We start from the raw sequence: 144,179 nt of genomic DNA on the forward strand, positions 1-144,179 counted from the left end.
AAAAATAATAGCTAAAGTTAGTGCGCTAGAGGAACGTTAGCCTACTTTTGGCTAGCTCTAGCTAATGGTACAATGGTACATCATCAAATGTACTTCTGTTTGTCAAAGTTGCGCCAATTCAAATCTGGTATTAGGAACCTTCAATGGTAAATCTGGTATATAAAACCTTCAATGGTAAATATGATGTTTCGTATATACGGGCTCCTTGAAATACCTCGCAGGGCATTCAGAGAACTAAATCCATTGTTACATGTTCTTCCTCAAATACTCTGACAGAGAGAGAGTTCCCACCTCTCTGCTGGCCAATCAGAGTAGACGCTTGAGCGTGGTTTAGACTTACTCAGCCAATCCGTTGGCGCACAGGCTAGTCCCCCGCCTCTTAGCGCATCCCTGTTTCCAGGCATACGTTTATCATAACAACCTGTCATAGTGAGAAGAGCCAGCTCCCTTAGACACCATTCCTACGTCCAAGGATGGTTCACAGATCACAAAGGGGCAGTGTTCGTATCTGTGAGTAATACAAGTCTTATCTCATCCTAGCCCCTATCGTTCCTTACATGAATCACAGCCTGTTATGTGAAACAATTTATATCAGTATAGTACAAACCTATGTTTATCGTTAATGCATTCCTTCTAAGCTATTCATCCCATCAATTAGGAGAATAATAAATCCCCCATATGTTGAAACTGGAAAAAAACAAAGGCTACAAAACATTTACATATACACAACAGCTGTTAGATACTGCTTCCTGACAGATAGCTAGAGGCTAGCTAGAGTTGAACTTTCTGTGATAGCTACTAGCTAGCTAACTAGCTGCTAGTAGTTCACTTCAGTCGAGCGGGGATGAAACATTAGCTACTACTACTAGCTCAGCACTGGAAATAAATAATTTTTTTCTGTCAAACATCAGTTACCTTGCCAGCTAGATCAGTCAACTAAAGAGTAGCCAGTTTCTGCTCTGCTTGCTTTTAAAACTCAGAGAAAAAGCGCAAAATAGACACCAGCTGCCTCTGTTCATCTCTCCCGTGCTGGTCCTATACGGCAGCCTTTCAGAAGCTTTGCCTTCACACAGCCTGTCTGCAAGCTCTGTTTTGTGGTGTCCGTACGGTCCTAAATCCAGCTGGCTGAAACCGGAAAACTGACCTGACCGCTCTGAGGACAAAAATGCAACTTCAGAATGTGTGTGGGGGTCATGTCCCCCCCGTCCCCAGTGAAAGTTGCGCCCCTGCCTAAGAACATCCCTTAGCCATGGTATATTACCCATATACCACCCCTCAGGCCTTATTGCTTAATTATAAACATCCTGTCGTTTTGAGATGATATATCTTTCATACTTTGTTTTCAGTACCATAACAAATAAGGGTGGGGGCTCAATGTTTGCCTCTATGGACAAAAACAGAGAAGTGAGGTTGATCACAAGCTCCACCCTAGAATGCCTTGAAAGATGTTGTTTACAATGGAAGAATTCATTACGATTTTTTATTGTCACATACACCGACCGAATAGGTGCAGTGAAATTTGTTGTCTTACAGGGTCAACCACAGTAGAAGTCATGGAGTTCAAGACCATAGCCCAACATTTGGGGTTGAGGGGGGAGGGTATGGATCTAAAGTGGTCTATCCTATGTCTAAAAACACTTTTTAATTCCAATATAACCGAACAATGTGTTTAATATTGTGGGGTGTTGAATTTCCAATATTCTTTAGAATAATAGTTGATTTTATGTTATATATTTTATGCTTTAGGCATCCTGAGGCCTCTGCAGTTCATGTTGGTCTTATGTAGTATTTGAAAACATAACTTTAAAAAAAAAATGTAACAGGTGCTAAACATGCAATACATAGTAACATATATATTATAAGTAGAAATAAGTAGCAGATAGAGCATGAACATAACTAGGATCTGATACAATGAAACAATGTTGTAGCTTGGAATGCACATAATTTTGGTGGGAAATCATTAGAGTAAAATAGAGCATGGCGTTTTACTACATTTCACAAGCACAAATAATTAGCAGTTGACAAGCTACTCTAACTTACAAAGAACATGAGCCTTCATAGTCCAACTCTAAAAGATAACCTGGAGAAAAAAAAGTACGCCAAAAACACATGGGAGAAACTCAGATTTCCCCTCATGTGGCAGTACGACCTTTCGCCTAGTTCAGACTTGCAGTTCATCAGGTTCTTTCTGACACCGATGACTCCCCCTGCACGCCCACCAACAGCCACGCACCCTATTTCCTCCAATCGTCCGGCGACCATGCACTGATCACGCGTCATCTCGCCTGCCATTGGCTAATGTCTCACACACATTTGTTTTTCCATTGGTGGCATGTTGCCTCCCGCCAGTGTGTTGTGAATGTTGTTTTCCTTTTTTTCTCCTCATGTTTTACACAGCTGAGAGAGGACCTAGTGAAAGACGAACTCAACAGCCAGTTTACTGAGCGGGCGCAGTGGCCTCGCTTTTTTGTTCCTTGTCGGCTGGACACTAAACTGAAATAAAATATATCTCAACAATGCCTTCACGAAAATGTTCAGAATTTAAAGTCTCATGTGGGGTAAGAAGATTATTATTATTGAAAGCGTGTTATTTCATATGAATAACGTCCAACATTCGAATAATGAGTGGGCTGCTAACTGTATTTGTTTTTGTTTGTCGCTCCAGTTTATTAGTAGCACTTTTGACTTTTTAGGTTACAATATTATTTAATTGATAAATGAGTCATGTCAGTTCTAAATTATTAAGATTTTAAAATTGTTTTATTGAGCGTTATTTGTTATTACAGCTGGTAAATTGAAACCATCGAATTATGTTATCCAATGACTTACCAATGATTGACTGTTGGGCTACTTTTTCACTATGTTGAACTGGTCACATTATTTTATCTGGGGAGTGGCCATAGGACGGGGATCATCAACTAGATTCAGCGACGCGGACGATTTTCTTATTCAGCGGATGATCAGGGGACCGGAACATTATTACAAATAATTTGTAGACTGCAAATTCACCGCAAGAATACTTTTGAAGATATTTCCAAAATTAATCACTTGGAGCTGATTTGCTGGTGTTTTTACACTCTTATGTGTGGGGGGGGGGAACCCTGCCATAGAAACACTGATAGTGTCAGTGCAGAAAAGGCACTTCCTGATGCAGTGTTCACACTGGGTTACATCCCCTGTGCATGGGGGTCTCACGTGGCTAGTGGTTGGGAGACGTCACTAGCAGGTCTATATGGGAGGTGGCTTGGCGTGTAGCCTAGGGCAGATGGGATGTAGTCTCAAGCCCACTCGCTCTGCCCTCTGAGACAAACATCTAAGCAACAGGCGCTTGAGCATTAAGCCAATGACTGGTGAGAAAATAAACTCTTCAGACGTTAATTTGATGTAATTTTGGACGCTTCCCTTGGTATGCTAATGTTTATCTAGCTGTATGGTCTTGATTGGGTCTCTCTTACACATTTCCCAGTTTTTGTGGTGATTCGTCCCTATGGTAACTCACCAGTCTTCTATTACATGATAGATCATCATCAGACCTTATGTTCTTTCCTTCTTTTCTCCCTTTGTTCTCCTCCCCAGGCGAATGGGATAGTGATGGACCAGTGTGGCTCCTATCTGAAGAGGAGGAGACATGACAGTAAGCAGTCGTCCCCAGGCTGCAGCCTGGAGTACACAGACCTGGAGGCTGCAGAGGCTCTGGTCTGCATGAGCTCCTGGGGCCAACACCGCCCCAGCCCCTGCAAGCCCAGACCCCTTAGCCCTGCCTCAGACTCCTGCGACTCCCTCCTGCCTCCGGACCCACTGGAGCCCCCAAAGGACTTTGTTTCGCTCTCCTCCTTGGTAAGAGTGCATCCTCTCTTGGCAACTGTAACCACCACACACCCCAAAACAGCAATCACTAAGAAACATCTGTGAGCCGTGTTTGATTAGTAAATACAGTTGGAGTCCCAGCTTTTACTTATTGTGTAAACTCCTGGGTTTTGTGGCACTTAGCATGGAGATAGTGTCTTTATCGCAGGAAAACTTTGCGACGGTTTATAGGGGTTGGAGGGGTTAGGGAGGTTGCTGCACAGGTGGCAGGTAGGAGATAAGAAGATTTTGAACCTCAACCCTTGCTCATCTCTCTCAGCTGCTGGTTGTAAAAATCTCTGTTCTACAGCCACCCAGCTCTTAAGTAGTCATTAGTTTAGTGTATGTACCTGCTTACTGTGGCCACTTATCTCTCCCAATAGCTGCATTGAACATCCATTTTGAAACTGAATACACCCAACCTAGGATTTATGTATTAGTACACCACATACAGTGGTTGTTCTACTTCCTGGGCACACACACTAATTCTGTCTCTTTGGTTTACAGTGTATGACTCCCCCACACAGCCCCAGCTTTTCTGAGACCTCCACCACAATCCACACCATCACCTCCCCTCTGAGCCAGCCCACCTCCAGTCTCTCTGTAAGGATCTGTGGGGTCCTGCGACCGCCCATGGCGTCCATCTCAGAGTCCCCAACCAATGGAAAGACCCCACCACTGCCACCCTGCAGAGCCATGGCAACCAGTGTCATCCGCCACACCGCAGACACATACCTCTGCCAGAACATTCCAGCACCTTCCACAGAGCAACACAGAGCCTCCGAGCTGGTGGTCTGTCAACAGCACACAGCAAAGGCTGAACAGAGCATCACTCCTCCACCTCCATCGGTCCCCTTCACACCCAACCCCGCCCTCCTCTCCTCCTGCAAGGAAGCGCCAGACAAGACTGAGAAGGAAGAGCCACAGGCTATCTACTGTAAGGAGAGCCACTCCCACCTTCCTGCTAACACCCAACCACAAAATAGCCTGCCCACATGCCTCTCCCCGCCCCCCACCTCCAGCCCGCCAATCATCTGCCAGATGTTCCCGGTGAGTAACCAATCGGGGATGATCTCGGCGTTCATCCAGGGCCCGATGCAGACCTCGAGGACCCCCAAATCCATCCTGCCCCAGTCTGGTCCTAACAGGACACTGCAGCAGCCCTTCCTCATGGGCCAGGCTATGCCCCAGGGCACGGTGATGCTGGTTCTCCCCCAGTCCCACGTCTCTCAGGCCCCCCACTGCTCCCCACAGACTGTCATGACCCTGGGCCACACTAAGCTGCTACCTCTGGCCCCCGCCCCGGTCTACGTGCCCACCGGACCCTGCGGCGCCACCAAGATGGACTTCTCCCGCCGGAGGAACTATGTGTGCAACTTCTCCGGCTGCAGGAAGACCTACTTCAAGAGCTCCCACCTTAAGGCACACCTCCGAACACACACAGGTACAAGAGAAAAGAGTGCTTCTCGTGGATGAGTGGGAATGAGAGGGAAAGAACGTGACATTTATGGGGATGAAATATTAGGATATTGATATTGTATCACGATTTTAACTGAAGAGTATGAGGTAATTTATCTGATTCGAAGCATGTGCGGGTTTGCTGGTGACAAAAGTATGTTGACTTGCTCACTCACTATCTCTCTTTGTCTCCCTCTCTCTCAGGTGAGAAGCCCTTCAGTTGCAGTTGGGAGGGCTGCGACAAGAAGTTTGCACGCTCCGACGAGCTCTCGCGCCACAGGCGGACCCACACGGGCGAGAAGAAGTTTGTGTGCCCCGTGTGCGACAGGCGCTTCATGCGCAGCGACCACCTGACCAAACACGCCCGCCGTCACATGACCACCAAGAAGATCCCCTCCTGGCAGGCCGAGGTGCGCAGCCTCAACAAAATGGCCGTTCCCAAGCCGCCGCCGTCAAACCCCGCCCCACTCACCCTCAGTATGCTGGTACCTGCCTCAAACTAGACTGAGCCCAACACTACCCACTAGTGACATCTTACCCAAAACCCCCAAACCATGACAGGGATAGGGACAGCCAAGCGCACAAGGCTGCCATTTTACTCATGGACATTTTCTAAAGACATGCACTGGACTCTTTTTTTTCCCTCTACTGCTCATTTTTTGTTGTTGAAGAAATGCTTTTTTTTTTGTTTACTTTTCAGATATTTTATGAAATTATGTATGCACTCTTTTGCCAAAGCCTTTGTAATGAAGTTTGTCTTACCCATTTCACCTGTCTTTTTTTGTATGTATAGTTGTACATAATATCTATGTGAATGTATTCGTATTGTACTCTGAACTGCATTTATTAATTTGGGGAAATGTTGTAATTTGTAAAACAATCTACGTGGATAGTAATCTATACTGTGATAATTACTTACTCTTTAACTTTTCATATTATTTAATACAGATTTATAATAAAGAAAAAGATGATTAACTGGTGTTTGTCTCAAACTCTCCCATTGCCCAAAACGTGACCTTTGAAAATAACAAGATGGTCCTCTTTTTCTGAAAAACATGACAAATCAGAACAGCACTCTAGTTGTTAGTCAGCATTCCTTTCCAGTCACTCCCCTAGTGCTATGGTAGAGGAATAGAGTGGTGTCTTGCCACATCCTGTGTGGGTTTGTGTCTGTGACGGTCAGCTGAAACACTTCCTGCTCAATGTGCTGACTTACCACTGCTCTGACTGGACCACATCCTGTTGGCTTAGTGGACGTTTTGTCCCATTTAGCAGCTCTAATCCAAACAATGCTATGAGGCAGCTGGGAAGTATAGGCACTCATATACTTGCCTCTGTACTTACAAGATCTTGGGCAATTGGTTTTTGCCCTGTAATACTGGTAAGTAACATTGCATTTTTACTCCTGTATCAATTGATAACTCTGGTGTTGTCAGTCCCTGGGCTGATTTAATAATGCTGATATGTCTAATGAAGGTCTAATATATGCCTTATCTGGAATAGTTTATGGCCCAGTAGTCATCCTTGAAGGTTGGAAATCCAATATTGCATAAACACACACTTCCATCAAGTAACTGTGGTTCCACACCTGGTAACAACCGTCCTCCAATCAGATTGTGAGAAAACCGAACTGTAGGGGGGTGCGACCAATAGACTGGGTTCCTGAATACCCTTCCTTTGCCTTACTGACCAATTTACACAATACTTCCTCTCTGGGTTGAATGGGTTCATTCTTTCTGAAACTGTCTAGCACTGACACCTTGTGGGCAAAAGCAACATTATCTGACTTCACAAGTGACACCTTGTGGACAAAAACAACATTGTCCGACTTATTTGAATGGTAAAGCCCATTAACTCTGTCTGAGCATTGTCTGTATTCACAGGACAGGACAGAAAATATCAACAGGGTCCTCTCAGAGTATGAGTGTCAACAGATTATTGTAATCAAATGGCTAGATGTCACTGTGCCATCCTTTGGCTGGTCAGACAAAGTTATAATCCCAAAACATAGCTGCCCCCATTACATTTTAGTCATTTAGCAGACGCTCTTATCCAGAGCGACTTCACAGTTAGTGAGTGCATACATTTTTTTTTCTTCTTCATACTGGCCCCCCGTGGGAATCGAACCCACAACCCTGCCGTTGCAAGCGCCATGCTCTACCAACTGAGCTACACAGGGAATTCTATGGCTAACCTTCCAACATTCTAATGTCAATGGCACAATTTGGGTGATTTTTAAACAATAGTTAGCTGGTGCATTCAAAGTTGGTTATGGTATATACCATTTGAAAGGTAATTTCATGACCTTTCAGAACCACTTGTCAAAGTTTAAAATGTATCAGGGTTTCCTTTTCAAAGCAATTTATACAGGTAATTATGATATATGTACCCTAGAGGTCAAAGGTCAACGTTTTGTTGACCTGAACATCCCGAACGACGACATGGATAACAAACAGCTGGCGGGATATACGCTACATCGGCAGGATAGAGCGGCTGACTCCGGTAAGACAAGGGATGGCGGTCTGTGTATATTTGTAAACAACAGCTCTAGGTTTTGCTCGCCTGAGGTAGAGTATCTCATGATAAGCTGTAGACCACACTATTTACCAAGAGAGTTTTCATCTATATTTTTCGTAGCTGTCTATTTACCACCACAAACCAATGCTGGCACTAAAACTGCACTCAATGAGCTGTATAAGGCCATAAGCAAACAGGAAAACGCTCATCCAGAGGCAGCGCTCCTAGTGGCCAGGGACTTTAATGCAGGGAAGCTTAAATCCGTTCTACCTAATTTCTACCAGCATGTTAAATGTGCAACCAGAGGAAAAATCAACTCTAGACCACCTTTACTCCACACACAGAGACGCGTACAAAGCTCTCCCTCGCCCTCCATTTGGCAAATCCGACCATAATTATATCCTCCTGATTCCTGCTTATAAGCAAAAACTAAAACAGGAAGCACCAGTGACTCGGTTGATAAGGAAGTGGTCAGATGACGCAGATGCTAAGCTACAGGACTGTTTTGCTAGCACAGACTGGAATATGTTCCGGGATTCTTCTGACGGCATTGAGGAGTACACCACATCAGTCACTGGCTTCATCAATAAGTGCATCGATGACGTCGTCCCCACAGTGACCGTACTTACTGTACATAACCCAAGCACAAGCAATAGATTACAGGCAACATCTGCACTGAGCTAAAGGGTAGAACTGCCGCTTTCAAGGAGCTGGACTCTAACCCGGACGCTTATAAGAAATCCCGCTATGCCCTCAGACGAACCATCAAACAGGCAAAGAGTCAATACAGGACTAAGATTGAATCGTACTACACCAGCTCCGACACTCGTTGGATGTGGCAGGGCTTGCAAAATATTACAGACTACAAAGGGAAGCACAGCCGAGAGCTGCCCAGTGACACGAGCCTACCAGACAAGCTAAATCACTTCTATGCTCGCTTCGAGGCAAGCAACACTGAAGCATGCATGAGAACATTAGCTGTTCTGGATGACTATGTGATCACGCTCTCCGTAGCCGATGTGAGTAAGACTTTTAAGCAGGTCAGCATTCACAAGGCGGATTACCCGATGCGTACTGCGAGCATGCGCTGACCAACTGGCAAGTGTCTTCACTGACATTTTCATCATGTCCCTGACTGAGTCTGTAAAACCAACATGTTTCAAGCAGACCAACATAGTCCCTGTGCCCAAGAACACTAAGATAACCTGCCTAAATGACTACCGACCCGTAGCACTCACGTCTGTAGCCATGAAGTGCTTTGAAAGGCTGGTCATGGCTCACATCAACACCATTATCCCAGAAACCCTAGACCCACTCCAATTTGCATGCCGCCCCAACAGATCCACAGATGATGCAATCTCTATTGCACTCCACACTGCCCTTTACCACCTGGACAAGAGGAACACCTACGTGAGAATGCTATTTATTGACTACAGCTCAGCGTTCAACACCATAGTGCCCTCAAAGCTCATCACTAAGCTAAGGACCCTGGGACTAAACACCTCCCTCTGCAACTGGATCCTGGTCTTCCTGTCGGGCCGCCCCCAGGTGGTAAGGGTAGGTAACAACACATCTGCCACGCTGACACTCAACACGGGGGCCCCTCAGGGGTGCGTGCTCAGTCCCCTCCTGTACTCCCTATTCACTCATGACTGCATGGCAAGGCACGACTCCAACACCATCATTAAGTTTGCCGACGACACAACAGTGGTAGGCCTGATCACCTACAACGATGAGAGCCTATAGGGAGGAGGTCAGAGACCTGGCCGTGTGGTTCCAAGATAACAACCTCTCCCTCAACGTGATCAAGATAAAGGAGATGATTGTGGACTACAGGAAAAAAAGAGGACTGAGCACGCCCCCATTCTCATTGACGGGGCTGTAGTGGAACAGGTTGATAGCGTCATGTTCCTTGGTGTCCACATCACCAACAAACTATCATGGTCCAAACACACCAAGACAGTCGTGAAGAGTGCACGACAAAGCCTATTCCCCCTCAGGAGACGGAAAATATTTGGCATGGGTCCTCAGATCCTCAAAAAGTTATACAGCTGCACCATCGAGAGCATCCTGACTGGTTGCATCACTGCCTGGTATGGCAACTGCTCGGCCTCCGACCGCAAGGCACTACCATCTAGGACCTCTATACCAGGCGGTGTCAGAGGAAGGTCCTAAAAATAGTCAAAGACTCCAGCCACCCTAGTCATAGACTGTTCTCTCTGCTACCGCACGGCAAGCAGTACCGGAGCGCCAAGTCTAGGTCCAAAAGGCTTCTTAACAGCTTCAACCCCCAAGCCATAAGACTCCTGAATAGCTAATCATGGCTACCCGGACTATTTGGATTGTCCCCCAACCCCACCCCACCCCACCCCACCCCACCCCCTCTTTTACGCTGCTGCTACTCTCTGTTTATTATCTATGCATAGTCACTTTAACTATACCCACATGTACATATTACCTCAATTACCTCGACTAACCTATGCCCCGGCACATTGCCTCTGTACCGGTACCCCCTGTATATACCCTCGCTACTGTTATTTTATTTGACTTCTGCTCTTTAATTATTTTTATTTTTTTACTTAACACTTATTTTTATTAAAACTGCATTGTTGGTTAAGGGCTTGTAAGTAAGCATTTCACTGTAAGGTCTACACCTGTTGTATTCGGCGGATGTGGCAAATACAATTTGATTTGATTTGTTTTGATAGTTTTAGTCCCTATGGGAAAAATGAATGGGATGGGGGGATGAATGAAAGACTGATAACACAGAAAGATACCACTGCTGCACTGCTGTCACACATTTTCAAATTGTAGGGACATAGTCCTTTAAAAAAAATCGCTATGAGACATCGTCACCAAAGTGACCGCCCCCCTTGCTCATAGACTAATCGCCAATTGGACTTTTGACACGACACACATTATGACGTCATAACAGAATTATGTTAAAGTTTGGCGTGCCTTGCGTCGTAATGACCAAGGCTATAAAAGCATTCAGGATCATTATTGTTTCAAGTGAAACACTGATAACTTCGAGAGCCTGATACAAAAACAGGTGTGATTCGTCTCATCAACCATCGGATTACCAAAGATTAGGCTGAATATACACAAGGATGCCGCGCAAAAACTATTCTCGTCACCTATGGCTCACAGTGTCTGAGCACTCCCTGGACTCGTCAAGGGTCTCCACTTTCCCGGGCCGACTGGAGCCGTCAGACCTCCGTAGACGTGTTTGAGGACCAGGGTGACCAGCTCATTACTGCACCTGGCCGCCGCCCGCGACCCCCCGGTAGAGGGTCGAAATCAAAGGCCGGCCCAAAGGATTTCGCACCGGATGACTACAAGGACAAGGCGACCGCTGAAACAGACGGTGGATCCACTCCGCAGAGAGACACTGTGGATAAAACGAATAAATACCATTTTCCAAAGAGAGGCACTGTGGATGAGGCTAAACATCCGCTGACAAACGCTATGGATGACACCATGGATGGAGCAAAGATGCTCAAGACACCTGTGAACAACAGGACAAGCGACCTGATTGCAGAACTCAACTACAGTAAAAACCTGAACGTGATGGAAAACGCAGAGCTTCAAAAACTCAAAGTGACTGCCGAGGAGAAGAACCTGGCTCTAGGTCAAGAGAACATTGAGTTCAAGAAACAGGTGAAAAAGCTCAGGAGCACCATAGATGATTTGGACACCCTGCGTTACAAGATCCGGGAGGCGCGTAAAGCCCTGCATGAGCGTAGCCGCAAAAGCACACAGCTGGAGACTCGGCGCCTGGAGCTTGAACGGCAGAATGACTCCATCAGGGATCAGATTGAAATGATGAAGGGTGACCTATTCATCCTTAAACCCGAGAGAAAGAAGGGCAAGACTACAATACAGCACCTAAACCATTTTGTTGGACTATTACAATATCAAGACGAGGAGGCCCAAATCACTATTCTTCACAAAGATAAATTGATCCAGAGAAAAACCTCCCAAATCGAGGAGATGCAAAGCCACGTCGCTGAATCGGTATCCTGCGTCCAGGTGTTTCAGGAGAGGTTGGAAGACTTGGCGGAACGAATTGCCGAAGCCAAGAACGCTAGCAAAAAGGAGGAAGACTGCTACGGCACCGATAAAGACGGCGACAGCACCATTACGCACAGGACAAGGCCTCCCACCCTCGCAGAGGAAATTGTGCAGGCAGAGCAGTATGCCGCGCAAATCGTTGAGCAGACGAAGAAGGAGGAGGTGGCATTTCCACCTGCTCCGACCGAGAGTTGGTTCAGGACAAGTCTATTCGGGGGGCTAAAGAAGGCGGCCTACCACGCAGGGATGCTCGCCTTGACCATGATGGTTCCACTCTGCATAATGGCCTCTATGGTTACCGCATGCCAGATGGACCCGGCGTACCATGTGGTGACCTGCTGCAGGACGCAGCCAGTGGCTTTCTGAAACCATATTGTAATATGGATTTCACTGCCCTCCCTCCATTCTGAATGACATTCATGTGTTATTAATGTGTTATTATCCTCGATAAAGATAAGGTATTTTACCTAAGAAAAATCTCATGTTGTTTTATTTACTAGCGTAACCACTTATTATTTATCATCATGTATTGTAGGTCTACCTTTTGTAAATATGTTATAAGTGGCAACTGTTGTATTGTACTATACCGATTAGGCTACATGGTTGTACTAAAACATGACATGGTAAACTGATAAACTAGTGATACACTATGAGTTTAGGTTACTGGTTGATTTCATTTGGATTCATTCAGCTTGGTCGACATAATAACAAAAATAACACTATAAGGTGAGACCTGCAAAGGTTGGCCACCCCTGGTTTATACTGTTGACACTGTTGCAGCTATACATTTGTTGGTGGTCTTGCATTGCGGTTTGTGTATTACTGAAATAGAATAGGTAGAATTGATTTAGGCCTATAGCTCTAAGTCACATGTCTTGTATGTAAACCCTGGAACAGCCACACGGGGGCGCCATACCATCAAGGTAGTTCCCTCTTCACTATTTCTCAATTTCAATTTCAATTTCAATTTCTCTCTCTCTCTCTCTCTCTCTGCATCACTCCAGCTGTCTTTCTCTCGCTTTCTCTATGTGTGTGTGTGTCTTTCTTTCTTTCACACAAGCACATGTACGCACACACACCAACATTTTTACTACCCTTATGTTCTTCTACAACATTCTTGTCTCTAAGTAGATCAAATAAAAAACAGTAACCAAATTCCAAGAAAACATCTCTGAATCACTCATTAAAAGTATCCATTAAAAGTATTTTTGTTATAGGTGACTATTAATGTACTGGTGTTTTGTAACTCTCCACTCCAGATGCCTCGCAGATTTCCAACGGGACTCACAGAGCTGTAACCATATCGACACCAGTACTTCAAATCACCCATGTACACTTTAGCTTAACCTCTCAATCTGTCTCAATATGCCTTTGGTTAAACCTGAGCCGCTAAAATTTCCCCCTGTAGCAAAGTGAAATTGTATACCAGTAGGCCTTGACTTTAGATCAAACATTAGGCTACATGCAATGAATAGTGTGTTGGGCTGAGCTCACAAAGGGTATATCCCCAAGCATTGAGATGGCAAAGGCCTTTGCATTATGAGTCAGATAATATTAGATAGTTTAATGCACAAAAAAAGGGGTTCAGGTTTAGTTAATGCTTTAAGTCATTTTTGTATACTTTGAAGGGTTCATGGAAAGTATAGTCAACAATACCGAATATATACAGTGCATTGGGAAAGTATTCAGGCCCCTTCCCTTTTTCCCCATTTTGTTACGTTACAGACTTATTCTAAAATTGATTAAATTGTTTTTTTCCCTCATCAATCTACACACAATACCCCATAATGACAAAGCAAAAACGGGTTTTTAGAAATATTTGCAAATGTATTAAAAATAAAAACAGAAATACCTTATTCACATAATTCACCTTATTCACATTATTCACTTTATTTTTTTGAGCAGTGTATATATACACACACATCTTCTTATCATAAGTATTCAGACCCTTTGCTATGAGACTCGAAATTGAGCTCAGGTGCATCCTGTTTCCAGTGATTATCTTTGAGATGTTTCTACAACTTGATTGGAGTCCACCTGTGGTAAATGTAATTGATTGGACATGATTTGGGAAGGCACACACCTGTCTATATTAGGTCCCACAGATGACAGTGCATGTCATAGCAAAAACCAAGCCATGAGGTCGAAGGAATTGTCCGTAGAGCTCCAAGACAGGATTGCGTCGAGGCACATGTCTGGGGAAAGGTACCAAAAACTGTTTGCAGCATTGAAGGTCCCCAAGAACACAGTGGCCTTCATCATTCTTAAATGGAAGAAGTTTGGAACCACCAAGACTCTTCCTAGAGCTGGCCGCCCGGCCAAACTGAGCAATCAGGGGAGAAGGGCCTTGGTCAGGGAGGTGACCAAGAACCTGATGGTCACTCTGACAGAGCTCCAGAGTTCCTCTGTGGAGATGGGAGAACTTTCCAGAAGGACAACCATCTCTGCAGCACTCCACCAATCAGGCCTTTATGGTAGAGTGGCCAGACGGAAGCCACTGCTCAGTAAAAGGCAAATGACAGCTCGCTTGAAGTTGCCAAAAGTCACCTAAAGGACTCTCAGACCATGAGAAACAAGATTCTCTGGTCTGATGAAACCAAGATTGAACTCTTTGGCCTGAATGCCAAGCATCACGTCTGGAGGAAACCTGGCAGCATCCCTACAGTGAAGCATGGTGGCGGCAGCATCATGCTGTGGGGATGTTTTTCAGTGGCAGGGACTGGAAGACTAGTCAGGATCTAGGGAAAGATGAACGGAGCAAAGTACAGAGAGATCCTTGATGAAAACCTGCTCCAGAGCGCTCAGGACCTCAGACTGGGCCAAAGGTTCACCTTCCAACAGGACAATGACCCTAAGCACACAGCCAAGACAACGCAGGAGTGGCTTCGAGACAAGTATCTGAATGTCCTTGAGTGGCCCAGCCAGAGCCCGGACTTGAACCCGATCGAACATCTCTGGAGAGACCTAAAAATAGCTGTGCAGCGACACTCCCCATCCAACCTGACACAGCTTGAGAGGATCTGCAGAAAAGAATGAGAGAAACTCCCCAAATATAGGTGTGCCAAGCTTGTAGCGTCATACCCAAGAAGACTCAAGGCTGTAATCGCTGCCAAAGGTGCTTCAACAAAGTACTGAGTAAATGGTCTATTTTTGATAAATTATCTACAATTTCTAAAAACCTGTTTTTGCTTTATCATTATGGGTTATTGTATGTAGATTTATGAGGGGAAAAAACAATTTTATCCATTTTAGAATAAGGCTGTAACGTAACAAAATGTGGAAAAAGTCAAGGGGTCTGAATACTTTCCGAATGCTCTGTATATTGGATATATTGGCTGTCACAATGACCATTGGGCTCTATCTCTGTTTTTTCATTTGGTAAGTCTTAATAGAACAGTAATGTCAGTTTGTAACAGCCGACTTGATGCAATTTTTACATTGTTGACATTGTTAGTTGTCATGAGTGTTCATGACCTGCGATTGCTACATCCATTTTTTGACTTTTAAATTAATGATATACAGTTGAAGTCGGAAGTTTACATACACTTAGGTTGGAGTCATTAAAACTCGGTTTTCAACCACTCCACAAATTTCTTGTTAACAAACTATAGTTTTGGCAAGTCGGTTAGGACATCTACTTTGTGCATGACACAAGTCATTTTTCCAACAATTGTTTACAGACAGATTATTTCACTTATAATTCACTGTATCACAATTCCAGTGAGTCAGAAGTTTACATACACTATGTTGACTGTGCCTTTAAACAGCTTGGAAAATTCCAGAAAACAATGTCATGGCTTTAGAAGCTTCTGATAGGCTAATTAACATAATTTGTGTCAATTGGAGGTGTACCTATGGATGTATTTCAAGGCCTATCTTCAAACTCAGTGCCTCTTTGCTTGACATCATGGGAAAATCAAAAGGAATCAGTCAAGACCTCCGAAAAAAAATTGTAGACCTCCACAAGTCTGGTATATGCTTGGGAGCAATTTCCAAACGCCTGAAGGTACCACGTTCATCTGTACAAACAATAGTACGCAAGTATAAACACCATGGGACCACGCAGCCATCATACTGCTCAGGAAGGAGACGCGTTCTGTCTCCTAGAGATGAACGTACTTTGGTGCGAAAAGTGCAAATCAATCCCAGAACAACAGCAAAGGACCTTGTGAAGATGCTGGAGGAAACAGGTACAAAAGTGTCTATATCCACAGTAAGAGTCCTATATCGACAAAACCTGAAAGGCCGCTCAGCAAGGAAGAAGCCACTGCTCCAAAACCGCCATAAAGCCAGACTACGGTTTGCAACTGCACATGGGGACAAAGATCGTACTTTTTGGAGAAATGTCCTCTGGTCTGATTAAACAAAAATAGAACTGTTTGGCCATAATGACCATCGTTATGTTTGGAGGAAAAAGGGGGTAGCTTGCAAGCCGAAGAACACCATCCCAACTGTGAAGCATGGGGGTGGCAGCATCATGCTGTGGGGGTGCTTTGCTGCAGGAGGGACTGGTGCACTTCACAAAATAGATGGCACCATGAGGAAGGAAAATTATGTGGATATTTTGAAGCAACATCTCAAGACATCAGTCAGAAGTTAAAGCTTGGTCGCAAATGGGTCTTCCAAATGGACAATGACCCCAAGCATACTTCCAAAGTTGTGGCAAAATGGCTTAAGGACAACAAAGTCAAGGTATTGGAGTGGCCATCACAAAGCTCTGACCTCAATCCTATAGAACATTTGTGGGCAGAACTGAAAAAGTGTGTGCGAGCAAGGAGGCCTACAAACCTGACTCAGTTACACCAGCTCTGTCAGGCGGAATGGGACAAAATTCACCCAACTTATTGTGGGAAGCTTGTGGAAGGCTACCCGAAACATTTGACCCAAGTTAAGCAATTTAAAGGCAATGCTACCAAATACTAATTGTGTGTATGTAAACTTCTGACCCACTGGGAATGTGATGAAATAAATAAAAACTTAAATAAAAATCATTATTATTCTGACATTTCACATTCTTAAAATAAAGTGGTGATCCTAACTGACCTAAAACAGGGAATTTGTACTAGGATTAAATGTCAGGAATTGTGAAAAACTGAGTTTAAATGTATTTGGCTAAGGTGTATGTAAACTTCAGACTTCAACTGTATACCCATTGATTCTTAAATAATATAATTTATAAACTGAGCTCTCATGATGAGCTTAGTTCAACTGTCTAACCCCATCAGAATAAAAAAAAGAAGCTTGTTTTACTCCATTGTTTGTAAACTAGCGTTATTCTGTGAGTTGTGTGGACTTCAAAAGGAAGAATTTTAGCTAATGTGTTAAAGTTTGTTTGCTCAACAAACTCTGCTTGAAATTAGCTGAATTTGAAAAAGCTTGTTGAATAAAATTACAAATTCATGTTTGCCTTTGGAAGTTAACACTGTAAAAAAGCCAACATAAACTGTTCTCTCTGCTACCGGAGTATCGGGTCTCGGACCAACAGGCTCAGAGACAGCTTCTATACCCAAGACATAAGACTGCTAAGTAGCTAATCAAATGGTTACCCGGACTATCTGCATTGACCCTACTTTGCACTGACTCCATGCACACTCACAAGATTCTACCCACACGCATACAGATTTACACTGACAGTCTCACACAAATCCACACACACGCACATACACACATACACTACATACATACATATGCACACACATAACACACACACTCACATACTGACGCCACACAAACACACATACACGCACATACAGTACACACACACTTTCACACTCATCATATATTCTGCTGCTACTTTGTTCTTTAAAAAAACTCGTATTATTATCTATCCTGATGCTTAGTCACATTACCCCTGCCTATACAGTATGTACGTATCTACCTCAAATACCTCGTACTCCTGCACAGCGTATTGATGTGATACTGGTACTCCCTCATTCTGTGTATTTTATTCCTCTTGTGCTATTATTTAAAAGGTTCTTACTTTTAACTCTGCATCGTTGGGAAAGGGCTTGTAAGTCTACACCTGTTGTATTCGGCACCTGTGACAAATAACGTGATTTGATTTCAACTGAACAAATTGCTTAATCAGCTTTATTATGTGAGTTGAGTGGACTTCAAAGGGACAATAATTTGAGCTAATGTGTTAACGTTTGTTTACTCAACAAACTGTTTGAAGTGAGCTGAGTTTGCTCAAAACCACTCAAAACCACAACGATCATTATCATATTTCCCAGCATGCTCTATTGCAGGTTGATTTTCAGAATGATTTGTTTCAATTTCTGTGTTTTTTGCATGAACATTGATTGGTTGATTAATCTTATGCTACACAAACAAAAATAAATAAAAAATGTCTAAACTAATATATTAGTAGTTGGACTTATTTTTTTAAACCTTTATTTAACTAGGCAAGTAGAAATTCTTAATTACAATGATGACCTACACCGGCCAAACACGGACGACGCTGGACCAATTGTGTGCCGCCCTATGGGACTCCCAATCACGGCTGGTTGTGATTCAGCCTGGAATCGAACCAGGGGGTCTGTAGTGAAACCTCAAACACTGAGATGCAGTGCCTTAGCCCGCTGCGCCACTCGGGAGTTCTTATTGCACCTGTTACTGAGATGGCTGTTCCAGTTTATATGATTAAGGTAGTCTCAATAATCAATCTTGCCTAACCCATCAATCCTTCTCAATGCAGGTTGCTGGTGACCCCTTTTCTGCAGTCAAATGACCAAATCGCCTTCTAGTGGCCTCATGGGTGGAATGTTATTAATATTTATAATAATTTTTTTATTACATTTTTATTTGACCAGGTAAGCCAGTTGAGAACAAGTTCTCATTTACAACTGCGACCTGGCCAAGATAAAGCAAAGCAGTGCGATAAAAACAACAACAACACAGTGTTACATATGGGATAAACAAAACGTACAGTCAAAACACAATAGAAAATCTATATACAGTGTGTGCAAATGTAGTAAGTTATGGAGGTAAGGCAATAAATAGGCCATAGTGCAAAATAATTACAATTTAGTATTAACACTGGAGGGATAAATGTGCAGAAGATTATGTGCAAATAGAGATACTGGGGTGCAAATGAGCAAAATAAATAACAATATGGGGATGAGGTAGTTGGGTGGGCTAATTACAGATGGGCTGTGTACAGGTGCAGTGATCAGTAAATTGCTCTGACAACTGATGCTTAAAGTTAGTGAGGGAGATAAGAGTCTCCAGCTTCAGAGATTTTTGCAGTTCGTTCCAGTCATTGGCAGCAGAGAACTGGAAGGAATGGCGGCCAAAGGAGGTGTTGGCTTTCGGGATGACCAGTGAGATATACCTGCTGGAGCACATACTTCGGGTGGGTGTTGCTATGGTGACCAATGAGCTAAGATAAGGCGGGGATTTGCCTACCAGTGATTTATAGATGACCTGGAGCCAGTGGGTTTGGCGACAAATATGTCGTGAGGGCCAGCCAACGAGAGCGTACAGGTCACAATGGTGGGTAGTAAATGGGGCTTTGGTGACAAAACAGATGGCACTTTGATAGACTACATCCAATTTGCTGAGTAGAGTGTTGGAGGCTATTTTGTAAATGACATTGCCGAAGTCAAGGATCGGTAGGATAGTCCGTTTTACGAGGGCATGTTTGGCAGCATGAGTGAAGGAGGCTTTGTTGCGAAATAGGAAGCTGATTCTAGATTTAACTTTGGATTGGAGATGCTTAATGTGAGTCTGAAAGGAGAGTTTACGGTCTAACCAGACACCTAGGTATTTGTAGTTGTCCACATATTCTAAATCAGACCCGCCGAGAGTAGTGATTCTAGTCGGGCGGGCGGGTGCAAGCAGCGTTCGATTGAAGAACATGCATTTAGTTTTAATAAACATTATTTAAAAAAAACGTATTGAAAATCCTGTGTTTTTATGTCACGGTTTTATTATATTTCAGTCTTCTGTAATGTATAGAAAGTGTAATATTAGGATTTAAACTCAAAATTGTGTCACGCCCTGGCTCTGGGGACTCTTATATGTTGAGCCAGGGTGTTCGTTTCTATGTGTAGTGTCTATGTTTTGTTTTCTATGTGTTCTTTTCTAGATCGTGTATTTCTGTGTTGGCCAGGGTGGTTCCCAATCGGAGGCAGCTGTGTCTTGTTGTCTCTGATTGGGAACCATACTTAGGCAGCCTGTTGTGCACTTGTCATTTGTGGGATCTTGTTCCGTTTAGGTTTGTGTTGTATGTCCGAGGACTTCACGTTTCGTTTTGTTGTAGTGTGCAAAGTACGCATTAAAATATGTACGCATATCACGCTGCGCCTTGGTCCACTTATTACGACGATCGTGACAAATTGAATACATTTCAACTCTATATCTGACATGGTACAGGTGTCTTCTTTTGTGATATATGTAATGTATTGTCATAAAGAGTTTAATTTTAAAGATAACACATTCACTTAGACACTCGCTTGGTGAAGGCTACAGGACTGAAAGCCATAGACTACAACAACCATACCTCTGTCGCTAACAAATACAGTTATCGGTGGTAACTTCAATTCACTCGAAATGCAAATTGGAAAATATGCAAATAAGGTACAATACATTCTGAAGTTTTATTGTATGTTCACTCAACCTAAAATTCAAAGTTGAGTGAACATACAATTCAACTTGAGAATGTACAGTATATTGGTTCAGATATAGGTATGCCCAAATGTTGAGCAAACTCACAAAATTATTGCAGCTGGCCTTACAATTGTACGTTGAATCAACATCTTTATGTTTCTATAGTGTGGTCAAAACTATAATTTTGATCTCATGGATGGTCATTTCTTGAATCCATAACACTTTCTATGAATTTGAGAGGGGTTACATTTCTCCAGCCCCCTCCCTAAGCTGTAAACTGTTTATGTGGCATCGATATTAGTCAGAAACATATATTGTAGTGTCAAAATTGACTACAAAGTGTAAATAGGATAATTTTTGTCATAAAGTCAGTCTAAACGAGTAAATGAAGGTTGGGATTGGATTACAATTATGTCAACAAATCATATGCCCCATTTTGCAAGGCTCCATGTGCAAATTGCCCCTCTGCCCACTTCGCTTCTCTTCAGTGAATGGGGCTCCGTTTTTTCACCGCCACCAACACGTTCAAAGGATTGCGAACGTTTGAGACCGAAAAGCCCAATACAGTTTGACCATGCAATGCATGCTTCCAGCAGGATGCACAGCCAACAACTATGGTTTGCATGCCCTACCGAAGGACCCTACCGTGCGGGTTAGGTGGTTGGTCCCAGTGGTGGTGAGTATACCGGTAGCTAGACCATAGACTGCTGGTTATGTATCTGGTTGTGTATATTTTGAAAATCATTATCACTATCATCGCTAGCATAGCTGCGTTAGCTAGCTAGCTATCAACTAGCTAGCTCTATAACTACCTCAATAAAACTCAGATTTAGCTTAGAAACACAATAACATTTAAAAAGAAGAAAAATAATTAGTAGGAAAACCATTATTATGATGGTGCCAGATTGACTTAGATGCAGTATAACTTTAGCCAGCTAACTCAAATTGAGGGGACCACCGTATCTTAGCTAGCTAACATTAGCATTGCTAGCTATTTTTTTACGAATTTTGCTAGTAACGGTACTTGCAACATTGCAATTAAGTAAATTTGACTACTTCATAATAAGTTGTTTCCTACTAATTATTTAACCGACTTTAGCCATTTTATCATAATTCCATGCCCCTCTTAAGTTAGTGTAATTTAGATGTAACAGTCACATTAGCCTCCGAGGTGCAACCCATGTCTAGGGCACAAATACATATTGGATGCAGCTATGGTGTCGGACTAAAACAGTGTACTAACTAGCAGCAACAAACTCAAACCAACCCAGGGCCATAGCAAAACATGTCACAGTTGGTTGCATAGTGTAACGGCGTCACCGGCCTGAATCTATTCCAATCTGGAGACAGTCAGTCTACATGTGTAAAGCATAGAATTAGCTTCCAAACAAGATTACGTTATTTCTCTAGCTATGTTTATAATTGAGGGATTATGAAAATTGTTGACCCTGTTTTTATGTTAGACAGAGTGCACAGTTGGGTGCCAGACTGATCCCCTGGTTATGAGCGGTTGCCGGGACCTACCAGAAGGAGCAAAGGCGGGTATCATAACATGTCCAGCAATGTGATTGCAATGGTTTAGCGACCCACCCCCCCAAAAAATTATTTCATTCACTGTTAACTTGCTATTTTCTCAGTTTGTCAGGCAAGACCTCAGAATAAAAGTGTGTCATGCGACACAAGTACCCTTGTGACACCTCCTCCGTTGTTGCAAGAGTCTCCCTCGACTCCTATGAAAAGGACATGCCATCATGATGCCTCTGATCATGACCCGAGTTACTGCCCTGATCACACAGACGGCTTCATCAACAACGGGTAATGTGTGTTATGTGAAAAGTTGTATTAAAAAAATACCTGGCTTGATAAACTAGTAGGCTAATTCCCCAGCTAAGCAGATACAACTAGTAGAGTCATTTTGGTTGTGAAGTGCATTAGCAAAAAGCTTTGTCCTTTCTTTAGAACAAAATGCAATTTACCACTTGGCTGTCTATTATATCACTATGTCACAGGCACTCCCAGTCAACACCACCTCATAAGATTGCCTACTGCAGTTGTTCGAGAGATGTCCAGTTTGCAGCCAAACATGCAGCATAGAAAAGACCAGCAAGGGGGCCCTCATCAGCATCATACAGACATGCCTTCGCTGTGAGCATTCCTATGAATGGAACAGTGAGCCACATGTTGGCAAGTATCCGGCCAGCAACCTTCACCTGTCAGTGGCAACAGCTTTCACAGGCTTATCATTTGTACAAATACAGAAGGTAACCCACTTCATTACTTTGATACATTTGATAACTCAATTGTGAAACATAATTTATGTAAGCTGACATTATTTGTTGCTTATTTTCTACTTCTTAGATGCATATAATGTCCAGGGCATAACCTAGCCTGGTGGAACCAGCCCGATCACTGTGTTCACTATTCTATTTCACATTTTATGATATCCGTGAAATAGAAAGGTGAACACAGCGATCAGGTTGGTTCCACCAGGTTAATCATAAACACCATTGATAATGTAATCAGTGCGTGTGACCGACCAGTATCTTTGATGAGGGGCTGATCTATGCTGCTATGACCATCAATGGGGCTTTTTATACTGGCCCCCCATGGGAAACGAACCCACATCCCTCCCGGCCAAACCGTCCCCTAACTTGGATGACACTGGACCAATTGTGCGCCGCCCATGGGTCTCCCGGTTGCGGCCGGCTGCGACAGAGCCTGGAATCAAACCAGGATCTCTAGTGGCACAGCTAGCACTGCGATGCAGTGCCTTAGACCACTGCGCCACTCGGGAGTCATCACTTGCCTGCTCACCAACTGTCATCGATGGGGAGAAAATAATTAGGTAGGTTTAGTCTGACTTGTTCAAACTTCAACATAAAATATGTTTGTGTGTCAGATATCACCTATCCCTAACACAGATATCACCTATCCCTAACACAGATATCACCTATCCCTAACACTTGTTTTTTGGAAAGATGCAAACGTAGGGCCAATCTTTGCGAAAAATGTGTTTTATTTATTTAACAGAAAATAAAAGTTGCACATCCTCAATACCCCTGCCTGCCCTGTGTTACTATGGATGATGCGATGGGTGCAGATTGGGTCGTCAGCGATGGTCCCTCGCAGTCCAGACCCAACGTGGTGGTATAGTGTTGGTCTGTGATCATCTCCAAACTGTCAGTGCATAAATCATGGAAGGGGGGTTCTACTAAGCCAACATATGGAATTGTGTTAAGATGGTCATACCATGGATCATTTAGCTATTTGATTTTGGAATTATAGGTATAAAAAAAAAAGAAGAGAAAAAATGATTTGATAAAGTATTGAATTTGGCCTTTACTACTATAGCCCATAGAAATGCATTGAATAACACATTCAGAAACTGCAAAAAATACAGGAATAAGGATTTGAAGTGTCTGTCCTATGTCTAGGAGATATAAGAAAGCTCAGGAAAATAATTTTTGGGACACATACAGTGCCTTCAGAAAGTATTCACACCCCTTGAATTTTTCCTTATTTTGTTGTGTTACAGCCTGAATTTAAAAATGATTAAATTGAGATTTTGTGTCACTGGCTTACACACAATACCCCATAATGTCAAAGTGGAATTATGTTTTTAGACATTTTTACAAATTAATTGTTGCACATTTTGTTGTGTTACAGCCAGGATTACAAATTTATTAAATAGATTTTCTTTCTTACCCATCTACACACAATACCCCATAATGACAAAGTGAAAACATGTTTTTAGAAATGTTCTTGCCATAGATGTTGAAGCTGATTTAAGTCAAAACTAGGCCACTCAGGAACATTCAATGTTGTCTTGGTAAGGAACTCCAGTGTAGATTTGGCCTTGTGTTTTAGGTTATTGTCCTGCTGATAGGTGAATTTGTCTCCTGTGTCTTGAAAAGCAGACTGAACCAGGTTTTCCTCTAGGATTATGCCTGTGCTTATAGCTGTATTCTGTTTTGTTTTTATTTTTTTTTAAACTCCCTAGTCCTTGCCGATGACAAGCATACCCATAACATGATGCAGCCACCACCATGCTTGACAATATGAAGAGTGGTACTCAGTGATGTGTTGGATTTGCTCCAAACATAATGCTTTATATTCATTTTTATGCATTTATTTCTCCAGTATTACTTAAGTGCCTTTTTGCAAACAGGATGCATGTTTTGGAATATTTGTATTCTGTACAGTCTTCCTTCTTTCCACTCTGTCATTTAGGTTAGTATTGTGGAGTAACTACAATGTTGTTAATCCATCCTCAGTTTTCTCCTATCACAGCCATTAAACTCTATAACTGTTTTAAAGTCACTATTGGCCCCATGGTGAAATCCCTGAGCGGTTTCCTTCCTCTCTGGCAACTGAGTTAGGAAGGATGCCTGTATCTTTGTAGTGACTGGGTGTATTGATACACCATCCAGAATCCTAATTAATAACTTCACCATGCTCAAAGGGATATACAGCGTCTGTTTTTTATTTATATTAACTGGATGGGTGTCACGAAATCGAGACAGTTGTTGCTCAATACGGATAATTTGACTACAATGACGTTGTAAACAAAAGCAAATGTCCACGGACATATGCATGTCTTATATGGGCAGAAAGCTTGAATTATTGTTAATCTAACTGCAGTGTCTAATTTACGGTAGCTATTACAACGAAAGAATACCATGGTATTGTTTGAGGATAGTGCACAACAACAAAACACTTTTGTCACGGCAACAGGTTTGATACATTCACATCTGAAGGTAAATAATGTACTTATATTCAGTAGTCTTGCTCTGATTTGTCATCCTGAGGGTCCCAGAGATAAAATATAGCGTAGTTTTGTTTGATAAAATCAGTTTTTATATCCTAACACAATCCATGTTATATGCATGATCCATGTTGTATTCCCACACGTTCAACTTGCAAAGAAAGAAATCTGTTTCAGCCAGTCAAGTTAGGTTCCTATTTATTCCTCAGACACTCCAGAAGGTAACCAGCCTTTCCTTCATCATTCTGCATTAGGAATCTCCGATACAGAAACAATTTTAGCCACGAAGACACGACATCATTATGCGCCGATGAGACGGGTGGTGTTCACTTGATTGACTGTATCTTGGTCCAATGACCACCTATCGTTTTGAAACATAGCTAGCTAGATAGCCAATAAGCTGGGCTTTACAGGAGTATGAGATGATCCTTTGTCTGAGGAAAAGCCTGTGTATTCAGCACACGCGCAACGTGGTTTAGTGTCCATTGGAAATCTAAATAAGGAAGTGGTGCATCGTGTTATGCACAGCTCGATTTAGTAAACAACGTTTTCTGCTAATTTTGAAAGTACAATATGGCTACTAATACTGGAAAAGCTCAATCAAAGTCCAGGTATACAGATTTGGACGAGATTATAGCAGAGATTGACAGAGAAAGTGTCACAGAACCAGTAGATGAGGACTTAGTTAATATAGTTTAGACTCAACAGCTGAAGATATGTTGTTGGAAGGAGAGGACGCCACTTTAGACTGGTAAGTGAAATAAGAAAATTATACTCATGCTAATGCAGTTGTTTGAATGGTTGCATATTATTCATTTGAGAGATTTTTGAGATGTTTTCTTTGATTGCTAATATTTGCTATATATATATATATACAGTGGGGGAAAAAAGTATTTAGTCAGCCACCAATTGTGCAAGTTCTCCCACTTAAAAAGATGAGAGAGGCCTGTAATTTTCAACATAGGTACACGTCAACTATGACAGACAAAATGAGAAAAGAAATCCAGAAAATTACATTGTAGGATTTTTTATGAATTTATTTGCAAATTATGGTGGAAAATAAGTATTTGGTCAATAACAAAAGAATACTTTGTTATATAACCTTGGTTGGCAATGACACAGGTCAAACGTTTTCTGTAAGTCTTCACAAGGTTTTCACCCACTGTTGCTGGTATTTTGGCCCATTCCTCCATGCAGATCTCCTCTAGAGCAGTGATGTTTTGGGGCTGTCGCTGGGCAACACGGACTTTCAACTCCCTCCAAAGATTTTCTATGGGGTTGAGATCTGGAGACTGGCTAGGCCACTCCAGGACCTTGAAATGCTTCTTACGAAGCCACTCCTTCGTTGCCCGGGAGGTGTGTTTGGGATCATTGTCATGCTGAAAGACCCAGCAACGTTTCATCTTCAATGCCCTTGCTGATGGAAGGAGGTTTTCACTCAAAATCTCACGATACATGGCCCCATTCATTCTTTCCTTTACACGGATCAGTCATCCTGGTCCCTTTGCAGAAAAACAGCCCCAAAGCTTGATGTTTCCACCCCCATGCTTCACAGTAGGTATGGTGTTCTTTGGATGCAACTCAGCATTCTTTGTCCTCCAAACACGACGAGTTGAGTTTTTACCAAAAAGTTATATTTTGGTTTCATCTGACCATATGACATTCTCCCAATCCTCTTCTGGATCATCCAAATGCACTCTAGCAAACTTCAGATGGGCCTGGACATGTACTGGCTTAAGCAGGGGGACACGTCTTGCACTGCAGGATTTGAGTCCCTGGCGGCGTAGTGTGTTACTGATGGTAGGCTTTGTTACTTTGGTCCCAGCTCTCTGCAGGTCATTCACTAGGTCCCCCCGTGTGGTTCTGGGATTTTTGCTCACCGTTCTTGTGATCATTTTGACCCCACGGGGTGAGATCTTGCGTGGAGCCCCAGATCGAGGGAGATTATCAGTGGTCTTGTATGTCTTCCATTTCCTAATAATTGCTCCCACAGTTGATTTCTTCAAACCAAGCTGCTTACCTATTGCAGATTCAGTCTTCCCAGCCTGGTGCAGGTCTACAATTTTGTTTCTGGTGTCCTTTGACAGCTCTTTGGTCTTGGCCATAGTGGAGTTTGGAGTGTGACTGTTTGAGGTTGTGGACAAGTGTCTTTTATACTGATAACAAGTTCAAACAGGTGCCATTAATACAGGTAACGAGTGGAGGACAGAGGAGCCTCTTAAAGAAGAAGTTACAGGTCTGTGAGAGCCAGAAATCTTGCTTGTTTGTAGGTGACCAAATACTTATTTTCCACCATAATTTGCAAATAAATTCATTAAAAATCCTACAATGTGATTTTCTCGATTTTTTTTCCCTCATTTTGTCTGTCATAGTTGACGTGTACCTATGATGAAAATTACAGGCCTCTCTCATCTTTTTAAGTGGGAGAACTTGCACAATTGGTGGCTTACTAAATACTTTTTTCCCCCCCTGTATATATATATATACAGTGGGGAAAAAAAGTATTTAGTCAGCCACCAATTGTGCAAGTTCTCCCACTTAAAAAGATGAGAGAGGCCTGTAATTTTCATCATAGATACACGTCAACTATGACAGACAAATTGAGAAAAAAAAATCCAGAAAATCACATTATAGGATTTTTAATGAATTTATTTGCAAATTATGGTGGAAAATAAGTATTTGGTCACCTACAAACAAGCAAGATTTCTGGCTCTCACAGACCTGTAACTTCTTCTTTAAGAGGCTCCTCTGTCCTCCACTCGTTACCTGTATTAATGGCACCTGTTTGAACTTGTTATCAGTATAAAAGACACCTGTCCACAACCTCAAACAGTCACTCTTCAAACTCCACTATGGCCAAGACCAAAGAGCTGTCAAAGGACACCAGAAACAAAATTGTAGACCTACACCAGGCTGGGAAGACTGAATCTGCAATAGGTAAGCAGCTTGGTTTGAAGAAATCAACTGTGGGAGCAATTATTAGGAAATGGAAGACATACAAGACCACTGATAATCTCCCTCGATCTGGGGCTCCACGCAAGATCTCACCCCGTGGGGTCAAAATGATCACAAGAATGGTGAGCAAAAATCCCAGAACCACACAGGGGGACCTAGTGAATGACCTGCAGAGAGCTGGGACCAAAGTGACAAAGCCTACCATCAGTAACACACTACGCCGCCAGGGACACAAATCCTGCAGTGCCAGACGTGTCCCCCTGCTTAAGCCAGTATATGTCCAGGCCCGTCTGAAGTTTGCTAGAGTGCATTTGGATGATCCAGAAGAGGATTGGGAGAATGTCAGATGAAACCAAAATATAACTTTTTGGTAAAAACTCAACTCGTCGTGTTTGGAGGACAAAGAATGCTGAGTTGCATCCAAAGAACACCATACCTACTGTGAAGCATGGGGATGGAAACATCATGCTTTGGGGCTGTTTTTCTGCAAAGGGACCAGGACGACTAATCTGTGTAAAGGAAAGAATGAATGGGGCCATATTCGTGAGATTTTGAGTGAAAACCTCCTTCCATCAGCAAGGGCATTGAAGATTAAGCGTGGCTGGGTCTTTCAGCATGACAATGATCCCAAACACACCGCCCGGGCAACGAAGGAGTGGCTTCGTAAAAAGCATTTCAAGGTCCTGGAGTGGCCTAGCCAGTCTCCAAATCTCAACCCCATAGAAAATCTTTGGAGGGAGTTGAAAGTCTGTGTTGCCCAGCGACAGCCCCAAAACATCACTGCTCTAGAGGAGATCTGCATGGAGGAATGGGCCAAAATACCAGCAACAGTGTGTGAAAACCTTGTGAAGACTTACAGAAAACGTTTGACCTGTGTCATTGCCAACAAAGGGTATATAACAAAGTATTGAGAAACTTTTGTTATTGACCAAATACTTATTTTCCACCATAATTTGCAAATAAATTCATTACAAATCCTACAATGTGATTTTCTGGAATTTTTTTTCTCATTTTGTCTGTCATAGTTGACGTGTACCTATGATGAAAATTACAGGCCTCTCTCATCTTTTTAAGTGGGAGAACTTGCACAATTGGTGGCTGACTAAATACTTTTTTTCTCCACTGTATATATATATATATATATATATATATAAAGCCAGTGGGGGCTGGTGACGGGAGGACGGCCCACAACAATAGCCGGAATGGAGTGAATGGAACAGCACCAAACAGACGAAAACCACTCACCCCACCCCGGCCACCACTACGAACTGTCCTCCTCTCACCAGCCTTATTTACCATTGGTACACACACTTTACCACAGTGATTGTGTTCCCCCTACTCTATATAATATATATGTTTATAGATATGTGTTGTTTATTTGATGTATTGATGCAGGGCTCATCCGTAAAGGTATTGTGAGTGAATTTTTGTATTTATTCAGTCTGACCCTTGCTGCTGTCTCTGGCTCCACACCTACCCCCGCCCGGCCATCTAGAGGTGTGAAGAGGCCAGCCCAGAAGATGATGTGTAGCCATTTCCACCAACATTTCGACCGAAAAGGCAGCCAGGACCTCAGCTGGACATGACTGGAAAGTACAGCCCCCTTCATCTTCACCCTTCTAGTCCTGCCACCAGTTGTGTTCACCTTCCAAAATACATAACTGCTGACATGAATGTGCCTCAGGGCCAAAAGAGCACAGCAGGGAGACGTCGTTGTATTTGTATTTATTATGGATCCCAATCTTCCTGGAATCCAGCAAAATGAAGGCAGTTTATACAATTTTAAAAACATTACAATACATTCACAGATTCCACAACACACTGTGTGCCCGCAGGCCCCTACTCCACCACTACCACATATCAACAGTACAATATTCATGTGTAGGTGTGTGTATAGTGTGTAATCGTGTATTTGTATGCATGTGTCTGTGCCTATGTTTGTGTTGCTTCACAGTCGACGCTGTTCCATAAGGTGTATGAATGAGGGAGCTACAGTGCCTTGCAAAAGTATTCATCCCCCTTGGTGTTTTTCCTATTTTGTTGCATTACAACCTGTAATTTAAATGCATTTTATTTGGATTTCATGTAATGGACATACACACAATAGTCCAAATTGGTGAAGTGAAATGAAAAAAATAACCTGTTTAAAAAAATGCTAAAAACTAAATAACGAATAAGTGGTGCGTGCATATTTATTCACCCCCTTTGCGATGAAGCCCCTAAATAAGATCTGGTGCAACCAATTACCTTCAGAAGTCACATAATTAGTTAAATAAACCTGTGTGCAATCTAAGTGTCACATGATCTCAGTATATATACACCTGTTCTGAAAGGCCCCAGAGTCTGCAGCACCACTAAACAAGGGGCACCACCAAGCAAGCGGCACCATGAAGACCAAGGAGCTCTCCAAACGGGTCAAGGACAAAGTTGTGGAGAAGTACAGATCAGGGTTGGGTTATTTAAAAAAATCCGAAACTTTGAACATCCTACGGAGCACCATTAAATCCATTATTAAAAAATTGAAAGAATATGGCACCACAACAAACCTGCCAAGAGAGGGCCGCCCACCAAAACTCACGGACCAGGCAAGGAGGGCATTAATCAGAGGCAACAAAGAGACCAAAGAAAGCTCTGAAGGAGCTGCAAAGCTCCACGGCGGAGATTGGAGTATCTGTCCATAGGACCACTTTAAGCCGTACACTCCACAAAGCTGGGCTTTATGGAAGAGTGGCCAGAAAAAAGCCATTGCTTAAAGAAAAAAATAAGCAAACACGTTTGGTGTTCGCCAAATGGAATGTGGGAGACTCCCCAAACATATGGAAGAAGGTATTCTGGTCAGATGAGACTAAAATTGAGCTTTTTGGCCATCAAGGAAAACGCTATGTCTGGCGCAAACCCAACACCTCTCATCACCCCGAGAACACCATCCCCACAGTGAAGCATGGGGGTGGCAGCATCATGCTGTGGGAATGTTTTTCATCAGCAGGGACTGGGAAACTGGTCAGAATTGAAGGAATGATGGATGGCGCTAATACAGGGAAATTCTTGAGGGAAACCTGTTTCAGTCTTCCAGAGATTTGAGACTGGGACGGAGGTTCACCTTCCAGCAGGACAATGACCCTAAGCATACTACTAAAGCAACACTCGATTGGTTTAAGGGGAAACATTTAAATGTCTTGGAATGACCTAGTCAAAGCCCAGACTTCAATCCAATTGAGAATCTGTGGTATGACTTAAAGATTGCTGTACACCAGCGGAACCCATCCAACTTGAAGGAGCTGGAGCAGTTTTGCCTTGAAGAATGGGCAAAAATCCCAGTGGCTAGATGTGCCAAGCTTATAGAGACATACCCCAAGAGACTTGCAGCTGTAATTGCTGCAAAAGGTGACTCTACAAAGTATTGACTTTTGTGGGGTGAATAGTTATGCACGCTGAAGTTTTCTTTTTTTGTCTTATTTCTTGTTTGTTTCACAATAAAAAAGATTTAGCATCTTCAAAGTGGTAGGCATGTTGTGTAAATCAAATGATACAAACCCCCCAAAAATCTGTTTTAATTCCAGGTTGTAAGGCAACAAAATAGGAAAAATGCCAGGGGGGTGAATACTTTCACAAGCCACTGTACATAACAATTAGAATGAAGTCACCCAGGTGTCTTCACAAGAAATTCCCATCACCTGCACTATTTTTTCTGTTACCCTCTGCTTTACATCAGAAAGAGACTGCTATTGGGACTTGGCATCAGCAGCACAATCTTGTGTGGAGGACTGAGGGTGTTCTAAATACTGTAATTGTAAATAGTGTGTAAATATAATTTTTTCCCTTTGTGTGTGGTTTGTGGTGTGTTCACTTATGACATTAGATCTGTGTTGGCTGCTAACTTGGCCCTTCATAAATAGTTCACTTATGTGTTGGGAGGCATTGGATCAGCATTCTCGTCGCATCTCCTGTTAGTACCTTTTTATGTAGGGATGCTAATGATCCATCATGTATGACATTCATGGGAGTGTGTAAACTTGTATTTTTTATTACCATAGCATTTTTGTATGTTCTCTTTAGTTATGTACTTGAAAATGTATCAATTTACCAATTCGGCTACTTGGAGGCCACTTGTGTACATTTGGGCAAACTCGTGAGGGACACCTGGGTGACTAGCTCCCTCATTCTTGAAGGTATCAGTCTGAAACTTTGCACATACACTGTTGCACTCTTGTAGACAACATCTAAATTACCTCCAGCTTCCTATCTGAATGTATGGCTTTTCTTTTTCATGTCAAAGATGATGCAAAAAAGAACTTATGTTTTGTTGTTTGTTTTGTCTTTTACCAGATCTATTGTGTTATGTTCTCCTACATTAATTTCACATCTCCACAAACTTCAAAGTGTTTCCTTTCAAATAGTATCAAGAATATGCATATCCTTGCTTCAGGTCCTGAGCTACAGGCAGTTAGATTTGGGTATGTCATTTTAGGCGGAAATTGAAAAGAACGGTCTGATCCTTAAGAGGTTAACAAAATGGTGCATATGCACAAAACTTAAAATATGCATTGGAAATGGTCTGTATTCTCTAGAGTTTAAAAAACATGTCAGGTAAAGATATCCTCTGATATGGACCCTTTTCGCCCAGTGACAGCACAAATATCTTGTAACAGCAACACCCTTTTCATTCTATGTGTCACTGATGAACTCTGCCTCAACTCTGCCTATTTCTACAGATGGAATGGAGATGCTTTTGCCAGACGGCAGCCTCAGTCATTTGGTGGGGAGACCATAATTGGGTAGGTTTTATCTGACCTGTTCAAACTTCAACATAGTACCTGTTTGTGTGTCAGATATTACCTATCCTAACTGCCATTGGTAGAACAGTGACTGGGTGTATGTGTTCACAGAAACATGTATGGCACCAGCACATGGAGACTTGCAAGATGATGTGATGAAGTCCAGACTGACAGACAGGCTTGATACTGATGTCTCTGAATCGAGAGAGACCTGGCACTCGGCATAAACATTTGACTAGACACAACTTTTACTTGTATTGTCTTTTTTAAAATTATTGAATTGAATGGTATCAGTCAATATGGGTAACGACATTTCCTCCAGACGTGACGCTTGGCATTCAGGCCAAAGAGTTCAATCTTGGTTTCATCAGACCAGAGAATCTCGTTTCTCATGGTCTGAGAGTCCTTTAGGTGACTTTTGGCAAACTCCAAGCGGGCTGTCATGTGCCTTTTACTGAGGAGTGGCTTCCGTCTGGCCACTACCATAAAGGTCTGATTGGTGGAGTGCTGCAGAGATGGTTGTCCTTCTGGAAGGTTCTCTCATCTCCACAGAGGAACTCTGGAGCTCTGTCAGAGTAACCCTCTGGTTCTTGGTCACCTCACTGACCAAAGCCCTTCTCCCCCAATTGCTCAGTTTGGCCGGGTGGCCAGCTCTAAGAAGGGTATTGGTGGTTCCAAACTTCTTCCATTTAAGAATGATGGAGGCGGGCCTCCCGAGTGGCGCAGCGGTCTAAGGCACTGCATCGCAGTGCTTGAGGCGTCACTACAGACCCGGGTTCAATCCTAGGCTACGTTGTAGCCAGCCGCGACCGGGAGACCCATGAGGGCACAATTGGCCCAGCGTCGTCCGGGTTATGGGAGGGTTTGGCTGGCCGGGATGTCCTTGTCCCATCGCACTCTAGCGACTCCTTGTGGTGGGCTGGGCGCATGCACGCTGACTTCGGTCGCCAGCTGTACGGGGTTTCCTCCAACACATTGGTGCGGCTGGCTTCCGGGTTAAGCAAGCAGTGTGTAAAGAAGCAGTGCGGCTTGGCTGGGTCGTGTTTTGGAGGACGCATGGCTCTCAACCTTTGCCTCTCCCGAGTCTGTACGGGAGTTGCAGCGATGGGACAAGACTGTAACAACCAATTGGATACCACGAAAAAGGGGTAAAAAGTACTGAAAAAATTGGATGCCACTGTGTTCTTGGGGACCTTCCCCAGATCTGTGCCTCGACACAATCCTGTCTCAGAGCTCTACAGGCAATTTCTTCGACCTCATGGCTTTTGCTCTGACATGCACAGTCAACTGTGGGACCTTATATCAATTGAATTGACCACAGGTGGACTCCAATCAAGTTGTAGAAACATCTCAAGGATGATAAATGGAAACATGATGCACCTGAGCTCAATTTCGAGTCTCATGGCAAAAGGTCTGAATACTTGTGTAAATAAGCTATCTGTTTTTTATTGTTATGGGGTATTGTGTTTAGATCGATGGGGGGGATATTTAATTGATTTTTTTGCTGTGTATTCATGTTGTGTGGGCTGCGAGGTGTTTATCAGGTTTACTTACCATTAAATATTGTGCTTTGAGTTTAGCCTGTAGTTGTTGGCTCTCTTCAAAAGTAAAATATCATATTCCTGCTTAAGTTCAGAAATGTACTTTACCTTGTAAAGATTTATTATGACTTTTTTCTAAGATAGTCTTTTTTTTTCTTTAATTGTAATTTCTAACTCAGATTTAAGTTTTTCTAGAATAATAGTTCCTGTTTGGATTTGATATACTATAGCTTGAATTCTACCTAAAAACACCAGGTTTACAGTGCCTTCAGAAAGTATTCAGACCCCTTGACTTAAAAAAAAAAAAAAAGATTAAATTGAGATTTTGTGTCACTGTCATTTTGTGTCATACAATACCCAATAATGTCAAAGTGGAATTATGTTTTTAGAAATGTTTACAAATTAATAAAAAATGAAAGCTTAAATGTCTTGAGTCAATAAGTATTAAACCCCTTTGTTATGGCAAGCATAAATAAGTTCAGGAGTAAATATGTGCTTAACAAGTCACATAATAAGTTGCATGGACTCATGAGTGTATATTGAATATTGTCTCAACTTACGATAAGCTGGTCTTGGGCATCAATGTATGTAACCTAGTGTGCTTATCTATTTTTTTCCGCTTCTGCTTCTCCTCAGTGCAGGGGGCTCTCTTTCTTTAACATCCATTTCTTTCTCATTGTCACCTGTTGGCATTGAGGTCACTGTCTTGACATTTTTGAAATTCACTGGGAGCGGCTCAAGTATCTGTTGCAATCAGTGGCAAGAGCATAACATGGCGAGAAGGGGAATTTGTCTTGTGACTTGTCAGCAGTGTGTGAAGGAGCAGTGTGTATGGGTGTGTATTTGTGTGTGTGTGTGTGTGTGTGTGTGTGTGTGTGTGTGTGTGTGTGTGTGTGTGTGTGTGTGTGAGAGAGAGAGAGAGAGAGAGAGAGAGAGAGAGAGAGAGAGAGAGAGAGAGAGAGAGAGAGAGAGAGAGAGAGAGAGAGAGAGAGAGAGAGAGAGAGAGAGAGAGAGAGAGAGAGAGAGAGAGAGAGAGAGAGAGAGACAGAGAGACAGAGAGACAGAGAGACAGAGAGAGACTGAGTGTGCTTGTGCATGTGCCTATGTGTGCATTTTAGGGACTTTACATCTCGCTTCTGCTAGACATTTAAGTCCATTGTGGGCACATTACACCTCGGGGAGAGTAGTAAGGGGCGTGACAGGGCGGGGTGGACAGAGGACACAAGAATGGTGGATGTCCCCTCCAACCTCAACACACACTTGATGAGAGTACTTCATGATACTAAATGGAAATAGCACTTCTTTATTTATTATTTAGTTTTATGCTTTCCCCCAACCATAGCCCGAACCTTAACCACTAGGAATTAATACCTAAACTTAACCCTTGGAGTTGTTTCTGTTTTAACCCTGTAACCTCACGGAATTAATGGGTCAAAAATGTACGTTCATCCAATTACATCAAATCCGAAGTGAAACTATGAGATTATGAGGTTGGTATTATAATACAGCTCATAGGCCATTATAAGGGGGTCATATATGCTCATGCCAACTCTTAGTTACAATGCATTAGAACTGCATCATAAAGTGTTACCAACTCCTATTTGTCTGTGATGTAGGTTGTAGGTTACATCCTATGGCATAAGCCATTTGTTTGTTTTTCAACAAGAGGACTAAAGCGGATCAAATGAATCCTTCTATTGTCCAACACAGCAGCTGGTTAAAGAGATTAGGACCAAGATGATCAATATGATCCCTGATCAGTTTTACACATGAGAGCAGAAGATTACTGTATCAGTAGCCGCGATTCCTTTTTCCTCTCTTTCGTTCCCAACAGCCGAGGGATGAACGAGTCTTGGGAGTGTGCTAACTGGAGACTACTATATCAGGGTGGTGGTGAGAGAACACCACAACATCAACTTGTCAGGTTTTATCCCAGGCTTTATAGTCTTGAAATAATCATGAACTATTCCTTTCTCCTGATCTCAAACAGTGGGCCAGGCGCTTTTCATGCATGACCATGTGTGATCTGGCAAGGGTCTACGATATAGCCTTTAAATGGGACCCAGAGTTTCTCTGTGGTCGAGTCACGTGGTCAGGAAAAAATCTGGGCCCTAAGAGATTTATGTCATTGCCAGAAAACCTTGACTACTGCTTATAATAGGCATGGGGTTAGCGACAGATGCACCAATCTGTAAATCACATTAATTGTCAGAAAAAGGTTTTGGGGGTTAACAGATTGACATATACAGCACATATTAGTTAAGGATTAAGAGGATATGCATACATCTGCTCTGCAAGCTGATATTATGTCCATTAACAAGCAGTCCGCTGTTATCTTTACAGGTTATTTTTAGTTTGAATACTTTAAAGTATAAAGTCCAATCCTTGCATCTCCATGTGGAACATTTGAGAGCATCAGCATTATACATCTGTTGGCACTTTTCCATTATAAAAAAGAGAATCAGACATGGCACTGATAGGGTAACTGCGACACACCCACAGAGCCCACCAATAGAAGGAACGTGGGGAGTGGGCTATAGGGAACCTCAGATTCTCATAGTAATCGGAAAACACACAAGAGAGAAACAACAGGCAAACATCACAACCAACCTAGGCCTAATCTCTGTTAACCCAGAACTAAAAATGTAGTTGATGTAGTCTGTCCATGAGAGATTAACCTAGGCCTGCATGCCCTATCTTGTAATAGTTAACTTGCAGAGGTGTGTGTGTGGACGGTGTGTGTGTGTGTGTGAGAGAGAGAGAGATGATATTCTGTAGTAAATAGGCTACATTTGTATTCATTTATTTTAGGTAATGGTGCACTTATTTTGGCATGATTGAGATGGGTAACTTAGTAGCCAGGTGGATACTTTTATGCATGTATGAAAGCTGAGAAGGGGGCCTATGGAGTGGACTATGTAAAATAACCCTGCTGTATCTGGTAAAATAACCCTGCTGTATCTGGGTCATTGGACCAGAGTGTTTCGCAACACCAGTCTCTAGAGCACCAATGACTCACCCACACATCCACTAAGGCCGACATGCTGTAGCCTATGCTCTCTCCATGCAGCTGTTCAGTCTGTGTGTGTGCGCACACGTTCGGACGTGCGCGCGTGTATATATCGGGCCGACCGACCACATGTTCACCTGCAAGTAGAGTATGCGCTCGCCATGCAGCAGCTGCATGGGGATGTTACATCTTTCCCCGCCAGTGTCGTTCAGAAAATTTGAAAAAATTAAAGACATCAAAACAGCAAACATCATCCCTGCATCTATATTGCTGCTGTAGCCTATGTTATGTAATCCATATAGGGGACTCTCGGCCCACACAAGCAATCCGCATACCAAGCTGCACATACAGTAGGTATTTGTTGTTTTCACCTCAAGAAAAGGAAAACCATCAACACCTTAAAATGAGTGTAAACGGAGGCAATGTGGAATGCATGTAGGCTACTGTGTCAGTGACAGCAAAACTATTTTTGTTAAACTGCAGTGTTTTGTCAAACGCTGATCAATAGTGAGATTAGAATGAAGCTGTTACATACAGTAGCACAATTGTTAATGTTGTAGAGGGGTATTATATGACAATAAAAACATAGTAGGCCTAATAAAAATAACAGTAGATAACACATATGTATAATCAGTAGGCTTGTCTTTCTCTATTCATTAATTTCAAACATCACCAAATTCTCTATTGTAGCCTATGATAAACTAGCACTGAAGCAATGTTACAACGTCAAATGTAGCTATTTTCTTTCTGCAGCAGGGCAGGGATACAACAATGTAACCTAGTTTAGTTACTGTATGTTCATTGTGAGCTCCCCTCCACTCAAGCACGCCCAACTCCAGGCTACTGTAAACAAGTGAGATTTGTGGGACGTCTGGCTTGAAAAACAGGGTTTGACCAATGAACGCTGACATCGTTAACACATGGTTAGCTTGTTTACTACAAGAGCTGAAAACCCGCTGAATAGAGAGTTAAGAAAACCCGGAATTGAATTTCGTTCCTTCAAACAAAACTTGAGACATACAGCTATATTTTCACACTAAAATGGTTTCACCGCCGCTGATTTAGCTATTCCCTTAAGGCAAAATATAAAGTACATGGTTATTTGCGTCCAAGGTCAGTGTATGGTATTTACTTGAGAATGTTTTAGCAGAAGAAAAGCTCCATTCCAATCCTGCCCCTGACTCCATATCGGGTTTGGATATAACCAGCATACAACCCTTTTTCCAGGCACAGAAAAGAGCATTTCAAGTTACAGCCGGTTAAAGCGAGCTTGAAGGAAGGGGGTGTGTTGAAAATTGGCAGGGGTAAGTGCACTGTACCCATTGAAACTTTGGGTTGTTTTTCTCAAAGAAAAGTGCTGTTTAGGATAAATTTTTTACCGATGCTTGTCAAAATTCTAGTAGATTGCTTATGTATTGCATAATGATTTGATTGGAAGGGTATATTTTTCATTGTAAACATGAGAAGAAAAAAAAGATGTTGATCTGATCGCTGCAAAATGCATTGGGGCTCATTTTTATATGACCATGCTGATGAACTGTCGAGTGGCAAAGAATATTAGGAGGACGCGGTCAAAACTGACGCACTGTTTTTATTTGTGGGCCATCAATCATTCTTTAATGAAGCAACGCTGAGTAGTACTGTATATTACATTTTCTTTCAAAACATGACCGAGTTGCAGAATGTAGGCTAGGCTACTGTAAAAGTAATGTTTTGCATCCTAAAATCTCTTTTGCGCATAGATCCTTTGTTACAATACACCATTGTTAATAAGCTCACCTAGAAGTTGTTTTGGTAAGGGAAATACACAATGGGAAGTTAGTGTGGGCTTGCGTGGTTATACCACTCTCTACCGATAGGGGATGGACACTCCTTCAGAGTGATGTTTTTGTAAGCACAACGCTTCCTAATGCAATGATGTTGACAAATTGATTGACACCTTGAATTAAAGCCTCCCATTCACCCCCTGGTCAACGTTATTAGGCTACGTTGTTATTATCAGTTTATTACATTAAGTAATAGTAAAGATGTTTAGATATACACTGATGAGAATAATGATGATGATAATGATTATAAAGCTATGCATGTGCATGCAAATGAAATGCAAGACCAAAACATCTCCTTTCCTCTCCTCTACTTTCTTAATATTTGTTTTTAAATATTATTTTCAGGAAAGTAATATTGTTTTATGTCTGCTAAATGACTAAAATGTAAATTTCAAATCAGTTTGCTCTGAAGAGTATGCCATTGTAGGCGACTGTATTGTCCATGACAGAAAGGTGGGGGTGTTCGTTTAATTTGGAACACACTTTTATATTCATATTCATATTCAGTTCCAAAACTGCTTTTTAAAGAAATAGGAGAATCGGCAAATTAGCATTATATAGAGCCCCCCAAAGTTAGGCTTTTGTTGCATTTAAGGGGGCTCATCTCTCATTCAGGGAGATTGAGCCCCCCCTAGCCCCCCATAATCACACTCTGGTCAGAAGTACAAACACCTTTTAGGATTTTTTTCCCCCCTTGTATTCCTGGCAGTAGGCCGTCTGTAACTGGCGGGTGGCTACTTTATGCCACTTGTGGCATATACAGTAGAGAGCTACTGTAGCACAGAGGGCCAATGTTGTGCAATCAAAGGAAATGCTGTTACGATCAGATCAGTTCACCCTTACAACAGTGAGTCAACTATTACTGGAATCAAGGAGGGGGGTGGAGAGAAAAAACCTGACCGTAATTTGAGTTTTTTTAATGGCAGTTACCAACCAGACCTTCAGAGATGTTTCCTTCTCGCTCTCATTCTCCCAGTCTCTCTAATTCTCTCTCTCATACAGATGTAGGATCTTAATTTGAACCATCTTGCTACAGCAGGAAAATAATCCTGCAGCAACAGGAAATGTGAATTATTATGTGGATTATAATTAATGCACATTTTTATAGGGGTTGATAAACTTTTCATTAGGTCAAATCGAGTCTGAAATTTCTAAGTGGAAATGACAAACTTTAGAAGCCTTTTAAAAACTCAAATACATAATCCGCATTTCCTGCTGTGCTGGAAAATTCTCAGCAACAAACCCCTACCCCTACCCACATGTACATACAGTGACGAGGTGTGAAAGAAGGAGTCAGGCACAGGAGGTAAAATACCGAAGTCCAGAGTTTAATCCGTTTGCATAAATCAAACGCCCCAAGCGTTAAACGACTTTAAACGGCCCCACAAACCGCGGGCTCAGCTTCCGGCAGGGCAGGCGGAGGGGCAGATTCCGGGTCGAGAGCCAGACCCGATCCCCTGGTACGAACACCGGGGCCTCCCTGCGGTGGCGGTTAGCGTTGGCCTTCTGACGACGCACGGCGCGCTGGAGGCGAACGTGGGCAGCGTCCCAAGTCTCCTCCGTGCTCCGAAACCAGTCATCCACCGCGGGAGCCTCGGTCTGGCTTTGGTGCCACGGTGCCAGGACCGGTTGGTAACCCAAAACACATTGGAAGGGTGTTAGGTTAGTGGAGGAGTGGCAGAGAGAGTTCTGAGCATATTCTGCCCATGGCAGGAACACCGACCACTCCCCCGGCCGGTCCTGACAGTAGGTCCGCAGGAACCTACCCACATCTTGATTCACCCTTTCCACCTGCCCATTGCTCTCGGGGTGAAAACCAGAGGTCAGGCTGACCGAGACCCCCAGACGTGGTGGTCCTCTGTAGCTCAATTGGTAGAGCATGGCGCTTGTAACGCCAGAGTTGTGGGTTCGATCCCCGGGACCACCCATACATAAAAATGTATGCACTCATGACTGTAAGTCGCTTTGGATAAAAGCGTCTGCTAAATGGCATATTATATTATATTATATTATATTATGAACGCCTTCCAGACTCTAGACATGAACTGGGGACCTCGGTCGGACACTATATCCTCTGGTACCCCGTAGTGCCGGAAGACGTGAGTAAACAGAGCCTCCGCAGTTTGTAGGGCTGTGGGGAGACCGGGCAGAGGAAGGAGGCGGCAGGACTTTGAAAAGCGGTCCACAACGACCAGGATAGTGGTGTTACCTTGGGAGGGGGGAAGATCAGTGAGAAAATCAATACTCAGGTGAGACCATGGTCGTTGTGGAACTGGTAAAGGTTGTAGCTTACCCGCTGGGAGGCGCCTAGGTGCCTTACTCTGAGCATGAGGAGACATACACCCACACGTCCTTAACCAAGGTAGGCCACCAGTACTTCTCGGTCAGGCAGCGCATTGTACGACCGATACCTGGATGACCAGAGGAGGGTGACGTGTGTGCCCAGTAGATCAGACGATCACGGATAAGCGCAGGCACGTGCTGCAGCCCAGCTGGACACTGCGGTGGAGATGGATCTGTGTGTAATGCATGAGGCCGGGAGTATGGGGATGTTGTCTCTGGGCCTCTCCTCTGTGTCATACAGCCGAGACAGTGCGTCTGCCTTCACGTTCTTCGTACCCGGAATGTATGAGAGTGTGAAATCAAACCGGGTGAAGAAGAGGGCCCACCTGGCCTGGCGAGGATTCAGCCTCCTCGCTGCCCGAATGTACTCCAGGTTACGGTGGTCTGTCCAGACAAGGAAAGGGTGTTTCGCCCCTTCGAGCCAATGTCTCCACACCGTCAAAGCCCGGACAACAGCCAGCAGCTCCCGATCACCAACGCTGTAGTTCTGCTCCGCCGAGCTGAGCTTCTTAGAAAAGAAGGCACAGGGGCGGAGCTTGGGTGGGTGGCGTGCCCGAGCGTTGGGATAAGACAGCTCCTATCCCTACCTCGGACACATCCACCTCCACTACGAATGGTAGTGATGGATCGGGGTGAGCCAGTACCGGGGCTGAGGTGAACAGACCCCGCAATCTACTGAATGCCAAATCAGCCTCAGCAGACCAGCGGAGCCGGGATGGCCCACCCTTCAACAAGGAGGTAATGGGAGCTGTGACCTTGCCAAAGCCCCGAATAAACCTTCGATAGTAGTTGGCAAAGCCAAGGAAGCGCTGCACCTCCTTTACTGTGGTTGGAGTCGGCCAATTACGCACGGCTGCAATGCGGTCTCCCTCCATCTCCACACCTGTGGTGGTAATGCGATATCCGAGGAAGGAGATTGACTGCTGGCAAAACTCACACTTCTCTGCCTTGGCATAAAGATCATTTTCCAGCAGTCGGACCAGTACTTTGCGAACCAGGGACACATGCTTGGCGCGCATAGCGGAATACACCAGGATGTCATCGATGTAGACCACCACACCGTGACCAAGCATGTCCCGAAACACCTTGTTCACAAAGGACTGGAAAATGGATGGAGCATTCATCAAACCGTAGGGCATCACCAGGTATTCATAATGCCCAGAGGTTGTGCTGAATGCTGTTTTCCACTCATCCCCTTCCCAAATACACACCAGGTTGTAGGCACTCCTGAGATCTAATTTGGTGAAAAAATGGGCCCCATGCATTGACTCAATCACTGAAGGAATGAGGGGAAGAGGATAACTAAATCATACGTCACATTATTCAGTGGTCGATAATCAATGCACGGGCGTAAACCGCTGTAAACCGCCAGAAACTCGAGGAGGCAGGTGAAGTGGAGGGACGTACTGTATATACCCCTGGCGCAGGGACTCGGTGACGTATATTTCCATAGCCTCCGTTTCAGCCTGCGACAGGGGATACACATGACTACTGGGATGTACAGCGTCTACCCGAAGGTTTATCACGCAATCCCCCTCCTGATGAGGTGGTAATTTAGTCGCTTGCGTCTTGGAAAACGCGAGCGCCAGATCATGGTATTCGGGGGGAATGCACACGGTGGGGGTACCGTCTGGACTTTCCACCGTGGTCGCACCAACGGAAACACCTAGACACCTACCCGGACACTCACGCGACAACCCCGTAAGAACCCTCTGCGGCCATGAGAAATTGGGGTTGTGAAGGGCTAACCACGGGATACCCAAGACTACAGGGTAAGCTGGAGACTCAATAGTCAAAAAGGTGATCTGCTCAACATGTGTCTCCTGCGTAATCATGGTGACTGGTACCGTAACTTCCTTAACCAACCCGGGCCCTAATGGTCGACTATCAAGTGCTGATGGGGATTGGAATGGTTGGGGAACCAATGAAATGCCTTGACGGTGTGCAAATGCTCTGTCCATAAAATTCCCAGCTGCGCCTGAATCAACTAGCTCCTTACACTGGGAACCTACCAAGTGATCGTGAAAGGAGATAGATAAAGTACAGTGCGCCGCAAAGGGCTCTGAACACGTTTGGGTTTTCGTTACCTGGGGTGATGTGTGAGTACCCTGTCTACCGCCTCCAGACCCAAAAGAACGTTGACTGCGACGTGAGGCGGATTGGCCCTTCGTGCCACCAGAGTGGCACTGTCGCTGTCCTCCTGCACTCTCTCGACCGGAGGCTCCCCCCAGCTCCATCTGCACGGGGTCAGAGTCTTCCGGAGTGGGAACGGGCAGACCCCTACCAGGACGTCCTCTGGCTGCTAGCAGATTGTCCAGCCGGATGGCCATGTCCACCAGTTGGGAGAACAATAGCATGGCATCCTGGCAGGCTAGCTCCCGTCGGACGTCCTCCCTTAGGTGGCACCGGAAATGGTCTATCAGGGCCCGTTCGTTCCACCCGGACCCCGCTGCCAGCATTCGGAACTCCAGCGCGTAGTCCTGAGCGGTCCTCGTCCCCTGCCTCAGATGAACCAGTCGTTCACCTCTCAACCCTCAGGCGGGTGATCAAAAACGGCCCGAAAGAGGCGAGCAAACTCCCCGTAGTTCTCCAACGCGGTACCTCCCTCATTCCACACCGCGTTGGCCCACTCCAGGGCTCTCCCACAAAGGCAGGAAATGAGGACGGATACCTTCTCCCGCTCCCGGGGCTCCGGCCTGATGCTGGAGAAATACAACTCCAGTTGGAGTAGAAATCCCTTGCATCGCGCTGCCGTCCCATCAAACGCCGGTGGCCGGGATATCTGGATCCCTCCAGGGGCTGGGGTGTAGGGGCTGGATCCGGTTGACCAGCTGGTCTCGATAGATCGGATCCTCTCCTCTCCAGGCGTTCTACTACCTGAAGAACCCGATCCATCGTTTCCCCCAAGCTGGCCAACATCGAGGAATGCTCCTGGACCCGTGCCACAACTCCAGGCATGCGGTCTTCTCCTGCTGACTCCATATCAGATCAGGTGAGTGATTCTGTGACGAGGTGTGAAATAAGGAGTCAGGCGCAGGAGGTAAAATACCGAAGTCCAGAGTTTAATCCGTTTGCATAAATCAAACGCCCCAAGCGTCAAACGAAACTATACAAGGGAAAAACATCCACATAGGCAATAACACAGTGAAATGTAGCTCAACCGAGCTACACGCTCTCACAACAAACAATCCCTCACAAAGACAAGGGGAACAGAGGGAACACTTATACAAATACTAATTAGGGGAATGAGCAACAGGTGTGTGTGATTGACAAGACATGACAAGTGGAGTGATGAGATTGGGATCGGCAGTAGCTAGTACTCCGGTGACGACGAACGCCGAAGCCTGCCCGAACCAGGAGGGAGGGCAGCCTCGGCGGAAGTCGTGACACATACTGTATTACCTCAGATACCTCATACCCCTGCACATTGACATGGTACTGGTACTCCTTCTATGTATAGCCTCGTTATTGTTTTTATTGTGTTACTATTTTGCGATCGTACTTTTTACCTCTGCATTGTTGGGAATGGGCTCGTAAGTAAGCATTTCACTGTAAAGTCTACACCTGTTGTATTCGGCACATGTGACCAATCCATTTGAAATTAAGATCTGTAATACTGTCTTTGGCTTCTCTGGTGGCATTGGTGTTGCTTACACACACACACACACACACTCCCCTCCTCTCTCCCCCACCCTGCACTCCACTCCACACTCCCCACCCCAAATCTTTCCCACCTGTAAATTCTTCTTCTGTACTCTGTAGAAGGGATGACTCACTGTCTTGCTCTCTGGTATTGAGACTTGCATCAGTTATCATGATGACATCTAAATAGTGATTTTATTGACTACGTGAGACGGGAAGGGTGATTGGTGGTAGAATGAGTTGATGGGGTTAGAGGTAGAATCACTTTGCAGGAATTATTGGGATACTATTATTGAAGAATCCCACCTCAACTTATTGGAGACTTATTAGAGACTGATTGGATACTGATGGAGACTTATTGGAGACTATTATTGGAGCACTGTCTTGACTTTTAGCCTTTTTCCTAAGCAGGGTAAATACAAAGCATTTTGACGTAACGTGTATTTTGAATATGTGCAGTGTAACTTGAATAACATGCAATTTAACAAGTAGAAATAGTCATTAGTAGGTCACTCTTTTGTAATAACTATGTAATTAATATACTGTCTGGTTTGAAGATAATATTTACAGGCTACTGTTGTGTAATTGTATCTTAAAACCTAAGGTAGACCCACACATTCCATTGGGATGTTGAATTACAGCTAATTTTAGCTCTGTGTGTAGGAGGTCTGACCAGCAACCAGCCCTCCCTCTATTTAAAGAAGTGTCAAGGCAAACTTAATGATGAACCACAGTGTCCGAAATAGAGGGGCTCCAAAATAGGTAATCATGGGTAAATATTTGTGTGGTAATTAGTGTTGTCATGATACCAGAATTTTGACTTCGATATTGATACAAGGTTTAGTATCACAATACTCGATACCATCACGATGCTCGATACCAAAACGATACCACGACAACCTTTGGGCATCTTTTGAGTTCAATATCATGACATTATAATTGTTTTTACATCCCCAAATAATTCAGACAGCCATGTATGCATTAATGAATCAATTATACAATCTTACAATCAATTTTACTTTGTTTTTACCAATGTAACTACATTATGGTAATACTGTAAATGGTAAATCTCTATTGATAAACTGGGTAAATCAAGATGTAGCCTAGGCCTATCCACAATACAGGTAATGCATATTCAATAGGTGTGTGCATACATTGAGTTATTGAGCTTGTTTTGCCTGATTTCATGGGGCTACAGATGACAAACAATCTGTTTCCCTTCCATTTGGGACTTATTGTATTGTACTGATCAACATCATTTGCATAGAAGTAGCTTCTTTTATCAAAATGTACACTGTCTCTTTAACCAGTAATGACGTCATTTGCTGATAATCTTTGGGAGAGATGTGATAGAGAGTCCAAATACAGTGGGGAAAAAAAGTATTTAGTCAGCCACCAATTGTGCAAGTTCTCCCACTTAAAAAGATGAGAGAGGCCTGTAATTTTCATCATAGGTACACGTCAACTATGACAGACAAATTGAGATTTTTTTTCTCCAGAAAATCACATTGTAGGATTTTTAATGAATTTATTTGCAAATTATGGTGGAAAATAAGTATTTGGTCAATAACAAAAGTTTCTCAATACTTTGTTATATACCCTTTGTTGGCAATGACACAGCTCAAACGTTTTCTGTAAGTCTTCACAAGGTTTTCACACACTGTTGCTGGTATTTTGGCCCATTCCTCCATGCAGATCTCCTCTAGAGCAGTGATGTTTTGGGGCTGTCGCTGGGCAACACGGACTTTCAACTCCCTCCAAAGATTTTCTATGGGGTTGAGATCTGGAGACTGGCTAGGCCACTCCAGGACCTTGAAATGCTTCTTACGAAGCCACTCCTTCGTTGCCCGGGCGGTGTGTTTGGGATCATTGTCATGCTGAAAGACCCAGCAACGTTTCATCTTCAATGCCCTTGCTGATGGAAGGAGGTTTTCACTCAAAATCTCACGATACATGGTTCCATTCATTCTTTCCTTTACACGGATCAGTCGTCCTGGTCCCTTTGCAGAAAAACAGCCCCAAAGCATGATGTTTCCACCCCCATGCTTCACAGTAGGTATGGTGTTCTTTGGATGCAACTCAGCATTCTTTGTCCTCCAAACACGACGAGTTGAGTTTTTACCAAAAAGTTATATTTTGGTTTCATCTGACCATATGACATTCTCCCAATCCTCTTCTGGATCATCCAAATGCACTCTAGCAAACTTCAGACGGGCCTGGACATGTACTGGCTTAAGCAGGGGGACACGTCTTGCACTGCAGGATTTGAGTCCCTGGCGGCGTAATGTGTTACTGATGGTAGGCTTTGTTACTTTGGTCCCAGCTCTCTGCAGGTCATTCACTAGGTCCCCCCGTGTGGTTCTGGGATTTTTGCTCACTTGTGATCATTTTGACCCCACGGGGTGAGATCTTGCGTGGAGCCCCAGATCGAGGGAGATTATCAGTGGTCTTGTATGTCTTCCATTTCCTAATAATTGCTCCCACAGTTGATATCTTCAAACCAAGCTGCTTACCTATTGCAGATTCAGTCTTCCCAGCCTGGTGCAGGTCTACAATTTTGTTTCTGGTGTCCTTTGACAGCTCTTTGGTCTTGGCCATAGTGGAGTTTGGAGTGTGCCTGTTTGAGGTTGTGGACAGGTGTCTTTTATACTGATAACAAGTTCAAACAGGTGCAATTAATACAGGTAAGGAGTGGAGGACAGAGGAGCCTCTTAAAGAAGAAGTTACAGGTCTGTGAGAGCCAGAAATCTTGCTTGTTTGTAGGTGACCAAATACTTATTTTCCACCATAATTTGCAAATAAATTCATTTAAAATCCTACAATGTGATTTTCTGGATTTGTTTTCCTCAATTTGTCTGTCATAGTTGACGTGTACCTATGATGAAAATTACAGGCCTCTCTCATCTTTTTAAGTGGGAGAACTTGCACAATTGGTGGCTGACTAAAAACCTTTTTCCCCCATTGTAAGTGAATGACTAATGCTTTTGGTGGCAATCAGCTTTGAAATCAACATATTTTGCGTTATGGTTTGCAAAATGTTTAAGTACTGAGAAAAGTACTTAAAAAATATTTCAGCCTATCAAAGACTATTTTTAAGAAGTGTATCACTTTTGTATAGTTATGTGATTCACAAACAAAGTACTTGGGTAGTGGATTGATGTTAGCTTTAGCTGTAAACTAGCAAGGACACAGTATTCCAGATAGTAGCTCATATCACTCTTAACATTTTATTCGGGAAAAGCTGTTTACATGTACCTTTGATATCCCGCTCATGAGTTTCCCAGTATCCATGAATAAACAGAATATTCCTAATTTAAGTTAAAATGGGTTAAATGAAATAGTAACTCAAATATGGAAACTGACTGTAGGCCTATAACCTCTCTCATGTAGCGGAATATAATATTAACTCCTGCAGAATTATGTATTTCTTGCAGTGAAATTATACAACAAATGTTAATTTTGTCTCGGGAATAGGAGTGGAGAAATATGATTTATTTCTTTCAGCATCGCTTGAGAAAATGCGAATGCACGTGTAATGTGTTATCTTTGCAAGCAGACAGTATTTAAACCACATAAAATATGCACCCAAGATGAACTGAAGTCTTATCAGAAATGTGATTCGTCCTTTACTCAGCTTTTCATTTCCTAATTTCCGTTTTCCACTGTTTTTGAGTTATTGCTTTTTCTCCCCGGTCCCTAAACGAAACAGACAACTTTACCTGTGTTAACTAGATTACTAATGCATTCATTCTATCGATGTAAGACATTATTCTGATGAGCACTACTTTATTTAGTCTTCTGGGGCAACAAGTTATGACAGAAGAGAAGCTGCATGTATCAAAATACAGTTGACAAAAAAATGGCATACCAAATGTCGGAAATTATAAGCAGAAACTTAATTTAATTTATAGTACATTTATTATAGTAGGCTAAATTATTATGGTGGATGGAACTGCACAGATAGCCTTATTTTTGAAGTGATTTGTTTGACAATCAGATGAAAACATAATCACACAACACCCATGATATGCAAAACAGAGCCTGCGCAGACCGCAAAAACAACAGTAAACGGGATAAGATGTTTACATGCCACAGTATCCCGTCTTAGATCAGCATATCCCAGGCATCTTATCCGGGTTTCTCATAACCGGGACACAAGCTTTTTCGGTTTATTGTAAATGGGATATGATGTTTATAAAACAGAGTACTTGAGTATACCGAATAAAAATGGGATACTGATGTGCATGTAAACGTGGTCACTGTAAAGTGTTCTAGCCTGTATGGACATTGTTTTTTTGCGAACATTTCTACATGCTGCGTCGCATTATTCTAATAGTCTGCAATTCGGGGCGTTCCTGCATGTGGGCCTTCCTGCATCTGCAGGAACGCCCTCCCACGAGCATCCCATCGGTTCTTTCATAAAGGCCCCCCGCTCGAGCATCCCATTGGTTCCTGCATGAAGGCCCCCCCCTCGAGCACGACATCTTCATGCTTGTGTGACTCTTTGGAATGTGTTCTTCACATTCAACATTGTCCTTCGCTCTCGCCTACCGAACACCTTCCCTCACCATCGTTAACAGAACAGCGGGAAAACAGTGCCCGACAAGCGGGGGCGAAGGACATTGTCTACCGGTCGACCACACCTCCCGCTAGCTACTCTGGTGCACAGCAGGCGGGAGGCGGGGGCGACACCATGTACTAGCTAGCTTGCTAGTTAGTGACACCGTGTGCTAGCTAGCTTGCTAGTTAGCTAGCACACAGTGTTGCCCCCGCCTCCCTCATGCTGTGTACCGGAGTCCTCCTAGAACTAGCTAGCACACAGTCCTTCGTTCCCACCTGCCGAACACCTGCCCCCATCGTCGTTAACAGAACTGCGGGAAAACAGTGCCCGACAGACAGGTGCGAAGAACACTGGGCGCATTCAAGCAGATCACTTTTGTCAAGACGTTGACCAACGTTGGTCACCGCCTTTCAAAGTGTGTTGCATTATGGGTATAATTTTTTTATTTACGAATTGTGACTACATGTCGACTGCATGAACTTTACAAAAATCATGTGATCAAAGGTCATGCAGTTTTTTATGAAGTCGCCTTCAAGTCACTGCAGTTGCTTCTCACCAACTGCACCATGCAGCCATCCCCTGCATTGTGGGAGGCAGTATTTAACAACCAATCATTAGGGTGTTTTTGTTTGACCCACGCGAACGTGGTCAAAGACATGACTGAAACAGGAACTAACTTTGCCACGATTCTAAAGCTACAGGGGATAGGCTATAAATGAAAGTGATATTTGAGACCTCTCTATCCAATTAATTGTACACACACACACTATGTTTTCATTTTGTGAGTATGGGGGGTATAGAGAAGTTTATTTCTACATTTATAAAGAAAAACTTTTATAAACAATAGCAGCTATGTTGACACTTCCATGTTGAGTTGATCTGAGCCTTGCTGTTGGAAAACCACTACAGTGTTCAACTTTCGGCTGTCGCAGATGCACCCCCCCCCCGACTTCACTCGCCAACTTTTGTCTACAGTCGGCTGCATTAGGCTTACTGTTCGAACACACCCACTGTTTACCGGTTCCCATTACCTACTCCGGTACACAGCAGGCGGGAGACGGGGGTGACATCTTGCGAGTTAGCGACTAGCTAGCTTGCTAGTCGCCTCCCACCTGCAGTGTACCAGAGTCACCCGTAGGACTAGCTAGCTAACACACAGTGTCCTTCGCTCCTGCCTTCCGAACACCTGCCCTCGCCCTCAACAGTGCCCGACAGTGCTCTTCTTCTTCTGTGGGGTTATCGGTGGTTGGCATCCAACGCCACTTCGATACTGAAGTTACTTTTTTGTAGCAGGTTAGGAGAACTTACGCAGCAGGTTAGGAGAATTAACGTAGCAGGTTAGGAGACTGAGGTTAAGGTTAGGAAAGGGTTTAGGGTTAGCAAAAATGACTTTGTATCGAAGTGGCGTGAAAAGAGTATGTCCCTCATGATACCTACTGTACTGGATCGTCCCCATCTCCCACCTGTCCTAGCTTAAAAATGTAACAATAGAAGTATCAAGAGGGGTTCCTGCAGATGCGAGAATGACCACATGCAGAAACGCCCCGAATTGCACCCTTCTCCATTATTCAAGACTGTTAACTTCTGTTCAGCATGAGTGGGGTGCTAACACGATGCAGCCCAGACTCCCAGTGCAGGCTAGCAATGAGTAAGTGAAGCTGCGCTGATATAGACAAGCTTGATCCATGAGACACATTTAACAGAAATACCGCAAGTAAAAATAATTCTAGTACCAAACAGTTTTTCATGTTCTAGTATTGAAAAAGTACAGAGGTTTCACTATACCGTGCAACACTAGTTGTAGCTCTGTTTGCTTGAGCCAGCTAATCCCAAGCCACCACACATACAGTATATAGTTAGTGGGCGGTGAAAAAAAAGGGGTCGCCTCCACCCACTGATTTGGGGTCAAACGTGTTTTTATCCCTCTAATGGTCAAGGATAGGGTTGGGGGATATGATAATCTTATCCATGATCAGGAGCAATTTCAACCCAGAGCGTTTAAGGGGAGGAGGTGGGATGGCGGTAGATTGTGGTCTGAGACGGGTGTTCATTCAAATTCTGACGAAAAACAGTGATGTTATTAGCTACCAAGAATGCCTTCCCCGCACATTTAATCAATCCATCAAGGTTCATGGCATCAACACATGCATCTGGACAGATATGACTATGTCAATGAAGGCAACTCTATAAGGCTTTGAAGCGTGAAATACAATAGCAAATGGAGCACAATGATTTTCTTTGTTATATAATGTATTGAAAGCAGATGGTCAATTTCTAAGGGCTGGATTCAATTCGTATCGCAGAAGTATCGCAGAAGTATCGCAGAAGATGTTTCTCCAATCTTGTTTCTTCTCTTTCAGCTGTTCCTCTCTCTCACTCCGTCCTATTCTACGACCAGTCTTTGCCATTTTCCCAGAGAACCAAACCTCAATAGATCTTCTGAGTCTACAGACAAAGTGTTACTCCCAACCATGTTACCCAAGACTCGTCTGGGGAAGCGTTCCCCCCTAGGGGCATTGGTGTGTACCTCCTGCCCCTCCATGGAGAGCACACTGGAGACAGGGGGCCACGGGGAACCTGAGGGGGGCGTGGGGAGCCCAACCATGGGACCACCAGGGCCCCAGCATCTCAGCAGGTTCAACTACAAACTACACCCTGGACAGAAGGTGAGGGAGAGGGGAGACAGGGAGGGGTGGGTAGAGAAGGGGGAGGGAGAGAGAGGGGGAGAGTGATGACGGTAGAGGAGAGAACGGGCTAAAACGACAGAGGGTAGGTGAGAGGAGAGGGAGGGAGAAAAAGTGGAATGCACTGTTCTTATGTAACATTTCATAACTACTACAGATGTAGGATCTTAATTTGAGCCAATTTAAGAATCCTGCAGCAACAAGAAATTATTATAATGAATGGACATTTTTGTAGGGGTTGATACATTTTTCGTAAGGGAAAATCATGTCTGAAATTTCAAAGTGGAAATTACAACATTCTGAAGCCTAAACCTCAAATACACTACACGTTTTCAATTTCCTGCAACAGGGTGATCAAATTAAGATCCAATATCTGTATCTATACCCCATATGGTCTCAGCCTTCTGTTTTCTGCTTGAGAGAAAAACAGCCAATCTGTCTGGCTGTCATTATCTTTCCCATTATCTTTCCCTCGTTTTCAGTGTTGATGTACATCTGTATCTCTTGGCCTCTATCCCATCTTTTCTCATCTACAGTATGTCACTCCTCCCTCAGGTGAACAGGCTGGGCAGCAGTCCACTGTCATTCTGTCACTCTGCCTTTGTCCACTGTGCTGTTTGATGGCCACATTGGCACGAGTACCTCAAGGCATCGCTCTCTCTCTTGCTTTTATATCGGTCTTTCTCTTTTTCTTTCTCTGTCTTGCTATGCCTTTCGCACCACTCTCCCCCTAGCTTAACACTAACTCTGACTTGTTGTTTTTGACTTGTCGTTGTACGTCTCTATCACTCTCTCTCTGTCTGTCTCTCGCTCTGCCTCTCTCTCTCGCTCTCTCTCTTGCTCCCTCCCTCCCTCTCCCTCCCCGATTTAACACGTCACTGTCTCTAACCCCTCCCTCCCACCTCAGGTGTATGTGTTGTGTGGAGGGCGTGAGTGCACTGGGGTGGTGGAGCAACACAACCATGTGGATAATGAGGTGGCTATCCTACTGCCTGCTCTGGGACAGCATGTCCTGAGGAAGCTACAGGACGTCTGGACCTCCCCCGCTGTCCCTCCTCAACCTCCTACTGCAACACAGAGCACAGGCAGACCACACCAAGTGTCCTCCTGCATCGATGTGCCCAATGTGCCCAGGAGGTAAGGGTAGGATAATGTAGTGTGTGGAGGTAAGGGTAGTGTAATGTAGTGTGGGGAGGTAAGGGTAGTGTAATGTAGTGTGTGGAGGTAAGGGTAGTGTAATGTAGTGTGGGGAGGTAAGGGTAGTGTAATGTAGTGTGGGGAGGTAAGGGTAGTGTAATGTAGTGTGTGGAGGTAAGGGTAGTGTAATGTAGTGTGGGGAGGTAAGGGTAGTGTAATGTAGTGTGGGGAGGTAAGGGTAGTGTAATGTAGTGTGGGGAGGTAAGGGTAGTGTAATGTAGTGTGGGGAGGTAAGGGTAGTGTAATGTAGTGTGGGGAGGTAAGGGTAGTGTAATGTAGTGTGGGGAGGTAACGGTAGTGTAGTGTATGTAGTGTGGGGAGGTAAGGGTAGTGTAATGTAGTGTGGGGAGGTAACGGTAGTGTAATGTAGTGTGTGGAGGTAAGGGTAGTGTAATGTAGTGTGGGGAGGTAAGGGTAGTGTAATGTAGTGTGGGGAGGTAAGGGTAGTGTAATGTAGTGTGGGGAGGTAACGGTAGTGTAATGTAGTGTGGGGAGGTAACGGTAGTGTAATGTAGTGTGGGGAGGTAAGGGTAGTGTAATGTAGTGTGTGGAGGTAAGGGTAGTGTAATGTAGTGTGGGGAGGTAACGGTAGTGTAATGTAGTGTGGGGAGGTAACGGTAGTGTAATGTAGTGTGTCAGGTAAGGGTAGTGTAATGTAGTGTGTCAGGTAAGGGTAGTGTAATGTAGTGTGGGGAGGTAACGGTAGTGTAATGTATGTAGTGTGGGGAGGTAAGGGTAGTGTAATGTAGTGTATGGAGGTAAGGGTAGTGTAATGTAGTGTGGGGAGGTAAGGGTAGTGTAATGTAGTGTGGGGAGGTAAGGGTAGTGTAATGTAGTGTGTGAGGTAAGGGTAGTGTAATGTAGTGTGGGGAGGTAACGGTAGTGTAATGTATGTAGTGTGGGGAGGTAAGGGTAGTGTAATGTAGTGTGTGGAGGTAAGGGTAGTGTAATGTAGTGTGGGGAGGTAACGGTAGTGTAATGTAGTGTGTGGAAGTAAGGGTAGTGTAATGTAGTGTGTGGAGGTAAGGGTAGTGTAATGTATGTAGTGTGGGGAGGTAACGGTAATGTAATGTAGTGTGTGAGGTAAGGGTAGTGTATTGTAGTGTGGGGAGGTAAGGGTAGTGTAATGTATGTAGTGTGGGGAGGTAACGGTAATGTAATGTAGTGTGTGAGGTAAGGGTAGTGTGTTGTAGTGTGGGGAGGTAAGGGTAGTGTATTGTAGTGTGTGTGAGGTTGGGCATGTGTGTGAATTAATGAGGGGCAGGGTATGCATGCTCCTGTCTCTTCCTCTTCTTCTCGCTCTCTCTTTTGCTCTCTTTCTCTCAAATTGACCTAATCTCTCTCCCCTTTCTCCCTACTCCTGCTACAGGAGTCCAGAGTCACTGGATATGGATGAGATGATGGCAGCCCTGGTTCTGACCAGCCTGTCCTGCAGCCCTCTTGTTCAGAGCCCACCTCAGAGAGACACAGTCATAGGTAAATCATTGATTGATAAGCTCTTAGTTATATTTTTCCTGTCCATTTTTTGTAAATCATTGAAGGTCTAATCAAATATGTGTATGTGTGTGTGTACAGCAGGCTCTACAGGTATGGAGTGCGGAGGCGGGGAACTCTCAGACAGCGGCAGCAGTGGCTACTGGAGCTGTGACCGTGGCTACAGAAGCCCGGCCCCATCTCCGCCAATCACAGAGACAGAAGGTCACAGCCTGGCCACACCCACTGATGAGGGATTGGAAATGGAGCTGGAGCAGGTGCTGTTTGACGAGCCTGCACCACGGAAACGCAGGGTGAGTAGGGTAGTCACAGAAACAGCCTTGCTAAAATTGATCAGAATTGACTGGAAAACACATCAGCAATCAGCTATTTGTTCTTAATTTAAAGTTGAGTCAGTTCCATCAACATTGCTTACCTGTGAACTTGTGTTTCCTCCCTCCAGAACTCAGTGAAGGTGGCCTACAGGTGTCTGTGGCCCAACTGTGGGAAGATTCTGACGTCTGTCGTGGGGATTAAACGTCACATCCGTACCCTGCACCTGGGGTAAGTGTGTAGGGATAAGCCCATGACAATAACATTGCCAATTATGTATCCACAAAGCTTTATAAAATACTTGTATTATTAGATGATGTGGAGTGCTTCTACTAGCAGTGGTAGTGGCAGAAGAATGCAAAAAAACAACAGTTGCATTAATCTATGTACTGTATATCTATGTGTTTTCCCTCCCACAGCCAGAGTGGTGAGCATGAGCGTTGCTCCCACAGCGAGGAGGACTTCTACTACACAGAGATCCACCAGCGGGAGCTGCAGCCCCTCACCCCACCTCCTGTGGTCTCCACCCAACCCCCCATCCCTACCACTAGCACCATCACCCCCTGGTTGGCCTGCGCCTTCCCCTCCAGCTCCTCTCCCTCTGGGGTAGGACCAGGGGAACCAGGGGTAGGAGCAGGAGCTGGAGGAGACTCCCCCACAGAAGTGAGCCCCCAGCCCATCCAGCTCAGCCAGTCTGCCCCCTCCACCCCAGGGTGCTTCGGGCAGGTCCACTCTGAGCACTCCTACCAGGTAGGCACTAGGACAGGGTTCCCCAACAGGCAATGTTTTTCCACTCAGTTGTCCAGTGTTGGTGATCGTGTGCCCACTGGAGCCGCTTCTTCTTGTTTTTAGCTGATAGGAGTGGAACCCGGTGTGGTCATCTGCTGCAATAGCCCATCCGTGACAAAGACCAACAAGTTGTGTGTTCCAAGATGCCGTTCTGCACACCACTGTTGTATTGCACCGTTATTTGCCTGTTTGTGGACCGCCTGTTAGCTAGCACGATTCTTGACAGATGTTTTTTGTTTGGCGCACCATTCTCGATAAACCCTTGACACTGTCGTGCGTGAAAAGCCCAGGAGGCCGGCCGTTTCTGAGATACTGGAACCGGCGCACCTGGCACCAACGATCATACCACGCTCAAAGTCGCTTACTTCACTGGTTTTGCCCATTCTAACGTTCAATCGAACAGTAACTGAATGCCTCGATTCCCACCGTCTGTAGGAGATAACCATTTTGTGAACATGGTGGTTTACTGTACTTAATAAATGTCTACATTTTCTCTGTTCTGGACATAATAAGTGGAAAACAAATGTTTCTTGAGTGAAATACATTACAAGCAGGGCCTCCCGAGTGGCGCTGCTGTCTAAGGCACTGCAGTGCTTGAGGTGTCACTACAGATCCGGGTTTGATCCCGGGCTGTGTCGCACCCGGCCGTGACCGGGAGACCCATTAGGCGACGCACAATTGGCCCAGCGTCGTCCGGGTTAGGGGAGGGTTTGGCCGGCCGGGATGTCCTTGTCCCGTCGCGCTCTAGCGACTGCTGTGGCGGGCCGGGCGCATGCACGCTGACACGGTCGCCAGTTGTACGGTGTTTCCTCCGATACATTGATGCGGCTGGTTAAGCGAGCAGTGTGTCAAGAAGCAGTGCGGCTTGGCAGGGTTTTGTTTCGGAGGACGCATGTCTCTTGACCTTCGCCTCTCCCGAGTCCATACGGGAGTTGCAGTGATGGGACAAGACTGTAACTACCAATTGGATATCACAAAATTGGGAAGAAAAACTATGAGCACTTATTGAAAACTCTGTATTGTTTTGCAAGTGGTTATACAGCCTTTTGTTTTGTATTTTGCATTTAATGATCCCACCTGATCGCAACCATTGACCATATTGTTTACCTCTGCAGGCTCCTGCTTCAGTCCAGGTGGTGGCGCCACCCATCTCTGTCTCCTCCTGCCGTTGGACCACACCCACCTCCACCCCCCAACCAAGACAGGTAGGCTTGCATTCTGATTTAAAACGATAGGATGCATTCGTTTTACCTTGCCTGGTGGGTTGTTCCACGAAATGACTGCCTTTTGCATCCCTTTGATATTTTAAGTAGAAATTGTGCACCAATATTGAATTTGAAAAGCCTGTTATTCAATGAAATGCCCTTTAATATAGACCACATGGAGAATTCAATAAATCTGATTTTTTTATTATGAATAAAAACTTTTTGACATGTCCCTCAGTGCACTCTCTGTGACTTCCAGGAAGATTTTAATCCCAATCCTTAACCCCAACATTTCTCCAAGTTTTCACCATCATTGTAAAGCCCTAGTTATTTTGTTGCTTTGACAAAGTCATTTCTGAAGATTATTATTTATTTAATGTGATTATTGACTAATTTAAAGGTTAAAAAAAACCTGTCCCTCATTTTAAGGTTAACCCTGTTACGTGAACTAAACCCCCGTTTTAATATAGTAAGCCTACCAAGATTTTTTTCAAAAGAAACATTGAACTTATAATAGACAAATCATATTGTAAAAGTAGGTGAGCTGGTTCTACTCTTTTTTGGCCAATTTCTGGTGTTTTGTGGAGGAAAACTGAGTGGGTCGAGAATAACACGTCAACCCTGTAACCCATAGATAGACAGGCTAGAAATGGTTTAACTATTTCTTTTTTTTTTGGGGGGGGGGGGGGGGCTTGCATTCAATTGCCCCTCCCTGTTGCACACAACAAGCTTCCATTTCCCCTGTCACAAGGAGATTTATGGATGATTTAAGTTTAAATTGTCAACCCTGTTACGGTCAACCCTGTTACTTTATTTGGCACTTAATAGGCACTTTAGTATTTTATTTATTTAACCTCTTTAGATGGGGAAAACTAGTTTTTTATTGAGTTGAACATGTGCTCTTTATGACAGAATGTTAAAATTGGGTGAAATCAACATTTTTTTCACAAAGTTACACATCTCAAAAGGCACAGAATTGGTTGAACGACCCTGGTGTACCGGGTGGGTAGAGTTTGCACTTTGGGACCAAAGGAATGGTCTCAAATTCACAAACTCCGCCATCCAGCACCTCAGCTGATGTAACACAAATGCACCTAGAAAGAAATGTGTTGGTATAGCAATGAAAGAAATGACAATGACCGCAACCCTGACTCCTGAGGCTCTTGAACGCAACCCTGACTGTAGAATCCAATAGGATAATCTCAAGGGAAATTCCCATAGATAATTAATTTATACACACTCAGTTAAGAACACCACAATTGCTGTTCATGTTTCATGCTGTATGTCCAGGTATATGCTATTTTCACTTGGATTATGAATGTTTGCCCTTTAAACACAGAACTTTCCATATCTCCAAGTGTTCTGAATTCATCACATATATGCTTGAAAAGCGTGCATTTGCAAAAACATTTCCCCCTACAGAGCCTTTGCCAGTATGTGTTTGTGGAATAGAAGTCAGTCCATCAGGGACAAAGAGCGCTTGTTTTATAGGATAGATTTAGTGCCCTGCCTCCAGAGCTGCTCTATACTGCCAAAAGCATGTCATGGATATTTACCAGGCAATCCCCTTGTTGATTTGATAATATTTTCCATCACCAAACTGCCCTTTGTCTCCACTGGCCCATAGACTCCCATTCTGTGATGCTACATCACTGCCACCTATCGATCGTTAGTAGGAACTGGGGGTCATTTTTATGTGTTGTAAACAACACGTGGTCAATGGCACGATCAAGTCACTGCCGCAGATCAGCTGCATTGCACACAAAGAACAATCAATGCAGATACCCTTTCAGCAGTAAACATGGATTGTTAAAATTGATGTGCACTAAATATGCATTGCATTTGGACAATTTGGACAGATCGTTTGTCATGAATGCCCCGTGTAGCTCAGTTGGTAGAGCATGGCGTTTGCAATGCCAGGGTTGTGGGTTCGATTCCCATGGGGGGCATTTTTCAGGTTATGAAAAATGTATGCACTCAATAACTGTAAGTCGCTCTGGATAAGAGCGTCTGCTAAATGACTAAAATGTAATGCTAAAATAATGAATTAAGAGTTTCCTTGCTAATTTATCTGTGTTGTTTTGCTGGACTGTTACCTTGTAGTATTGTGAGACGTCAACATCAAATGCAATATGTCCTAATTGATTTGATTAGTATATTTGCCAGGGACCATCCACAACAAATGCATTGCACCAGATTTATCTACACAGTTCAGTTCACATCTGCAGTAATTATATGCAGCATTGTATACAGGTATTTTACTACAATTGAAATCCTTGGGTGGGCCACATAAGTGTTTTTTCAGGTTGCCTAAGTCCAAATAGTGTAATATATATATATATATATATATATATAAAGTACCATTCAAAGTTTGGACACACCTACTCATTCAAGGGTTTTTCTTTACTTTGTACTATTTTCTACATTGTAGAATAATAGTGAAGACATCAAAACTATGAAATAACACATATGGAATCATGTAGTAACCAAAAAAGTGTTAAACAAATCAAAATATATTTTATATTTGAGATTCTTCAAATAGCCACCGTTTGCCTTGATGACAGCTTTGCAAATTCTTGGAATTCTCTCAACCAGCTTCACCTGGAATGCTTTTCCAACAGTCTTGAAGGAGTTCCCACATATTCTGAGCACTTGTTGGCTGCTTTTCCTTCACTCTGCTGTCCAACTCATCCCAAACCATCTCAATTGGGTTGAAGTCGGGGGATTGTGGAGGCCAGGTCATCTGATGCAGCACTCCATCACTCTCCTTCTTGGTAAAATAGCCCTTACACAGCCTGGAGGTGTGTTGGGTCATTGTCCTGTTGAAAAACAAATGATAGTCCCACTAAGCGCAAACCAGATGGGATGGCGTATCGCTGCAGAATGCTGTGGTAGCCATGCTGGTTAAGTGTGCCTTGAATTCTAAATAAATCACTGACAGTGTCACAAGCACCATCACACCTCCTCCTCCATGCTTCACGGTGGGAACCACACATGCAGAGATCATCCGGTCACCTACTCTGCGTCTCACAAAGACACGGCGGTTGGAACCAAAAATCTCAAATTTGGACTCATCAGACCAAATGACAGATTTCCACTGGTCTAATGTCCATTGCTTGTGTTTCTTGGCCCAAGCAAGTCTCTTCTTCTTATTGGTGTCCTTTCAGTAGTGGTTTCTTTGCAGAAAAATTGACCATGAAGGCCTGATTCACACAGTCTCCTCTGAACAGTTGATGTTGAGATGTGTCTGTTACTTGAACTCTGTGAAGCATTTATTTGGGCTGCAATCTGAGGTGCAGTTAACCCGAATGAATTTTTCCTCTGCAGCAGAGGTTACTCTGGGTCTTCATTTCCTGTGGTGGTCCTCATGAGAGCCAGTTTCATCATAGTGCTTGATGGTTTTTGTGACTACACTTGAAGAAACGTTCAAAGTTCTTGAAATGTTCCAGATTGACTGACCTTCATGTCTTAAAGTAATGATGGACTGTCTGTATACAGAAAAACCCTTGAATGAGTACGTGTGTCCAAACGTTTGACTGGTACTGTATATATACTTATATTTGTAATTGTTTTATACTTTTTTTGTGATGGAAAAACGATGCAAATAGTCTGGGTAGCCATTTGATTACATGTTCAGGAGTCGTATGGCTTGGGGGTAGAAGCTGTTTACAGTGCCTTGCAAAAGTATTCATTCGCCTTGGCGTTTTTCATATTTTGTTGCATTACAACCTGTAATTTAAATTGATTTTTATTTGGATTTCATGTAATGGACATACAAAAAATAGTCCAAATTGGTGAAGTGAAATTATAAAAAATAAATAACAAATGTGGTGCGTGCATATGTATTCACCCCCTTTGCGATGAAGCACCTGAATAAGATCTGGTGCAACCAATTACCTTCAGAAGTCACATAATTAGTGAAATAAAGTCCACCTGTGTGCAATCTAAGTGTCACATGATCTCAGTATATATACACCTGTTCTGAAAGGCCCCAGAGTCTGCAACACCACTAAGCAAGGGGCACCACCAAGCAAGCGGCACCATGAAGACCAAGGAGCTCTCCAAACAGGTCAGGGACAAAGTTGTGGAGAAGTACAGATCAGGGTTGGGTTATAAAAAAATATCTGAAACGTTGAACATCCCACGGAGCACCATTATATCCATTATTAAAAAATGGAAAGAATATGGCACCACAACAAACCTGCCAAGAGAGGGCCGCCCACCAAAACTCACGGACCAGGCAAGGAGGGCATTAATCAGAGAGGCAACAAAGAGACCAAAGATAACTCTGAAGGAGCTGCAAAGCTCCACAGCGGAGATTGGAGTATCTGTCCATATGTCCACTTTAAGCCGTACACTCCACAGAGCTGGGCTTTATGGAAGAGTGGCCAGAAAAAAGCCATTGCTTAAAGAAAAAAATAAGGAAACACGTTTGGTGTTCGCCAAAAGGCTTGTGGGAGACTCCCCAAACATATGGAAGAAGGTACTCTGGTCAGATGAGACTAAAATTGAGCTTCTTGGCCATCAAGGAAAACGCTATGTCTGATACAAACCCAACACCTCTCATCACCCTGGAGTCTTTGACAATTTTTAGGGCCTTCCTCTGACACCGCCTGGTATAGAAGTCCTGGATGGCAGGAAGCTTGGCCCCAGTGATGTACTGGGTCGTATGCACTAAACTCTGTAGTGCCTTGTGGTCGGAGGCCGAGCAGTTGCCATACCAGGCAGTGATGCAACCAGTCAGGATACTCTCGATGGTGCAGCTGTAGAACCTTTTGAGGATCTGAGGACCCATGACAAATCTTTTCAGTCTCCTTAGGGGGAATAGGTTTTGTTGTGTGCTCTTCACGGCTGTCTTGGTGTGCTTGGACCATGTTAGTTTGTTGGTGATGTGGACACCAAGGAACTTGAAACTCTCAACCTGCTCCACTACAGCCCCGTCGATGAGAATGGGGGCGTGCTCGGTCCTCTTCTTTTTCCTGTAGTCCTCAATCATCTCCTTTGTCTTGATCACTTTCAGGGAGAGGTTGTTGTCCTGACACCACACGGCCAGGTCTCTGACCTCCTCCCTATAGGCTGTCTCGTCGTTGTCGGTGATCAGGCCTACCACTGTTGTGTCATCGGCAAACTTAATGATGGTGTTGGAGTCGTGCCTGTCCATGCAGTCATGAGTGAACAGGGAGTACAGGAGGGGACTGAGCATAGAAGTCATTTAGCTCGTCTGGTAGGCTCGTGTCACTGGGCAGCTCGCAGCTGTGCTTCCCTTTGTAGTCTGTAATATTTTGCAAGCCCTGCTACATCAGACGAGCATCGGAGCCGGTGTAGTACGATTCGATCTTAGTCCTGTATTGACGCTTTGCCTGTTCGTCGGAGGGCATAGTGGGATTTCTTATAAGCTTCCGGGTTAGAGTCCCGCTCCTTGAAAGTGGCAGCTCTACCGTTTAGCTCAGTGCAGATGTTGCCTGTAATCCATGGCTTCTGGTTGGGGGATGTACGTACTGTCACTGTGGGGACGACGTCATCGATGCACTTATTGATGAAGCCAGTGACTGATGTGGTGTACTCCTCAATGCCATCGGAAGAATCCCGGAACATATTCCAGTTTGTGCTAGCAAAACAGTCCTGTAGCTTAGCGTCTGCTTCATCTGACCATTTTTTTATTGACCGAGTCACTGGTGCTTCCTGCTTTAGTTTTTGCTTGTAAGCAGGAATCAGGAGGATAGAATTATGGTCAGATTTGCCAAATGGAGTTCGAGGGAGAGCTTTGTACGCGTCTCTGTGTGTGGAGTAAAGGTGGTCTAAAGTTTTTTTTCCCTTTGGTTGCACATTTAACATGCTGGTAGAAATGAGGTCAAACGGATTTAAGTTTCCCTGCATTAAAGTCCCCGGTCACAAGGAGCGCCGCCTCTGGATGAGCGTTTTCCTGTTTGGTTATGGCCGTATTACAACAGGTTTCCCGTTACGACGTCGACCACAAAGATCAATCTGCTAGCCCCGGCCCGCTAGCACACGCTAGCCGTGTCCTCTTGCTCGCTAGTGTTATAGCAGCCCCCGAACTACCTCCGAACTCTCCTATTGCTGTTCACCGGACCTTATGATAACTCAGCTATACAGCTGATGCCTGCTGGACTGTTCCTTTATACGGTACTGCATCCTGTGTATGTTTAGCCTCAGCCCAAACTTTGTCGCCATTACCAGCTGTTGTCTTAGCTCTCTTGAATAACACCTGTGATTGCTTTATGCCTCTCTCCCATGTCAATATGCCTTGCTTATTGCTGTTTTGGTTATTTCTTATTGTACTATTTCACTGTAGATCCCCCAGCCCAGCTCAACCTGCCATAGATAGCTCCTTTGTCCCACCCCCCATACACGCGGAGACCGACTCAATCGGTGCCTCCAGTGATGCTTTCTCTTTTATCGTTACCCAACACTTAGGTTTATCTCCACTGTACTCATATCCTTCCATATCCTTTTCTGTACATAATGCCCTGAATCTATTCTACAACGCCCGGAAACCTGCCCCTTTTTTTCTCTGTACCCAACGCACTAGAAGACCAGTACTTAAAGCCTTTAGCCATATCCTTATTCTACTCCTCCTCTGTTCCTCTGGTGATGTAGAGGTTAACCCAGGCCCTGTAGCCCCCAGTATCACTCCTATTCCCCAGGCGTTATCATTTGTTGACTTCTGTAACCGTAAAAGCATTGGTTTCTTGCACGTTAACATCCGAAGCCTCCTCCCTAAGTTTGAGTTATTCACTGCGTTAGCACACTCCGCCAACCCTGATGTCCTAGCAGTGTCTGAATCCTGGCTTAGGAAGGCCACCAAAAATGCAGAAATGTCCATCCCCAAATACAACATTTTCCGTCTCGATAGAACTGCCAAAGGGGGTGGGGTTGCAATCTACTGTAGAGATAGCCTGCAGAGCTCTATCGTACTATCCAGGTCTGTGCCCAAACAGTTTGAGCTTCTACTTCTAAAAATCCACCTTTCCAGAAATAAGTCTCTCACTGTTGCCGCTTGCTACAGACCCCCCTCAGCCCCGAGCTGTGCCCTGGACACCGTATGTGAACTGATTGCCCCCCATCTATCCTCAGAGTTCGTACTGCTTGGTGACCTAAACTGGGATATGCTTAACACCCCGGCCATCCTACAATCTAAACTAGATGCCCTCAATCTCACACAAATTATCAACGAACCTACCAGGTACAACCCTAAATCTGTAAACATGGGCACCCTCATAGATATCATCCTGACAAATTTACCCTCTAAATACACCTCCGCTGTCTTCAACCAGGATCTCAGTGATCACTGCCTTATTGCCTGCGTCCGTAATGGATCCGCGGTCAAACGACCACCCCTCATCACTGTCAAACGCTCCCTAAAACACTTTAGCGAGCAGGCCTTTCTAATTGACCTGGCCCGGGTATCCTGGATGGATATTGACCTCATTCTGTCAGTAGAGGATGCCTGGTTGTTCTTTAAAAGTGCTTTCCTCTCAATCTTAAATAAGCATGCCCCATTCAAAAAATTCAGAACTAAGAACAGATATAGCCCCTGGTTCTCCTCAGACTTGACTGCCCTTGACCAGCACAAAAACATCCTGTGGCGTACTGCATTAGCATCGAACAGCCCCCGCGATATGCAACTTTTCAGGGAAGTCAGGAACCAATATACACAATCAGTTAGGAAAGCAAAGGGTAGCTTTTTCAAACAGAAATGTGCATCCTGTAGCACTAACTCCAAAAAGTTTTGGGACACTGTAAAATCCATGGAAAATAAGAGCACCTCCTCCCAACTGCCCACTGCACTGAGGCTAGGAAACACTGTCACCACCGATAAATCTACAATAATCGAGAATTTCAACAAGCATTTTGCTAAGGCTGGCCATGCTTTCCACCTGGCTACCACTACCCCGGCCACCAGCTCTGCACCCTCTGCTGCAACTTGCCCATGCCCCCCCCCCCCCGCCCCCCCGCTTCTCCTTCACACAAATTCAGACAGCTGATGTTCTGAAAGAGCTGAAAAATCTGGACCCCTACAAATCAGCTGGGATAGACAATCTGGACCCTTTCTTTCTAAAATTAGCCGCCGAAATTGTCGCAAACCCTATTTCTAGCCTGTTCAACCTCTCTTTCGTAATGTCTGAGATCCCCAGAGATTGGAAAGCTGCCACGGTCATCCCCCTCTTCAAAAGGGGTGACACTCTAGATCCAAACTGTTACAGACCTATATCCATCCTGCCCTGCCTTTCGAAAGTATTTGAAAGCCAAGTTAACAAACATATCACCGACCATTTCGAATCCCACCGTACCTTCTCCGCTATGCAATCTGGTTTCCGAGCTGGTCATGGGTGCACCTCAGCCACGCTCAAGGTCCTAAACGATATTATAACCGCGATCGATAAAATACAGTACTGCGCAGCCGTCTTCATCGACCTGGCCAAGGCTTTCGACTCTGTCAACCACCGCATTCTTATTGGCAGACTAAATAGCCTTGGTTTCTCTAATGACTGCCTCGCCTGGTTCACCAACTACTTCTCAGATAGAGTTCAATGTGTCAAATCGGAGGGCCTGTTGTCTGGACCTCTGGCCGTCTCTATGGGGGTGCCACAGGGTTCAATTCTTGGGCCGACTCTATTCTCTGTGTATATCAATGATGTTGCTCTTGCTGCTGGTGAAGCTCGGATCCACCTCTATGGGGACGACACCATTTTGTATACATCTGGCCCTTCATTGGACACTGTGTTAACAAACCTCCAAACAAGCTTCAACGCCATACAACACTCCTGACCTAGAGTATGTGGACATCTACAAATACCTAGGTGTCTGGTTAGACTGTAAACTCTCCTTCCACACTCACATTAAGCATCTCCAATCAAAAGTTAGATCTAGAATCGGCTTCCTATTTCGCAACAAAGCCTCCTTCACTCATGCTGCTGAACATGCCCTCGTAAAACTGACTATCCTACCGATCCTTGACTTCGGCGATGTCATTTACAAAATAGCCTCCAACACTCTACTCAGCAAATTGGATGTAGTCTATCACAGTGCCATCCGTTTTGTCACCAAAGCCCCATATACTACCCACCATTGTGACCTGTACGCTCTTGTTGGCTGGCCCTCACTACATATTCGTCGCCAAACCCACTGGCTCCAGGTCATCTATAAATCACTGGTAGGCAAATCCCCATCTTACCTTAGCTCACTGGTCACCATAGCAACACCCACCCGTAGTCTGCGCTCCAGCAGGTATATCTCACTGGTCATCCCCAAAGCCAACACCTCCTTTGGCCGCCATTCCTTCCAGTTCTCTGCTGCCAATGACTGGAACGAACTGCAAAAATCTCTGAAGCTGGAGACTCTTATCTCCCTCACTAACTTTAAGCATCAGTTGTCAGAGCAGCTTACCGATCACTGCACCTGTACACAGCCATTCTGAAATTAGCCCACCCAACTACCTCATCCCCATATTGTTATTTATTTTGCTAATTTGCATCCCAATATCTCTATTTGCACATCATCTTTTGCACATCTATCATTCCAGTGTTAATACGAAATTGTAACTATTTTGCACTATGGCCTATTTATTGCCTTACCTCCATAACTTACTACATTCGCACACACTGTATATATAGTTTCTCTTTGTATTTTTGACTTAATGTTTTGTTTACCCCATATGTAACTCTGTGTTGTTGTTTTTATCGCACTGCTTTGCTTTATCTTGGCCAGGTCGCAGTTGTAAATGAGAACTTGTTCTCAACTGGCTTACCTGGTTAAATAAAGGTGAAATAAAATAAATAAAGTATACAGTTCATTGAGTGCGGTCTTAGTGCTAGCATCGGTTTGTGGTGGTAAATAGACAGTTACGACGAATATAGATGAAAACTCTCTTGGTATATAGTGTGGTCTACAGCTTATCATGAGATAGTCTACCTCAGGCGAGCAAAACCTAGAGACTTCCTTAGATATCGTGCACCAGCTGTTGTTTACAAATATAAATAGACTGCCACCCCTTGTCTTACCAGAGGCTGCTGTTTTATCCTGCCGATACAGTGTGTAACCCGCCAGCTGTATGTTATTCATGTCTTCGTTCAGCGACGACTCTGTGAAACATAAGATATTACAATTGGTAGGATATACGTGCTTGTAGTTCGTCCAATTTATTATCAAGCGATTGTACGTTGGCCAATAGTATCGATGGCAAAGGCAGATTAGCCACTCGTCGCCGGCTCCTTACCAGGCACCCCAATCTCCTTCCGCGATATCTCCTTTTCTTTCTACTGCGAATGACGGGGATGAGGGCCCTGTCGGGTGTCTGGCGCAAATTACTCTCGTCCGACTCATTAAAGAAAAATTATTAGTCCAGTTCAAGGTGAGTAATTGCTGTTCTGATGTCCAGAAGCTCTTTTCGGTCATAAGAGACGGTAGCAGCAACATTATGTACAAAATAAGTTACAAACAATGTGAAAAAACAAACAAAATAGCACGGTTGGTTAAGAGTCCATAAAACGGCAGCCATCCCCTCCGGCGCCATCAAAATTATTTGTATAAAAGTAGACATAGATTAGTTAGTTGTCACTAACCACTTACCAAAAAAACACAGTTTACACTTATTTATAGTGGCACCCTGTCCTTGTTTCCTTCCCTCATCTGCAGATCCTTTCACATCAGTACAGATGAAGGAGAGGAGACGTGGAGAAGAAGCCTTTTGATTGGGTGGGATTTGGGATTCTGCTCAAATCCCTCTTCATTACCCATAACGCAGACAGTAATATGTGTATGTTCTGTAGTTTTTCTCTGCTCTTCATCTGTGTGTTTCCCCCTCTGTCCACCAGGGCGCACCATTCCTTGTGCGGTCAGTCAGTGTGGGAGAACAGTGGCCGCAGCAGCAGAATGCCCCAATTAGGCCACACCCTGCCAGCACCTCTCCCCCACGCAGCCACTGGACCACAAGGTGAGCTACTATACTATACTATACTATACTACTGTACTGCTATTGATAACATATCAGCCTCAGTCAATTTGAGTCTACAGTCATTTCCCTTCTCGCATCCCTCTGATTTTCTCTCTTCATCACTCTTATAATAATAATAATAATCTATGCATCTCTCTCTCTGTCCATTTCCATTCATACATTTACTGTCAATTAACTCAGTCTCTGACTCTCTCCTCTCTCTTTCCCTCCCTCCCTCTCTCTCTACAGGAGGATCCGTGGAGAGGCTAAGAAGTGTCGTAAGGTGTACGGCATCGAGCACCGGGATCAATGGTGCACCGCCTGTCGCTGGAAGAAAGCCTGCCAGCGCTTCCATGACTGAACCCCTAACCGAAGAAAAGAGGGATGAAGAGCAAGAAAGAGTTATGGAGGAGAAAAAGAAAGTGAGAGATTCTGGCTGAAGAGAGGAGCAGTCACCTCTTCAAGTGAAGACTGAGGAAAGATCTGGGTGTCAACCAGTGGAGCACCGTGTACGTTGATGTTTATTTCTTTTTTTGTTTTGTTAGTTTTTTGTACTTTTTACAACTTTACTAAAAGTTTTTATGTATTTTGTTCATGTCTTTGAGAACTTTGGTTCTTGTGTGTTGGTGCTCAAGGTGAACTTGGCGGGCGCAGCTTACTGATCTATGACCGGTAACCTATGACCTATACCCGCAGCATAGTCCCGCATCTCAGTTTCTTTGTCTTCTTGCCCAGGGAGGGGCTACACAGGAAGCGGACCTTGATCCTCTTCTCTTCCAAATCTTTGGCTTTAACCTATAACCAGCAGCTATATAGGGGATGCCAATTACTCTTTGACATCATGCCGTCCATAACTTGGCTTAGAAACAAGGCTTTCTGCTTGTTGCCAAGGGTGTGCTTGAGCCAGGCAGGTGTTGAGCAGAATATCTGAAATATCTGTAAATCAACCCAACTTCCAAATGCCTGGGCAAGAACAGATCCATATGATACAAAGATTAACCGATCCATTCACGCTTTGGCTTTCTGTCAGTGTAGGCGGTGGAGAATAATGATTAGGAGAAGAAAGTCAAGTGATACGAGGAGGGAGTTAGCCCTAAGTAGCAGAGGTAAAGCTTCATTAAATACTTAGTAACAAGCATGCTAAATACAGGACCTATGTCAGAGAGGAGAGTTGCTGGCCATTAACTTGTTCAGTTATTTGTTAATAATGGATACCATCTGTTGTCAATTGCATAAAGTGCACTAATTGGCTGGGAGAATCCCCCTTGACCTATAGGATTCCATCTGCTCATGATCTACCAATCAACGGTAACCAGTAAGTTGTGTCCTAAACATTGAGAATTGATTGGAGAGTTGTAATTGGAGGAGAAGTCAAATGCAGATTTGGGAGTCATATGTCCAACCTGTCTGATGATGTTGTTATAAGCCATTTATTCCTGCAAATATGTAGCTTTGTTATTGTAATTGGCTTTTTTAAGGAAACAAAAATAACGTTTTGTCGACGTCGACTATGTAATTTGTATAGTGTGTTTCGTTATATTATCCAGCAATGTTGTGTCTAAATTTTGCAACTGTCATTTTTCTAAGATGTGTTAAATACAATGTTCCGCCAGGAATTACCATGTTGTGGGATATAGGAATCAATTCACATACTTTAGACCAATCAGATGTCATTCACACTGATTTTCACTTCTCTGAGCATGATGCAAGCAACTGTTAAAAGATAAAGACTCAGTATCTCGTCCTTGTTGTTAGCAGCTACTGTAGCTATCCTTTCTGTTTTGCCTTAGGCCTCTAAGTTGGGGGGGGGGGGGGGGGTTGAGTTACACCACAAATGGCCTTATAATGGGCTTTAGTTACACTAACAGATATCATTTAATGCACTGTAGACACTATGACAGAATAGGGCATGGAAGTATTGGGTCCCTTTACAACATGGAGGTCATTGGCAGGTTGTGTCTTATTTACTCACGTCATTGTAATAAAATGATCCATTTGTATAATATATTTCAGCAGGAATCTATCTCCATACATTTGTCATATACTTTGATAGCCAATACCCCCATACCAGTCTCATTAGTGGCGATACACTAACTGAATTATATTATAGAGGTTCCTGGTTAGATGTGGAATGTACCACATGGTGCCAATAATAATAACTTAAATATGGTGCCAGCATTGAGTCTGAATGCATTTACTAAGACTAAGGGCTTATCTTAAAATGATATGCTGCTCGAGGGCATTGTGGCCCTAACCCAAACCCTTGTCACTCTACCACCTATTGTAAATGAACATGCATACATCTCTGTTGATAAAGCGTTTAAGGAACGTTCGGCATAAACAGATGTTTCATATGTTAAGACCCAAAATATATTAATGATTGTTTATTGAAACTCATGTTTCCTTGCAGTAAGCCAATGAATCCACAGAAGCAAATAAACAAAATGTTATTTATATACATTGTGCTATGTATGTACTTAGAGAAAAAACAACCGTTGAATAAAGTATAATTTGTATTATGATGCACTCATTTTATATGGAATCTGAAATGTTTTTGTCTTTTTGATGTTGAAATATACTTGATAAAGATGTATCCTGTCTCTAGTAGTCTTCTATTTTGTCTTTTTTTAAATCTTGTACTGGGCCTTGTAAGTTAGATGTAAAGTTATGTTTGAATATGCTCAAATATGTGACTGAAACTACTCTAGGCTTTCCATTTTGGCTTGTGAGTCTGTATCTATACAGGAGAGTTTATTCAAGAGAACATGATGATGATGATGATTATTATACAAGACAATATTGATCTGGAAATGTTTTGTGTAATAAATGAAGCGTTGTGGGATTGATATAAACTGTCATTATCTTGTGAACATTCTAGAACATTGGAACAAAACACCTCAAGACACAGAATCATTTGCTGCATGACAAGCCACAAAAGAAAAAGTAAACTATCTTTATTGATATGTTCAATTTCTGCTATTTACAGGTTTTATACTGCACAACAAAATGGTTTCACATAACAATTTAAAGAAAAAGAACACTTTTCATACATACTAGTAGGCTACATCTTTGTCAGCTACAACAAACACAAGCCAAGGTTCATTTCAAATCAGAACATTAGTTTTGCCAACAGATCATTGGTATATGAGCATGGATAACTTATTGTAGTCTTATACAGTAGGGACAGTTCATTGTGATGTTTTGCACCAAATTATAGTAGACACTATCAGGGTTGATATTGAAGTTTGGAGAATATTTATAGAATATTAAGAAGTTCTGAACATGTCAATAGGTTACAGATTAAGCCATCCACACACCTAATAATGAGATTGTGCTACATATCAGATAGTCATGAATGTAGTATCCTAGTACCTTGAAAGAAATCTGAAAGAAAATGTTTGGTCAGCCACTAGAGGGTAGCGCAATAAAGAGGGTGACATGCCCTGATTAGCCAAAGACAGTCACCCTCTCTCTCATGTACTGATGTACCAAAGGCAGTACAGTAGGCTATCGATAGGCAGAAACTGCTTCTCCAATAGAAACCCCGATAACGCTTCTAGGCGATGTCATGGCGACGTTGGCTAGCTAAACTCACGTCTAGAAACACGTAATCGGGTCTAAAGGTTGTCCGCCGAACTGCGCATGTGCAGGCTGTCAACTCAAAGGCACTCCTTCAATATAAAGTTGTTTTTGACGAAAATAAAAACGTGTCAGTTTGTCACTTTTACAAGGTTGGAGTAATAACATGTTCAAATACTTATGCCATTGCCTCGAATCTAGGTTGTGCCTTTAGATTGTGAAAATTAACAACTAAGTAATAATTGTTCACATCTCTCATTAATGACTTCTCAAACCCCAAACCCTGGTCTGCATGGTCTGTTTTGAAAGTGTTTACCGAAGTCTCGCGATGTTGCGCCTCTGGGTTTAGAAACTTTGTGGATGTACTATACTGGTTCAGGAAACCAATGGACACTTCACTTGTAAGTCATTGAAAGTTTCCACTGAATTAACCCATGTAATACTAATAGCCATGATTGATGAAGGCAAAGATGTTTTGAAAAGTTACATTACAGATACAGTATGGAAAAGCGAAACAAATACAGTGTGTTTGTTTGACTATGATAATAATCCAGAGTAATTCTCTGATAAACCATTAATACATTGTATTTTTCACTATTTTTTTTAGCTTTTATTCATAATATGTTGTTATCGTTATCAATGAGAAATATACAAGACTTAATCTATAATGCTCCAGTGTGGATTTTCATGAGAGGTTGTGTTCAGAACAGAAGTTTAATCATCACCGTGGTCGGGGGTTTGCTAGGTTATGGCAGGGATACGGTTGCCTTGGGCATGGCTACACCTCGTTCTGTAGGGTGATGTCAGCGGAGATGCTGTTGTAGGACTTGTTGGCTCGGGTGCTCATGCCCAGGTACTGCTTCAGGAAGTCACTGAAGCGTTTCTGGTTGTTCCACTTGCGGGCAGATTTCCGGACGCCTATGAACCCGCCATAGCGCTTCTGCAAGGGCCTCCCAGGGCCCATCAATTTCCTGTAGCCGTGCCTTCCCTTCAGGAACCCCCCAAAGCGCTTTGACAGACTTATCCCCGCCGCTCCGTCCTGCTCTCTCTCTGTCACGCTATCCCCCTCTTCCTCGTCCATTTCCTCCATTTCCCGGGGCAGCTGGGAGTTGTAGGCAGCATCGGCAGGGGTTCGCTGGCTCTCACTGCCCAGCTCGTCTGTCCCCAGAGCACGGGCCACGTGGTCAAACCTCTGCAGGGCTGCTAGGTACATCAGCCCCCCGTCACCCTGCTCTTCTTCTTCCTCTGGCAGCATGGCCTCCACCTCCTCCTGGGCCCGCTTCAGCATGGCGGCGCCCCCTATGGACAGGGAGGGTAACTGTGGCGGTGCCGAGACCTTGCGACACAGGTCCCAAGTGAAGGCAGGGGAGACGTTACCCTCACACTCCACCAGACACACCTGAGAGGAGAGAGGGAGGGAAACACAGAGCACATGATCGAGAGAGAGAGAGAGGACAAACCAAAGTTATGATTTGTTAGTTATTGGTTCATTCCCCAGTCACCACTTTGTCCAGGGGCTGTACAGAGCAGAGGAGGCTGCTGAGAGGAGGACGGCTCATTATAATGGCTGGAATGGAGTGAATGGAATTGTACCAAACACATGAAAACCACGTATTAGATGTGTTCGATACCACTACATTTGTTCTGTTCCAGCCATTACTATGAGCCTGTCCTCCCCAAATAAGGTGCCACCAGTACACTTTCTGTCAAATGCTGACGTAAAAATGGCTTTATGCGTTTGATTGAGATAGACGATTATACACCGTCAGACACTGGGATTCCCATTGTGAGGGTGGCAGGTAGCCTAGTGGTTAGAGTGTTGGGCAAGTAACCGAAAGGTTGCTGGTTTGAGTACCCGAGCCAATGTGCCCTTAAGCAAGGCACTTAACCCTTATTTGCTCCAGGGGTGCCGTACTACTATGGCTGACCCTATAAAACTGCACCTATCTGGTGTATGTGACAATAAAACATATACAGTACCAGTCAAAAGTTTGGACACACCTACTCATTCAAGGGTTTTTCTTTATTTGTTCTATTTTCTACATTGTAGAATAATAGTGAAGACATCAAAACTATGACATAACACATATGGAATCATGTAGTGAGGGGGTGCTCAAATAAGCAAAGAGAAACGACAGTCTATCATTACTTTAATACATGAAGGTCAGTCAATACGGAACATTTCAATAACTTTTAAAGTTTCTTCAAGTGCAGTCGCAAAAACCATGATGAAACTGGCTCTCGTGAGGACTGCCACAGGAATGGAAGACCCAGATTTACCTCTGCTGCAGAGGATAAGTTCATTAGAGTTACCAGCCTCAAAAATTGCAGCCCAAATAAATGCTTCACAGAGTTTAAGTAACAGACACATCTCAACATCAACTGTTCAGAGGGGACTGTGTGAATCAGGACTTCATAGTCTAATTGCTGCAAAGAAACCACTACTACAGGAGACCAATAAGAAGAAGAGACCTGCTTGGACCAAGAAATACGAGCAATGGACATTAGACCGGTGGAAATGTATCCTGTGGTCTGGAGTCCAAATTTGAGATTTTTGGTTCCAACCGCCGTGTCTTTGTGAGACGCAGTGTGGGTGAACGGATTATCTCCGCATGTGTATTTCCCGCCGTAAAGCATGGAGGAGGAGGTGTTATGGTGTGGGGGTGCTTTGCTGGTGACACTGTCTGTGATTTATATAGAATTCAAGGCACAGTTAACCAGCATGGCTACCACAGCATTCTGCAGTGATACATCATCCCATCTGGTTTGGTCTTTGGTATCTGGTATTTTATTAGGATCCCCATTAGCTGTTGCAAAAGCAGCAGCTACTCTTCCTGGGGTCCACACAAAACATGAAACATGACATAATACAGAACATTAATAGACAAGAACAGCTCAAGGACAGAACTACATACATTTAAAAAAAAGGCACACATAGCCTACATATCAATACATACACACACAAACTATCTAGGTCAAATAGGGGAGAGGAGTTGTGCCGTGAGGTGTTGCTTTATCTGTTTTTTTAAACCAGGTTTGCGGTTTATTTGAGCAATATTAGATGGAACGGAGTTCCATGCAATAATGGCTCTATATAATACTGTACTATTTCTTGAATTTGTTCTGGATTTGGGGACTGTGAAAAGACCCCTGGTGGCATGTCTGGTGGGGTAAGTGTGTGTGTCAGAGCTGTGTCTAAGTTGACTATGAAAACAATTTGGGATTTTCAACGCATTAATGTTTCTTATAAAAATAAGAAGTGATGCAGTCAGTCTCTCCTCAACTCTTAGCCAAGAGAGACTGGCATGCATAGTATTTATATCAGCCCTCTGATTACAATGAAGAGCAAGCCGTGCTGCTCTGTTTTGGGCCAGCTGCAACTTAACTAGGTCTTTCCTTGCAGCACTGGACCACACGACTGGACAATAATCAAGATTAGACAAAACTAGAGCTTGCAGAACTTGCTTTTTGGAGTGTGGTGTCAAAAAAGCAGAGCATCTCTTTATTATAGACAGTCCTCTCCCCATTTTTACAACCATTGAATCTATATGTTTAGGCCATTATAGTTTACAATCTAAGGTAACGCCAAGTAATTTAGTCTCCTTAACTTGTTCAACAGCCACACCATTCATCACCAGATTCAGGTCTAGAACTTGGGAAATGATTTGTACCAAATACAATGCTCTTAGTTTTAGAGATGTTCAGGACCAGGTTATTAGTGGCTACCCATTCCAAAACAGACTGCAACTCTTTGTTAACGGTTCAGTGACTTCATTAGCTGTGGTTGTTGATGCGTATATGGTTGAATCATCAGCATACATGGACACACATGCTTTGTTTAATGCCAGTGGCAGATCATTGGTAACAATAGAACAGAGTAGAGGGCCTAGAGAGCTGCCCTGTGATACACCACACCTTACATGTTTGACATTAGAGAAGCTTCCATGAAAGAAAACCCTTTGAGTTCTATTAGATAGATAGCTCTGAATCCACGATATGGCAGAGGTTGAAAAGCCATAAGACATACTGTAAGTTTTTTTAACAACAGGCTATATATGGTCAGTAATATCAAAGGCTGCACTGAAATCTAACAGTACAGCTCCCACAATCTTCTTATTATCAATTTCTTTCAACCAATCATCAGTCATTTGTGTCAGTGCAGTAGATGTTGAGTGCCCTTCCCTGTAAGCATGCTGAAAGTCTATTGTTAATTTGTTTACAGAGAAATAGCATTGTATTTGGTCAAACACAATTTTTTCCAACAGTTTACTAAGAGCCGGCAGCAAGCTTATAGGTCTGCTGTTAGAACCAGTAAAGGCCGCTATACCATTCTTGGGAAGCGGAATTACTTTGGCTTCCCTCCAGGCCTAAGGACAAATACTTTCCTCTAGGCTCAGATTAAAGATATGACAGATAGGAGTGACTATAGAGTCAGCTACCATCCTCAGTAGCTTTCCATCTAAGTTGTCAATGCCAGGAGGTTTGTCATTATTGATCGATAACAATAATTTTCCCACCTCTCCCACACTAACTTTACAAAATGCAAACTTGCAATGCTTTTCTTTCATTATTTGTTTTTTAATGCATGAATACGATGGCTCACTGTTCATTGTTGGCATTTCCTGCCTAACTTTGCCCACTTTGCCAATGAAGTAATCATTAAAATAATTGGCAACATCAAATGGTTTTGTGATGAATAAGCCATCTGATTCAATGAAAGATGGAGTTGAATTTGTCTTTCTGCCCATAATGTCATTTAAAGTACTCCAAAGTTTTTTTCCATCATTCTTTATATCATTGATCTTGGCTTCATAGTACAGTTTCTTTTTATTTTTGTTGAGTTTAGTCACATCATTTCTCAATTTGCAGTAAGTCAACCAGTCAGATGTGCAGCCAGACTTATTAGCCACTCCTTTTGCTCCATCTCTTTCAACCATACAGTTTGGGTAGCTTAGTGGGACTATCATTTGTTTTTCAACAGGACAATGACCCAACACACCTCCAGGCTGTGTAAGGGCTATTTTACCAAGAAACAGAGTGATGGAGTGCTGCATCAGATGACCTGGCCTCCACAATCCCCTGATCTCAACCCAATTGAGATGGTTTGGGATGAGTCGGACGGTAGAGTGAAGGAAAAGCAGCCAACAAGTGCTCAGCATATGTGAGAACTCCTTCAAGACTGTTGGAAAAGCATTCCAGGTGAAACTGTTTGAGAGAATGCCAAGAGTGTGCAAAGCTGTCATCAAGGCAAAGGGTGGCTATTTGAAGAATCTCAAATATTAAATATATTTTGATTTGTTTAACACTTTTTTGGTTACTACATGATTCCATATGTGTTATTCCATAGTTTTGATGTCTTTACTATTATTCTCCAATGTAAAAAATAGTAAAAATAATGAAAAACCCTTCATGAGTAGGTGTGTCCAAACTTTTGACTGGTAGTGCATGTATTTTTTAAAGAATGATAGACAAATATTTATAAAATCAAATCAAATCAAAATCAAATTTTATTTGCCACATGCGCCGAATACAACAGGTGTAGACAGTGCAAATAATCTGGGTAGCCATGATTAGCTGTTCAGGAATCTTATGGCTTGGGGGTAGAAGCTGTTAAGAAGCCTTTTGGACCTAGACTTGGTGCTCCGGTACCGCTTGCCGTGCGGTAGCAGAGAGAACAGTCTATGACTAGGGTGGCTAGAGTCTCTGACAATTTTTAGGGCCTTCCTCTGACACCGCCTGGTATAGAGGTCCTGGATGGCAGGAAGCTTGGCCCCAGTGATGTACTGGGCCGTACACACTACATTCTGTACTACCTTGCGGTCGGAGATTGAGCAGTTTCCATACCAGGCAGTGATGCAACCAGTCAGGATGCTCTCGATGGTGCAGCTGCAGAACCTTTTGAGGATCTGAGGACCCATGCCAAATCTTTTCAGTCTCCTAAGGGGGAATAGGCTTTGTCGTGCCCTCTTCACAACTGTCTTGGTGTGTTTGGACCATGATAGTTTGTTGGTGATGTGGACACCAAGGAACTTGAAGCTCTCAACCTGTTCCACTACAGCCCCGTCGGTGAGAATGGGGGCGTGCTCAGTCCTCTTTTTTCCCCTGTAGTCCACAAACAACCTCCATCCTGGTCGTTGTGGACCACTTTTCCAAAGCCTGCCAGCTCCTTCTTCTGCCCGGTCTCCCCACGGCCCTGCAGACTGCGGAGGCCCTGTTTACACACGTCTTCCGGCACTACGGGGTGCCAGAGGACATAGTGTCTGACCAGGGTCCCCAGTTCACATCCAGGGTCTGGAAGGCGTTCGTTGAACGTCTGGGGGTCTCAGTCAGCCTGACCTTTGGTTTTCACCCCGAGAATAATGGGCAGGTGGAACAGGTGAATCAGGATGTGGATAGGTTCCTGCGGTCCTACTGCCAAGACCGGCCGGGGGAGTGGTCTGTGTTCTTGCCATGGGCCGAATATGCCCAGAACTCTCTCCGCCATTCCTCCACTAACCTAACACATTTTCAATGTCAGCCGTGGGATCAGAGCCAGACCGAGGCTCCTGCAGTGGATGACTGGTTTCGGTGCACGGAGGAGATGTGGAAGGCTGCTCACGTCCACCTCCAACGCGAAGTGCGTCGCCAGAAGGTCAACGCTGACCGCCACCGCAGTGAGGCCCCGGTCTTTGTACCAGGTGATCGGGTCTGGCTCTCGACCCGGAATCTGCCCCTCCGCCTGCCCTTTCGGAAGCTGAGCCCGCGGTTTGTGGGGCCATTCAAAATCACCTCATCACAAGAAGGAAAGAAATTCCACAAATTAATTGCACACTTGTTAATTGAAATGCATTGCAGGTGACTACCTCATGAAGCTGGTTGAGAGAGTGCCAAGAGTGTGGAAAGCTGTCATCAAGGCAAATATATTTTGATTTGTTTAACACTTTTTGGATACTACATGATTCCATATGTGTCATTTCATAGTTTTGATGTCTTCACTATTATTCTACAATGTAGAAAATAGTAAATATAAAGAAAAACCCTGGAATGAGTAGGTGTGTCCAAACTTTTGACTGGTACTGTATATTTAGAATCAGTCAGGGGGTTTGGGGTTTCTCTGAACGCGTCACTGTCTAGTCTCGCAGTCTCTCAGTGGAGATTCTCCACATCAGAACTAAATCTGCTATCAACACATACACACGCACACACACAAATATTATCCTTATCTCAGGGTGCCGAGTCATACCAAAGACTATAAAAAATGGGACCCTATGCGTCTCTGCTTGGCACTCAGCATTAAGGAGATAGATTTGGGGAAGTTAGACTAGCGTCCTGTCTATGAGCCGTTCTGGCTTGAACAAGCCAAGGCTACTTACAGTGGGGGAAAAAAGTATTTAGTCAGCCACCAATTGTGCAAGTTCTCCCACTTAAAAAGATGAGAGTGGCGCAGTGGTCTAAGGCACTGCATCGCAGTGCTAACTGTGCCACTAGAGATCCTGGTTCGAATCCAGGCTCTGTCGCAGCCAGCCGCAACCAGGAGACTCATGGGCGGCGCACAATTGGTCCAGGGTAGGGGAGGGAATGGCCGGCAGGGATGTAGCTCAGTTGATAGAGCATGGCTTTGCAACGCCAGGGTTGAGGGTTCGTTTCCCACGGGGGGCCAGTATAAAAAGATATGTATTCACTAACTGTAAGTCACTCTGGATAAGAGCGTCTGCTAAATGACTAAAATGTAATTTTCATCATAGGTACACGTCAACTATGACAGACAAAATGAGAAAAAAAATCCAGAAAATCACATTGTAGGATTTTTTATGAATTTATTTGCAAATTATGGTGGAAAATAAGTATTTGGTCAATAACAAAAGTTTCTCAATACTTTGTTATATACCCTTTGTTGGCAATGACACAGGTCAAACGTTTTCTGTAAGTCTTCACAAGGTTTTCACACACTGTTGCTGGTATTTTGGCCCATTCCTCCATGCAGATCTCCTCTAGAGCAGTGATGTTTTGGGGCTGTCGCTGGGCAACACAGACTTTCAACTCCCTCCAAAGATTTTCTATGGGTTTGAGATCTGGAGACTGGCTAGGCCACTCCAGGACCTTGAAATGCTTCTTACGAAGCCACTCCTTCGTTGTCCGGGCGGTGTGTTTGGGATCATTGTCATGCTGAAAGACCCAGCCACGTTTCATCTTCAATGCCCTTGCTGATGGAAGGAGGTTTTCACTCAAAATCTCACGATACATGGCCGCATTCATTCTTTCCTTTACACGGATCAGTCGTCCTGGTCCCTTTGCAGAAAAACAGCCCCAAAGCATGATGTTTCCACCCCCATGCTTCACAGTAGGTATGGTGTTCTTTGGATGCAACTCAGCATTTTTTGTCCTTCAAACACGACGAGTTGAGTTTTTACCAAAAAGTTCAATTTTGGTTTCATCTGACCATATGACATTCTCCCAATCCTCTTCTGGATCATCCAAATGCACTCTAGCAAACTTCAGACGGGCCTGGACATGTACTGGCTTAAGCAGGGGGACACGTCTGGCACTGCAGGATTTGAGTCCCTGGCGGCATAGTGTGTTACTGATGGTAGGCTTTGTTACTTTGGTCCCAGCTCCCTGCAGGTCATTCACTAGGTCCCCCCGTGTGGTTCTGGGATTTTTGCTCACCGTTCTTGTGATCATTTTGACCCCACGGGGTGAGATCTTGCGTGTAGCCCCAGATCGAGGGAGATTATCAGTGGTCTTGTATGTCTTCCATTTCCTAATAATTGCTCCCACAATTGATTTCTTCAAACCAAGCTGCTTACCTATTGCAGATTCAGTCTTCCCAGCCTGGTGCAGGTCTACAATTTTGTTTCTGGTGTCCTTTGACAGCTCTTTGGTCTTGGCCATAGTGGAGTTTGGAGTGTGACTGTTTGAGGTTGTGGGCAGGTGTCTTTTATACTGATAACATGTTCAAACAGGTGCCATTAATACAGGTAACGAGTGGAGGACAGAGGAGCCTCTTAAAGAAGAAGTTACAGGTCTGTGAGAGCCAGAAATCTTGGAGCTCTTTGGCATCAACTCAACTCGCCGTGTTTGGAGGAGGAGGAATGCTGCCTATGACCCCAAGAACACCATCCTCACCGTCAAACATGGAGGTGGAAACATTATGCTTTGGGGATGTTTTTCTGCTTAGGGGATAGGACAACTTCACCGCATTAAAGGGACGATGGACGGGGCCATGTACCGTCAAATCTTGGGTGAGAACCTCCTTCCCTCAGTCAGGGCATTGAAAATGGGTCGTGGATGGGTATTCCAGCATGACAATGACCCAAAACACACGGCCAAGGGAACAAAGGAGTGGCTCAAGAAGAAGCACATTAAGGTCCGTGAGTGGCCTAGCCAGTCTCCAGATCTTCATCCAATAGAAAATCTGTGGAGGGAGCTGAAGATTCGAGTTGCCAAACGTCAGCCTCGAAACCTTAATGTCTTGGAGAAGATTTGCAAAGAGGAGTGGAACAAAATCCCTCCTGAGATGTGTGCAAACCTGGTGGCCAACTACAAGAAACATCTGACCTCTGTGATTGCCAACAAGGGTTTTGCCACCAAGGGTTTTGCCACCGAGCTCTTTGGCATCAACTCAACTCGCCGTGTTTGGAGGAGGAGGAATGCTGCCTATGACTCCAAGAACACCATCCCCACCGTCAAACATGGAGGTGGAAACATTATGCTTTGCAGGTGTTTTTCTGCTAAGGGGACAGGACAACTTCACCGCATCAAGGGGACGATGGACGGGGCCATGTACCGTCAAAACTTGGGTGAGAACCTCCTTCCCTCAGCCAGGGCATTGAAAATGGGTCGTGGATGGGTATTCCAGCATGACAATGACCCAAAACACACGGCCAAGGCAACAAAGGAGTGGCTCAAGAAGAGGCACATTAAGGTCCTGGAGTGGCCTAGCAGTCTCCAGACCTTAATCCCATAGAAAATCTGTGGAGGGAGCTGAAGGTTCTAGTTGCCAAACGTCAGGCTCGAAACCTTAATGACTTGGAGAAGATCTGCAAAGAGGAGTGGGACAAAATCCCTCCTGAGATGTGTGCAAACCTGGTGGCCAACTACAAGAAACATCTGACCTCTGTGATTGCCAACAAGGGTTTTGCCACCAAGTACTAAGTCATGTTTTGCAGAGGGGTCAAATACTTATTTCCCTCATTAAAATGCAAATCAATTTATAACATTTTTGACATGCGTTTTTCTGCATTTTTTGTTGTTGTTATTCTGTCTCTCACTGTTCAAATAAACCTGCCATTACAATTATAGACTGATCATGTCTTTGTCAGTGGGCAAACGTACAAAATCAGCAGGGGATCACTGTAACTAACAGAAATTGAATAATGTGTCCCTGAACAAAGGGGGTGTCAAAAACAAAAGTAACAGTCAGTATCTGGTGTGGCCACCAGCTGCATTAAGTACTGCAGTGCATCTCCTCCTCATGGACTGCACCAGATTTGCCAGTTCTTCCACCAAGGCACCTGCAAGTTCCCAGACATTTCTGGGGGGAATGGCCCTAGCCCTCACCCTCCGATCCAACAGGTCCCAGACGTGCTCAATGGGATTGAGATCCGGGCTCTTCGTTGGCCATGGCAGAACTGACATTCCTGCCTTGCAGGATATCACGCACAGAACGAGCAGTGTGGCTGGTGGCATTGTCATGCTGGAGGGTCATGTTAGGATGAGCCTGCAGGAAGGGTACCACATGAGGGAGGAGGATGTCTTCCCTGTAACGCACAGCGTTGAGATTGCCTGCAATGACAACAAGCTCAGTCCGATGATGCTGTGACACACCGCCCCAGACCATGACGGACCCTCCACCTCCAAATCAATCCCACTCCAGAGTAAAGGCCTCGGTGTAACGCTCACTCCTTCGATGATAAACGCGAATCTGACCATCACCCCTGGTGAGACAAAACCACGACTCGTCAGTGAAGAGCACTTTTTGCCAGTCCTGTCTGGTCCAGCGACGGTGGGTTTGTGCCCATAGGCGACGTTGTTGCCGGTGATGTCTGGTGAGGACCTGCCTTACAACAGTCCTACAAGCCCTCAGTCCAGCCTCTCTCAGCCTATTGCGGACAGTCTGAGCACTGATGGAGGGATTGTGCGTTCCTGGTGTAACTCGGGCAGTTGTTGTTGTCATCCTGTACCTGTCCCGCAGGTGTGATGTTCGGATGTACCGATCCTGTGCAGGTGTTGTTACACGTGGTCTGCCACTGCGAGGACGATCAGCTGTCCGTCCTGTCTCCCTGTAGCGCTGTCTTAGGCATCTCACAGTACGGACATTGCAATTTATTGCCCTGGACACATCTGCAGTCCTCATGCCTCCTTGCAGCATGCCTAAGGCACGTCCACACAGATGAGTAGGGACCCTGGGCATCTTTCTTTTGGTGTTTTTCAGAGTCAGTAGAAAGGCCTCTTTAGTGTCCTAAGTTTTCATAACTGTGACCTTAATTGCCTACCGTCTGTAAGCTGTTAGTGTCTTAACGACCGTTCCACAGGTGCATGTTCATTAATTCTTTATGGTTCATTGAACAAGTATGGGGAACAGTGTTTAAACCCCCCCCCCCCCCCCCAAGTCAATACTTTGTAGGGCCACCTTTTGCAGCAATTGCAGCTGCAAGTCTCTTGGGGTATGTCTCTATAATCTTGGCACATCTAGCCACTGGAATTTGTTCCCATTCTTCAAGGCAAAACTGCTCCAGCTCCTTCAAGTTGGATGGGTTCCGCTGGTGTACAGCAATCTTTAAGTCATACCACAGATTCTCAATTGGATTGAGGTCTGGGCTTTGATTAGGCCATTCCAAGACATTTAAATGTTTCCCCTTAAAACACTCAAGTGTTGCTTTAGCAGTATGCTTAGCGTCATTGTCCTGCTGGAAGGTGAACCTCCGTCCCAGTCTAAAATCTCTGGAAGACTGAAACAGGTTTCCCTCAAGGATTTCCCTGTATTTAGCGCCATCCATCATTCCTTTAATTCTGACCAGTTTCCCAGTCCCTGCCGAGTGTGATGAGAGGTGTTGGGTTTGCGCCAGTCATAACGTTTTCCTTGATGGCCAAAAAGCTTAATTTTAGTCTCATCTGACCAGAGTACCTTCTTCCATATGTTTGGGGAGTCTCCCACATGCCTTTTGGTGAACACCAAACGTGTTTGCTTATTATTTTCTTTAAGCAATGGCTTTTTTCTGGCCACTCTTCCGTAAAGCCTAGCTCTTTGGAGTGTACTGCTTAAAGTGGTCCTATGGACAGATACTCCAATCTCCGCTGTGGAGCTTTGCAGCTCCTTCAGGGTTATCTTTGGTCTCTTTGTTGCCTCTCTGATTAATGCCCTCCTTGCCTGGTCCGTGAGTTTTGGTGGGCGGCCCTCTCTTGGCAGGTTTGTTGTGGTGCCATATTATTTCAATTTTTTAATAATGGATCTAATGGTGCTCCGTGGGATGTTCAAAGTTTCAGATATTTATTTATAACCCAACCCTGATCTGTACTTCTCCACAACTTTGTCCATGACCTGTTTGGAGAGCTCCTTGGTCTTCATGGTGCCGCTTGCTTGGTGGTGCCCCTTGCTTAGTGGTGTTTCAGACTCTTTGGCCTTTCATAACAAGTGCCTTGCAAAAGTATTCATCCCCCTTTGTCACGATCGTCATTAGATGAAACGGGCCAAGGCGCAGCGTGATAAGCGTACATTATTTATTAGATGTACAACACACGAACAAAAACAACAAACGATACGTGAAGTCCACAGGTTCACAAACACAAACCTACACGGAACAAGATACCACACCACACAAATGCCAAACGACTACCTAAGTATGGTTCCCAATCAGAGACAACAAGCAACAGCTGATTCACGTTGCCTCTGATTGAGAACCACCCCGGCCAACATAGAAACACATCAACATAGACTCTACACACCCTGGCTCAACATAACAGAGTCCCCAGAGCCAGGGCGTGACACCCTTGGCGTTTTTCCTATTTTGTTGCATTATAACCTGTAATTAAAATAGATTTTTATTTGTAGTCACCTGGAATGCATTTCAATTAACAGGTGTACCTTGTTAATTTGTGGGATTTCTTTACTTCTTAATGCGTTTGAGCCAATCAGTTGTGTTGTGACAAGGTGGGGGTGGGGAAGGGGTTACAGAAGATAGCCCTATTTGGTAAAAGACCAAGTCCATATTATGGCAAGAACAGCCAATACCATAACCCACCACCACCATGGGGCACTCTGTTCATAACATTGACATTAGCAAACCGCTCGTCCACACACCGCCATACACATGGTCTGCGGTTGTGAGGCTGTTTAGACGTACTGCCAAATTCTCTAAAATTACGCTGGAGGCGGCTTACGGTAGAGAAATGAACATTACATTATCTGGCAACAGCTTTGGTGGACATTCCTGCAGTCAGCATGCCAAAACTGCACATTTTAGAGTGGCCTTTTGTTTGTGCAAGGTGCACCTGTGTAATGATCATGCCGTTTTATCAGCTTCTTGATATGCCACACCTGTCAGGTGGATGGATTATCTTGCCAAAGGAGAAATGCTCACTAACAGGGATGTAAACACATTTGTGCACAACATTTGAGATAAATAAGCTTTTTGTGAGTATGGAACATTTCTGGGATCTTTTATTTCAGCTCATCAAACATGGGACCAAGACTTTACATGTTGCGTTTATATTTCTGTTCAGTATAGTAGAATAGAGTTAGACGGATGGAGGATAGAGGTTGTAGGAGGCTTTAGACACCCTCACCAGTGTGTTAAAGTTGATATCCTGGGGCAGGATGTGGCTACAGGCCAGGCAGTCCTCCTGGCAGTCACTACAGTGTCCCGGGACACACAGACACAGCAGAAGCAGGGCCCAGAGAGGGGTCTTCATTGTCCTCAGTATCGATAGGACAACCTGGGACAGGACATGGGAGAGAGGTCAGAGGTCAATTCACGGTCTTCTGCACAGTCATCCTTTACAATGAACAGCCAGACTGAAAGAGGGTGAGGGTAGGAAGGAGTGAGAGAGAGAATGGGGGAGAGAGAGAAAGACGGACACAGACAGACATGGCCGACCGACCGACAGACAAAGATAAGTGATAAACACTAAAGCCTTTGTTTGCCCCCCCGACCTTGGCAGGGAACCAGTCAGCTGTCTTGTGACAACAACGACGTAAGACACACAACAGCTGTTTGTACATCATTAACCAAACTCATCATTGCCATAATTGAACCCTGAATTAGCGCTTCTGGCATGATGGGAGGGAGCACAATGGCCAAAAGAAAAGGGGTGATTTCGGAAGGATTTAAGCATTTCTGACTCTTTGTTTTACTGGATTAGTCATCAGGAAGAGATGGGAGATATGGAGATATAAGGAGAGAGGAATCCGAAGCTGTGTTGCACTTGTAACAAACAGAGAACAAGGAATGTGCACATGCACTGATGCACACGCACATGTGCACACACACACACACACACACACACATACATACATACGCAAGCATGAAATCACTGACCACACAATGTATATCTCAATGACGCACACACAAAGGCATTTTGCCCAAAACTGCAATTAATAGATGTGTATCTATTATAGAATTAAAATAATTAGAGCTTAAACTTGTTTGGCAGGGACATTACATTTTAATTGTACTGAACATTTTTATTAACTTGCAGTAACGATGGGGTAACGATGATTCAATGTTATCATTCATTTCCTGAGAGCAGCATACATACACTCTTTCAAACTGCTTTAGTATAGAGAAACGGTAGTTGGAAAATTATGAGTGTGATTGTAGAATAGCATGTGTGAATGAACACAGATAAAGGGAAAAGTAGTTATCTTGAAAGTAGTTTATTTCCTTTCGAGAACAGTTCATACACCTTTTTATGTTTTCTGCTTTTCAAGTACTTTATTGAGTTTAGTGTGCCAATGGGAAATGCAGGTCCCAATGCAGCATCACAAACGTTCCTATTTATTTTTCATAGAACCTAAATGGATACAACAAATTAAGGCTCTACTGTATGAGACATGGATAAACACAGATAACTTTACATATACAGACCATTCACGTGCAACCCCAAGTGGAACTAGTGCTGCAAACAATCAAAAAGTACAATGTGTTGTCCATTGTTGTCACTCTATGCCATTCCCTTGAGGGCAGTACAAGACAGTGCCTGTATTTCATTAACGATCTGTAGTGTTTACTGGTTATTATTCACATTGCAGTGAACTGTACACTTCCAATCTCCTCCCTCTATTGTAGAATCAGCACTTCTACTACAAACAGTAGAAACACATCCCTTTCACGTCCAAAAACTGTGACATGTTGTTCTTCTCTGCCTCCCTCTTCTAACTCAGTCAAGAAACAAAAGCCACTTCACCACTCCTCATCGAATCGATATCCTCCTTGAGTGAGTTTTTATTTAATGCTGTCCCGTGGAACAGCTAAAGAAAGGCCGTGGTGGCGAGTGATTATAAAGTAGGGGAGTGAATTACAAATACGATACGAGGGGATCGGGCAGGGCGGACAAAGGAGGGGTTGCCGATGGTGTGCTTTTAAAACCACCTTATTAAGTTACATAGATCTTTACAGGAGATGGCTTGGCTCGTGCCTCATGGCTAGACATTAGAAGACAGGTTGAAGGGAAGGTAATGATATTTGAGGCTGAAGTATGATGTTCTCTGTGTAGCCCAGGAGGTTCTATAGACTAACTACAGTATATCAGTCCCTCCAGGATTCCTGGGCTTGCAAATTTGACAAATCACGGCAAGATTTTTGCATAAAATAATCGAATCATCGCAATATTATCACATAAAACTGACCCATCACCGCAGTACAAAAAGAGGGCTCGCAAATTTCAACCAATCACTGCACATTTACTGTATAATATAGTTCAAGCAAGCCACCCGTAAATAAACGCTTTCCCTCATCAGCGCATTTTCGCAACAAGCATTTTTGCCCGCAAATGTCACAAAAAATCCCTGCGAAATCCTGGTGGGACCAGTTTATAGATTGTTTGATAGACAAAGTACAGTAGAGTATATTGTCTGTATATGGCAGGGGTAATCAAAACTCAGCCTGGAGGTCTGGAATGTCCTACTGTTTTTTTCTTCTTATTTTACCTGGTAGGTAATTGATTAATTGATTGATTTCACTGGTTGGCCAGAGAATCTACTCAACTGGTATCCCGGGTCTGAATCAGTCCTTGACTATCCGGCTCGAAGGACCACGTTGAATTAGTGAAGGCACTTGAAAAATTCAAGAAAGGCACTTAAGAATGAAAATCACCAGTATTTCTAGCCTCAAAGTCCGGATTTGAGAAAAGGGGATATGGGATTGATATGAGTTAAGAGAAGCCCAAGGCTCAGAGGTAGCGCTACACTTTAAATGTTCAGCAAGTTAAATGTTCAATATATTTCCTTAAACATCCTCTGTGTCGTGTGCTTATTCTTTAACCCTTGATACGTTAATTCTGAGACCTTAAGGAGCATCAGGTACTGCTGGAATGTCTACCAATGGCATGTCCATCTTTTTGTGAGAAATTACACTGGTCACTGATTTTTTAAATATAAATATTTAAATGATTAGTAAATGGTTTATAATGACCTATATTTAACATCTCATGAAAGATTTTATGAATCATTAATACAGAATGTAAAAGTTGTTTCGATACGTGAATAACTAGCTAACTAACATTTACAATTGTGAGAGCAATAATTAATAAATAGTGAGAACTGTTTGTACATTACTTATAAATGGTTTATTACTGAACGTTATTATAACGTGTCCTCAGTGCTCTTACCTACCCACAAATGCTGTTTATTGTATGCAGGGGTACCCCATCCAAATACATTCATGATACGAAATAGGGAGACCATCTCTATGAGGGTTCATTACCAGACCAAAGCAGCCATGCCAGTACCAGTACCAGTGTAAATACCACTGGGTCTGAGCCACTGATATGATTGACAAATGAGCCTTGTGCTGAAAGCACCATTGGGTTCTCAAGCTCCATTGAGCACTCATATGTGTGTGTGTGTGTGTGTGTGTGTGTGTGTGTGTGTGTGTGTGTGTGTGTGTGTGTGTGTGTGTGTGTGTGTGTGTGTGTGTGTGTGTGTGTGTGTGTGTGTGTGTGGGTGTGTGTGTGTGTGTGTGTGTGTGTGTGTGTGTGCGTGCGTGCTTATATGTGTGGGTGTGTGTATGTGTATGTGTGGTATGGTGGGAACAGAGAAACACACATCCAGAATCATTGACAAGGTCACTATTGACAGAAATGCATCATCAGGAAGGGGAATGGAGTAGAAAGAGAAGAATAATGCATGAACAATTCGGTTTATGCGCATTATGACATCACAACAGGGTGTGAGTGTGGCACTCCAAATGAAAATCATGGATAAGGAAACATATTTAGAGGAATTTTAGCTATTGTAGAAAAGCCCTCTACAGTTATTGTCAGAAAAGCCCTCTACAAGCACAGGAAAACTATGATAAGAGAAAACAAAGAAATATTAGCAATTAAGTCGAACTTCTTATGTTATCATTGCACTTAGCCTTGAAAGTGGAGGGAGAGGCATAGACAGACAAATTGCTGTAGGAGAATCGGCCATGCGTGAATAATCCGGATTTAACATTTTCCTTGAGATTAGTAATTTATTTTACATTTCCTGGCCTTGATGAGGACACTGCAGTAATGAGGAATGTGTTGAGAGAACAATGGAGAGATACAGAGAGATAGTGGACCAAGGATGTCACCGGAACACTAACTAATTCGGAACCATAGAATCAGAACGGATTCTAATTCAAATACCTTGTCCAGAACATTCTTCCGTGGAAAAGTGTGTCTAACATGGTGAACATTCAAGACCAGAACAAACAGCATAATCACATAGCTGGACTGAAATGGAATTAAATGTTGGATATTAGAGCCAGAGAGAGAGTGAAGGAGGGATTTATAAGGGTTGGGGTGAGGTGTGACCCAGGTGCGGTGCAGGATATACAGTAGGCAGTAGGCAGAGATTGTGAAACAAGGATCTTTACTGGTGGTCCCGAAGCCAAAATACAAAATAACGGACTTATCACGATAAAAGGAAGCCGGAGCAAATAAGTCTCCAAAAACCGGCTGACAGCCAAAATACGAAATACTACCTAAGACTGAAACAAATAACGAAACAGGGAGAACACTTCTCAAGTACCTGTACATAGATCTCCGATCAGACACTGAGTAGTACTGCTGGACATAGAGAAACTAGCAAGAAAACTGAGCAAGGGAACACAGGGAAGTGAGGGCATAAATACACAGGTGAACCGATGATTAGTCCCGACTGTGAGTTAGGAGGTGCCTAAGGTTGTCAGAGTATGACACCTAGTGGGTCGCTCCGGAACTGCGACCCCCTCCCGTAACAGGGATTCACTGTTTGCGAATGTTAGCATATATCATTCAACACCTTTGAGATAGGGACATTTGGATGTCTTCTGACTTAGACATCCAAAGTCCGACACCATATGAGCCTCATATACTGTACAGTTTAAACTCCAGTCAGCTCCAGTGTTCCACAGAGAGAAAGGAAAAGGAACCACAATCCACACACTTCTTTTTCACCCCATCATTTTCACCACATGAGTGATGTGTGAGAAGGGCCGGCCCTAGCCTTTTGGGGACCCTAAGTGAGATCTAATCGGGGGGTTCCCCACCTTGCGGCAAAACATTTTAGTGGCCCCCCTCCTGCCATTTACACATTTTGGCATGGGACGGAGAGAAAACGTTGCTTTTTTATAACACATTTAATGCAATTCTACTAATTTTGCCATGGGGCAGAACTACTTCATTTGTTTTATTTATTTTTACAGCTAATTTCCTGCAATTCTACCCATTTGCCATGGGGTGGAGAGAAATGTTTGCAGTTTTAAAGCTCATTTCCTGCCATTCTACACATTAACATTGTAGATACTACACAATATAAAACCTAATTGACAGCGTGAAAATAAAGAATCCTTTGCAACAAGGCACTAAAGTAATACTGCAAAATAATTGGTGAAGCAATTAACTTTTTGTCCTGAATACAAAGTGTTATGTTTGGGGCAAATCCAATACAACACATTACTGAGTACCACTCTCCATATTTTCAAGCATAGTGGTGGCTGCATCATGTTATGGGTATGCTTGTAATAGTTTTTCAGGATAAAAAAGAAACAGAATAGAGCTAAGCACAGGTAAAATCCTAGAGGAAAACCTGTTTAAGTCTGCTTTCCACCAGACACTGGGAGATAAATGCACCTTTCAGCAGGACAATAACCTAAAACACAAGGCCAAATCTACACTGGAGTGGCCGAGTTACAGTTTTGACTAAAATCTACTTGAAAATCTATGGCAAGACCTGAAAATGGTTGTCTAGCAATGATCAACAACCAATTTGACAGAGCTTGAAGAATTTCGAAAAGAATAATGGACAAATGTTGCACAATCCAGTTGTGGAAAGCTCTTAAAGACTTACCCAGAAAGAAACAGCTGTAATCGTTGTCAAAGGTGCTTCTACAAAGTATTGACTCAGGGGTGTGAATACTTATGTTTAATGAGATATCTGTATTTCATTTTCAATAAATTTGCTAAAAATTCTAAAAACATGTTTTCACTTTGTCATTATGGGGTATTGTGTGTAGATGGATGAGAAAACAAATATTTAATCAATTTGGAATTAAAGCTGTAACAAAACATAATGTGGAATAAGTCTGAAGGCACTGCATCTTAGTGAGAATTACTAACTAAATCAATGCAGGCTCCCTAGAGGTCAGGGCCCCTGGGCACGTGCCCTGCGTGCCCGATCGGTATTCGGCCATGATTACTACAAGTTTAGATAGCTGACTAGGATAATTGAAGGACTGTCATTGACTGACATAATGAGAAAAAACAAGAGAAAAACTGCTGCTGCACAAGCAAATTTCATTACCATTTTGAATTTTTTGGGTTGGGGCCCTAAGTGACTGCTTATGTCGCTTATGCCTGGAACCGGCCCTGTGTGTGAGTCAAAGAGAGGTAATGTAAGTGATCAGAGGTTAAATAGCTACAGCTGGCTGTTTATATCATCACTCAATTAGAAAAGGAATACACTGCAGGAGCAGAACACACACACACATGATCTTACCAGGCACAATACTGTATGAAGTATTATTTTCCAGTGTCTGCAGAGTTTTTCCTCATGCTCTCATTCCCTCCTTCACACCTGCAGCTCATCAGCAGATCACCCTCTCCAGATAGCCCAGCTATAATCGTTTAATTAACCAGCTTATTGCTGAGTAAATCGCTTAATTAAACACAGTAATTGGGTTATCAGAGTCCTCTGGTGAATCTGACTGCTAGACCTGCTAATAATAACCTAAATATCCTCCACAGGGTCTGTGTCTCTCTTGACTCTGTCTGTCTGTTCCCACAGTCAAAGGAATAGGACCAATGTACTGGGGATTGACCAAGGCTGGGATTCAATCAGGTCGCGTATTGTCTGCTATGCACCATTTATAGTAATTTATAGTAATTTCTGATTGAGCCGACATATCTCCGCGAACGTGGAAACATTGCCTTTACATGCCGCATAGCAGACAAAGCGCGATCTGACTGAATCACGGTCCAACTGTTTGATGGAGTAAACAGATCAGTTATACTGTAGTTTCTAATGATGTTGATGATTATGATTTTAAATAATAGTAGATTGTAAACAAGGTGCGTCAACTTGACATCCAGTGTGGTCCGTGTCTAGAACATTTCAAGCTCATGACTTCAATGGATAAAATATTGACAAGATATTAGGATAGAATGATACTGAGGGAAATCAACAACCACAACCTCAACCGAGAATGCCAGTCACGACAATGTTCTTCAACACACAACTTTATCGACGAACGAGGGCGGATCAGTGACAAACATCGATATACCATGCCAAACATCAGCCTCTGTATCAATGCTATACATCACTAACTCTATCAGTAAAATGTATCACTATCTTACTCCTCTTCTATAGAAAAATAAAAATAAAAATACATTACTAACTGTAAGTCACTCTGGATAGAGCGTCTGCTAAATGACTAAAAATTTTAATGTAAAAATAAAGAGTATACCATCTGTCCATTACATTTCTTCCACTCCGTAAAACCACGTCAATATTGGTCCCACAGCACCACGGATCAATATAGAGATAGGTTGATATTAACTTAGAGCATTGGATGCTCCTCGGAGGAGGAAGGGGAGGACCATCCTCCTCAGTGAAAAAAAAGAAGAAAAAAAACATTTAAAAAGTTATCATTTTTAGATAAAACTATACTAAATATAATCACGTGTCACCAAATAACTGATTAAAACACACTATTTTGCAATGAAGGTCTACAGTAGTCTCAACAGCACTCTGTAGCGTAGCACCATGGTGTAGCCGGTGGACAGCTAGCTTCCGTCCTCCTCTGGGTACATTGACTTCAGTACATAACCTAGGAGGCACCCTGGTTCTCACCCCCTTCCATAGACTTACACAGTAATTATGACAACTTCCGGAGGACGTCCTCCAACCTATCAGAGCTTTGGCAGCATAGAATGACATGTTGTCCACTCAATCAAAGGATCAGAGAATGAATATAGTACTGAAATCATAAGCTACAGCTAGCTAGCACTGCAGTGCATAAAATGTGGTGAGTAGTTAACTCAAAGAGCGAGAAAGAAAACAGTTGAACAGTTTTGAACAAATTAATTTCTTCCAAAATTAAGGAGAAGCAAGAGAGAGAGAGAGATTGTCAATTTTTTCACTTTCAGTTTCACTTACTTAGCTAGCAAATGCAGCTAGCTAGTTTAGCCTACTCAAACACCCTGCTCAAACAGAGGGATGCTACATTAGCTAACTGGCAATGACTATCCAACACAACACTGGAACTCTTCCAAGTCAAGGTAAGCTTTTGGTTTTACTAATTTATTGCCACCGGGGCCCACCAGTGTAAGTGCTAAACTGCTTACTGACTGAACACTAACATTACTGCATGATTGTAGCAGGTTTACTAACACGTTAGTCTATTAGCTATGTTGACTATGACGTTACTTTAGCTAATATGGTGACAACGATGTAGGCCATGTAGCGGTAATGATACACTGTATGGTTTGGCTTGGAAAGGTTTTTTCGCCTGGTCAAATACAGCTGATGTGTTGTGCATTGAAGTCCACAAGCGAAGGGAAAAGGTGAGAGGAGAGCGAATAGATGCGAGAAGGAATACAACGTGGCTGCTATGAAAGTTAACTGTGTTTACGCGTGATCAGGGGTGTATTCATTTTGCAGACGTTTTTTTAACGGAATGAAACAGGGATAAACATACCTGAATTTGTCCATTATAAACTCTCGTTTGCAACTGTTGAACTAATGATTACACCCTGTATCAGCTAGATGCAGGCAAGAGTGTGCAAGGCGTCTGTCACCTCAACATTTTCTCTCGGCCTGTGTGCATCTACGTTGTAAACTTTCATTCATAGGCTAGGTTGTAGCAACCTCATGAAGGGTATAGGAAAATTTGAGTATCATATAGTAGCCTAAACCTATTACTGTTACATTGAACTGGGTGAATGGAATATGAATGACAGTCATCCAATATGTTGTAATAGAAGTAAGGCCATGGTCATAAACAATAATAATAATCCTCCCTCATCTTAAACGTCACTGACTGCCACTGACTTAGAGATCCCCACCAATGCTTTCACCATTCAAGTAATTAAACCCCTTAGTCTATTGATGAACCGGGGCGTCAATCTAAGTAACATAATAAGAAAAATCCCCATCTAAATCCGTCAGTTTAAGCTAGAGATATCTGTTGTTTTGCATGGGCCTACAAACTAATATGACCACCGTATAGAAAGGGGAGACTCTCACGAACACGATGGTGTTCTCCATTTTGCTCTACGACTCGTCTAAAGGTAACACATACAAATGAATGGAAGTATGGAGGTAGTTCTGTGCCAAAAATAAGGGGTTAAATATGTGTTAAAAAAACCATTAACATTTCCTGAGCTTTCTTATATCTCCTACATATAGGACAGATACTTCTAAATCGTATTTCTTATGATTTATTTTTTGACTGTCTTTTTTGCCATTTATGAAGTGAATCAATACGTTTATTTGGGCTATAGTAGTAAAGGCCAAATCCAAAATGTTATCAAGTAACTTTTAAATAATTGTTTTGTGTCATGGTCCCCTGAAGCTCTCCTCATTGTCCCAGGTGTCCCAAACCATTATAAGTAATGAAATGGTATCAGGGTTTTAAGGTAAGTGGTACGCTGTTCAGAAATCCCCTACGCATTCATTGCCTATAATACATCTCTGTGTCACGATCGTCGGATACAGAGGACCAAGGCGCAGCGTGGAAGGCGAACATACTTTTATTTATTAGAATAATCACCCGAACAAAACAACAAATCGATACGTGACGTCCTCGGTTCAAACACAAACCTACACTGGAACAAGATCCCACATAAAACAATGCCAAACGGCTACCCTCGTCCACGGTAGGGGAGGGAATGGCCGGCAGGGATGTAGCTCAGTTGATAGAGCATGGCGTTTGCAACGCCAGGGTTGTGGGTTCGATTCCCACAGGGGGTATGAAAAAAAAAAATATATATATAATAATAATGTGACTAACTGTAAGTCGCTCTGGATAAGAGCGTCTGCTAAATGACTAAAATGTAATGTAAATGTAAGTATGGCTCCCAATCAGAGACAACGAGCTACAGCCGTCTCCGATTGGGAGCCACCCTGGCCAACATAGAAATACAAAACTAGAACAAACAAAGAAAACTCACACCCTGGCTCAAACTACAAGCGTCCCCAGAGCCAGGGCGTGACACTCTGTACTTAACAAAAGAGTGCCATCTGCACTGATATTTTAGTTACCAGTTAATCTGACTATTCTCTCATCACTGATTTCATTTACTTATTTCAGCTATTTGAGTTTGGGTTTTTAGTATAGTTGTCTAATGTTGGTGTGGCATATAAATATTTTTTTATGTTACTCATGAATCACTATGATAAATATAATAGTTTTTCTTCAGTGTATTTTTAACAGAGCTGAGATTTACTTTGAAGTGCAAAGTGTAGGAATAGGCCTACAGGTGAAATCAGTCATTGATACAGACATGGTGGCGTAGCAGGAAAATTGGAATGCCGTAAACCAAGAGGTTGTGAGTTCAAATCTCAGGTGAGGACATGTTAAATAATAATTACTATATGAATAATGTATGTCAAATTGTGTCAAATATGTAAGTAGAAAGCACTGTTTGTGTGTGTGTGTGGGTGTCCCTAGCATTGCCAAAAGACAAAGAGCTGTGAATGGATCTGTAGTTCACCAATCAGTGCCTTGATGGACCATGTGCCCTAGGTAGAACGTTTTATTTAAAAAAAATTGGGGGAGAGGACGTTTATTTGAGACCATCAGGTGACGTCCCCAGGACAAACCAGGAACTAGACATAACCTCCAGGGGACCATGACACAACGTCCAAAGAATGCCCTAAAAACATCCTCAGGGACATCCCCGGGACAAACCGGGAACTAGACAAAACCTCCAGGGGACCATGACACAACGTCCCAAGAACTAGAAAAAGGTTCCCCAGAGAACGTTCCCTTGTGACCATCACGCAAAAGACTAGTAAAATGAACCTTCTGAGAACCTCCTAAAAAGGTCCTGACGTGGTCCTAGTGATGTCCTGGGAACTTACAGGGAACTAGAAAAAGGTCCCCCAGAGAACGCTCCCTTGGGACCATCACGCAACGTTCTTAGAACGTTTTCAGAACATCAGAGAGATAACATCATGCCGAAACCCTTAAGGGACATAATGGGACCGTCGCTGGATGTCCTCAGGATGTCCCCTGTTGCTGGGATAGTGTGTATTATTGTTGATAGATCAAATGTGACATGTGATTATAACTTTGTTACCAAGCCACAGGCCCACACAGGCACAGCACACAGTGGTGGAAGCTTGTGGCAAACAATTTCCATTTATTCATTAAAACAGGCCAATAAACGTTGACATTTTGAACTTTGAGCTTCTTCACTATATGAAAACCAAATCAATTTCTAATCCACTCCAGTACTGATTCAACTGTTCAACTAATATGCAATCACTTGAATTTAGTATGCTATGTCAAGAGCAGGATCTGAACCCTGGTCTGCACGGACGAAACCAATATCTTGACCATTAGACCAAAAGGAGCCAGACTTTTGTCTGCAAACACATAAATAGATACAATAAATGAAATGGCAGGGCTAGGGGTATACTCGAGGGGAGGTTTGGGAAACATTAATCTATCAATCCTCACCACACTATTCACTCACACACAGTTCACACTGTTGCCGAACCATCCATCATTCACCATCATTGACACCATCATTGACCGTCATTGACACCATCATTGACCATCATTGGCACCATCAATGACACCATCATTCACCATCATTGACACCACCAGGGATCCCCTGGGTGGGAAATGTCATCCACCACTAAAAGTCAATCTGAACGGACCGACAAATATCTCCTTTATATTTGGGTCACACTATATTTGAGTTACACTGACTCAAAATGACCATGCCAAGGAGAGAACATTGTGAACCTAATGTGAACATTAACTAATCAAGCATAATAGAATAATACACTGTCTATATACACTCACCGGACCGTTTATTAGGTACACCACCCAATTTCACGAAAATTGATTGCTCCTTCAGACAGTAAGTTACGTGGCAGTGGCTTGCTATATAAAGCAGGCAGACAGGCATTGAGGCATTCAGTTACTGTTTGATTGAACGCTAGAATGGGAAAAAACGAGTGACCTAAGCCAGTGGTTCTCAAACCTTGATGATTAGTTGACAAGTTGAATAAGGAGTGCTAGCTCTGGAATTGATCAAATACATGGAACGACTGCGGGTCCCCGAGGACATGCTTGAGAACCACTGACCTAAGCGACTTTGAGCGTGGTATGATCGTCGATGCCAGGCGCACCGGATTCAGTATCTTAGAAATGTCCGCCATCCTGGGCTTTTCACGCACGACAGTGTCTAGGGTTTACCGAGAATGGTGCGACAAACAAAAAATATCCAGTCAGCGGCAGTCCTGAATGTACCGCCGTCCAATCTGCAGCAACTGCTTGATGCCATCGCATCAGTATGGACCAACATCCTTGTGGAAAGTTTCCGACACATTGTAGAATGCCCCGAAGAATTCAGGCTGTTCTGGAGGCAACGGTACTAGACCCGGTACTAGATGGGCGTACCTAATAAACTGGCCAGTGAGTGTATGTATCAATAACAGCATGACACACTTCAGACATGTGATGCAGTGAGAGGCAGCAGCAGAGTTGATGTGCTATGACAACCATGATGTGGCAGAGGCTGATCTAATGGAGAAGGCATTAAGAGATGTTCATGCTTATGATACACATGGACCTAAATCAACCTCTCTCTTTATTGAGATGAATTCACTTCACTGGAGGTTAGGAGTAGAGGTGAGGCGGTTCAGAGGTGTGTTACACACATGCGCACATATACACAAACACATGCACACAAATGAGCATATGCATGTCCACACCTACGCACGCACCCACACACACACATTTGCAAACACACCATCCCTGACTGTAGAAAGGGATAATAAAACGGGACAGAGAGATCTCATAAGATCCTGGGAACACACAAAGAGAGAGAGGGGCCCAACTGAGTTGTGGCATTATGATTGGATTAACACACACTCTAATCCTGTGAGCTTAGACCAGTCTTCACCAGGTGTTCCCCTCCACACACACGACCTCCGACCCCTAATCAAAGAACACCCCATGAGCTGTCAATAATGAGGAGAATGGAGAGACACAGAGTCCACAGCAACCTCTATTTTTCCTCCAAACACGTCATTACGTGTCATTCTGTTCAGCTCCCATTTTATCCAACAAAGATGAGCCATTTAGAAAGAAAGAGGAACAATGCTTTTTTTCCCAATAACTGTTTGTCATGATAAATTTTTCCAGGGAGAATTTGGACAATGTTCCATAGGGCACAACGTAACGAAGCATTTGCAATTGAAAACGAAAATGTTCTTATTTCTTCCTCAGTTGATCAAACATGTGTAAAACGTGTCTAGTATGGCATCCAGTGGTGTAGTGGAGGGTAAACGCATGTAAACGGCGTTTACGCACCTTTTTAATTTTGCGTGAGCTTTTACACACCTTTTGTGGAAAAATGCATTGAGCCACAAAAAGTATTGAAGCCACAAATATAATATAATACTGTATGATCTAAAATACTGTATATTCACTACTTCTGGTCCAAGGAATTGAAGAAAAAAAGAAAATCCAAATGATTCTCAATTCCATTTGTATCTGGGAAAATGTACACAAATTCATGAGGTGGATATAACCAATATCACCAGGACCCCTATTTGGAATAACCCCACCTTACCTCTAGAGTTTAATGGTAACACCTTTAAGTCCTGGTTCCAAAGTGGCATCATGAATTTTTTACATGTGTACTTTGATGGATCTCTATCGTCATTCAATCAATTACAAGAAAGATTTGGATTATCCAAGGTAGATTTCTTTAAGTTCTTACAACTCAGAAATCTTATTCAATCACTTCAAAAGAATCTGGATTAACGTAAGGGATCCTACATAGAAGAAAATACTGAAAAAAGCTGCTATGCCAAAGATGTTGATTGCCAAGTTATATCAAGGGTTGATTGAAACTCTACCTGATGGTTCAGAACCTATAAGAAAAAAAATTGAGACAGATCTTGAGTGGAAAAAACATTGGTCATATACAGTACCAGTCAAAGGTTTGGACACACCTACTCATTCAAGGGTTTTTCTTTATTTTTACAATTGTTTACATTGGAGAATAATAGTGAAGACATCAAAACTATAAAATATCACATATGGAATCATGCAGTAACCAAAAAAGTGTTAAACAAAACAAAATATATTTTATATTTGAGATTCTTCAAATAGCCACCCTTTGCCTTGATGACAGCTTTGCACTCTTGGCATTCTCTCAACCAGCTTCACCTGGAATGCTTTTCCAACAGTCTTGAAGGAGTTCCCACATATGCTGAGCACTTGTTGGCTGCTTTTCCTTCACTCTGCTGTCCGACTCATCCCAAACCATCTCAATTGGGTTGAGGTCGGGGGATTGTGGAGGCCAGGTCATCTGATGCAGCACTCCATCACTCTCCTTCTTCGTAAAATAGCCCTTACACAGCCTGGAGGTGTGATGGGTCATTGTCTTGTTGAAAAACAAATTATAGTCCCACTAAGCCCAAACCAGATGGGATGGCGTATCACTGCAGAATGCTGTGGTAGCCATGCTGGTTAAGTCTGCCTTGAATTCTAAATAAATCACAGACAGTGTCACCAGCAAAGCACCCCCACACCATAACACCTCCTCCTCCATGCTTTACGGTGGGAACTACACACGCGGAGATCATCCGCTCACCCACACCACGTCTCACAAAGACACAGCGGTTGGAACCAAAAATCTCTAATATGACTCCAGACCAAAGGACACATTTCCACAGGTCTAATGTCCATTGCTCGTGTTTCTTGGTCCAAGCAGGTCTCTTCTTCTTATTGGTGTCCTTTAGTAGTGGTTTCTTTGCAGCAATTTGACCATGAAGGCCTGATTAACATCAGTCCCCTCTGAACAGTTGATGTTGAGATGTGTCTGTTACTTGAACTCTGTGAAGCATTTGTTTGGGCTGAAATATCTGAGGCTGGTAACTCTAATGAATTTATCCTCTGCAGCAGAGGTAACTCTGGGTCTTCCATTCCTGTGGCGATCCTCATGATTGCCAGTTTCATCAAAGCGCTTGACGGGTTTTCTGACTGCACTTGAAGAAACTTTCAAAGTTCTTGAAATGTTCCGTATTGACTGACCTTCATGTCTTAAAGTAATGATGGACTGTCGTTTTTCTTTGATTATTTGAGCTGTTCTTGCCATAATATGGACTTGGTCTTTTACCAAATAGGGCTATCTTCTGTATACCACCCCTACCTTGTCACAACACAACCGATTGGCTCAAACGCATTAAGAAGGAAATAAATTCCACAAATTAACTTTTAAGAAGGCACACCTGTTAATTGAAATGCATTCCAGGTGACTACCTCATGAAGCTGGTTGAGAGAATGCCAAGAGTGTGCAAAGATGTCATCAAGGCAAAGGGTGGCTACTTTGAAGAATCTCAAATATAAAATATATTTTGATTTGTTTAACACTTTTTTGGTTACTACATGATTCCATATGTGTTATTTCATCGTTTTGATGTCTTCACTATTATTCTACAATGTAAAAAAATGTAAAAAATTCAGAAAAAGTGGGTGTGTCCAAACCTTTGACTGGTGGTGTATACAGTTCATGTCAATAGTATTCATCCCCCTTGGCGTTTTTCCTATTTTGTTGCATTACAACCTATAATTTAAATGGATTTTTATTTGGATTTCATGTAATAAAAATACACAAAATAGTCCAAATTGGTGAAGTGAAATGAAAAAAAGAACTTGTTTCAAAAAATTCGAAAAAATTAATAACGGAAAAGTGGTGCGTGCAAATGTATTCACCCCCTTTGCTGTGAAGCCCCTAAATAAGATCTGGTGCAACCAATTACCTTAAATTACCTTAAATAAAGTCCACCTGTGTGCAATCTAAGTGTCACATGATCTGTCACATGATCTCAGTATATATACACCACTAAGCAAGGGGCAACACCAAGCAAGCGGCACCATGAAGACCAAGGAGCTCTCCAAACAGGTCAGGGAGAAATTTGTGGAGAAGTACAGATCAGGGTTGGGTTATAAAAAAATACCAGAAACTTTGAACATCCCACGGAGCACATTTAAATCCATTGTAAAAAAATGGAAAGAATATGGCACCACAACAAACCTGCCAAGAAAGGGCCGCCCACCAAAACTCACGGACCAGGCAAGGAGGGCATTAATCAGAGAGGCAACAAAGAGACCAAAGATAACCCTGAAGGAGCTGCAAAGCTCCACAGCGGAGATTGGAGTATCTGTCCATAGGACCACTTTAAGCCTTACACTCCACAGAGGTGGGCTTTACGGAAGAGTGGCCAGAAATAGCCATTGCTTAAAGAAAAAAATAAGCAAACACGTTTGGTGTTCGCCAAAAAGCATGTGGGAGACTCCCCAAACATATGGAAGAAAGTGATCTGGTCAAATGAGACTAAAATTGAGCTTTCTGGCCATCAAGGAAACGCTATGTCTGGCGCAAACCCAACACCTCTCATCACCCCGAGAACACATCCCCACAGTGAAGAATGGTGGTGGCAGCATCATTCTGTGGGGATATTTTTCATCGGCAGGGACTTGGAAACTGGTCAGAATTGAAGGAATGATGGATGGCGTTAAATACAGGGAAATTCTTGAGGGAAACCTGTTTCAGTCTGCCAGAGATTTGAGACTGGGACGGAGGTTCACCTTCCAGCACGGCAATGACCCTAAGCATACTGCTAAAGCAAGACTCGAGTGGTTTAAGGGGAAACATTTAAATGTCTTGGAATGGCCTAGTGGGGTGGTGCACAATTGGCCCAGCCTTGCCCAGGGTAGGGGAGGGAATGGCCGGCAGGGATGTAGCTCAGTTGGTGGAGCATGGCGTTTGCAACGCCAGGGTTGTGGGTTCGATTCCCACGGGGGGTGCATACATACATTTATGTATGCACTCACTAACTGTAAGTCGCTCTGGATAAGAGCGTCTGCTAAATGACTAAAATGTAAATGTAAATAAGTGGCCTAGTCAAAGCCCAGACCTCAATCCAATTGAGAATCTGTGGTATAACTTAAAGATTGCTGTACACCAGCGGAACCCATTCATCTTGAAGGAGCTGGAGCAGTTTTGCCTTGAAGAATGGGCAAAAATCCCAGTGGCTAGATGTGCCAAGCTTATAGAGACATACCCCAATAGACTTGCAGCTGTAATTGCCGCAAAAGGTTGCTCTACAAAGTATTGACTTTGGGGGGGGGGGGGGGTTAATAGTTATGCACGCTCAAGTTTTCTTTTTTTTGGTCTTATTTCTTGTTTGTTTCACAAGAAAAAATATTTTTCATCTTCAAAGTGGTAGGCATGTTGTGTAAATCAAATGATACAAACACATTTTAATTCCAGGTTGTAAGGAAACAAAATAGAAAAAATGCCAAGGGGGGTGAATACTTTCGCAAGCCACTGTATGTGAAAATGTTCATACCTGCTCCTACAACCTAAGACATAAACTACTGCAATTTAAGATAATTCATACCACTTACTACACTCCTGCCAAAATGCATGTAATGCACCCAGAAATGTCACATCTCCATTGGAGATTGCAAGAAGCACAAAGGACCCCTATTACAAATGCTGTGGTCCTGTGACAAAATGACAACATTTTGGGATAATGTACGTGCTATCATTTCATTGTGTCTAGTAATGTATATCCATCCATTTTCATGATTATGTTTGTTGGAAATGTAAATACTGGTGATCAATATTAGAGAACGTTTTGTAATCTAGGTCTAATTGCAAAAAAAAGAAAGTATAACCATCAATTGGAAAGCCTCATATCCACCCTCAATAACAAACTGGAGGACTGAACTATCTACTGTAGCTACATCCCATTAGACTCTATATATTACAAAATCAAACATAAACCAGACACATTTGACAGAATTTGAAAATCGTCTGTTGATCATCTTAGAGATTTTTCACCTCGACCGGCGATCCGGGTTTAACCACCTATCTTTCTTACCACTACATCACTGATGGCATCCATATTAGGAATGCAGTTTGACGACTTCCTAATATGGATGCCCTTAATCTTGACTCTCTTTCTTCCTCAGGCTGAGTGGCTGCCTAGTACTGCCGGTAGTAGTACACAACTGATCCACAACTTTAGTTGAGGGTTTCCAACAACTGTTCAACTATTACAACGTAACATAAACCATGTAATTAACATGACTCAAGAGTAGAATGTATCTTGTTTCTCTATCTGATGCTGAGGCCCATTCGAACAGCTGCACAGAAGAACAACAAGTGAGCTAATCAAGTGCTAATTTCACAGTTTCCCCAAATCTGTGTCGTGCCGGATGGGGAACGCTTTGAATTATTCTGCCCCCAGGACTGAGAAGACCGCGTCTAATTGTCTTGGAATCCCTTTAAAATGACATTTACACACTCTTCTCGCTCGCTCTTACACACACACACGCAGGCAAATATGCATGCAGTCGTGCAGGCATGCACACACGCGCGCGGGCGCAAACAAGCAAGTACACACAAGCGCACACACAAGCGCGCACACACACACACACTCTGAGTCTAATCAGTGTGGTGAAGACGCAGGGTAACGGCAGAAAAACCTGGTCCCTGAGACGATAATATTGGTAACGGAGCTCATATGTGACCGACTAGGTTTTTAACCAGGGTCGTCTGTGCGCCATAAAGCTGTACATGCCCACTGAGCTAAAGGCTAAGCACATGCTTTGGGAGCTAACTCAAGTCTTCAGGAATATGCTAAAAGGAAATAATACATTATTTTATTAATTTGAGGAATTACAATGAAAAGGTGTCATCCTAAAAAAGCCTATTTGTATTATGTTCAAATTCTATTTGAAACACAGCGTATATATAGAGTATCTTTTGAGAAAAAGAAAAAGCTCATCTGATTAAGTAGTCCCGCTGTGCTCTGAAATCTCAGCCTATAATGAAATTTGACCGATAGCAGCTCTGGTCGATGTGCAGCTTTAAATCTGACCTCCTGGGTCGCCTCTGTGCCTTCACCGCTCTTCGCCCACCAACTAGCCTTTATCACCCAAGGGGCAGCTAGTCATGTACAGTTTAAGCCAATAATCAGTTAAAAGCTAGTTAAGAGCCAGGAATCCTAATTGACTCCTTTAAATAAACCCAAATTGATATTGACTGATATTCAAACAAACAACTGCTAAATCAGGTTTGGAATAAACCTCTAAAATAATCAAGTTTAATCAAAGCCAATTAAAAGGCACAAATTAATGAATTGTAGATAGCCACTAATTTAAGTGGTGGTGGTGTTCCATTGACAGAAGAGACAAACTGAGTCCTGGAAAGCAACAGAAACCGCCCCCGAGCTTTCCAGGCGTTATGGGCAGCTATGTGGTTAATTCTCTGCAATCATTAGATCATCAACAGTAAATGTATTGGCAGCCAGTATTTGGCACCCAAAAGATAATAAAGATTGAACATTTCATCTTCTCCCTCGGGTATTAACTGTGGAAAATAATAGTCTTGCATCATCTCGGTGGAGATGCATTGATTTGAGGACCAGGGGATCAATAGGATGATAATGAGAGTAATGGGAAATATATGCTCCTGTCATGGGTCAGGACTTTAATGAGCACCGAGAAGAGAGAGAGAGAAAGAAAAAGACAGCACAGAAAGAAAAGGGGTGAAGAAAGAGAGCACCGAAAGAGGAGAGCACAGAAAGAGAAAGAGTGCAGAAAGAAAGAGTGAATAAAAGAAAAAGAGTGCTTGGCTTAAGCAGTGAGTGTTTACCAGCAATTACTCTTGATACAGATTGCAAAACTCCCCAAGGTATATACACCGTACAACCCAATTAAATCGCTAAGAAGTTAACACTAACAAGTTACTGTAATATATTGTCATGTTACTTCACATTCTCAGTGAAAGAAATTACAGTACGAGCAATACTCTTTTTTGCTTTTCTCCTTATGTGTTGGTATCACATCAGATACATTTATCAGACCAATTCAACCAAATTATTGTTGTGGTTTTTCCATTTCCCTTTTTTCAGTTCTTCTCATTTGTTTTCAGGTGCAAATGCTTTGCATTTAAATGACAGTGTGGAAAAGTCCCCCAAACTTCAAAGAAAACCCAGAGAGAAATTATATGCTGCTCAAAACTAACGAACCCTAATAACCCAATACCCAACACATGCCATACTATAAAAAACTAGCCACCATAAGATAAGCCAAACTGCACTAAACCGTTGGCAACTTCTCTGGTTCAAAGCTGAACCCAAACTCCTTCAGTGGCAGTCAGGGAAGGGTCCCAGCTCAAACCAAGCCAGGTGAGATCTCCTCCACCCCAACCTTAAGCCAAAGCCTGAAGGTCTAAGGTCAGTCTTACCTGTGTATGAGGCGTTTGGGCGTAGGTCTTTTGGGTGATTTAGGTCTACCGTACAGTAGCTCAATTAGTGTCCTGTCTTCTATCTCAGTGTATTTCATCTACACGTACAGGCTGTTGCTCAGACCTCTTATAGAGGGACACACCCCTCCCTTTGGTGCAGCCCCCTGCATCCCTCTTTCACTTTCATCACAGCGAGGAGGAGGGCTGGAGAGAGGGGGGAGAGGGTGGAAAGAGAAAGGTGGGGGAAGGGTTGGAGAGTTAGAGAGAGAGAGAGAGCTAGTGAGAGAGGGAGGGGTTGGAGAGTTAGAGAGAGGGAGAGAGAGAGAGAGAGAGAGAGAGAGAGAGAGAGAGAGAGAGAGAGAGAGATAGAGAGAGAGAGAGAGAGAGAGAGAGAGAGAGAGAGGGAAGGAAGGAAGGAAGGAAGGAAGGAAGGAAGGAAGGAAGGAAGGAAGGAAGGAAGGAAGGAAGGAAGGAAGGAAGGAAGGAAGGAAGGAAGGAAGGAAGGAAGGAAGGAAGGAAGGAAGGAAGGAAGGAAGGAAGGAAGGAAGGAAGGAAGGAAGGAAGGAAGGAAGGAAGGAAGGAAGGAAGGAAGGAAGGAAGGAAGGAAGGAAGGAAGGAAGGAAGGAAGGAAGGAAGGAAGGGTTGGAGAGATGGAGAGAGGGGGAGGGTAGATGAGGAAGGAGAGAGGGGGGCAATTGAAAGAGGGTGAAAGATACAGAGAGAGAGAGGGGAGGGCTTATTATTTATGATGGACAGACGCATCACTGTGTCAATGCGGATATCTAACCTTCGGGCTCCTACGTCAGCTAACCAACACACTTCCTGTGAACAAACTGTGAAGGGCTAAAAATACAGGCAAACTATGTACTCAGCACCAATATCACCCAAAACCATCTCTTCCTCCATTCTTCCATCTCTCTCTTGCTGCATCTCTCTCTCTCTCTGCATCTCTCTCTCTCTCTCTCTCTCTCTCTCTCTCTCTCTCTCTCTCTCTTGCTCTCTCTCTCTCTCTCTCTCTCTATCTCACCGTTATTCAGGCCTCCTCAAATCTCTAACGGGCACCTGGTAACTAAACTAATACAGTGCCTTGCAAAAGTATTCATCCCCCTTGACATTTTTCCTATTTTGTTGCATTACAACCTGTAATTTAAATGGATTTTTATTTGGATTTCATGTAATGGACATACACAAAATAGTCAAAATTGGTGAAGTTAAATGAAATAAATCACGTTTCAAAAAGTTATAAAAGATAAATAACGGAAAAGTGCATATGTATTCACCCCCTTTGCTATGAAGCCCCTAAATAAGATCTGGTGCAACCAATTACCTTCAGAAGTCACATAATTAGTTAAATAAAGTCCAACTGTGTGCAATCTAAGTGTCACATGATCTGTCACATGATCTCAGTATATATAAACCGGTTCTGAAAGGCCCCAGAGTCTGCAACACCACTAAGCAAGGGGCACCACCAAGCAAGCGGCACCATGAAGACCAAGGAGCTCTCCAAACAGGTCAGGGACAAAGTTGTGGAGAAGTACAGATCAGGGTTGGGTTATAAGAAAATATCCGAAACTTTGAACATCCCACGGAGCACCATTAAATCCATTATTAAAAAATGGAAAGAATATGGCACCACAACAAACCTGCCAAGAGAGGGCTGCCCACCAAATCTCACGGACCAGGCAAGGAGGGCATTAATCAGAGAGGCAACAAAGAGAACAAAGATAACCCTGAAGGAGCTGCAAAGCTCCACAGTGGAGATTGGAGTATCTGTCCATAGGACCACTTCAAGCCGTACACTCCACAGAGGTGGGCTTTGCGGAAGAGTGGCCAGAAAAAAGCCATTGCTTAAAGAAAAAAATAAGCAAAGACGTTTGGTGTTCGCCAAAAGGCATGTGGGAGACTCCCCAAACATATGGAAGAAGGTGCTCTGGTCAGATGAGACTAAAATTGAGCTTTTTGGCCATCAGGGAAACTGCTATGTCTGGCGCAAATCCAACACCTCTCATCACCCCGTAGTGGCAGCATCATGCTGTGGGGATGTTTTGCATTGGCAGGGACTTGGAAACTGGTCAGAATTGAAGGAATGATGGATGGCGCTAAATACAGGGAAATTATTGAGGGAAACCTGTTTGTCTTCTTTTTGTGTGGCCGCCATCCGCGCCTCCCAGAGGACTTGTGGTTCGGCTTGATGGGGGAGGAAGGGACAGTCTCACATAAAGGGTATGCTGAGAAGTGGGCCGGGAGAATGACAGAGGCATACAGAATCGCAAACAAGAACAGTAGGAAGTTGAGCGCAAGGGGCAAAGCCTACTACGATCAAAAGACGAAAGGTGTAGTTCTACATCCTGGAGACAGAGTCCTTGTCAGGAATCTCAGTGAGCAAGGAGGTCCTGCAAAACTGAAGTTGTACTGGGAGAAAACCATCTATGTGGTGAAGGAACAAGTAGGAGACAATCCTGTGTATAAAGTCAGTCCAGAAACAGGTGACCGCAGAACCTGAAGTCTACATTGGAAATTGCTACTACTTGTAAATGACTTACCTGTTGATACACCTCCACGTCCAGCCACAACAGCACATGAGAAGCAACCTAGAAGGGGAAGCAGAGAAGAAAGGGTCAGCAACACAAGAGAACAGACCAACAACAGTGACACAACCAATTCAGAGGATGAAAAAGAAACAGGTGGTTACTGGTTGAGGATACCTAGGAGTAGAATCGAGGAGAGAGAAGAGAATACCTACTTTGAGTCAGAGAAATTCAGTCCATGAGAGATCCAGTCAAGGACACATACCTATAAGAGAAAAACAAAGATAAGACAAAGACGAATACCTACCTGATCCAGTCCAGCCAGAGGGTGAATGGGAAGCAAGACCCTTGAACCCCCCCCCCCCCCCGTAGATGACACACACTGTTATTGGTAGCAGACGATCTAACAGAGAGAAAAGGCCCAGACAAGGCCCAGACAAACGTTCACTTACCAGACATTAGGTCAGCCTTCACTACAGCCACACTCTACAGTCAACACATTTGGAGCCTACAGTACACATTATGTACAAGCATGGTGGACACCTTACCACATCCCACCACCCTACACACCACACATATCTTACACACCACACACATACTCACCTTTCACATATCCTACTTATGTGTACTGAGTTAAGAAGGTTAAAGAGAAAGAGGTTTTGAGATGTAAATATTTGAAGATATTTGGGAATGTCAGGAGCCATTTTATTTTTGTCTGGGAGCATGTGACGCACCCAAAATGTATAGTCACAGTTTTGTGTTTATTTAATGTGTTTTAGATTTTTAAGAAATGTTTCTATACTGAACAAAAATATAAAACGCAACATGTAAAGGGTTGGTCCCATGTTTCATGAGCTGAAATAAAAGATCCCAGAAATGTTCCATATGCACAAAAAGCTTATTTCTCTCAAATTTGGTGGTTTGTGCTGAGGAGTATTCTGTCTGTAATAAAGCCCTTTATTTTGTACCCCCTTTCTCATGATATCCAATTGGTAGTTACAGTCTTGTCCCATCGCTGCAACTCCCGTACGGACTCGGGAGAGGCAAAGGTTGAGAGCCATGCGTCCTCCGAAACACGACCATGCCAAGCCGCACTGCTTGCTTAACCCGGAAGCCAGCCACACCAGTTGAGCGCAAGGGGCAAAGACCGTACAAGGAGGAAAGACCGTACAACTGGTGACCATGTCAGTGTGCATGCGCCCTGCCCACCACAGGAGTCACTAGAGTGTGATGGGATAAGGACATCCCGGCCGGCCAAACCCTCCCCTAACCCGGATGACGCTGGGCCAATTGTGCACTGCCTCATGGGTCTCCCGGTCACGGCAGACACAGCCCGGGATCGAACCCGGGTCTGTAGTGACGCCTCAAGTACTGCGATGCAGTGCCTTAGACCGCTGCGCCACTCGAGAGGCCAATAAAGCCCTTTTGTGGGGAAGAACTCATTCCGATTGGCTGGGCCTGGCTGCCAAGTGTGTTGGCCTATTCCCAGTCATGTGAAATCCATAGATTAGGGCCTAATTCTTTCAATTGACTGATTTCCTTCTATGAACCGTAACTCAGTAAAATCTTTGAAATGGTTGCATGTTGCGTTTATATATTTTTTCTGTATATTATTTGTGAGCCATAACTTGTTTTACTTTAATTTAATTATTGGAGTTCTCTAGGTTAATATGCACTGAAAGGTATTGGTACCACTAGGTGGAGCCAGCAGATCTGTTGATTGGTGGCCTTACACTGGTGATCGTGACCTTACTTCCTCATTCTATTTAGATAACTTTTTCTGAAACCAGCCAAATCTCTCGTCTCATAATATCTCCTGTTTTACAGGTTTGTAATGTATAACTATACAAAATATAGCTCGAAATAGTAAGATAACATGTTTCATGGGTTGTGTGATGTTTAAGATACATTTTGGTTGTTTTTGTCGAAAATGCAAAGTTTCTCCATTATAAGGAATGAAGTCACAATAGGTGGAAAGGATTTAACATGGAGGTGAACCTAACAAAATGGTGTCGCAGACTTTTCTAAGTTGTAAAAGTGCATCTATTAGCTCCGGATGACTTTATTTTATTAAATGAAGACTCAGGAAACATATTATCTGTTTTCCTGGCCTCAACCCTGGGACCTGTAACATTAATAATAATATATTTATTTTAAATAGCGCTTTCCATTACAAGTAGAATTTCAAAGTTGCTTTAAAAACAAAATAAACAAAAAACAATTTAACAAAACAAATGTAGGGATCTGGCGATGGTCTTCCACAGCTTTAGATGATAGGCAGTTTGGAAAGGTAGTATCTTAAGAGGAGGCAGCATAGATGATACAGCCGGGCAGGGATGTAGAGACATCTGACAGACAGGACACAGAGCCTGTAAAAGCACCACTAAGACCAACAAAGCCCCCTACGAAGCGACTAAATCTCCTCACGCTGCAGTCCACTTCCCTCTAGAAACTGGGGCAGGGGGCCAAAAGGCCGATGCTGTTGATCTGGTGTTGCTGAATCATTCAAATCATATTAGCAAGCAAGCAAGCTAGCTAGCTAGCCAAGCCAAATATAACTGACTGACTTGCCATAATCAGTCCTGCAATTCTTCGGCCACCACCAGATATTTCAGTTCATTTAGTTATCAAGTTATCAAAAACAAAAAAAGTTGATCAAACAAAATGCAATAAAAACACTAAACCATAAAATATTTACAATATTTACAGAGCTCTCTGCCTAGGCTACCTCACGGCGCCATGGCAATCTCTTTTCATCTCATTTTGTTATCTCTAAACCATGGTCAGAATCAATGTTCCAATCCATTAATCTCTCAGCCTTATCTGGACAGCTACTGACGTGGCCTTGGTTCATCTAGCCAGAGAAGAAAAATCCAACCGGAATGATTCACAACCTTTAAGTACGTTAGAGTCAATCAAATCGTCCCATTGGGATATTGTTATTTCTTAGAGAGAAGTACAGTCCCAACATGGAGATTTATATATGGCTCACAGTCCCAAGGCTTTAATTAAGACCATTCATCACCAATTAAAGTAGTTGTGTTTTCCTGTTTTTGTGTGTTTGTCACTTGCTGCACTGTGCATCGTTAGGAAATATTTTTGTTTAGATGAGAACAAACACACACACACACACACACACACACACACACACACACACACACACACACACACACACACACAGACAATCCCCCCATTTCCCGGCACGACTACCACCACCGTCACCAACTCATCATTTTGACCTTTTGGCTTCACTCACAGACAACGTAAATACAATCCTTATGTTGCACTCAAGACTTAATGACTGTACAACTCTAGCCACTTAGCTGTCCAATGTCCAGCCAGATTGAGCTGGTGTGTCCATTTATCCTGTGACGAACTGGTGGCTCCACCCTGAAGTTCATCAAAATCACAGGTCCTCTCCTGTACAACATAGAGCAGCTCATTTGGATTGTCTTAGTTTCTGTGAACTCCACTGATGCTCGGTCCAAATCATTGTCTTACGTCAGGAGGCATCTCTCCTACCAGACACTAGTCCTTCGAGCAATTTAAATACTGCACAATTGAAACACTTGCCCCCCAATCCCCCTTCCCCAAAACACATGTAAATATTTGACTATAAATTGTGGCTTCCTGTATTAGAGACTGAACAAAAATATAAACGCAACATGTTGGTCCCATATTTCAAGATCCAAGAAATGTTCAATACGCACAAAAAGCTTATTTCTCTCAAATTTTGTGCACAAATCTGTTTACATCCCTGTCAGTGAGCATTTCTCCTTTGCCAAGATAATCCATCCACCTGACAGGTGTGGCATATCAAGAAGCTGATTAAACAGCATGATCATCACACAGGTGCACGTTGTGCTGGGGCTAATAAAAGGCCACTCTAAAATGTGCAGCTTTGACACACAACACAATGCCACAGATGTCTCAAGTTTTGAGGGAGCGTACAATTGGCATGCTGACTAGGAATGTCCACCAGAGCTGTTGCCAGATAATTCAATGTTCATTTCTCTACCTGAAGCCGCCTCCAACATTGTTTTAGAGAATTTGGCAGTATATCCAACTGGCCTCACAAACGCAGACCACGTGTATGGTGTGGGCAAGCGGTTTTCTGATGTCAACATTGTGAGTAGAGTCCCCAATGGTGGTGGGGGATTTATAGTATGGGCAGGCATAAGCTACGGACAACGAACACAATTGCATTTTATCGATGGCAATTTGAATGCACAGAGATACCGTGATGAGATCCTAAGGCCCATTGTCATGCTATTCATCCATCGCCATCACATTTTTTACATTTTTACATTTTAGTCATTTAGCAGACGCTCTTAACCAGAGCGACTTACAGGAGCAATTAGGGTTAAGTGCCTTGCTCAAGGGCACATTAACGTCATTTAGCAGACGCTCTTAGCCAGAGCGACTCACAAATTGGTGCGTTCACCCTATAGCCAGTGGGATAACCACTTTACAATTTGGGGGGGGGGGGGGGGGGGTTAGAAGGAATACTTTATCCTATCCCAGGTATTCCTTAAAGAGGTGGGGTTTCAAATGTCTCCGGAAGGTGGTGAGTGACTCCGCTGTCCTGGCGTCGTGAGGGAGCTTGTTCCACCATTGGGGTGCCAGAGCAGCGAACAGTTTTGACTGGGCTGAGCGGGAGCTATGCTTCCGCAGAGGAAGGGGAGCCAGCAGGCCAGAGGTGGATGAACGCAATGTCCTCGTTTGGGTGTAGGGACTGATCAGAGCCTGAAGGTACAGAGGTGCCGTTCCCCTCACTGCTCCATAGGCAAGCACCATGGTCTTGTAGCGGATGCGAGCTTCAACTGGAAGCCAGTGGAGTGTGCGGAGGAGGGGGGTGACGTGAGAGAACTTGGGAAGGTTGAACACCAGACGGGCTGCGGCATTCTGGATGAGTTGTAGGGGTTTAATGGCACAGGCAGGGAGCCCAGCCAACAGCGAGTTGCAGTAGTCCAGACGGGAGATGACAAGTGCCTGGACCAGGACCTGCGCCGCTTCCTGTGTAAGGCAGGGTCGCACTCTCCGAATGTTGTAGAGCATGAACCTGCAGGAGCGGGTCACCGCCTTGATGTTGGCGGAGAACGACAGGGTGTTGTCCAGGGTCACGCCTAGGCTCTTCGCACTCTGGGAGGAGGACACAGCGGAGTTGTCAACCGTGATGGCGAGATCATGGAACGGGCAGTCCTTCCCCGGGAGGAAGAGCAGCTCCGTCTTGCCAGGGTTCAGCTTGAGGTGGTGATCCGTCATCCATACTGATATGTCTGCCAGACATGCAGAGATGCGATTCGCCACCTGGTTATCAGAAGGGGGAAAGGAGAAGATTAGTTGTGTATCGTCAGCGTAGCAATGATAGGAAAGGCCATGTGAGGATATGACAGAGCCAAGTGACTTGGTGTATAGGGAGAAAAGGAGAGGGCCCAGAACCGATCCCTGGGGGACACCAGTGGTGAGAGCACGTGGTGCGGAGACAGCTTCCCGCCACGCCACTTGGTAGGAGCGACCGGTCAGGTAGGACGCAATCCAGGAGTGAGCCGCGCCGGAGATGCCCATCTCGGAGAGGGTGGAGAGGAGGATCTGATGGTTCACAGTATCAAAGGCAGCAGACAGGTCTAGAAGGACAAGAGCAGAGGAGAGAGAGTTAGCTTTAGCAGTGCGGAGAGTCTCCGTGACACAGAGAAGAGCAGTCTCAGTTGAATGACCAGTCTTGAAACCTGATTGGTTTGGATCAAGAAGGTCATTCTGAGAGAGATAGCAAGAGAGTTGGCTAAAGACGGCACGCTCAATAGTTTTGGAAAGAAAAGAAAGAAGGGATACTGGTCTGTAGTTGTTGACATCAGTGGGGTCGAGTGTTGGTTTTTTGAGAAGGGGAGTAACTCTCGCTCTCTTGAAGACGGAAGGGACATGGCCAGCGGTCAAGGATGAGTTGATCAGCGAGGTGAGGTAGGGGAGAAGGTCACCGGAGATGGTCTGGAGAAGGGAGGAGGGGATGGGGTCAAGCGGGCAGGTTGTTGGGCGGCCTGCAGTCACAAGTCGCAGGATTTTATCTGGAGAGAGAGGGGAGAAAGAAGTCAAAGCATAGGGTAGGGCAGTGTGAGCAGGACCAGCAGTGTCATTAGACTTAACAAACGAGGATCGGATGTCGTCACCTCATGTTTCAGCATGATAATGCATGGCCCCATGTCGCAAGGATCCGTACACAATTCCTGGAAGCTGAAAATGTCCCAGTTCTTCCATGGCCTGCATACTCACCAGAAATGTCACCCATTAAACATGTTTGGGATGCTCTGGATCAACGTGTACGACAGCGTGTTCAAGTTCCCGCCAATATTCAGCAACTTCGCACAGCCATTGAAGAGGAGTGGGACAACATTCCACAGGCCACAATCAACAGCCTGATCAACTCTATGCGAAGGAGATGTCGTGCTGCATGAGGTAAATAGTGGTCACACCAGATACTGACTGGATTCCTGATCCATGCCCCTACCTTTAAAAAAAAATGTATCTGTGACCAACAGATGCACATCTGTATTCCCAGTCGTGTGAAATCCATAAATTGACTGATTTTCTTATATGAACTGTAACTCAGTAAAATCTTTGAAATAGTTTTTATTCTATTCTACTGAGCCATTTACTTTGTTTGTATTCTAATCTTATATCATTTATTGATGTTGCATTGTCTAGAAGGAACCTGCAAGTAAGCATTTCGTTTGACGGTGTATAACAGTACATACGACTAATAAAACTTCAAATTTGATCTGACTATTTTGTCTTGATATGATATTCTATTGCTTTTCAAAACCCTGGAAAACCTGGACAGGTGTATATTTCAATGGTGGACCTGGGTGTGTGAGGTCAGTGTGGTGGTGTGGGATATTATAGAGGAGGACACGTGGAGTTGGAGTGGTGGGTGTGGTAGCCTACTGTACACTTCAGTAGTGGACATGTGTTGAGCTGTTACCTCGTCCTTGAATCTGTAACTTCACTTCTCTCTTTGCAGCCACACCCCTCACAGGTCAAAGGCCTCCTGTTTCTGCAGGGGGTACCCCTCTCTCACAGCACGTGTCACAGAAGAAATTGACATTGACATGACCATAGAAATAGAATACAGAATGAGCCTCCCCATTCAAGTCAATTATGATTCTATTTCTATTGACATGAAAACAAGTTCAGTCATGGAATATTATAAACGTGGAGAATTCTAGAGTCTGTGACTCTATTTAGGCTATTTGTTTTTTCAAACTTAATGATCTGTTAGTCTGCACCTTACATTGAGTTCATTACCTTAGGGTCCAATTAAACACTCCAGGCCAACCAATCACTGTCTATTTCCTGACCCTCCTTCTGACCTCACTAACCACTAAACTTTAGCTCGGTGTTAGGTTACAAAAAACTTCACAAAATACATGCACAGTATAATTTCCCTTCCGTCTACAAGGCAAACAACCCAATCAGCAAAATACTTTGAAAAGACTGAAAATTCACTGAAAAAAAATAGAAACACAACATGCAACAATTTCAAAGATTGTTCTGAGTTACAGTTCATATAAGGAAATCAGTCAATTGAAATACATTCATTAGGCCCTAATCTATAGATTTCACATGGCTGGGAATAAAGATATACATCTCTGTTGGTCACAGATACCTTAAAAAAAAAAAGTAGGTGCGTGGATCAGAAAACCAGTCAGTATCTGGTGTGACCACCATTTGCCTCATGCAGCGCGACACATCTCCTTCGCATAGAGTTGATCCGGCTGCTGATTGTGGAACATGCTGTCATACACATCTATTCATAGCATACCAAACATGCTCAATGGGTGACATGTCTGGTGAGTATGCAGGCCATGGAAGGACTGGGACCTTTTCTGCTTCCAGGCGACATGTGGCTGTGCATTATCATGCTGAAACATGAGGTGATAGCGGCGGATGAGTGGCATGACAATGTGCCTCAGGATCTCATCCCAGTATCTCTGTGCATTCAAATTGCAATCGATAAAATGCAATTGTGTTTGTTGTCCGTAGCTTATGCCTGCCCATACCATAACCCTACCGCAACCATGGGGCACTCTGTTCACAAAGATTGACATCAGCAAACCGCTTGCCCACACGACGCCATACATGCTGTCTGCCATCTACCCAGTACAGTTGAAACCGGGATTAATCCATGAAGAGCACACTTCTCCAGCATGCCAGTGGCCATTGAAGGTGAGCATTTGCCCGAACTGCAGTCAGGTCAAGACCCTGGTGAGGACGATGAGCATGCAGATGAGCTTCCCTGAGACGGTTTCTGACCGTTTGTGCAGAAATTCTTCGGTTGTGCAAACCCACAGTTTCATCAGCTGTCCGGGTTGTTGGTCTCAGACTATCCCGCAGGTGAAGAAGCCGGATGTGGAGGTCCTGGGCTGGCGTGGTTGCACGTGGTCTGCGGTTGTGAGGCCGATTGGGCGTACTGCCAAATTCTCGACGTTGGAGGCGGCTTATGGTAGAGAAATTAACATTAAATTATCTGGCAACAGCTCTGGTGGACATTCCTGCATTCAGCATGCCAATTGCACTCTCCTTCCAAACTTGAGACACCTGTGGCATTGGGATTGTGTTGTGTGACAAAACTGCACATTTTAGAATGGCCTTTTAGTGCCCCCAGCACAAGGTGCACCTGTGTAAATGATCATGCTGTTTAATCAGCTTCTTGATATGCCACACCTGTCAGGTGGATGGATTATCTTGGCAACGAAGAAATGCTCACTAACAGGGATGTAAACAAATTTGTGCACAAAATTTGAGAGAAATACGCTTTTTGTGCGTACGGAATATTTTGGGGATCTTTTATGTCAGCTCATGAAACATGGGACCACTTTACATGTTGCGTTTATAGAAAGAGGAGTGGGAGGCCCCGGTGCACAACTGAGCAAGAGGACAAATACATTAGAGTGTCTAGTTTGAGAAACAGACGCCTCACAGGTCCTCAACTGGCAGCTTAATTAAATAATACCCGCAAAACACCAGTCTCAACGTCAACAGTGAAGAGGTGACTCCGGGATGCTGACCTAGGCAGAGTTGCAAAGAAAAAGTCCAGTGTCTGTGTTCTTTTGCCCATCTTAATATTTTATTTTTATTGGCCAGTCTGAGATATGGCTTTTTCTTTGCAACTCTGCCTAGGTCGCATCCCGGAGTCGCATCTTCACTGTTGACGTTGAGACTGGTGTTTTGCAGGTACTATTTAATGAAGCTGCCAGTTGAGGACTTGTGAGGCATCTAGACACTAGACACTCTAATGAATTTGTCCTCTTGCTCAGTTGTGCACCAGGGCCTCCCACTCCTCTTTATATTCTGGTTAGAGCCAGTTTGCGCTGTTCTGTGAAGGGAGTAGTACACAGCGTTGTACGAGATCTTCAGTTTCTTGGCAATTTCTCGCATGGAATAGCCTTCATTTCTCAAAACGAAAATAGACTGACGAGTTTCAGAAGAAAGTTATTTGTTTCTGGCCATTTTGAGCCTGTAATGGAACCCATAATTGATGATGCTCCAGATACTCAACTAGTCTCAAGAAGGCCAGTTTTATTGGTTCTTTAATCAGCACAACAGTTTTCAGCTGTGCTAACATAATTGCAAAAGGGTTTTCTAATGATCAATTAGCCTTTTAAAAGGATAAACTTGGATTAGCAAACACAACGTGCCATTGGAACACAGGACTGATGGTTGCTGATAATGGGCCTCTGTACGCCTATGTAGATATTCCATAAAAAATCAGCCGTTTCCAGCTACAATAGCCATTTACAACATTAACAATGTCTACGCTGTATTTCTGATCAATTTGATTTATTTTAATGGACAAAAAAATTGTTGCTTTTCTTTCGAAAACAAGGACATTTCTAAGTGACCCCAAACTTTTGAACGGTAGTGTATATATTTTGCATTTTCATTGTTGGACATAAATATGTAAAAACAAAAATATGTAAAAACACCAGGAAATCAACTCCAAGTGATTTTAATTTGGGAAATCTGTTCCCAAGTATTTCCACGCATAATACAGAGACACGTAATCATATACAAATGTAAGCAAAGTGTAACGTATACACCAGGAGTCAGAAAGCAGGTGCAGAAGGTGAGTTTTAATACTGAACAGATACAAAAGAACAAACATGGGAAGCGTACTGAACGTGAGAGAAAAACTAATAACACCTAAGGACTGATGACAGAGGGATAAATAAAAGGGGAAGTAATAAAATCCAGGTGCGCCTAGGTGTGCGTAATGAAGGTTGCCAGGTGTGCGTAATGGAGGGTTGCCAGGACTGGTGGTTAGTTGCCAGGTGTGCGTAATGGAGGGTTGCCGGAGAGGGGGAGTGGGAATAGACGTGACAGTAACCCCCCCCCCCCCCTCCCCCCAACGCGCGGCTCCAGCTGCAGGATGACGCCGGCCAGGAGGACGGCCCCGAGGGTGAGGAGTGGGGCGGACGGCGAACGTGGAACTCTCGGATGATGTTGGGATCTAGAATGTCATCCACCGGAACCTAACACCGCTCCTCTGGACCATACCCCTCCCAGTCCACCAGGTACTGGAGCCGACCCCCACGACGTCGGGAGTCCAGGAGGGATCTGACGGCATAGGCGGGGCTTCCCTCGATGTCCAGGGGAGGCGGAGGCGTGTCGTGGGGGACAGCATCAACCAGGGAACCAGGAACCACCAGCCTGAGGAGGGAAACATGAAAAGAGGGTGAGATCCAGTAGTTAGTGGGGAGCTGTAATCGGTAAGTTACCTCATTGACCCTCCGGAGGACTTTGAATGGCCCCACAAACCGGGGGCTCAGCTTCTGGCAGGGCAGGTGGAGCGGGACGTTCCTGGTGGAAAGCCAGACGCGATCACCAGGATGGAATACGGGTGCCTCACTGCAGTCCGCCTGCTTCTTCTGGCAGCAGACGGCGCGTTGGAGCCTGACGTGGGCAGCGTCCCAAACCTCCTCTCCGTGCCGGAACCACTCGTCCACCGCAGGGGCTTTGGTCTGGCTCGGGGTCCACGGGACCAGGGCCGGCTGGTACCCCAGGACACACTGGAAGGGAGTCAGCCTGGTGGAGGAGTGACGAAGTGAGTTCTGGGCGTACTCCACCCAGGGAAGGAACCGGGCCCACTCTCCCTGCCGGTCCTGACATTGACTCCTCAGGAACCTCCCCAGCTCCTGATTGGTCCTCTCCTCCTGCCCGTTGGACTGAGCCCGGTACCCAGATGTGAAGCTGACCGTGACCCCCAGCTTCTCCATGAAGGCTCTCCATACCCGCGACGTGAATTGGGGACCACGGTCGGAGACGATGTCCTCCGGAAGGCAATAGTGCCGGAAGACCTGGGAGACCAGAGAGAGGGATAAAACAGCAGGATTTGGAGAATCTGTCCACAACAACCATATCTGTGGTGAAACCATCAGACAGGGGAAGAACAGTAACAAAATCTATGGACAGATGGGACCAAGGCCGCCGAGGCACGGAGAGGAAACCAATAACGTGAACGTGAGAGAAAACCAATAACACCTAAGGACTGATGACAACAGAGGGCTAAATAAAGGGGAAGTAATCAGGGAAGTGATGAAGTCCAGGTGTACCTAATGATGAGGCGCAGGTGTGCGTAATGATGGGTTGCCAGGACCGGTGGTAAGTAGACCAGCGACATCGAGCGCCAGAGAGGGGGAGCGCGAGTAGATGTGACACAAGGTTTGAAATGATTATGTTTTAGTCAAATATTATATATGTTTGGGCTTCTTCTTGCGGATTTGCAGTCTACAAATTATTTGTAATTATGTTCCGGCCCCCCTACCATCGCTCAAGAAAAAAATCAGCCCGCGGTTTAATCTAATTGATGATCCCTGGGCTATACTGAGGGGAAAAAATTGGTGTTGAGAAAGCATTTTGTACTACTCCAGTGTTCTTCGCTATTGGTCCTGGAGAGCTAAAGAGACAAACACACACAATCTTCCTTCGTTTTGTGAGTTTGAAGTAGAGCAAATATATACAGTGGCTTGCGAAAGAATTCATCCCCCTTGACATTTTTCCTATTTTGTTGCCTTACAACCTTACACGTTTATTTTGCTACACTGTAATTCTGTACCGTGATTGGTGCATACAGTGGTATAGCCTCATCTGTATCCTGATTAGTGTGTTTGTCCTGTAATTGCAAATCACTGGCCTTATGACTCATCATCCACCATATCAGTAATATAACTCAATTATATATGTCTTGTTTTGATTCATCCCCCTTCAAACATTTGTCTTGTCTAAGTGTCTGTCCTCGTAAAGGGTCAGGCCCCCGTGCCCTCATACATCTATCAGCTTATCATGGATGTGTGTGTGTGTGTGTGTGTGTACATGTGCGTTTGTGTACAAGCTTGCAAATGTGTGTATACTTGCCCCTGTGAGTGTGTGCGTAGCGTGCGTACAGTGGCTTGCGAAAGTATTCATCCCCCTTGGCATTTTTCCTATTTTGTTGCATTACAACCTGTAATTTAAATTGATTTTTATTTCGTTTTCATGTAATGGACATACACAAAATAGTCCAAATTGGTGAAGTTAAATGAAAAAAATAACTTGTTAAAAAAAATAATACAAAATAAATAACGGAAAAGTGGTGCGTGCATATATATTCACCCCCTTTGCCATGAAACCCCTAAATACGATTTGGTGCAACCAATTACCTTCAGAACTCACATAATTAGTTAAATAAAGTCCACCTGTGTGCAATCTAAGTGTCACATGATCTGTCACATGATCTCAGTATATATACACCGGTTCTGAAAGGCCCCAGAGTCTGCAACACCACTAAGCAAGGGGCACCACCAAGCAAGCGGCACCATGAAGACCAAGGAGCTCTCCAAACAGGTCAGGGACAAAGTTGTGGAGAAGTACAGATCAGGGTTGGGTTATAAGAAAATATCAGAAACTTTGAACATCCCACGGAGCACCATTAAATCCATTATTAAAAAATGGAAAGAATATGGCACCACAACAAACCTGCCAAGAGAGGGCTGCCCACCAAATCTCACGGACCAGGCAAGGAGGGCATTAATCAGAGAGGCAACAAAGAGACCAAAGATAACCCTGAAGGAGCTGCAATGCTCCACAGCGGAGATTGGAGTATCTGTCCATAGGACCACTTTAAGCCGTACACTCCACAGAGCTGGGCTTTACAGAAGAGTGGCCAGAAAAAAGCCATTGCTTAAAGAAAAAAATAAGCAAAGACGTTTAGTGTTCACCAAAAGGCATGTGGGAGACTCCCCAAACATATGGAAGAAGGTGCTCTGGTCAAATGAGACTAAAATTGAGCTTTCTGGCCATCAAGGAAAACGCTATGTCTGGCGCAAACCCAACACCTCTCATCACCCGAGAACACATCCCCACAGTGAAGCATGGTGGTGGCAGCATCATGCTGTGAGGATGTTTTTCAGCGGCAGGGACTTGGAAACTGGTCAGAATTGAAGGAATGATGGATGGCGCTAAATACAGGGAAATTCTTGAGGGAAACCTGTTTCAGTCTCCCAGAGATTTGAGACTGGGACAGAGGTTCACCTTCCAGCAGGACAATGATCCTAAGCATACTGTTAAAGCAACACTCGAGTGTTTTAAGGGGAAACATTTAAATGTCTTGGAATGGCCTAATCAAAGCCCAGACCTCAATCCAATTGAGAATATGTGGTATGACTTAAAGATTGCTGTACACCAGCGGAACCCATCCAACTTGAAGGAGCTGGAGCAGTTTTGCCTTGAGGAATGGGCAAATATCCAAGTTGCTAGATGTGCCAAGCTTATAGAGACATACCCCAAGAGACTTGCAGTTGTAATTGTTGCAAAAGGTGGCTCTACAAAGTATTGACTTTGGGGGGGGTGAATAGTTATTCTGTTTTTTTTGTCTTATTTCTTGTTTGTTTCACCCCCAAAAATATTTTGCATCTTCAAAGTGGTAGGTATGTTGTGTTGTAAGGCAACAAAATAGGAAAAATGCCAAGGGGGATGAATACTTTCGCAAGCCACTGTATGCACGCTACGCACACACTCACAGGGGCGAGTATACACACATCTGCAAGCTTGTACACAAACACACATGTACACACACACACATCCATGATAAGCAGAAAGATGTATGAGGGCACGGTGGCCAGGCCCTTTACGAGGACAGACACTTAGACAAGACAAATGTTTGAAGGGGGATGAATCAAAACAAGACATATATAATTGAGTTATATTACTGATATGGTGGATGATGAGGATGAGTCATAAGGCCATTGATTTGCAATTACAGGACAAACACACTAATCAGGATACAGATGAGGCTATACCACTGTACAGTGAGGGAAAAAAGTATTTGATCCCCTGCTGATTGTGTACGTTTGCCCACTGACAAAGAAATGATCAGTCTATAATTTTAATGCTAGGTTTATTTGAACAGTGAGAGACAGAATAACAACAAAGAAATCAAGAAAAACGCATGTCAAAAATGTTATAAATTGATTTGAATTTTAATGAGGGAAATAAGTATTTGACCCCCTCTCAATCAGAAAGATTTCTGGCTCCCAGGTGTCTTTTATACAGGTAACGAGCTGAGATTAGGAGCACACTCTTAAGTGCTCCTAATCTCAGCTTGGTACCTGTATAAAAGACACCTGTCCACAGAAGCAATCAATCAATCAGATTCCAAACTCTCCACCATGGCCAAGACCAAAGAGCTATCCAAGGATGTAATCTTTCTGATTGAGAGGGGTTCAAATACTTATTTCCCTCATTAAAATGAAAATCAATTTATAACATTTTTGACATGCGTTTTTCTTGATTTTGTTGTTGTTATTCTGTCTCTCACTGTTCAAATAAACCTAGCATTAAAATTATAAACTGATAATTTCTTTGTCAGTGGGCAAACGTACAAAATCAGCAGGGGATCAAATACTTTTTTCCCTCACTGTATGCACCAATCACGGTACAGAATTACAGTGCAGCAAAATAAACTTTGCGGGATTTCACCATTACACTTTCAGTGTAATAAATATTTATAGGGCAGTACAGTATCAATGTTCTTTTGAGATCTAGGCCAGATGTCCTTGTGCTATCCTTCGTCCTCTGTATCTCAGTTGGTAGAGCATGGCGTATAGTGAGTTCGATTCCCAGGACCACCCGTACGTAAGAAAAGAATGGCAAACACGACTAAGTCGCTCTTGATGAAAGTGCCTGCTAAATGGCATATATTATCATATTATGTTACCTACCTCTCCCTGGAGTGAGACTCTGGCTTGGGTGGTGGGAGATGCAAAGCGAAAAGAGTCCATGGCCTCGTTCAAATACATTTCAAAACCTTCTTTCCTCCCTTCCTTTATGGAAGTCATCACTAAACTAGCAATGTTGGAAAGGTGAAAAGTGATAAAAATGGGCCAGATCAATGATTACCTTGAGGAAGGGGCAGCAGGAAGGGTGCATCTTGAAAGTGTTGGAACGGGGTCCAGTAGTATTTTCAACACCTTTCATAATGGACAGCTCCTAGGCAATCTGTCCAGAACCATGGAGAGCTCTTAACCTCTTCTGGTGTAACAGAAATGGACCGACTAGCATTTGTTTTCACTCTTTGCTCCTTGGTTGATAGCTTGTTCCATTATTCCATATTATTGCAAAATCAGAGCGCATCATGACCTGCGTGAATTTTAAACAGTGGGTATAGATAGATATGTTGTCTCTATAGAGACAACTCTCTAGAGTTAAACACACACATTTAGATGGTAAATTCAGATAGTAATGTTAACTCATATTTGAAATGTTAATTGTCTCATTATATGTTGTGTTGCCGTGCAACTCCTGTACATTTTCATATAAGTCAGTGTTGTTGGTTTAGCATCAAGGGAAATCAATAAGGGTAATTTGCAGAGCTAAAATATTACCATACAGCCTGCTTACAAAAGAGAAAATTGTGATAAGCTTTTGTACTCTATTCCAACATAATATATATTAAGTCTACCTCTGATTATACAAAGGCATGAGTTGCCTGGAAACATAATGCAACTTGTTTTCATACAACAAGGGACATTAATAAATTGTGTTTATTAAAGTTTTTAATGTGGTTTCAAATTTTTGTTTACTTGAAAATAGGGTATATCAAATAGAATATGCATGCATATAATTAATTATGTTAGCATAATGCGTTGATATGTTTGCAAATGTCTGGGTGGGGACTCGATGATCCATTTGAAATGGAAGTCATGCTTTAAACTCAAAACTCTCTCTCTCTCAGACAAACGTACGCATGCAAGCACATACACCTGTGCAACAAAGAGCTGTTACTTTTGCCAGCCATCAAAGTGAGAATGAACTATAACAAGATCATTATAGTCCCTAGGTGGTTCACGTGAGCGTATGTATGTAGATGTGGGTGCAGAAATACTTTAAGAAAAGAGATGGGGAAACTCCATTCGATACGTATTAACAACCATTGTGTACGTTGCCCATTTGTTGACAATGGGCCACGCGGTACATTCTGGGTGATCTCCCACAAGGAGTGCACTCCTTCAAGGAGTCAATGGGAGTCAATTGTGCGCTAGCTCAAAAACCCAACATTAGCATGAATTACACATTTTTTCTGAGATTTGAGATAATGAACTTGTTCTTTGTCATATCATATAGCTTTTAAATCGTGACCTTACCTACTTTCGAGGAAAATAAGCATGTTTCTCGACTCATACCCTGAATTTTAGAAGGGATTACGTGACAATTGGCTTAGCAACTGCGTGATGCTCAATGACAACGTGAACCCAATTTGTCGACAGTCTGTTGGGTTGTGCATTATACGTTTCTCTATTCATTGGCCATTGAGTTTCCCATTTTCTAATTTCTTAAAGTATTTCTGGTGTGCGTACTTTATGTGTGTGTGTGTGTGTGTGTGTGTGTGTGTGTGTGTGTGTGTGTGTGTCTGTGCACCCGAAGCCAATCTTAGTGAGGTAAGGAAATCAAGGGAAATACGTAACACAAAAATGAACATTCTGTTTTACCATAAGAATACCATTGGTCCCCACTCAGCTATTCCCTCTAGCCTCTGGTCACCCCTATTCACCCTGAGGCAATGCCCCAGTCACCCTACACTCTCCGGGGCAGACAAAGGGGTCCGTAGAGGTCTGGAGGAAGACCATTGAGGATATTTCATGGGTGAATAAAAACCAAAGGGTTCATTGCTCTCGTCCCAGGGACATACAGGGATTTACTGCTTGTTCAATACTAAGGTCACGACAGACGACACTTTGCTGCACAACACAGTGGTGAGAATGACATATATGGAGGGAGACGTCAATGATTTGTCTGGAATTACGATGTGTTGAAATATCTACTTTTATGATGGTGATTGCATGATTAATGGCAAGTTCAACCATATTGAACAGCTGGACTATAAAACAGACCATCTGGGTCTGATTCTCTGGAACCAGTGGTTGGATGGTAGCTGATTCCTTTATGAGTTGCAGACGACAGCTAGATAGTGTCCAGAAACATTCATATTGTTTATGGATCAAGACATTTTGAAAAAATACTTTTTGTGTCTCAGTGCTAAATAGTTTGGGAAACATCAAGGAAAATCACATTTTTAAGTTAACGACAAACCAAACATTGAGTTGATTTCGACTTAAAAATAAATCAAACTAGCACAATTGCCCCTATCACTTTTATTGATTGTTAGCGATAGCTAAAGTTACCGGAAGTTTGTAGTGACCGTTTAAAGAAATATGAACCAAATCTAAACCAGTTTAAATATCTTATATTGATTGATAAAAAATGAGATTTCTTACCAAGCTAAATTGTTTAATGTCATTGGCAGACAATTTCGTTATTTTAACCTAAAAAAGGCTTAATACAAGTAATTTATCTTAAGATATTTTAATATATATTTTACCTTAATCGTCTTATTATCTCGAAATAAGATAAAATATTTGTGTAAAAAAACAACATTTAAGTGAATTATTAATCAATATAAGATATTTAGGCTGGCTTAGATTTAACTTTTTGCAGTGTAATCCATGGTTAATATTTCTTTAAAGCTAAGTAAGAAAAAAACACTAATTTGAAGTTCATTACCACTCAATATATGACATTTAGGCTGGCTTAGATTTCACTTTTTGCAGTGTACAGTTTCTCAAGGCCCACAGACTACTTTCAGGATGAGTAACCATCTCACATTAAGTTGTAAAATACTGAACTTCCCCTTTAATGCCGGATCCACACTTTTACAAGTTGTGTCCACCACCTACGGTACATTTGTGGAGGACTGTATTCATTTTTCATAACTGTACATGAAACCATCCGCCTGATGAAGTAAAGGGGGGCTTGTTAGTTAAGTGGCTCATACCACATTGCATCATCAGCAAATATCACTAAACAGACCAAACTCACAGACTAAACTAAACTAAACAGTAGCCTCCCTACTGTTATTTTATCTTACTTATGCTCTTTTTTTCTCAACACTTTTTTTGTTGTTGTTTTATTTTTACTTTTTTTGTTAAAAATAAATGCACTGTTGGTTAAGGGCTGTAAGTAAGCATTTCACTGTAATGTCTGCACCTGTTGTATTCGGCGCATGTGACCAATACAATTTGATTTGATTTGATTTGATTTGAACTTCCAGGGTCCATACTTACGAACTCTTGAGTTAACCCTCTCCTTAAACCTTTAAGAACAACTATAGCAGCTGTTAGAAGCTATCTAAACCAACACAAGTGAAAATCTAGTACACTTCACGACGCCATGTTTTCCCTAACAAGGCTGACTGTTGTGTGCCTGATGACACGTACTGGAATGTTGACGGTCTCAGAAGAGACACAAAACGCTAAATTAGCAATTAGCCCTCTTTGTGACGCTGGCAGTAACCACTATTTACACTCTAATTAGTTTTGACAAGCCCTGAGCACAGACATTTTGGTGCTCTACGAAATAACATTTCCTTAGTCTCACAGTTGTAACTTCTCTTCTTGCAAAGACCCATAGAAGGATGAAAAGGGGGATGTGCATACGTGCATGCTTACGTGTGTTCGCTCGTGTGTGCAAGTGTGTCTGCATATGTCTGTGTGTGTGTGTTGTAGTGGATGTGAGCATGCACATGTGTGTGTCAGTCAGAGTCTACTTTAAATGCACGTGGTGCAGATTAATCAACGTCGCTAATTAAAGAGTTGAAAGTCATTAACAATTACCTTGTGGGGGAAATGACTGCTAGGTAAACAGTTATTTAGAGAGAATGAATGACATGTCTAAAAATACACTTACAATTCTATGCATTTACTTTTTCTTTGGATACAATGTAATCTCAAACAATGTGTTGATTTCTATGATGGTGAATCATAAGACAAAATGTGAAGACTGAGAAAAGGCTTTCAGGTCAGGGAAGAAGTGATATTGATTTCTCCTACAGTTTCCATTGAAAATTGATCCTACAGATTGAGTTCTGAGAAACTCTCAAGCAGAGGCTTGCTTCTGAGAGAATCTAGCTACAGTGATATAAACCACACAGATGAGCATGTAGATTGCAAACTCTCAATGAACAGATGACTATAGTGGCTATATCACCTTAGGTTTATTTGAACAACCAGGGGCGCAACATTCACTGGGGATGGGGGGACATGACCCCCCCACACATTCTGAAATTGCATATTTGTCCCCCCCAGTTGTATAATTGCACTGTGATACAAAATGCGGCGCAGGTGTGCTTTAGGACCATAAAGATGCCTCAGAGCGGTCGGGTAGGCTGTTTTCCGGTTTCAGACGGCTGGATTTAGGACTGCACAGACATTACAGAGCGTGCTGACAGGCTGTGTGAAGGCATAGCTTCTGAAAGGCTGGCGTATAGAACCAGCACGGGAGAGATGAACAGAGGCAGCTGCTGTCTGTGTTGCGCTTTTTCTCCAAGTTGTAAAAGCAAGCAGAGCAGAAACTGGCTCCTCTTTAGTTGACTGATCTAGCTGGCAAGGTAACTGCTGTATGTATTCCCGTGCTGAGCTAGTAGTAACTGACATGTTACGTTAGCTAAGGTTTCATCCCATCTCGACTGAAGTGAATGAACTACTAGCGGCTAGTTAGCTAGCTAGTAGCTACCACAGCCAGTTGTATGGAAATGTTTTGTAGCCTTTGTTTTTCCCGTTTCAAGAGAAGTAATTTGATGATGTACCATTAGCTAGAGCTATCCAAAAGTTGGCTAACGTTGGCTAGCTAGCTCACTAACTTTAGCTATTATTTTTGCTCAATCACACTAGACCTGAATCAAACGATGAAACCAGCTGCCAAACGATTGAAAACCGATATTCAGACTTTTTTTCAGCGCAATGTTAGTTTTTATTAGTCAGTATAATAATGTAACGTTATTGATCTATCAGTTTCCCTAGCTAATTCCCTACTTTTCACACTGACACGGTATAAACAGCTCTACAGGCTTCACTGTCATGGTGCACAGTCAGTACAGAACACTATGCTCATCATGTCTTAGCAGGATCAGATGGTGACAGCCAGGGAAGACCAGTCTATGGAGCTCAGGTGAATTTTGCTGAAAATTATAACAATTTGTGGATGGCTACAAAGTTCCATCTTGAGTTGATGGGTAGTCTACAGTCTGGGATCTGGGAATAATGGTAATTTCAATTATTGAATCATTGACTCTATTCATGGATAATATAATGTATAAATGTACACCAAGGTAATTCTTTATCATGCCTCATCTGAGCAGGATCAGTTGGTGACAGGGGTCTCATCAGGTTCAGGCAGCCAGGGAAGACCAGTCTGTGACAGCGCAGAGGTGAACTTTTGCCGATATAACACTTTATTATTTCTGTGCAGCAAACACTGGACAAGCAAGAAGCTTCAAAGATTGAAACTATTTTAAGACAGTCTGACAAACCTCTAAAAGTTGATTTCCAAACTGTATCAAGGATTGATAGAGGCTTTTCCCGATGACACAAAACATGTCAAACAGAAAACACGAGGAAGAGCTGGGAGACGCTATTCATGATGATGAATGGATACAGATATGTTAGAATGCCCAGTAATGTTCATATAATCTCAGACATAAATTACTGCAGTTTAAGACCATCCATAGAATTGACATGTGCCAGTGAAACTGAATATCATGCACTCAGAAATTGTATTATTCTGCTGGAGGTGTAAAGCACAAAAGGGGACATACAGTTGAAGTCGGAAGTTTACATACACCTTAGCCAAATACATTTAAACTCAGTTATTCACAATTCCTGACATTTAATCCTAATAAAAATTCCCTGTCTTAGGTCAGTTAGGATCACCACTTTATTTTAAGAATGTGAAATGTCAGAATAATAGTAGAGAGAATGACTTATTTCAGCTTTTATTCATTTCATCACATTCCCAGTGGGTCAGATGTTTACATACACTCAATTAGAATTTGGTAGCATTGCCTTTAAATTGTTTAACTTGGGTCAAACGTTTCGTGTAGCCTTCCACAAGCTTCCCACAATATGTTGGGTGAATTTTGGCCATTCCTCCTGACAGAGCTGGTGTAATTGAGTCAGGTTTCTAGGCCTCCTTACTCGCACACACTTTTTCAGTTCTGCCCACACATTTTCTATAGGATTGAGGTCAGGGCTTTGTGATGGCCACTCCAATACCTTGACATTGTTGTCCTTAAGCCATTTTGCCTCAACTTTGGAAGTATACTTGGGGTCATTGTCCATTTGCGACCAAGCTTTAACTTCCTGACTGATGTCTTGAGATGTTGCTTCAATATATCCACATCATTTTCCTTCCTCATGATGCCATCTATTTTGTGAAGTGCACCAGTCCCTCCTGCAGCAAAGCACCCCCACAACATGATGCTGCCATCCCCGTGCTTCACGGTTGGGATGGTGTTCTTCGGCTTGCAAGCTATCCCCTTTTTCCTTCAAACATAACAATGGTCATTATGGCCAAACAGTTCTATTTTTGTTTAATCAGACCAGAGGACATTTCTCCAAAAAGTATGATCTTTGTCCCCATGTTACAAACCATAGTCTGGCTTTTTTATGGCGGTTTTGGAGCAGTGGCTTCTTCCTTGCTGAGCGGCCTTTCAGGTTATGTCGATATAGGACTCGTTTTACTGTGGATATAGACACTTTTGTACCTGTTTCCACCAGCATCTTCACAAGGTCCTTTGCTGTTGTTCTGGGATTGATTTGCAATTTTTGCACCAAAGTACGTTCATCTCTAGGAGACAGAACGCGTCTCCTTCCTGAGTGGTATGACGGCTGCGTGGTCCCATGGTGTTTATACTTGCGTACGATTGTTTGTACAGATGAACATGGTGCCTTCAGGCGTTTGGAAATTGCTCCCAAGGATGAACCAGACTTGTGGAGGTCTATACATTTTTTTCTGAGGTCTTGGCTGATTTCTTTAGATTTTCCCATGATGTCAAGCAAAGGGGCACTGCGTTTGAAGATAGGCCTTGAAATACATCCACATGTACACCTCCAATTGACGCAAATGATGTCAATTAGCCTATCAGAAGCTTCTAAAGCCATGACATCATTTTTTGGAATTTTCCAAGTTGTTTAAAGGCACAGTCAACTTAGTGTATGTAAACTTCTGACCCACTGGAATACAGTGAATTATAAGTGAAATATTCTGTCTGTAAACAATTGTTGGAAAAATTACTTGTGTCATGCACAAAGTAGATGTCCTAACCGACTTGCCAAAACTATAGTTTGTTAACAAGAAATTTGTGGAGTGGTTGAAAAACAAGTTTTAATGACTCCAACCTAAGTATACGTAAACTTCCAACTTCAACTGTATTTGCATATATTATGGTCTTGTGAACGCTGGCTGAATTCTGCCAAGAGTATGTTCTTTTATCTCAGAATGTCTACAGATTCTTCCTTCTCCCTGTTTTTTTTTGCTTGGAAATGTTGATACTGGAGACTTTTATCAGAAGAAACTGAGTAACCTAGCATTCATAGCGACTAAGAAATGCATTTCCATTAATTGGAAGGTTGGTCATCCTTCCACAATGTATGGAAGAAATGTCAAGTTATGTACAGTATCACTAGATTTGTTTTATTACAATATTAAGGGTATACTGTGCAATTTTCATAAGGTGTGGATGCCTTATATGGAATACTGTACGACAAAAGGAGTCTGTATTGAAAACATGCCCACGTCAGGGAGATACCTATTTAGGCAATCCCTAGCTGCTGGGCTGCTCAGTCCTGTCCCTGGGGGTCTGCTGTACTGTTGTCACTCTGGCCTTGGCCTAACACCTCAAGCCAATGATGAATATTTCACTAAGATCCTAAAGCTGGGTGGGGTGTGTTGGGTTGGGGCGCTACAGGGCCGTGGACCCCTAGGGACAGGACGGGGTGACCCAGCTATATTGTGTGCAAGTAAAAAGAGCTCTACAGTACTATTAGGCCTATGATATGAATTATATGGAGGGTGTACTGTTTCTGTGTGTTAATGTGAAGGTGTATCTGTGTTTTCATTCGACTTGTGTTTTCCAAACCTTTCCCTTGAGACATACAAAAAAAAGATGGGAAGGAAGTTGTGTTGGGGAGAGAGTTGAGTTATTGACTAGACTGGTGGGGGTTAGGCGTGCAAGTGGCTCAGGCTGGCTGGGCGGTCTGGCTGAAATTTGATACAGAGGATGTCTTAATAAAGACATTCAAAAGTTAAGTCTTTGTACTTTATTTATAAGAGTTGTTCATTTGTTCGGCTATTGGTTAAAGGTGCAACACAATATTGATTATTGAATGATCATTGATCTAGTTCAGTCTTATCAATCACTTAAACATATTTAATAATCTCTTACCTAGCTTGATAACTGTGGGCATTTCTACCAATCTCTAAATGAAGCCCAAAGAATTATAGGAAACAGAGACCTTCTTGAGCACCTCATTTTTGTGTACAGAATGACGACTATCTGGCTAATAATGGGGGCCTCAATTTAAAAAATAGGCCGGTGTCGGGACCTTGAGGACAAAAATAGACCGGTGTGTTAGAAATGTCTGGGCTAATTTCTGGTCCCTGTCCGTCCCTGCCTCATGGTTTTAATCAACCTGAACCCAGACAGTAATTACTGATGCATTCAGCCTGTTTTCCTCTCTTCTCCTCCATACACAGGGGAATGGGATGGGATGGAGAAAACTGGGAGAAAATGGAGAGAAAACTCAGAGAAATCAGTGGGCTTGGTTAGTGTGTGAAGATAAGAGCTGTTATCTTTGTCTCTGCAGGTGCTGCGTGTCGTGATCCAATCAAGGTGCTGCTGAAGGAATTAATTGACTCCTGAACCCAGGGACTCAATAGTACACAATGCATTTAAAATCTAGAAACAAATTTAGAATCCTGACCAAACACTCACTGACGTCAAAAGGTGTTGTTTTGGGAATAAGTACATCAGTGTTAAGTTAATGGAAGTGTGTCATCTTAGGAAACAATGAAGATGCTAGTTAGCTGGGGAGGAATTCCAAACTATCTTCCACAGACAACACTGTTCAGGTTTCTCAAAGAACAGAATAAAGGCCTAAGTGTTGCTCAATAATTCTCAACAGAATTCCAAAAAACGTTTTTCTTTCTTCATTAAAACCTTATGAAAAGTTAAATCTCTCGTGGACAGACTACGTAAACATAAATGGTACCGTAGATCTGTCATGATACAACGATGCGTTAGATAATGAGCAGCATTCGTTTTGGGGGTTTTCCTCATAGCCGCGGGAAATAGGGGTGCTGAGGGTGCTGAAAAATCAACAACACTTTTTCACAAAAGTAGTGCACTAGACCTGTATTAGCAGACCAATATAGCAGTCTGTAGCGTGGGACCCAAAACAAAAGCCATGAGTATGTTTTTCGTCACTGGTAATTTGGACAAATCACAATTTCGCAGGTTTTAGCATCTTTCGAATTTCGGGAGGAGAGGGGACATTTGGCCCATATACTTGCCCGTATCTTGCAAAGAGAGACGGTGGAGCTCTTCAATCCGGTTCCGATCTCTTCTGTTAACATGTATGGACCCAGAACTTAATCAAGCATCTGACCAATTATGCGAGACTTTAGTTCTGGGTTAACCGAGACTAAGCTAAAACAAACTTTCCAGAAATATGTATTACTTCAAAAGAGTGTTGACTGTACCCACTGGGCACGAACTGGTTGAATCAGTGTTGTCATTTCAAAAAATCTAAATCGATGTGAAGCCGTTGAATCAACATGGAAAACGGATTGTATTTGCAAAACGTCATCGATGTAAAGGAATTTAGTGAATTTATTTTCCCGTAAATCAAATGAGATGGTTAATATGTTTGTCGTTTTTTCTTTGAATTCACGTTAGCTGACAACTCAATCAAATGTAAATCAAAACTAGACGTTAAAACTGACGTCTGTGCCCAATTGGTAGTTTTATACTCTATGTAGTTTGTGATTGAAAGTCACTCCTACACTACTAAAAGTATAATAGTAGATAATACCGTAGGCCTGGCACTAGCTGGCTTTAGAAATGCAATCAGAGCCAGTGATGCAGAAAATGTAGAGCCAGAGAGCAGCTTCTGAGATAGTTTGATGCTTTGGGGAAAGAATGGCCATTCGCTCAGCACAATCCAACCAATAAAACTTCTCCCCTCTCTGATTCCACTGACAGTAATTACAGAGACAAATCACTCCGGTGACGCAGGAGAGAGATTTTCCCAGGATGTATCTCTGTCTCTATTTCTCTCACTCTCTCTCTTTTTCTATGCTTCTGTCTCTCCATGTTTCTCTCTCTCTCTTTCCTGTCCCCTCTCCACATAAATCCTTATGTTATTGTGGTGAATGGACATGCTAGATAAGCAACAGAAAGGTAACACATTAGAACATTGAACATACAGAGAACAATAAAAAAAGTAATCCTGATTCAGGGGGCTCTGATTTCACCAAATAGTTTCCAATAATTTTCCTGATATGGACTCATAGGAACATTATGGAATTACATGGAAAATCTGGGATTCAACAGGAACACGAATCACCTGATATTGGTCTTCTGAGTATCCAGGACCCAATGTTTGCTTTGCACTGCTCTTCCCCACCCTATGTAATTTGTCCAACTGTAAACTCCCATCTGTGCAGGTCTGATAATTCACCTCTAAGCCTCCTCTCCTCATTTAAGTCACTTTCATGAATCCTCTAATACAGGAAGAGAAGAACTCCTGATTCAGAGGCTGTTATCACTGCCTTAATACTAACATCAATTTATGTCTGGTTGGTGGGTGGCACAACGGCGGGCGATTGCAGTAGAGTGCAGCAGTGCGGTGAATTGCAAGACTTGAGAGGTAGTGTGTTATAATGACAATTAAATAATGATCCACCTCAGGCCTTCTCTAGGCTACACATGGCTTCTGGGCTGCAGGGCAGAGTAACTTCAACGATGAGGAAAGTAATTATAATTAAAGTAAGAAGGAAAGTGGTCGTTCTTGAATTACGGTGGCATTTGGGCATGGCATATTTAAATGTATTTGGGTACAGCTTCCCATTCTAAATCAAATAATATGGTAGCTTAATGACTTTAAATCATTGTTACCATTATGATAAAATTGTGCTACCAGTAGGAGTAACACCAAATGATGGTAACACCAATGACAAATGTTTGGTAAATTAAGATTTTCTGAAATGGAGGCCACAAATGCTAAAATCTAAGGTCATCAGTCCTTAAAAAATAATTTCCTAAAGTTATATCATTAATCATTTTGCGAACAATGTTATATCACCTCATTTAAATTGAGCAACACCAAGTGACACTTTGGATTTAGACACACCAAATGATCAATAGAATCCAAAAATGTATGACAAACTAAAAGGGTGTGATAAGATAATTGTATTTAATATAATTACATTTATATTAAATGTAATTATTATTGAATTATAACAGTTTGCCACTGGAGAGAATGCTCAAGGTCCTTGTACACTGAGTGTACAAAACATTGAGTTGCACCCCCTTTTGCCCTCAGAACAGCCTCAATTCATTGGGGCATGGACTCTACAAGGTGTCGAAAGCGTTCCTCAGGGATGCTGGGCCATGTTGACTCCAATGCTTCCCACAGTTGTGTCAAGTTGGCTGGATGTCCTTTGGTTGGTGGACCATTCTTGATACACATGGGAAACTATTGAGTGTGAAAAACCCAGCAGCGTTGCAGTTCTTGACACACTCAAACCGGTGCACCTGCCACCTAACACCATACCCTGTTCAAAGGCACTTAAATTGTTTGTCTTGCCCATTCACCCTCTGAATTGACCTCCTCAATCCATGCCTCAATTGTCTCAAGGCTTAAAAATCCTTTAACCTGTCTCCTCCCCTTTAATCTACACTGATTGAAATGGATTTAACAGGTGACATCAATAAGGGATCATAGCTTTCATCTGGATTCACCTGGTCAGTCTATGTCATGGAAAGAGCAGATGTTCCTAATGTTTTGTACACTGTGTATATCTTTGTAATGAGTGATTTTTGAGGCGGTAACACCAATGAATAAACTGAGGGACACACATTACACTAGTAAAACATATTTTATTACAATAGCCTTCTTTGTTTGTATTGATCTATACATTATATTTAATACTTTTGTTCACTTTCTAGCATTCAAAACAATAGATAGACATCTGTAAATCCCCAAAACATGTCAATACAACTCTACACATCACCTCTGGGACAAGCCAATTTGCTTACCCTAAGTACTTTAAACAATGCATAAACATACAGTTTTGCAGTATAAAGGAATTGCAATTCAAGTCCTTTATACCACAATTCAAGAACAACCCAAAGACATTTAGTTAATTACAGTGAGACTCTGGTGTGTTGCTCCTTCGTTCTACATTGTGTCAGCAGGGTAAAACTTCAACAACAATCGCTAAAAGACAACAGAAATCAATGCTAACCGTTCTGGAGTGTGTGTGTGTGTGTGTGTGTGTGTGTGTGTGTGTGTGTGTGTGTGTGTGTGTGTGTGTGTGTGTGTGTGTGTGTGTGTGTGTGTGTGTGTGTGTGTATGTGCCCTCATTCCTGCATGCGTGTGGGTTAGAAGAGGACAGTTGTGTGTAGCGTTGGCCGCCCGGTGGGAGGTGTAGGTAGACTACTGTACAGCGGAAAAGGCCAAGCCTCTCTCTCGTCTTTCAGGATCAAATGTCACAGATGTGATTAATTTAAAAGGCACCCAAGTGTGTCATCTTCCCATCTTCCACTAGGAAGTGTCCCTGCCCCTTCCTCCCTCACCCAGACATTTCCCATCTATTTCTGTCTCTACAACCCACTCTCCATTCGGTTAATAGTGCCTTGCTGACGACTGACATATTTCTGGTCAGCTAAAGGCAACAAGAAGGAGTGATGGCAGGAAGGTGATGAACGGGTACTGTAGGGGGATCTATAAGAAAGAACACATCAGCATAATAACCGTCAATGCTCAGATTCGATATTCACGTCATAAGAAGGAATTCCCTTCGACCACGCCCACAATTTGGGGAACAAAAACATTCATTCCCATTGACCCCCATTGTAAAAGAGCCAACTTTGTTGTTGATTTTTTGTTATACAGAAATAACTAAACATGCCGAAAAGCTGCTGTGTTGTTCAATGTACATGTAACCAGGTGAAAAATCCTGACCTATGGTTCGCAATGCTCCCACATAGGAAAATAGAGCCTGCTAAAAGAGCCATGTGGCTTCAGGCTATTTGGTGTGGAAGAGTGGGAAATTGTGGGGACCCAGTGTCCAAGTAGGCTACACAAGCTATGTGTATGGAAAACATTTAATCACAGGTAACATGCCGACCAAACTGGCTCCGCACGTGTGCATGTTGATTTTGTCTATCCTTACCAGATGAGTTCATGACACGCATGTTAAAATACCAAAATCAAGTATATTAATTAGGGGACAGGTCGAAACCCACATGAAACATTCATGGACATTTAGCTAGCTTGCTGTTGCTAGCTAATTTGTCCTTGGAGATAAACATTGGGTTGTTATTTTACCTGAAATGCATATGGTACTTTTTTTTTTGCTGGATCTTTGTAGAATTTTGACCCATTTTGAGTCGCACAAAATCATGTGTTCTCTACTCAGACAATTAATCCACACATAAAAAGGGAAAAACAAGTTAGTTTTTTGTTAGTTTTCTTTGATTCATCTCATCTTCGTTCATCCTTCTTCTTAATATGGTGGATGGCAACCAACTTTACAGTGCATTACCGTCAACTGGCTGGAGTGTGGACCTTGTTCATCTTTCAATCACCCAAGTGGGTGTATGCTCTTAAAAACCTGGGGTAAATTGTGCAAGAGACCACTTTTTGGACAAGCTATGTTTTCAAAACTGTAATGTTTACATGAATTCTGATTATTTCCAGGTATACACAACATCCTGAAATATATGTAGATATCTTTGTTAGAAAGAATACTATATTTCCCTTGAAGGAGTTACGCTGAATGTAAAAAAGAGCTCAACTTACCCCACTCTCCCCTATAGCTAGGCATGACCTAGAAAGGGTTTGGTGCAGCGTTTCCCAAACTCGGTCCTGGGGACCCCAAGGGGTGCACATTTCTTGATGATGAGTTGATTATTTGAATCAGCTGTGTAGTGCTAGGGCAAAAACCAAAATGTGCACCCCTTGGGGTCCCCTGAGCAGAGTTTGGGAAACGCTGGTTAAGAGACATGTATCCTCATTTCATGAATTTATATAAACATGTACAGTGTCCTCATTTCATCCTTGTTCCAGAGGGTTGGGTTAGAGTGTGGTAAACCCTGTCGTGACTCCCTCTCTTATCTACGACTCTGAATGACCACCGATGGGAGCTTCCCTCATTTGAATATTTGACCCAGAAAGGGGAACCGTTCCAATTTGATTGTAATATTTTTATTTGATTCATACTACCACCAACACATAGCCTTGAACTACAGAAATATGGCTTTTGAGCTTGTTTATCACTCTAAGAATCATCACAAAGTTACAGTCATTCTTTCCCTTGCAAAGCGCAGGTGCATCATTTCTTCCTTAAAAATTATTCAAAATAGAAACAGCAATCTGCTCAAAGGTAATAAAGGGAAATCAGATGATTCATATAATTATATGATTGCTACCACTAGTGTTGTTATGGTTGCCAGTGATGTTACAGTAAACACACAATATGCTATACCTTACAACGCACCTAGGATAGATGGATAGCTGGACAAAAGAATGAGGAAGAGGGGCGGGATCGGGGCTCTCAACCTATTGTTCTCTCCCAACTCGCTGCTTTCTCTTTTCTTGTAAAAGACAATACGACACTGATCACAAAGCTATGTGAATCAGTCAAGTGGGAGACATTATGTTGGACGATAACGTCTCAGTCGAACCCGATAACCGCCTCTTCTCAGTTCCCACTTCAGAATGGCGCCATTAGTCCCACAAACGTACACAAATCCTAGGAGCCATAGCACTGGCGAGCCTGGCGTTCTAGCTCACGGCCTTGTAATGTCATTCAGATGCCTCCTCTCCCTTCCTCCTCTCCGCCTCCTCCTCTCTTAGCCTATGCTTTGCAGTTATCATAATCATCATCATTCTATAAGATAACCTATGGAGAGGATGACACATTGGTCATTGACCAGCTGATGTGTGTGGTCACTATAAAGCCACCCTATGAACTCTGGGTAAGGGTTTACTACCACACTCATATTATCTGTCATCATTACCACCTGAGGGGCTCCTCTCACACACACACACACACACACACACACACACACACACACACACACGCACTGCCCGGATATAGAAATGTACATATCCCTTTTATTACCAACCATTTGTCATCAGTAGCATTTGTTTCACTGTGCCTTTTACAGAGCAGTAAATCATTGTGTATTTGACACGGGCGCAGGCTGGGATTGAAATCTAATTGGCCATTGCTTTTGCCAAATGAACCAAGCGAAGCCCATGAGGAAAACAGACAAATGTGGACATCACGATCCCATGTTTGGGCCCTCGTGTCCGGTACACTTTTCGGGAAATGTCGTCATGGCGATAACGAGTCAGGCTCAGCTCTTGAATGGTGATCTGTCATCTAATCATGCGACGGGTTGTCCTTCAGAAGGTCTATAATGACAAAAGTGACTGACAGATCAGCGAGAGAGAAAGAAAACAGACTGAAGAGCTGGGAGACCTTATGACATCACAGTTCCCTCAGGCTGATCAATGGAACATCAGATCAGCCATCGTTGGGTTCTGCCTAGCAAGACACTCTGGCCCTAAGTCCAGCCCTGAAGGAGAAAATAGAAGGAGGGGAGAAGAGAAGAGGAAAGGAAGAAGAAAGGGAAGCATAAGAGGGAAGGAGAGAAGATGGGGATGAGAGGAGGGCGTCAGGAGAAGAGGCGGAGGAGGAGAAGAGAGGGAAAAATAAAATAGGAGGACAGGAGGAGAGTAGGCGAGCAGAAGTATAGTACAAGCGTGAGAGAAGAGAGTAAGAGGCGATGGGGAAAGCAAAGTGAAAAGGGAGAGATGGCGACAAGAGGAGAGTTGAAGAGAGAAGGAAAGGAGGAAGAGAATACAGGGAAGCACGAAAAGATAGACGGCAGGCGCAGAGCATCCCAAATCAAACACACCCCTCAGACAGAGGAAACGGGACGATAACACGAGTGCCACAGAAAGAGTCCTCATAGTGATTATATGATTCCTATCACTTAATAAACAACAAAGTACAGTATGTTAATGCAATGAACTATTACTTCCTCTCAATTGGCTAACTACCAAATTAAAGAGCAGAGTTAAGGAGCTTTGATCAAAAATACATGTTGAGGAAACTCTGGTTTAAGTTAAAAAGTGTAAGACTTTAGGATAAGCTTCAGTTGAGGTAGGAGTTGTTCATTTCTGTTTGTAGAGTCGCAAGCTTGATGTAGTCATTGTGTGCAAGCAATATGGAACCAAATACTATCCTTTAGAGTCCTTTAGGGTGTAACGTAGCCTAGCGGTTAGAGCATAGGGCCAGTAACCGAAAGGTCGCTGGTTCGAATTCCCGAGCCGACAAGGTAAAAGATCTGTCGATGTGCCCTTGAGCAAGGCACTTAACCCTAATTTGCTCCAGGGGCGCTGTACTACTATGGCTGACCCTGTAAAATAACACATTTCACTGCACCTATCCAGGCCTATCTTCTCAATACACTATAAGTGAATTTGTCCAAATACTTATGAGTTCTTCAAACGAGGGGATTAGATACATAGAGTGCTTTTATGTCTAAATGGTAAAACAAATATGTATGAAAATACCTTCAAATAAAAGCTGACATTCTGTACTATCACGTAATATTGATCAAAATGCTGGAGTATAGAGACAAAATTAACATTTAAAAAGCAACTGAAGGCAATAAACAAGTTATCTCGTAGAAAACATCCTATGTGGCATTGATATGAGTCAGAACAATTTATTCTAGTGTCAAAATTGACTACAAAGTGTAAATAGGATCATTTTGGTCATGAAGTGAGTTCGTCACAATTTAGTTGAGGGTTGGGTAGGAATTAATTTTTGCCAATGATGCCCAATTGCCCAGAGACAACACATCGTGGTCCGCCCCCAGCTGCCATGCGGACAATGTTGTCCATTCTGCATATATGTGCAACGCACACACATTTCACTCAGCAAATAGGGGTGAAAATCGGCTTCCATAAAGTTGGTGCAAACTTCCAATGCATTTCACAATATTGCCAGATGCCATGGCCAGGAATGGATTACATCTGTTGGTGAGTACGTTAGCTAAGTAGATAGCTTGTACTAGCTAGCTGCTTTTGTTATACAACATTATTTGATAATGCTAGCGAGCCAGGCTAGCTATAATACCACAGATGAAAGACTCCTGTTTGCCATATCTTCATCTTAAGCCTAGAAGACGATGTGTGCCCTCAGGCCTGGAAGGAGGCAAAGGTAATTCCGCTGCCGAAGAATAGCAAAGCACCCTTTAATGTAGGGTTGGGCGGTATCCAGATTTCCATATCATCATACCGTCCTTCTCTCATCCTGGGATTTACGGTATTACTGGCTTAATACACAAGGGGGCGCCAAAAAACAAAACAAAGAGCCCATTGGACAGCTATTACCAGAATGCTAACAGAATTAGCACAAGTAATAGCGAATTTCTATGAAGGCTGCTAGCTAAATATGCTAACAAGCACAAACGAAAATAAACAAATTGCAAAGACAGGCAATCCAGCTCATAAAGTTATACATATATAGGTAGAAGCTAGCAAATGTCATTTTTGTTGAGTTTGGACATTTACAAGTGAATGTGAATGAGAGTCATTGTGCATATGAGTTTTGACACATGCTTGTCTGAAGGAAGAACAGTACTGGCTCTGGAGCAGCATGTGTACACACTGTGTCTGTGTGGAGTCTGGAGTCGCTACGGCAATGGGCCTGCCTGCTCTGCTTGGAGAATATGGGGAGGAGCAGACGGGGCGAGAACGGAGAGGAGAAAAAACACAAGGAAATCAAAAGATGGCAGTGGCATCTGTAGAGATAACTCATCCAAATGGCTTTGACTTTTCAAACACGGCAGAAAGCTAACACAATATGATGCCCAATCACCTTATTAATTCAGCCACTTACTTCGATAACTAGCAAGTTATTCTAGCAAGGCATTCTATCAGCAGACAGTGCTCTGATTGATGTGTAGCTACTTTTCTCTGGTACTTTTCTCGGTGTAGCCAGCCTACCTTTCTAAGGTAAAATGCAAGATTAACTTTAAGCAAAACATTAGGTCATGTAGCTGGCTACAATATTTATATGCTAAACATTAGAAATATGATAGCCATGCATCGTTTCTGCAAAAAAAAGTCCTTGCTTTTTCATTGTAAGCTCATTTACTTGTGTGGCTGCCAGCCAAATAGCGTTGCACTTCTGTTGTCATCTGATGAAAATGAAGCTATTTTCTGCCAAATGTGTTTAAGTTGAATAGTTTAAGTTGAATAGTTTGACCCTGGTGATCATTATGTAAGACATAGTTTTAAGGGGTCACAGATGAAAAGCAGGAGGGGAAATATTACATTAATATTAGATTCATAATCATGAGTCTGGGCACAGGACAACTTCACTATCAATTAGATGAGAGGGAGAAAGAAGACAGCAGAGAGAGAGAGAGAGCCATGGTTCAACAACTACTGTATCTCATGAGAGAGAGAGAGAGAGAGAGAGAGAGAGAGAGAGAGAGAGAGAGAGAGAGAGAGAGAGAGAGAGAGAGAGAGAGAGAGAGAGAGAGAGAGAGAGAGAGTATTCTGTTCTTAGGATAAGTTAAGGCTAATTGGGAGACCTGGGCTGTAAAGGGGAGAGGTCTCCAACATAAGTCACACACGTATGCACGCATATGCACACACACACTTTGTGTAATTTATTGACGGTCCTTTACTAGCCCCAGAAATAGGCTATCCAATGTCAAACCAATTTTTCCATGGCTGAAGCTAATTGCCGAAAGAAGTTGGCTAGCACTAGCTAGCCTAGGTGACTTTAAGACAAGTTATTTAGAAGGGTGAGTGACTAACTATGTACTGTTTTGACAGAGTGAATGTACAAATAAAATAAAATAAAATAAAATCACATACACGTGTTTAGCAGATGTTATTGCAGGTGTAGCAAAATGCTTGCCATGTGCGAACAACACACAAGAGACACCCAAATTAAACCAACCCCGCCAAGACAACTCTCGTTTGGCTTCAGTCATGGCCGATGCATGACAGAAGCCAAAAAATGAGGCCAAATCAGGAAGTTCAGCCCCCCTTTAAATTCCAGTTATGGGATCTTTTTATGTGCTTTAATCCCTATTTAATGTGATGTAGCATGTCAGAGCAAGATGTGGATAGCTCACATTAGCTAGCTACCTTGCTAACAACCGCTAACTGTAGCCATTTGCATTTAGGGTCAATACAGGACAGGCGTTGGATACTAGCTTGCTAGCTAATCATAGGATGTAGCCGTTTGCGTTCAATAATGTTTCAACTCGAACTGGCTAGCTAGCCAACTAATTTCACCTCGGACAAAGATATTGATAGCCAACCCTGATTTGCAAGTTAGGTAACTACTAGCATTCAGGGGCTTCGTCTGCTAACCCAAAACAACATGCCTGTTGGGTCGTTCCATGTCATTTCAACAAGCCATGAAACCCACCTCAGATTGTTCTGAAGATAAGATAAGCATTCCGGAAACATTATTTTGTTGAAATATCATTTGATCTCTGAGAAATAAAGCTAATTGATTGCACCCAAATTGGCCATTATAATTCATAGGATTCATATAATATTCAAAAATTATAGTACATACAGTTGAAGTCAGAAGTTTACATACACTTAGGTTGGAGTCATTAAAACTCGTTCTTCAACCACTCCACAAATTTCTTGTTAAC

The 144,179-nt window shown here is 43.3% G+C and overlaps 3 protein-coding genes across 5 annotated transcripts; 2 read left to right on the plus strand and 1 right to left on the minus strand.

Moving 5' to 3' along the window:
* The first annotated feature begins 2,362 nt into the window (after positions 1-2,362).
* Positions 2,363-6,284, plus strand: LOC311102535 (Krueppel-like factor 11). Of its 2 annotated transcripts, none has more exons than XM_084143905.1 (4): positions 2,363-2,558; positions 3,577-3,837; positions 4,354-5,290; positions 5,509-6,284. In XM_084143905.1, exons 1-4 carry the CDS (start codon positions 2,517-2,519, stop codon positions 5,805-5,807), a joined length of 1,539 nt encoding a protein of 512 aa, XP_084000031.1. In that variant the 5' UTR covers positions 2,363-2,516; the 3' UTR covers positions 5,808-6,284. The 2 variants fall into 2 exon arrangements, with proteins under 2 accessions (XP_084000031.1, XP_084000032.1); XM_084143906.1 differs by lacking the exon at positions 2,363-2,558 and adding an exon at positions 2,568-3,350.
* A 32,484-nt stretch (positions 6,285-38,768) lies between these two features.
* LOC311102944 (zinc finger protein 395-like) lies at positions 38,769-69,019 on the plus strand. 2 transcript variants are annotated; one of them, XM_084144439.1, is made up of 10 exons: positions 38,769-38,855; positions 52,284-52,589; positions 53,515-53,744; positions 55,174-55,280; positions 55,380-55,591; positions 55,741-55,841; positions 56,030-56,360; positions 57,515-57,604; positions 68,440-68,558; positions 68,808-69,019. In XM_084144439.1, the coding sequence occupies exons 2-10, from the start codon at positions 52,395-52,397 to the stop codon at positions 68,917-68,919; spliced, it is 1,497 nt and encodes a 498-aa protein (XP_084000565.1). In that variant the 5' UTR covers positions 38,769-38,855; positions 52,284-52,394; the 3' UTR covers positions 68,920-69,019. The 2 variants fall into 2 exon arrangements, with proteins under 2 accessions (XP_084000565.1, XP_084000566.1); XM_084144440.1 differs by lacking the exon at positions 38,769-38,855 and having other exon boundaries at positions 52,310-52,589; positions 55,383-55,591.
* Positions 69,020-71,469: 2,450 nt separating this feature from the next.
* Positions 71,470-106,397, minus strand: LOC311102376 (prepronociceptin-like). Its single transcript, XM_084143698.1, has 3 exons — positions 106,296-106,397; positions 85,902-86,051; positions 71,470-73,536 (listed from the first exon to the last, which is right to left on the minus strand). The coding sequence occupies exons 2-3, from the start codon at positions 86,025-86,027 to the stop codon at positions 72,916-72,918; spliced, it is 747 nt and encodes a 248-aa protein (XP_083999824.1). The 5' UTR covers positions 86,028-86,051; positions 106,296-106,397; the 3' UTR covers positions 71,470-72,915.
* Between the last annotated feature and the right edge of the window lie 37,782 nt (positions 106,398-144,179).

Source organism: Coregonus lavaretus, assembly GCF_964263955.1.
Source record: "Coregonus lavaretus genome assembly, chromosome: 27".
Taxonomy (NCBI): Eukaryota; Metazoa; Chordata; class Actinopteri; order Salmoniformes; family Salmonidae; genus Coregonus; species Coregonus lavaretus.

Bases quoted from the DNA above. Each gene is read 5' to 3' on its own strand.
- LOC311102535 (XM_084143905.1), top strand. From the start codon at position 2,517: ATGCCTTCACGAAAATGTTCAGAATTTAAAGTCTCATGTGGG. The intron at 2,559-3,576 runs GTAAGAAGATTA...TCTCCTCCCCAG, and splicing joins AATTTAAAGTCTCATGTGGG to GCGAATGGGATAGTGATGGA. The intron at 5,291-5,508 runs GTACAAGAGAAA...CCTCTCTCTCAG, and splicing joins ACACCTCCGAACACACACAG to GTGAGAAGCCCTTCAGTTGC.
- LOC311102944 (XM_084144439.1), top strand. From the start codon at position 52,395: ATGTTACCCAAGACTCGTCTGGGGAAGCGTTCCCCCCTAGGGGCATTG. The intron at 52,590-53,514 runs GTGAGGGAGAGG...CTCCCACCTCAG, and splicing joins AACTACACCCTGGACAGAAG to GTGTATGTGTTGTGTGGAGG. The intron at 56,361-57,514 runs GTAGGCACTAGG...TTACCTCTGCAG, and splicing joins ACTCTGAGCACTCCTACCAG to GCTCCTGCTTCAGTCCAGGT.
- LOC311102376 (XM_084143698.1), bottom strand. From the start codon at position 86,027: ATGAAGACCCCTCTCTGGGCCCTGCTTCTGCTGTGTCTGTGTGTCCCG. The intron at 73,537-85,901 runs GTGAGGGTGTCT...CTCTCCTCTCAG, and splicing joins ATATCAACTTTAACACACTG to GTGTGTCTGGTGGAGTGTGA.